General features: G+C 37.3%; 2 protein-coding genes and 2 long non-coding RNA genes across 4 annotated transcripts; 3 read left to right on the top strand and 1 right to left on the bottom strand.

The window, feature by feature from the left end:
* The first annotated feature begins 4,304 nt into the window (after positions 1–4,304).
* On the top strand, positions 4,305–11,165 carry LOC132072747 (uncharacterized). Its single transcript, XR_009418375.1, has 3 exons — positions 4,305–4,360; positions 7,779–7,877; positions 10,243–11,165. It is a non-coding gene; the product is annotated as an uncharacterized LOC132072747 (long non-coding RNA).
* LOC132072748 (uncharacterized) lies at positions 4,822–6,158 on the top strand. The gene is made up of 2 exons (XR_009418376.1): positions 4,822–4,957; positions 5,813–6,158. It is a non-coding gene; the product is annotated as an uncharacterized LOC132072748 (long non-coding RNA).
* Positions 11,166–52,359: 41,194 nt separating the features above from the next.
* ADGRA3 (adhesion G protein-coupled receptor A3) lies at positions 52,360–106,593 on the bottom strand. The gene is made up of 19 exons (XM_059471270.1): positions 106,328–106,593; positions 92,017–92,088; positions 83,749–83,820; positions 81,717–81,788; positions 80,746–80,817; positions 79,175–79,335; positions 78,092–78,305; positions 77,031–77,195; positions 71,552–71,753; positions 68,306–68,455; positions 65,774–65,935; positions 65,295–65,498; positions 63,988–64,201; positions 63,663–63,871; positions 58,956–59,080; positions 58,299–58,422; positions 56,608–56,753; positions 54,394–54,489; positions 52,360–54,206 (listed from the first exon to the last, which is right to left on the bottom strand). The coding sequence occupies exons 1-19, from the start codon at positions 106,591–106,593 to the stop codon at positions 52,964–52,966; spliced, it is 3,969 nt and encodes a 1,322-aa protein (XP_059327253.1). The 3' UTR covers positions 52,360–52,963.
* Positions 106,594–114,093: 7,500 nt separating this feature from the next.
* LOC132072117 (cytosolic beta-glucosidase-like) lies at positions 114,094–140,305 on the top strand. Its single transcript, XM_059470137.1, has 4 exons — positions 114,094–114,156; positions 134,379–134,451; positions 138,556–138,783; positions 140,262–140,305. The coding sequence occupies exons 1-4, from the start codon at positions 114,094–114,096 to the stop codon at positions 140,303–140,305; spliced, it is 408 nt and encodes a 135-aa protein (XP_059326120.1).
* The last annotated feature ends 3,874 nt before the right edge of the window (positions 140,306–144,179 follow it).

Below are 144,179 nucleotides of genomic sequence, written 5' to 3'. Positions count from 1 at the left end.
TTCCATCTATGTGAAGATAAACTTTAAAAAGGGAATTGAATGTGTCATTTATAATGAGATTTTCCTGAGTGTGCAAACAAAGAGGATGAAACAGTAACTGTTCTAAACTTTCTCAGTCCATTTTAACCCACTTTTGACTTTGAAGCCAAGAACAACAGATTGTTTTAACTCTTTATTAACTGCAAAGTTTAGTAATCTGAGGAGTTTACTGAATGTAGAGAACACTTTTTCAGTTTCATATTAAGTAAAGGAAATTATGGTATTCTCATTTGTTAAATAAAGATTTTCCTTTTTTTCCTTTTCCCCTGCCACCCTTTAATCAACATCTGGTCATTTGCTGCAGGAATTTGCTTCATAATTCATAAAAATAAAATGCATAGCTTTGGTTTATATGACAGCTACACCTCGATGTTCTGAGTTAAAATGTGGCAGTATGTTTTCAATTACTTTTTGAAGAATTAAATTATTCTCCCCCTCTCTCCTTCAGATGATTTCATGAATCTGACATTTTTCTATAAATTAAAAAACAGTCTCATATAATTTAAATACAGCTGATAAATGTTGATTTATCTCTGTGTCAGATATGTGTGGGATGGGAGGAATGGCCACGAAACTTGTTGCACAGCTGCTCAACTCAGTTTTTATTAATTTAATACTACAGACAAGACCATATTTCATCCAATAACATAAGATTTCAGGAAATTCATACTGATTGAAGATGAAGCAAAATAGTTATTTTGCCAGACTTGCCTTTTCCTAAAAAGCCTTTCCTACCTTTACATACTGTTGGGTATGTAAGTTGAGCTGCTGTCCAAACACTAATTTGTGTAAGAAGCAAGAGGAATTCACATCTGCACTGAAATAATTCTGCAGTGGCCTTCTCTAAATGTTATAAATACAGTTTTTCTATTGGCTTGGACAGATCAAGGTCCTTTTTGTACAAAGTCACTAGCTGCAAACCTTGTATTCGGTGCTTGTTTGGCAGATGATATCAATGGTGATATTACAAACACGAAATATTAACAAAGTCATGATTTTTTCAGATATAGAAGTGTTCACTTTTTTCCCATTGTAAATTCTGAACAGCTTACACAGCAAGACAAGGATTTTTAATAAATGTAATTATCAGTTTTTTCAAACTTTACAGAAGACTTCATTCTGACAGTCGCAGAGCACAGAGTGGGCAAAATGTCATTTATGTTAGTACAAAGCCTCATAATTTCTAATCTCATAACAAAAAGAAGATACCAGGGAAAAAAGACAGAATTAGGTCACTCTTCACAATGGTGCAGTAAAATGTGATGATGTGGTGGATGCTAACTGGTTTAGCATTGGGAAATAAAGGTTAGTGGCTATTTTTACTGCACCTGGTTATCATTTAATGCATGTGTAGTTCACAAAAACTCATTATTTCTGGCAGTAATAAAGGTGTATAACATTCTGAAATATTTTGTGTAAAATAATGCAGTGAGCTGTTCCCAGTCATAGGAGAGATATTTGAGTAGATCTCTACATTTTTCCCAAGGTGCCAGGACTCTATGAAAGAACTAATGCAACAGCTGTAATTAATTTTCCTTTGTTCAAAACTAAATTAAAAAGTACTTAATCAGTGGATGCTAGAATATAGACCCTCAAAGAACTTTGATATGATACAAATACTAGAAAATTGCAGAGGAGCAAGAGGAAACCTTTCTTTTTAGGATAAAAATAAGTCAAATTAATTACAGGAGGACTGAAGTAAAATTGGCCCAATTGTTAACTCCTGCCCCCACATATTTGCAAAGATGTATCAACTCAAATCTCTGTTTATGCTTTCAATTGCACAAAAATATCTTTGGAATCTCTCTTTTGTTGTGTTTGATATTGCTGACTACAGTTTTTCAGAAAAGAAGAAGTGGTATTCAACAAAAATAATTTTACTTTCTGCAGAAAATATCAACACTTTACCTATTTTATAAACAAAAAAGTGAAAATTAGCAGATTTTAAAATTATTTGTATAAAATGAAAAGCAAATTTTATTTTTTTTTTTGTAGTGTCTGAAAATCTTAAATAGCAAGCGACAATGAAATAGCAAGAATTAAGGTTCCTTGTGACATAAAACAAAAGGTCAGTGAAATACTTTTGTGTTCCCGGCCCTTTCATCCACTAGAGTAAGTGTGTCATTTTATTTATCCACCTCTGTTCATGTGCCTGGGTTATAGCAAGGGAAAGCAACACAAAAGTGTAAAATGTAAGCTTCACATCCCACAGCATGGCCTCCCAGCCAAACACTCTTCTTCAGAGTCATACCTTAAAATTTTTATTTACTAATATGACAAATACAGGTTCAGAGGAGTTTAGAACCTGTTTATAAAAGAATTGAAACTAAGTACTTCTTAATACCTGAATTTGCAGCCATAGTAAATTAATTTCTCAGGTACTTATGCAAGACTGTCAGACTCTTTCACATGACTCCTGTATCTCCTTTACATAATATTTAATAACTGAAAGACATTTCAACATTCTCACAAGGTCACTATCATTACTTTCCTTGAAGAATGGTAATATTTCCCTCTTTATAATTTTCTTTCTTTTCTCCTATTTTTTTCTCTATCAGAGAAGTTATTTCAGAAGCAGATATTCTCTTACTTTAGGATGGGTAAGAGAGAGACCAGCTTATGAAAATAGAAAATCTATTTTTTCCTGAATTTTGGTCATGGATAAGGGAGCCCCATTAGGCTGACAGGAAATGGTTTCCCAGAGCGCCGGGCAGAAGTTAATGATTTGCTTTACATTAACTCATTCACAAATTAAAAATTAAAAGGAACCAGAAATACACAATGCCAAAAAAAGTGTTTTTTAAAAATTTGTTTTTTCTCCTTACTATATTAAAGCCTAAGGGTAATAATGCTATTTATTGTACAAGCCATTAATTCAGTACTGTTTTTCTACAATACTTGACAACATTTTGGGAAAAAAATCATTTTATCATTCTTCTTCATTTTTGTGTTAAATACTAGGAAAGTCATAATTCATCAGAAGCGAAAAGAAGAAAGAAATAATTTTTGTGAAAGTATACAGAAAGTGAAAAGGACCTGTACAAAGTTTCCTGGAGATTTAGGTAAGGTTAAAAAGATTTGCACTAATACAAGATTCAAGACACTATTAGACCATTACTTAAAAGAGTGTGTACCATTATAATCACCTTCATACAGGCAGACAATGAAGGATATCTACTTATCTGTTGTCTACAAACCATTTGGGGATAAAAATATGAAAAAGGGAGCTAAACAGGAGGACAGGGATAAAGCCGGCACAGGAACATAAGGGTGTGAATCAAACATTAGTAAAACTGATGGTGAAATAAGAAGGTACCAAAATGATCAAATTTGCTGAAGAAATTTGCTTCTTCATAGGCAAAAAATTGTAAGCTTTTTGAAGATGAACAGAGTTATGAAATAAAGTTGCATGTGACAGGCAATTCCTTTCCCTGCTTCTTGTGATCTTACGTACATATAATATGCAACTTCAGTTTAATGATATCCATACACAAAGCCAACATTGTATATCACTGTTCCATACTTTATTTCCAAATGGATTCAGTTTATTAACTTGCATTTATAAATGTTGATAACACATATAACATGACTGACTTGACAAGAACGAAACAGATGGAGCATATCAAGTTGTAAATGTAGTGAGATGGTGAAAACATTAAACTCAGCAGCACTTTGCCATTGAATTCAGGCTGGAGCGAGAACAAGGATCAGACTTCAAAGCATGGCAGGAGTAGAAGAGCTGCACATGACTTTATAATAGTTCTCAACTATTTTAAAAGCCCTATCAAAGTGCAGAACAACAGCAGTGTTGCAGTGCTTTCAAAGGGCTGGGAGCTCTGCTGGCAATGGGCCAGAAGCTGTCACGGTGACAGAACTGCACTGGGTGACAGAACTGCACTGTGTCACCTTCTCCAGCTGATACGTGGTTGCTCCTGTCTGGAAGCCTCTCCATGTCTATCTAGTTTATTGCCAAGATTTTCTGGGAGGAATCACTGCCATCTTTTTATATGGATAGGTGTTCTGCCTCAGGACTAAAGTTAGCTTTCTTCACAACAGTTTTGTGTGGAGGGATAGAATGTAAGAAAATAAAGATGGTGCAGAAGGTAGTCTCACACCTGAGGAGTTGCAGCTGTACTAATCACCAAAGATTAGGAGCAGCCCTGCCCTTAATAGGCCACAGCTGTGTCCAATAAGGAGATGAGTGCTACAAAAGAGTGGGTTAGCTGGGTGAGGAGAGAGTTGGTCTTTGTTGTCTGTGCTGTGAAGGGAGTTGGAGGCTGTGAAGGAGAAGGAGTCTGTACTGTGAGAAATCACTGTGAAGGTATGAGAGCTTTGCAATATGATGACAACAGTGTTGTGGTGCTGCGATACACATTTGTAGGTAAAAGTGTTGAATATGCCCTGGTGACTTGGCTGCTCTTGAGCAGTGCTGGCACAGCCTGGAGGTTTTTAATTTTTCTCATTATGCCACTGCTCCCAGCCAGTGAGCTGGGTTGGGTGAACACTGTTGAGATGGCTGAGCTGAATTGAGCAAAGGCATGATATACTCTGCCATAAAAGCTGGGGAACGGAGAAGGAAAGGGGAACATTTATGGTTATAGCATTTGTCTTTCTAAGTTATTAGGCATGGTGAAGCCCTGCTTGCTAGGAAGTGTCTGGACATTTGCCTACCCATGGAAGTAGGGAATCAATTCCTTAGTCTTCTTTGCTTGTGCATGCAGCTTTTGCTTCACTTGTTGAACTCTCACATAAACCTTCTCTCCCTCCTCCTAGTTTCTCCCCAGAGGAGAGGGAGTGAGTGAGTGTCTGTGCAGGTGCTTGACTTGTGGGCGACATCAGCACAGCCCAGAGGAACAGAGTCTGCAAGGCTGCTCAAGCTAGACCGACACTACGTGACATCTGTGTCAGAGATTCCACTGTAAGGTTAAAATACTCTGCTAAATCACACTTTAAATACTCACTATACAGCATAAATTGACTTTCTAAATAATTTTAATGCCAAATAATGTGATTGTTCTCTTCATCTCTGTAGTCCAGTTCCATACTCAGGTATTTTATACTATTTAAAAATTCTTCTACTGGAAACAGAGAATATTGCTCAAAAAATTTCAAATGGAGGTGCCAAGTGTAAGTCTTGGTATGTGTCTGTTCAGGAGAGATGGCAAAGTAATATTCTACAGTCTCAATTACCCTTACTCAAATGGGCCTTTCAAACACATTTGGTGGGCCACACACAAAAGGAATTTTCTTCCTTTTCTTGTTAGTCAGCAAGAAAATGGCCACAGGCCATAGTAAGTGAATTGTGGGCTACCTCAGCTTCAACTAGACTATATATTCCCTATCCCTGGGCTCAGCACTGCCCCTGATCCATATCATAGGTTATCAATACATTTCTTGGGCCGTGTGGCTACAGTGTAGAATGGGCACCAACAAAATGCTGAGGTATTAAGACAAAACTGTGTGATGGCTGTGTCATATAGGGGCCTTCTGTCTGGCCTTGAAATATGTGAGTTTGTGGCTATATGGCAGAAAGTCAGCAAAAGCATCTGTGCTTTATAAAGTAAAGCAAATATCTGTTCAGGAAAAATTTATTAAAATATCCTGTAGGCATCCTATTCACAACAGCCTTCACAACCTTTTACTTTAACATTCATATTGTCAACATTTTCTGGACTAACCTTACTAAATGTATTTTTAAATCCATTAAAAGCCTTAGCTTCAAGTTTTTGCGTGAAATATCAATACTATTGATTCACGCTTTTTCTCTCCTCAGGGCATGGTTTAATTTCACATCAGTTTGTATAATGAAAAAAAATGAGTGAATCTGCCAGAAATGAATGCTATAAAAATCAATTAAAACACCTTATCAGCAACAAGGATAGTCATATCCTTTTACTAATGAAGGAAGATATATTGCAACATAGAAAATCAGAGTTAACCTGATACCTGTGTCCACTAGCTGATTTTGTGCTTCAGTTGGCTAAAATGATTTATGCAGGTGTATTTGAATTTAATTTGCCCACTATCAGCATTAAATTAATGAAAGATTAAGTAGACAACTCACTTCAGTGGAATGAAAATTGAATTATAAAATAATAAAAAATATTTTTATCCTTTAATGTTTTGCAGCGTGTTTATTTTTGTTTCATCAGCATAAACCATTTGTACACTATGACTTCTACTCACAGCCAGGAAAATAATATATATATAATACATATAGATACTCCAGAAATCTATTTTAAAAGATACTTTCTTTTCCTCAGAATGCAATCTTGCTCTTGAATAATCCTTGAGAGACTTGACATTGAATTTGTTAGTGATAGGAGTTTACCCCATGAAATATACATTAAAATGTATTCATCCTGTAGAATTGAAGAGAGGCTGGCTGGAAGGAGCTTGCAGCCCAAATTTCCACCTGAGGTAGTATCATTTGTCTAGTCAAGCATTGAAAGCTTCCAAGGTTGACATTTTTACTGTCTCCATGGGTTACTTAGAGTGCTGTAGCATCAAAGTGAGACTCTTTAGAGTCTGATTTTCAAGACTTTTAACATTGGAAATTTACATGAAGGATGTTAGGTGGTTATCCCTTCTCAAACCCAGATCCTTCTTGTCCTCAGAGATTTAAGTTCTACATTTTTCTGTTTCTTTAACATGTGGATTACTGCAGTGATTGGAACACATTTTGTGGTGATGGACTGTGTTAGTCTGCCTGGCACAATGGAAAATGGTGTACCAAGTAGCATGGGAACATTGCCCAGCACCAGGACCCACTGTGTTGCTAAATACCAACACCATGAATGTAAATTAGTATTTCCCTCGGATCTGGGAAAATAATCTAATTGTTGGTTATTATGCCTCCACCAACCTCTTTTACCTAGATGATGGGTGGCTGAGACTTGAAATTATATTCTGTTGGCTGGGACCTTGACAAGATTTTGGCTAAGAATGAGTTTCCCTGTGGAGGTTTTCTGTATAATTCCAGACGTTAATTTTCATCTCATGTAATGTGGTGTATCTTCAGCTGCCACTGTTTTTTACCTCTACTTAAAAGGTTCTAAGTGAGAAAGGATCCTAATTATATATATGTTCTGATTGTTTGTCACATTTTATCTATGTAAGACAATGAACATTAATTTTTCAGTGTAAGATGTGCTTTCATTAAACCAATAGCCAAAGCTTTTGGGAACTTACTTTTACTTGGTTTTAAAAATAAATGTTGAAGCTTTTATTTGCTTCTGCTGTGGCCTTTATGAGCACTAATGCTCCAGACCTTTATTCTTTTCAATATAAGCTGCTAGTGTATCAAAGTGGAGGCCAATAGTGCACCAGAAGATAAGCTTTTACAGTGGCAGTTCCAGAATTCTATTAAGTAAAATTATTAAGGATTTTAAAATAAATGGGCAATTTATCTTAGGCTAGGAGGTTTGTGCCAATTTCATTAAGGAAGAAATATACTTGGTAGTCCATCCTTATAATTGCCATAAAATGCTGCATTTTAAGATTTTTTGAAAACTTTTGAAGATGCAGATCATCTGTCCGTGGTATTTCCAAGATTAGGATAACAGATTTGACATAGGGTATGAAAATCCCAGCAGAACCTGCTGACAACTGTTGATTATCTAATCCCAGCAGCCTGTCTGCCTCACCTGCAGCAGCAGTGAACTACCACAGAATCACAAAGGCATCTGCATGCCTTTTGTCCCTTACTATGTCTTTGCGCCTTCCATTCATTCCCACAGGTGATCTACAAGACAAACACCATCCCAAATCAAAGTTTGGCAGCAAATAATGAATATAAATGTGCTTCAGTGGAAGAAAGGCAGTTATGGAATTAAAAGGTAGACTTCTTTGTTTTTCTTTTCCCCTTTCTTTTCAAACTGGTATAGCTCCTTACTCCTTAGAGTTTAAAATTGGTAAAAACTTTAAAATTTTTTTTAGTGATCCCTGCATAACAATCCATAGGACCCTCCTGTGTTATTCAGTGGTGTCTTGAAGGAAGAAAGTAGTTTTCTGCCAAATGGTTTTGTCACAGATTTTCCTCTTTGCTAAAAAGGAGCCACTTTGTGCAAATCTGTCCTGGGGGTAATATTCAGAAATATAATTAGTACATGATGCAAACAGCTATAAATTGGATTTGTGGCCCTAAATGTTTGGCTATGAAGGTATGCAGAGGATATCCTGGAATAAAAATAAGGAATGGTAAAATTGTTTTTTATGATGAGGATGGTGCTTCTTCTGTTATGGATATTAATGTGATCCTCATTCTTTCCTGCGTTTATAAGTAGATAATAAAATCTAAATAAATTTGCTATCTGTATTCAGAATGTTTGAACTCATAACCAGGATTGAAAAATCTATTTTGATTTTTGCATCTCTAAAGTTTGACAGTGAGTTAGTGAGTTAGAAACTGTAAGTGATTATACCTGCTTCTATAATTTCTTTGCACAAAGCTGGAATTATTCTGATGATAACCTGAATGTATCTGATATATCCTTGGCAAAGCAGTTTCAATGAGTCCACCAGAATGTTTTTATCAGACAGAAAATGAAAAGCCTTTGCTCTGTTTTTAAAAAGGGCTTGTTGAACAAGATGTATTGATGGATCATTAGGTTTCTCATTTTATAAACAGGACAACCCAAGCTAAGAAGCAACATATATACAAAATACCATAGACCATCCATTGCTCTTTCTTAGATGTTTTTGTCATAAAGCCAAGATTCCCAGTTCCAGGGTTTTTCAAGCTTTTTATTTAGATTTGCCTTTAAAGTTTCCATTGACAGTAGCATAGACCTCATTTGTAAGTTACAAACCTGTGTTTGACAATTAATCAGTTTGTCAACTTGAGACTACTGAAAAGCAGAATAACTCAGTTGAAAAATATGTGGAAAGAAGTAATTATGAAATAAGTATCTAAAATGCCACGAAAATATATTTAGGGTACATAAGTATGCAAATATAATTGTTATTTTTGTATAAAATGCTATGTTTCCAAACAGCTAGAAACTGAAGATTAATATAGGGAAGCTCAGAGATCAACTGTAAATTTACATGATTAAAAACAGCAATAAGCAAGTGAGATTGGTAAGATGTTTCTGCTAGAAGCTATTGATTCAACAGACTAAGTGTCTTTTGGAAGCAGTCTAAATTTACAAAAAAAACCTTTTTGGCTGAGATTTTGCTGATGTATTTGATAACATCTCAGAAAGAAACCTGCAAACCTGGCAGACAAAGGAATTCCTCCGAGTTTGCACTCTCCTTGACAACAGTTGACTCCAAGACAGTTCTCCAAGTGAGCAGTACCAGAGCCAGAGTGCCTCTTTCTTAGAATTTCAGCATTTTAGATAGAACAGAATAAGTTTTCCTGGTGCTGTTCTAAGAGCTACATCGTTAGCCAGACAAAGTTCAGGGACTCAAGTGGCAAAATCCCCTTGCATATACTGAGTCCAAGCTAATGTGAAGATTAATTGTTGCCTAAATAAATATGAAAGACAGAAAATAATGTAAAAAAGGTGAAAGCGGTTAATACAATGCTAGGGTTAAAATGAAGCAAAATCTTTGAATATGAATATTTTGGGATTATATTCAGTATGTTTAATTTTAGGAATACTTATGATTGTTTTCTTGTCAAAAACACTGGTGAATAACAGCATACTGGAATTAAATTTATCCTGTGTTGGCTGCTAATTCCCATTGAAATGCTTGAGAAATATAATAGTAGTTTTAATGACAGATAAAGAGGAGTTATTTGTCTGACCCAAATAGCCTCAATTTATGCAATTTGATGGTTTACAAGTATTTAATCAAATCACACCATTTTGTTAAAAGACACTGTGTTTGCATTATGACATAACTCTTACATCAGAAATATTTCAGTTTTAAAATGAGGGATTTAACTTATAACAAAACCAGGTGAGTGCAGAGGGCTACTTAGAGATACCTATAGCATATCTATATGTCTGAGAGACAGAAATTTATAGACAATGCAATTTCTTTTCCGCATACAGAATAAAAAAAATCAACAAATTCAACTTGCTTAGGGGGTGCTTGCTCACACAGAGCCAAACTCTCTAAAATTCCGCCTTCTGCATAGTTATTCAGCAGAAGAACTCAGAAATTCAGTCAAGGTCCATGTGCAGTAACCTGCAAGTGTGATAACCTGCTATCTTTGGAAAAGCCAAGAATGAGAGGGTTTCTCTAATGTAGGTTTGTACAGCAAACTAATACATGAAGCACATCTTAAAGAAGTAGGAAGCTTCTGCATGAGGAGAATGAAACCCCTGTCTGCTGTTTCCTGGAAGAATACTCAGACTTTCAAACCATGGGGTTTCTCTGGGCTTTTTACTGAGATTGTGCCAAAGGCATGAAAACAAAAGACTCATTAAGCACAGATGAGAACCTTCTTGTACCATTAAGCTGCAGCATTTTCACCTTGAAGAATAGATCCTCCTGTTCTGGTTTCTGAAGGAAAAGCAGTTTGTGTAATTTAAAGCAAGAATCTCTAACTGCTAAACTATTAAGTAAAGGGCATTTGAGATTAGATGGCAGTTCTGGGTTTTCTGAGGACTTCAGGACTGAATTGAGACCAAGTACCAAATCTTCCTACCTCTGTCTTCTAACAGGTGATAGATACCAGCAGACCATCACCTTTGAGAGTTTGTCATAACACAAATCAGTAAATGACTAATGATTCAGAGATGGTCCTTATATTTCCTCATGCCACAACAATTTATTAGTGTATGAAAAGAGATCTATAGAGCTAGTTTCTTAGCAGGTATATATTAATTTAAATCTGAATTAATGGTTGTCTTATTTCATACTTTTATAATGAAAACTGCATAATTTCATTTATTAGCTACTTTAATGGATGTATCTAATTAAATGCAGTATGATTAATAGGTATTTGAATATAGACATAAGATCTTTACAAATATTGTGTGTTTTCTGCTCTATTAAAACATGGCATGGTTTTGGCATTACTTCATTTCAATTTTACTGACCAAGGCTTAGGAAGTACTCTGCTGGAAATGATGAAAGATGGAGGCTTGAGGTTCTTACTGAATTAAATTAGGAGAGTTTCAGTGTCCTGTTCAGTGTCCAGATCCCAAGTTCACTCCAACATCAACTGTTGTGCATTAAAATAACTTATAAACTTCCACTTCTTGCAAATGTCCAAAGTTTCTCTTGGTTTTGTCTTTCAGTCTCAGAAAGTAAAATAACTTTCATTCATTTTCAATTCTTGCAAACCTCTTTATTAGCATTATAAATAAATAAATCATACTTTAAACCAAAGCATTTATTAATGCTTTAAAAGAAATGAAAAAAACCACTCAGCACAAAACAGACACAATCCTTCAAGAACAGACAAATCCTAACTGCTGAAAACCCAGTTTTAGCAGCAGCTGGTTTTTAGATGTCTGACAGAGTGCAAGTTTTAAGCTAGATACCTAGAGAGTGAAAAAGATTAAATTAGATATGCTCCCTTCCAGCAGTTGTGGGATTTAAAGTGTCACAATACTTTGGTTGATTTAGATCCTTAAATTACTGTCTTTTGGAGATTTTCTTCTCAGAACAGTGTCTAATCCCTACTTCTCCCTAATCCTTCCTACATCTCCTTTGTATTGTCTAAGGAATTTCCACGTGCTTAGGTCCATGATTTTTATTAAGATCTTTCCAAAGCACAGGGGACCTTTTGAATGCAAACCCAATTTACAATGTTTGTGTTCAGCTGCATGGAAATTCACCTAAGCCAGCCAGTAGGAAAAATTGAATTGGAAGATTCCGGTAGCTTTCATTATTTTCATTAATCTTATTAAAGAAAAACTTGTCAATATGATTTCCTTACCTCCTAATGTTTTTGACAATTATGAAATACTCTGCAAAGCACTAATGATGGTCTAGTTGCTACAAATCAGCCACACACCACTGGATAATTTAATTCAGCTGAATGGTTGTATGCATCTACTGACAGTCTTACTCCTGTAGAGTGGTTTTCTCATACCCAAGGTTGACAGTTCTGCAGTAAAACCAACCCAAAACACAGAATAAATAAAAATCTCAGTTGGGACTGTGGGCTATTGCAGTGTGGGAGCTATTTCTAGTTTGAGCTCTCAAAGAACTTTTCCTCCTCGGCTTATGTTGGTGATGCTAAACAGGTCAGCTGGCTGTTGAGCAGATAAAATTATGACAGACAAATAGATGAAGTTGTGACTTTATCATAGTGAAAATTGATTGCAAATTTTGGCTTGATAAAGCAAACATCTCAGACAGAAAGAACCAGTATCTGTTTTCTTTTCTATTTGGTTCTGTAATGAAAGCTCCAGTTCCCACTGAGATAAAACATTGTCTAGGTCAGCAGGATTCCCAGGAGAAGATCTGACAACAGTTCACTCACTCTGCTATGGGGTAGATTCCCAACACATAGGGAATTGTCTGATACATGTGACAAAAGCTGACATTTCTGGTCCTTCTTCTTACAGCTCAGGGCAGAAGAGGCCTTTGAATGGTCCCGTCCCTAAATTCCCCAGTTTTCTCTGCTAAGGGAACCTTTTGTACTGTTGTCTCTGTTTCAAGTGATGATTTGCTGCTAAACTGCGGGCAGCCCTGTACATCCCCCTATCTCCACATGCTCCCTTAGGATGGTGGGGAAAAATGCTCTTCCAGCCACTGCAGCTCTGCTATTGTCTGCTGGCAAGAGCACTCCTCACCTCGCCTTGGCTGCCCAGGGGAGCTCCCTCTGCTTGGTCTCCCTCCACGTGTGGGTGCAATGAAATGCTGGTGACATGAGGTGTCTGTCTCAGGTGTGATCACCTGCAGTGACTGGCAGACAAGTGTGCTCTGGGAGGAACATTTAACCCTCCTATCCGGATCTATCCTGGCTTCCCCTTCACCAAGTAAACACAGGTAAACCTATTATTCTTCACAAAATTTCCAAGGACTAAGGAAAGTATGTGATCTTTACTCTTGTCAGATTTTATTAGGGTAGGTGCTCCAGCAAAACCTGCCATTTGTTCCTTTAGAAAAATAATTAAACTAGCAGGAAAAAATGCTTAATGTGGTAGCTAGGGCAGAAACTGTTCCATCACCCTGCTACTCAGATTTCCTGTTTTAAAAATCTGGACATGTCTGTAAATCAATGAGCTATTTTTGTTTGTTTACCTGATCATAAGCTGGTGAAACTGAATATATTTATAAATGCTGATATCTCCTGTATTAGGAACAGCAAGCTCAGTACAAAGCACACCTGAGCCCTCTGAATTTTGTCAGATATTTATGTCATTTCATTAACTAAGTTTTCAGATTATTTCACCTCAGTTTCAGTTGCTTAATGAAAAACAGTCATTTCTCCTGCTGTTTTGATTTAGTATTTTACTGAATTTCATACTTATTTATTTGTAAAATAAAATATCTTGTTTTGTTTTGTTACATCTCCTCTCAACTCTTAAAAGAATTTTTTTCCAAAGGTTATGCCAATATTGTTGTCTATATAGCTGAAGAATTTAAACTTAAACTAGGACATCAAGTTGTTTATTCTTTGTATTTTAAATCCATGAAGATGCAGTGCATATTTTAATCAAAACTATACAGAATTAAACATAGATTTTTGTAATGATTAGTTCATTTTATGTTATTCTTTCCCTTAAATATAAATGCAAGCCAAATTAAAACAAAAGTTACTCATGGGAAATCAGCACGGTTCATATATTCTAAGTTTATTTTCAAGAAATAAATGGAAGTTTTGGGACAATTTTATCCAGGTAGCCTGTTCATTCCAGTGAAGATTTAAGCCTGGGAGAATGACTGGAGCTAGACAACAGCTTCCCCTTGGCACAGCCAAAGTGAGTTATATATTTGAGTTATTCAGTGGAGCATAAAGGTGCTGGACTGCTTCAGTTGCTGGTGGAAGATCTCTTGGATGCAAAGCAGGATGTGTAGTTGGTGCAGACACAGTTTGGAGTGAAAGCCCCATCTCAGGGAATTTCAGTACAGGGTAAAGACATTTTGGAAGAAGAGCCTGTCGACTCCTTTTAAAGACCTGCTTTCTAGGATTAGCTTTTTTGTCTTCTTGGTGGCACATGTACACATACTCTCCTCAAATCCTGACACACACACACACTGGAACATGCACATGTGTTCACGTGGCAGAACTTCCGAAAGACAATGCGGGACTGCAACACATCTAAGTACAAAAATTTGAATGAGGGCAATTTCATTTCTTGAAATGGGTTAACTCCCTGCCCAAAGCATTATTTTATTTAACAGCCTGGGCTAGCTCCAAGCCCTGTGTCCCACAAGCTTTGAGGCTTTCTTTATCTTACCTTAGTTTCTTTCCACGAAAAGGGGAATGTGCCAGCATCCAGCTACAGCATGTTGTCAGCAGTTCTCAATTCCTCGTCCTGCAAGATTCCTGCAGCTGACATCTTCTCTACATCCTGCTTGAACTCTATTCCAGCCAGCCCAGGCTGCACCCAGCATGACATAAGATGTTGCAGCAGTCCTCTTGTTTCTCTCCTGTGAAAATTCTTCACCTTCTCTGTTTTCTGACAGTTTGCCCTTGCTCTGACTCCTGCCTTCTCATAGTACAATGTCACAGCCTGCCAAAGATGGTGTGCCAAGAAAGGGGAGCACATCTGCTTCCACATCCTGGCTAGGTTAGCACAAGGAGAATTGATTTAATAAAATTTATTTTTGGAGGTTCTACCTTTCCTGATCTGATATAATGAAATCAACTATCAAAATAATCCCTAAACTGGCTATTTTTCCTTCAATACTTGAAACCATAACACAAGTTAGTTCTCAGTTCTTCCTGATATGGATTAAAAACACACACTAACTAAAATAAATCTTAAGGCACTTTGGAATTTAATTAATATTATCTCTAACTGGTTAAAAAAGTGCAGCCAGATTTTGAAGAACTAGTAAGACTTAAGTTTATAGTCAGGAACAAGACTCAGTATTTGAGTCTTGGGTCAAATAGATTTCGCCCAAGCAGTCTTTTATTTCCACCAACAGAGTCAGGGCAAGTCCAAATACTCTAGAAAAATGCTACCCCTTTGCCTTTATGCAGTAATAAAGACTTGATGGGTTTTTATATGGAGTTTATATCAGCTGAGTAAGAGGCAGCTGGGGTTTGTCTGGTAATAAGAGTTAGAATTCATAACCACGGGTAGGCAAATGAACACAATAAATTATAAAGCCAAATAAAATTGTCAAGATGCATTTTTGGAAACTCAGTGAGTTTTCAAAAGTGTTTTCTGTACTCTTCCCAGTGATTAGATGTGACCAGTACAGAAAAAACAACAGGCAGAAAATAAAGGTACTAATTGTGAGTGCCTGAGCAGCTACAGAAATTAACAATAAATCTGTGTTCACTGGATAGGAAAGGAATACAGGCTGTCCTGAGGGGAGAATGAAGTCTCACTGCACAGTAAAAAACTGCAGGTTAGGGACAATGTTCCAAGAGTTAGAAGAAGAAGCTTGCTAAAGCACCAGAAAAGACAAACCCTGGAAAATCATTGGCAAACTTCATGTTTGAGCTTCATATTTTAGCTAGTTTTTATTTTGGTTACTTAGTAGTTTGAGTGATCACATTGAGTCAGAAGACACACAGCACCATTGTTAATTTAATTCTGAACTTCTGCTCTTACAGCTTCTCAGCAAGTCTGGTAACCCTGCTTTCAGTCATGTTCACCTGCAAAGGCCCCTAGATGAAGTAAGCAGGGAATGTTCACAAAAATGATGTTTAGGCACGATAAAATGTCGATTCAAAGGAAGCATCCTGTGCTACCTGTACTCTGCCTGCATCCCAGGATGGGGTTGGTATCTACTGAAGTGTATGGCACAGCTTTGCATGCAGCAGTGTCACAGGATTTAATTTTAAATTATACCATTTTACAGCACAGAAGTTAATCTGATACAGTACAAAGATTTTTGCCATTACTGATTTGTAATTTAATGACTACTGAAACTTAATTCACCTGATACCCAGTACCTTGATAGCAATAAGATCAGCATCATCTCTCAAATTTTGGCTCCAGGATAGGAAGAATCATGTAAAATTTCATAGGAGCTGTTTGCTACTAAGCTCTCAGAGGGACTGTATAAGCCAGCAACTAACTAATGAGGGTTTTGATGCTGTTCTTGTTCCTAATTCCTAATTATCTACCAAAAATCTTTAGTTCCACTGGCTGAAGCAGTTACTGATTTCTGAACATGTGATACTCAATCATGTGGCCTTGCTGCATCTGCTCCCATGGACTATGTGACCAATTCCTCACCAAACAATGTTCAGAGGCAGAAATTGCTACTTCCATTTTGGCAGTGGAACTACTTTTGTTAAGGAATGTTGCTTTGTGCATGTTTTTGAGGGTGAATTTTGAAGTGCATCCATTCCTTTGGGTGAAAGATTTCTGCCTGAAAGGTTTAAGATGGCATTGAGGTGGCCTCCAAGAAAGCAAGAATATGGATAGTCGAAATGGGAGGATATACTCTGTATGGAAGAGCAAGTTACATAACAAAGTGACCTAGGCCTGAGGAGTTTATTCTTGAGCCCACAGACACATGCTCTTATACTCAAGTATATTTCTCTCTTCATTTATACACATATGTTATACACATAGAGAATCATCAAAATGCCCTTCATGGCTAATACAGGGATAAGGATCATAGGCAAATTCATGAAACACAGACCACAGTTTTTCTAGTTATTTCTAGGAACTTAAATATCTTCCATAAATTCAGAACTTCATTGGCAGAGTCGCTTTTTACAGTCAATGGAAAACACCTAAGGATTTGGCCCATGGAAGGGTCAAATCATCTTCTGGAGAAATTTGATCCACTTTCCACTGAAGATGGCTTATTCTGTCAATTATATAAGAAGTCCAGAGCAACCATGCTCCTGGAAACCTCAATTAAATACCTAAAATTTGTCAGAGTAAAATGGCCCCAGGAAAAATGGTTCCAAAAACTTCAAATGCACCAGGCTGTGTTGTAATTCAGTTAACAGACTTTCAAATTAGTGAGGAAATGTGATCAAAGTATCACATTAAGGCACTATTAAGAGGAATACACTTTGATCCTGACTAATGAGGTGCAAAAGCAGGAAAAAAAAGAAAAAATATCTGTGGAATAAAAAGATAATTAAATGCAAAAACTAATCTGCCTCCATACTGTCTTATTGACAGGGCAGAGGTTAATGTCAGTGCATATTTAGGCAGACTTTATTATCTAATTCTCTAACCAGTTCTTTTCATGAAAGCTGAGGCTACTTGTGCTAAGAGTAAAAAGGATTAAACATAAAAATCCTAGGTTATAAATGGGTGGCTCTAATGTATTTTATCCATACCATTTCAGGACTCAAGTATGAATTCTAAATTCCAGTCTTTGGAAAAATTGGTGAGGCTATGCTAATGTATGGGAAGACTAAAACTAACCAAGTATTTAATAGATTGATTAAGCTCCGTATATCTCTCTGTGAGAGATCAAGTGAAAGTTCCATTTATTGACAGAAAACCAGAAAAACGTGGGTTAGGTATTTTTCCCTACTAAAATAAAGAGTACTTTTAGATTTTAGATTTATCATTAATTTGCCAGATATTACAGGGCCTCTGGTTTATTGATAAAGAATCTGAGATTGGTGTGGTTTGTACTGCAAAAAACTATAACCATATGAAGGAGGCCTCTATGCTCCATGCTCTGCTGATCTGCACAATAAATATGTGTGATAGTAAAGTTAGATTCAAAGTGAATTTAAAAGCTATAAATTTGTCTTCATTTATCTTCAGCTTTTATTGATCTAAAAAAGACTGTGCTATCAAAAAAAGGAAAAATAAAATGTCATATAAATGATGTGAATCAATGCTTCTGATTTGTTGCCAGAACTGTTGGTATTATGAAAAATAATAATTGTGACACAAACAGTACTCAGGGTCTTTGATGAAATTTCAACCAAGCTGCAGCAGCTGGTGAGGATACACAGTTTTGTAAGCAATGCAGCAAACGTGATACTGTGTTACCCTATCATCAGGTACATCTAGCAGCAAAATGGTTGTATAAATAATATATTATCAAATAATACATATTATTAAGTATTATTATAATATATATAATATATTATTATATATATCAAATATAATTATGTTGCAAAAGTATGCTATGCTATCTTGAGTAGCTATGGTGTAGTACACCTAAATGTAGTGGGATGTAGGATGAATATATTATTATTCTGTGAGTACATTATATAGTTATATAGTACATACATTATTACATGGTATTAATAGAATTTTATTATAATACTCACTATGAAAGCCAGATTCGCTAAGATTTATGTCACTTTTTAGTAATATGCATATGGTAATCTAAAATACTATGTGGAGTCTATAACCTGGATATGATACTCTGACCACTTCATTATTGAATTAGTACATTTATATTTTTAAAATCCCAACATCTGAGTAAGAACTATGCCTTTCATATTGTGACCACTAAAGCTAGGGAAATTGTCAATTTTGTTGCATAGTTAGAACTCAGTTTATATCACCTATGAAGGTCATCCATGGCATTATGTTCTTCTGTCTTTTCTCATTGATGAATGACGGGCCTTATTTGAAATAAAAACAAGACCAAACACTTTGTAAGTGTGGTAAATGGAAAAGCTTTTAAAGTCTGAATTAGGAGTACCCTGTAGAACATACTGCCACAATGGAAGAGTTGATAGTTGGATACTCCTGTAGGTAACAATGGAATCAATGGTGCCCTTCCCTATTAAGATCTAGGAGAGGCACATCACATTTTCTGCTTTCCTCCTCTCCTGCTCCTCAGAAAGAAAGGATGATAAACCAGCCTGGTGATGCTTTCTGCTTTTGTTAACAAAAGAGGTTCTTCAGGCTGGAGGCATTATCCTTGCATTTGTGTTCACACACAGAGTCTCTGTGTGTACAGTTACTCTCACTTTCAACCAGATATTGGAATCTTTTTGAAATCTAAGTTAGACTAAAAAGTCTGTCTTCTTAGTTGCGTCTATATTGTAGGAGTTGTATTAGCTTCTCTTCATTGTTCAATATTCCCTTTGGTTACCCATAGATAGAACACTATTCTCATCCTTTTACATGGGCTCCAGCAGCTAAAATGTACACTTTTAGTCCTGAAACTGTCTCTGTTTTAAGCTGCTTTGTCGTATGGAAAAGAAAGATTATTTACTGAAACACTGGGCTTTTTGGTAAGGCAATAAATAAAGCATCAAAATTACTGCATTAATTGACTAAAGCAGCGGCTGGTTTCTATGCCAAGTTATCAATGAATTCCTCATTTCTTATTAAAATGTGTTGTGGAGCAGATTCTTTTTAAAAAAGCAGACAAGTAAAAACCAATTAGTATTTGTTTATAATGCTGATCAACATGTCTAATAACTGTTGCTAGCATTTCCATGAGAATTTTTTTTCAGTATTTTTAAATTTTCTATTTTTAATAGAATTCTCTTTGGCCACATAGCTTATGATTGACAGATGGTGGCTGTGCAATGTATTTTGGAACAAGTGCAGCTGACAGACTGTAGGTGGGTAGTATATTGAGCTGGCCAATCTCAGCATTCTGTCCACATGTAAATAGCACAATTCATTAGGTGATTTTTTGTTTCTGTCCTCTCATTGAAAATACAGTTAAATACTCTGAGTACAGAAATTAAAAAAAAAAATACTTCATATAAAACATGCCCACTTGCCTGACCAAGGGTGGAGGTAACAGAAACATGTTGATTTAGATAACTGAGGATGTAACTACTAGTTCATGTATCAGGAGTCACAGAAAGATGTAGAGAAACTCTATTGCATTTGTAAAGATTTAGCACATTGTCTTCTCCATACAGAATGAATGGAATATTCTATTGGTTTTACCCATCAGCTTCAGAAAAATGTATCCTCTGACTAGACTCTGCAAGATGCTCTCATAACATGAATAAACTTGGATTTTTATTGCCAGAACACCAACAGGCTATCAGAAAGTAAAAAATGTGCTGCAGAGCATTTAAAGCTTGGGGAAAAAAATGTTATCTCAAGTTCTGCTTCTGATCAGGAGCCAAAACCAAGACATTTTTTCACATACCCCAACAGAAGGCTTCATTGTACTCAAAGATGAGTAAAGTTCTCGAAAAAACAGGGACAGAATTTTAAAGGATTCTAATTTATATAAATTTGATTTCTTATAGACAAACTAGAATGTGCATGTTTGCTGATAATTCTTACCCTTATCAAACCACAGTCTATCTGTCTGTAGCAGGGTTCTCTGCCTCATAGGATCCAAAAGCTCCATCAGCGCTGTTCAGCTGCCCCATCTAAGCAATGAATGCTGCCCGAGGAAGAGGGCAGGTTCTGTTGGAGCCTGGGGAAAAAAGGACTGCCAGACTGGGATCTGAAGATGGAGCTGAGCCAGTGGTGTCCCATGCAATGATCAAATGAGTGCTAAGTTGCTGAAGATGGTTTTTGGTCTTGACTTCTTCCAAAGGCCTTGGCTTTCCTGATACGCTGAGAGGTCATGAATAGATGGCAGTTATGAATAGAATCTTTGTGAAGAGAAGAAGCAAAAAGAGAAGAGCTGTTCTAAAGCTGGGAGCAGGAAAGGGCTGTTAAAAGGAATGTGATCACCAAGATACCATGAAGGGAAATGTGACAAGTTGATAAGGAGAATGTCCAGGCAGGAGCTGTGCTGAATGCAGAAGGCAAAGCCAACTATGAGATCAGTTTGTTCCATGTTGGGAAAGTGCTAAAATTGCTGGCAGAAGGGCAAAAGGCAGGAGAAACATACATTTTATAGCACTTGGAGTAGATTGGGAAGCAAAACTGGGAAGGTGTCTGAATAATTCTGAATGAGCAGGTGGAGAAAATGAAGCAAGTGTGGAAAAGAAGGGTAACAAATTTTCCCTTCATTCAAGTTAATTTTGAAAGCAGGCTGTTGTGCAGGGTAACAAAAAATACTTAACAGCAAAAGAAGAGATATAGAAAATTTTAAGTCAGGAATTGGCAAGAAAAATGGGCCCCTGAATTTCTAGACACACCTTCAATGGGTGCCAGATATTTAACTACAGAAAAAACCTGGGAGATGTGTTTTGTAATTAACATGCATGAGGTAGAATTGGCTGCTGTAGATGAAAAGTGATGGGAGACCTTAAAGTAAGGTGCTACCTGGAACCAGTTTTACTGTGCCAGTGGGTGCATTGGTAGATGACTCTTATTAACCTCTGTCCCTGGTTAGCTCATGTGTGAGATGAACTCCGGGAGACAGGGGCCAAATTAGGGGGCAGCTGAGGGGCTGGAGGACATCTGACAAAGAATGAAGGAGGAAATGTGTTGTATTGCAGGAGTTGGCCTGTTTTTTAAAGAGACTTTAAGAGGTATGTGTACAGTAGCTAGGTAGATTCTCTGTGGGTTTTGAGGTCTTGAGCGATCTATTTGTGCTACTTCACTATTGATCCTGAGAGATAAAACCAGGCAGTAAATGGCTTGTGGGTAGTTGGAGGATGATGAAAATCTCTAGATATTTTGCATACAATCTCTCTGGAACTCATCATATGCCATGCTGTGAGGTATAATACTGCCATATGGTGTTGTGGAAGATGTGGCTGCCATACACAATGGAACAGGTGAAAAATGTCCCCAGTTGGTGTTGTTTACAGTGAACAATGTTTCTGCATGAATCTCTGTAACTGGAGCACAACCTAACAGCACTAAGCAATGGCCACACTATTTACCATCATCATGATGATTAATGTCAATATTTTAACTTTTTTCGTTCCAGATAAAAGCTTGTGATTCACTTCTCTTCTTGTACAATTAGATCAAGGCTATCACGTAATTTACTGAGTTCATCAAATCCACCATGTACATGGTCAATTTGATGAACTGGTTCTTCCTTCTTTCAGTCAAATACAAAATGTCCAGGAAATGTGGCTGAAAGCAATGACATTAATGGCCAAATATGTTTCATAATTGCTTCATTTTTCTGATTGTAATGGTAATTTAACTTTTTCCAAAAAGCACTGAAGCTTTGATAGATTAAATAATCCATGGCAGACATCTCTTGACTTTTGACTTAACCACCTGCAATGACCCCAGCATTTGGAAGAATCCTTGTGATACAGATGGAAAATACCATGGTTGAGCCTTTCCTTTGGAGAAATATTGAATGGAAACTTATGCCTAGGGAACAAGCAGGGCACAGCTTGTTTTTTATTGATCTTAACACTGAGATTACCATGGCAATTCTCCAGAACATGATGTAGGTAGAGAGGTGTGATTTGCTATTTTTACAGATATCTGAGCTTAGTTAGTTCTTGAGATGTCTATGTAAAGAATATAATGGATATATTCATCTCAATGAATTGGTATCATGCAAATATTAAGTAATTTCCGTAATGTCTTTTTTTTTGCCTCTAAATATCATGATATTAGGAAGAGAAAAATATGTACTGGGACACTGAAGAAGAAAGCTTTTGTTTGAACAGTGCTCGTCTGAAATTTGATATAGCTAAGAAAGGGAGAGAAAAAAATCTATGTATCACTGTCACATTCATAAACAATGAAGGGAAAGGAAAACCACAGGTGAGAGTAGCTAGCTGCAAAAGGATGGGTGGGTAGAAACCAGAAGGATGAGATTAGGAGTAATTACAAGCTCAATGATTAAACTTTTTAAGCATAAATAGGGAAGGGAGACACTTTCAGAATAGCAAACTACAATGTTATAACTGTACATGGGAAGAAGGAGACAGTTCTTTTCAGGACACTCAGATGTTTTTTTCATTAAAGGAAAGTCATAATATTTTTGAACAGTTATGCAAAAGAAGACAACAATCATATTTGTTTTAGCAATGTATGTCTAGAAGTGTATGTGTTTGTGAAGAGCTTAAGAGACAGCAAAAGGGGAACTGAATTGTTTGTGAGAGTTTATTAATAACATGCTTCATGTTGAGAAGGAGAGAGGAAATAAAACAGTTAGGAAGCATGTAGGAAGTTTTTATGGTTCACTTTTAAAGAAAAAAGATATTAAAATCTGTATATAGAATGAATGGTTTTTCAGAGCCAAATCTTTAGGAGAGATCTTGTGATAGTTACACAGATAGACATTAAAGGAAAGAGCTGGCATTTCCCTTGAGTGTGGAGGATGACCACTGGCATTTCAGGAGTGGTAATTATCCTGAGTTCTGCTGGATAAAATTGCTGCGGAACAAACCTCTTCCAATGAGTTGAAGTTACACATTTTACCTGATTCCTTCTTTTATGCCTTGTTTAGAAGTCTGCCCCTTGCTTGCTGTACCTCACGATATCTAATATTTAATTTGTAGTACTGTACTGTGGTGTTATCAATGCTGTGAGTGAATAAATAGCTGGAATTTGAAGTAAGATCAGTTATTTATTCTGACCAAACGAGTTGTGTGAGCTCCATTCTCACTGTAGCTCTTTGAATCCCAGACTACATGCAGAGGTAATCTCTTCTGTAACTACTAATGTGCAGACTCAGCCTTGGATATGGCAATTATGCCATGATTTTCTTTCCCTTCCCTCTTTCTTTTTCACCTGGCACAGAGTCTGCAAGGCAAGCTGATCTTATGATCCATGCTTGTGGATAACTGGAAAAATATCTCTGAAATGTGTTTCAAGAAATTTCTTGCTGTGAGAGGACTTGCCCTTATGTTTTTTGCACTATAAGGACTTCAAAAAATGCTTCAAATTAAAAAATTATTGCATAAAAAGTAAAGTTTTTTTGGGTACAAAAGTGCTATTTCAGAAAGTTCGGTTCAAAATCAGTTTGAATACTAAGGGATTCAAGGAAGATTATATAGAACAGAAGGATTTGACTCTTTAAATTGAGTACTCACAAGACAATTTCTTAAGTAAATCAACTTGACAGGCTCTTTAAAAAAAGAAAATGAATGATTGCATATTAATGAGGTGCATATTAGAATATTTTCTTTTAGATTATAGAATTTTCCTACCTGAAAACAAATAGCTGTGAGAGATATAACAGCTGGTATGGGAATTGGTAACATTCTTAACTTAGAGATGCTGGCTAATGGCTCCTTGTGTAATGTGTGAATGAGTATACCTAAAGGGTCATAAACCTCAGGAAATTCCCCAAATACTCAATAGTGAAAAGGGAAATCGTGGCTGTTTTTCCAGAAAAGTTGTTTTGCTGGTCCTTAATGTTAGGAAAAGTTCTATCATGTGGGCTAAACAGCTTGGGTATGGTATTCCTGCTTCTGGTCCTGCCAGTTGACTGAACCTCACCACAGTGTCTCAAAAAGACTTTGAGGTCAGATCACTCAAATTTTTATACATGAATTTAATGGTTGGATTCAATAAACAAATGCTAACGATAAGATGGTGCTGACCATCAGAACAAACAGTGATGCAAATAGTATGTACTAGTGCAACTATAGTGGTGCAAAAGTACAGTGCAATTATACTGCTTGTTTACCTAAGTACAAGAAAAGGTTGCTTGTCACTCACCTATTGTGATTAAATTAATATGACCCATGTGGTGTTTTTATAGTTACTGAATGTATTCATACATGGAAACCTCCACTTTCCTTGACAGCCTTTGGGAAATATTACTTCAGAAAGTATTTTTTTTTTTTTTTTGGGAAGTATTACTTCAATAAGTATTGGAAAGGACTTAATGCTCTTGGCAGTTATGTTACCAATCAAATGATCACTGAAGTGAACTGTGGAAATATTTCATTAATTTTGTGATGTTTTGAACCAGCCCTGAGACTTTTCTTTTGCTTATTAGACTTCTCAAAGCAGGAGTCACACAAGGCATTTGAACTACAGGTACCAACACATCGTGAGTGTCTGAAGGAAATGCCTCCAGCATCACACAGCTAAACACTCAGCTTTGATGATCATCTTCTGCTTTTCTGGCAGCTCAGCTGCCTTTCATAGGTGACAGAGAAGACACCCTGTATCTGAATTGGCATGCTTAGGAAGTGCTCAAGTGCTTTCTGTGCTTTATTTCTCCCTTATCGTGGATATCCTTTCCTTAGACATCTTTTTCAGATTGTGGATTGAGCAAGAAATCTTAGTTCTGAGCTTGACACTGATGCATGATCCTAGACACTGTTAAAGGCTAATTACTTCTGACAGTTATCCCAAGTGCCTTGTACGGTAATCAAACAGGAATACTGTGCTAATATGGAAATGGAGCAAAGGCCTCCTGAGTCTGAGTCTTAACTGCAAGAATTTTCCTGTTGATAGGGGGAACTTTCTGCACTTGAACATATAACTGATTGCTTTATGATGATTTTCACTTAATCAAAACCAATTTGTCATTGGAGTTTTTTAATCATAAAGGTCAAGAGTTTTTCATATGCTTTCTATTATTATTTCAGTCTCTAACAGAATTTATTACTGAATATGTGTCTCTTGCAAAATGAGATATGCACCATAAATTATATTTGACAGTTCTTTGTGTATTTCTGAATAAAACAACAAATCTGAGATCTGTTATAGGAGGAGTGCAGGGCAGACCTGAACAAAAAAACTGCTAGAGAAAGACAAATTAGCCAGACAGAGAGAAAGGGAAGACAGACAAATGACCTGAAAATATACTCTAACTCCATTATTTAAATGTTTTAATGCAATTATAAGATGTATTGTATGTGTGTTTTTAGACATCATCAGCCAAAGTGGATGGCAGGTGATTAAAATATTTCAAATTAGACGTGAAGCCTTGCTCTCCTTTTCTTGTGGTGTCTGAATATGGTGACAGAAGTCTAAATTACAGTCTGTTTCAAGGTGGCTGCATTTGAAACATCATACCAGTTTATAAATCTCAAACTACAGTGACCCAATTCATCAATACCTGCCTTTGCTTCTTAGTCTGTTTCAACTTCTTTTTCTTGCATATATAGGACTGGGAAAAAAAATTGGAAACAAAAAATTTACCTTTCTTATACATCTTATGTAGCTTTGGTATTTGTGAAATCAAGAAAGTAACCTGACTTTTGGAAAATATGCTGAACATGGAATGTAATAGATCACATACCTGAAATGTTATTTTCCATTGCTTTGTGCCTCAGGGTGTTTATTTTTTAAGCCACAAAATCACAGTACAACCTTTAATATAGTGATGAAAAATTTGAAGTAAGCTTGAAGGACAGTAAATCAGTGGTTTGCATGTTAAAGCACGGGCTCTATAACATATGAGGAATGATGAAGACCCATACCCATGGAAGCTGTGTACTTCCATGATTGGGTTGGGGTTTGGCTACCTCAATTCAGTGGGACATGTTTTCATTCTCCCTGAGTATCTCCCTGAGTTGTGTCACAGAGCAAGCTGGCGGATATCCCAGAGTTTCAGAAGAGCTTGATTAGCTTTGGGAACATTGAGAAATGCTTCCCCATCCCACTCTGGTTCTGCTCACTGCTGCAGATTTCCTTTCATGTACTCACAGATGTGTTATTCACAGCAGTGTCTGTCCCCAGGAGGAGGGGATAGCTGCACCCCCATTTCCAGTCCATTCACCAAGGTATGAAAGACACAGAGATCGCTCCAAAGTGATCCAAAGAGAGCAGACATTTACCAATAGGATGGGAAATGCTGGATAACTAGAGCCAGGACTACTCTGGGTACTGGAGCTCCAAAGTGGAATTTGGGTGAGAAAGCCCAGGTTGGAAGAGACACCAGCATGCCTTGGAAATGTGTCCAGTGATAGCTGCAGTGTCTCTGCTAAGAGTCTATTCAATGAGGAGCAGCATGTACAGTGTCCTTTCAGGAAATAACCTAACAGGTGGCCAATCAAAGACCTATGTGAAGGGGCAGAGAAAATTCTGGAGGGAAAAAGAGCATCATGCAGCACAAGAGGTGTGGACATGAGCTGGGAGAGACCAGGCAAGCAAGCAAGTGTCCTTTTTGTTAATGGAACTCTAGATTTCAAAGCACAGAGGAATAGCTGATTTGGTATAATCAAATTATTTATGTGCTTGGAGATGTGATTTTTTGCAGGCATGAATGGGAAGCTGCTTTGTCAGATCTGGTTGCTTATTGAGAAATCCTTAATTCTCTTTGTGAGATCTGTGTGCTCTGGGCTGTGTTTACTAACATTTTTTTGCACCTTTGACAGTCTTTATGTGCTGTGTTACTGTAGATGTCTAATTGAGCAAGAGGAGGGACAGGGAGGGTGCAAAGGTTTGCTGGGGTGTTATGTGCCTCAGATCAAGCAGAACAGAACTTGCTCCTTTGGCAAGCAGTTCTTCTGCTGAAGTGCAGATAAATACCAGATGGGGACTTTCTTTTTTGGCTCACATTTCTTGTTTTGAAATGTGTTGAAACATTTTATGAGAAGGACAGGGTGCCATCCAGAATTTCTGACAACCTTCCCTCATTTGTTTGACTAGAGATGTGTCTTAGCTATAGATTTACCCAGGAAATTTTGTGGGTTTAAAATCATTCTCAGCTTTAGTACATAAACTGGAGTATGCAGTGCTTCTTCATGCTCTTGATGTCATAATTTTTCTGCAGAATGATAGATATGTACATAAAGAAAATTGATACATGATCTATTGTCTAAATCTGAAAACATCCCTTAGGGCTGGGGACACTAATTTAGGAAATTCTGATCTTCCTGTTCCTTCATTACTGCAGTTGTCCGAACCATTGTAGGGTAACTTATTACAGAAATTTTGATCAGGTTTACAGTATTTGTCCTATATGTTATCACAAATACTCTACTTTTGCCTACCTCTGACCGTCCAAATCCTAAATTTACACCAAAAAAAAAACCCTGGGTAAAGGCACTCAAGTTGAGCCATTGTATTGTGGATGTACAGTGTTTTCCAGAAAAAGTTAATGGTTCAGTAGGGATGACTTCTGGGGTAGTGAAACTCACATGGTTTCACCATGAGAGTAAACTGCTGAAATGCAAAATTCTTATTGGTTGCAGACAGCTTTTATAAAAAATCCTTTCCTTAGGATTTTTTCCTCCTGAGAAGCTGGAGGCCTCAGGAACAAAATGTAAACAACGATTATCTGCTGCTGTGGAATGCAACAGGTGCATCTGTGATTGGCCCATGTTGGATGTTTGTAATTAATGGCCAGTCACAGTCACCTGGCTTGGCTCTCTGTCTGAGCCACAAACCTTTGTTATTCATTCTTTTCTATTCTTAGTTAGCCTTCTGATGAGAACCTTTTCTTCTATTCTTTCAGTATAGTTTTAATGTAATAAATATAATAAAATAATAAATCAAGCCTTCTGAAACATGGAGTCAACATTCTCATCTCTTCCCTCATTCGAAAACCCCTGTGAACATGGTCACACTTATCAGCTTTCTCATAGTTGTAATAACTGGTTCTTCACTTGAATATCGCTCCTGACCTTCCCAACACTGAGCATAGTAAGGGAACTTTGTGGCTAGGCTCATTGACATTTCTTTAAAAAATGAGTAAAATGAATGCACAGCCAAGAACACTCACCTATTGCTTGGTGTATATTTTACATTCCATCCTGGTCCCTTATCCAGTGTTTGCTTGTTTGCAGATTGCTAACCTTCTTCACCTGCTCATAAATCACTTGCATTGTTTTCTAGGTGTAGAGGAGAGAAAAAGGGAGTGATTTTGGAGAAAATAGGAAAGAGAGGTAGATAGTTTAAGCGAACAGAAAAGAATTAGAAACCAAAGAGAGTTTCTTAGTTTCTTTGGTATTTTTTGGAATGTAGTGCTGCCTTTTTCCCCTCCATGCTAAAGAGTTTGATAACTAAAAAAGCAAACTACAGCTTTGAGAAAGGCCCACTGATGAGGAGTTATTTTGGTCACTACAGCAACAGCAGATTTCTCTGCACAGAAAATTCTTCTCAAAATGCAAGGAGCTTGCAATGAGAACAAAACAACAGATAATTGGTGTACAGGTGGACAGAAGATGGCCAGAAAAGATCAGCCCCTTTAAGCTTCAAGAAGCAATTCAAAACATTTGTGGCAACTTTGGGGGCATGGAACCTGAAATGTAAGCATGTCTGTGGTTGGTCTCATTGGTGGTTTTGATAGAAACTTGCCTGCAAGGGTTTAGGATGTGTTTGCATGGTCCACAGCTTTGCCACCTGTGACTTACAGGCCTGGAGCTGAGTACACCAGCAAGAATCAGCTTAAACCAGAATGGTTTTGTTTCTTTTCCTTTTTTCCACCTTTTAAAGTTTATGCTTTCAAGCTCAGAATAGGAGACCTTGATGTAATGTCACTGACCTTCAGAGGTCACACGTGCCTGAGCTGGACCCTTGGAGCTGTGGCTCCTCCAGTGCTCTGCTCCTGCCTTCACCACAGCAAGCCACCAGCAGATGCTGCCTGTAACTTCCTCAAGCACAGACACTGATACTGCAAACAGTTTAACAAATGTCCACTGTTGTCCAATAATGCATAACTTTGGGTGGTGTTGCACTCAACATTCAGTTACTTTCATCTTGTGAACCCTTCTATTAGGATTTGCATCTTTTGCCCTTTGTTTCATTGAATATCTGTATTCTATAGGTAGTGTTTAACTGTTCATTTCAAATCATTGTTATAAATAATTCCAAATATTGAATAACATCTTGTTTTGTCCAGTAATTCACAAATTTTGGAAAAAATAGTATTTTTGTGTCAGTTTATAATGACACATTCTGACCTTTGTAAGAGAAAACTACTAGGAATAAATTAAAACAAATGTCAGTATTCAGTATTTCAGACACTGTAATTGGCTTCTTTTTTTTTTTTTTCTTTCTCCTTTGGTTTCTGCTACTTAATTCAAAAGAGAACCACTGCCCTTATAAGAAGACTGACAAATCCTATTGCAAAACTCACTTAAATAATTTATTTTAAACACCATATATCCTCTTATCTGCCCTGTTCAATTCTGAAAGTAGTAAGCTGGGAAATCCATAGGAAACAACTAGTGTCAAAACCAGCTTAAGCTTTGTCTCTGGCCTCTGAACCTTGTGATTCTACCCTTACTTGCTCAACTCAATTACTTTTCCCAGATGATGGTCTCTATTAATGAGGTTTTTTCTCATGTGCAACATATATACTGAGCTAATTGCCTTCTAAAGAGAGGAAAATTCTTCTCTATTTCATGATAGCTAGAATAAGCAATAGTGATCCCAGCCTAAGTCATGTAGAATGAACTTAGTGAGAATTAAAGTTAAATAAAATCAAAGAGGAGAGAAAAAGGGATACTCTTGAAGTTGTCTTCCTGTGTAGAGCTGTGTGACAGTGACAGATATTGCAGGAGGCAATAGTAAAAGCAGGGCTGGGTAAAGCCCTCATTGCCATATCTGTGTGAAAAATTAAGTATTCCTCATGGGGTTTTGCACAGAGGCCAGGGATAGCCTGAGATTTCTGTCTTTCAGAAAGCTCCATAGGGAGAAACCAGCATTGGTTTGGGAATGAAGATCTGATGTGTGTTCTTTGTAAGGAAATCAAAGAAATACCAGATCCCTTTCGGACTCATCTAGCTGATGGAAATAACCTGGTGAAGGCCCATCTCTCTGTTATGTGCTAGGGGTCAAAAGGAACATGGCCTGTATCCATTTGGATAGCAAAAGATTTATCAATAAAGAGCAAAATTATATTATAAGGCAGAAATTACTTACAAGAGTTAACAGACATGATTTCAAACATTCATTTTGGGTAAGCCTGGGATCTGTAATCTCCAATCCAAACATACACACACCTCCATAAATTAAAAAGAATTTACTGTAATCAAGATTTGCATCACTATTATATATTATTTTAAATCTCACAGCATACAGCTCTCACTTGTGAATAAATTATTTGAAGACAAGATTTAAAACAATCAGTATGCAAAGAAAAAAATGTAGAACTATTATAAATAAAAACAGTAGCCACTGTTTTTACTGTTTGCTAAATCAGAAACTGAAAGCTAGGCTACCTTTCCACAAGAGCAAAACCTTAGCCATGAGAAAGCCATACTGCTCTGAAACAATATTCCTTTTTTCTTCCTTCCTTCCTTCCTTCCTTCCTTCCTTCCTTCCTTCCTTCCTTCCTTCCTTCCTTCCTTCCTTCCTTCCTTCCTTCCTTCCTTCCTTCCTTCCTTCCTTCCTTCCTTCCTTCCTTCCTTCCTTCCTTCCTTCCTTCCTTCCTTCCTTCCTTCCTTCCTTCCTTCCTTCCTTCCTTCCTTCCTTCCTTCCTTCCTTCCTTCCTTCCTTCCTTCCTTCCTTCCTTCCTTCCTTCCTTCCTTCCTTCCTTCCTTCCTTCCTTCCTTCCTTCCTTCCTTCCTTCCTTCCTTCCTTCCTTCCTTCCTTCCTTCCTTCCTTCCTTCCTTCCTTCCTTCCTTCCTTCCTTCCTTCCTTCCTTCCTTCCTTCCTTCCTTCCTTCCTTGGGGGTTTTTCTGTTTGTTTTGTTTTGTTTTACTTTTTTTTTGGGGAGTTTCCTGGGGATGAGTTAGCTAAGAATACAGGGGAAATGTCTCAGCTGTGTGTTCACAATGAGGTGTATGTCTACCACTACTGAAAAAGATTTGGGACTTTTGGTTTTGTACTACATGCTGTGCTGCAGTGGTTGCAAAACTCAGATTGCATTGCTCACAGACTAAATGGTAAATGAATAAAAGATGCTCAAGTTATCTCCAAGGAACCAAGTTCATTTTTGGAACTATATTATCAAATACTGCCTCTATAGGGGTGTTAAGAGAGACACACTAAGCAGCAAGCAGGATTAGTACTCATTTATGCATGGACTTAATCCACACCTTACTTCAAATAATATTTCCTGCGCTAGTGTATTCTGCAGGCACAGCCACTATAAACTGCAAATAGCAGAGGAACAATGGTATCTTTATGGTATCTTTAATAAAGTGTAATGGTTAACAAAAGATAATGCCATAAAACAATCTTATCACTTTCCAAATGAAACTGATTTTCCCATCCATGATCTCTAAATAGTATCTGGAATCCATAGAAATGATATAATGTTTAATCAGACTACAGTATATAATCTATTGACTCTCCTTAAGAGATTTTTTAAATTACAGTGTATCCTCTGTTAATCAAGCTCCTTGTTGCTGAGAACAGGAGTCACTGTCCCCTCAGGAACAGATTTCTGTGCCCATTTAGTGCAGGAAATTACAATGTACACTAATCTTGCTATATTGGTAGAGATCATGTGACTTAATGCTTTTACTTTCTAAAACTCAAACTTTCCAAGAGAAATTAACTGTGTTTATTCAGTCCTGAGCAAGAGATGTAACTAAATCTGCAAATGAAATCAACACATGTTCAAAGCTCTACAAGCTCTACCAGCCATGGTGAAGCTATTTCGTACCCAGCTCATTACAGATAATTTACAGCATGTCTTGAAGTACAGTAACAGTGAGTGACATCTAATACCCCTTGGAAGCAAGAGTTTGAAAGAGTTTCCCAATCTGGACAGAGTTCGGTTTTCCTTGTGATATTCCACAAAATGTATTAAAGAGCAAAGACACATTTCTTGTCCAGGTTAGGGCTGACTGAGACTGTCACAAACCCTAAAGCTCTCATCACTTAAATACACCAGATGAAACATCTGTAGGATGTCCCTGCTTACATGCCATTTCCTTTTACCCATTCCTCAAAATCCTATGCCTGGCCATCATCCTGTCAGTTTTGTGTGCTAATTGTGTTGTATATTCAGCTGGGAAAAGGGTTTTCAAGAATAATAGGGAAAATGCTGATTTTAAGCTTTAAATGAAACAACCAATAGAATTCAAGCTGCAACAGAAGAAACAATTACTGAATAAAGGTTTTCTAATATTCCTCTTATTAGATCAGATTATTAATAACAATGGCTTGTTCTTTTGTAGAAAAATATAACAGCAGTAGGAAATTGATTCTTTGAAATAATCATGAAGTTCTGCCTGACAGCAAAAAAAGATCTGTTTCTCTTCAGGACAGATGACTTTAAATTTATGAATTATATCTATGCTCCACCCTTACCACATTAGTACTAACACCTAGCTATAAACACCACACCCATAAATATTTGATACATTTCAGCCCATAGGAATACACCATCAAATTTCAAAAGCAAATCTTAAGTCATGTTGTACATATTTGGAGTAGGGATAATAATAGTTAGCCAGCAGGAAAGAAAGATTTAATAAGTTTTAGAATTAAAACTGAAGAATACAATATAAATTCAGCATTCTGTTCAAGAAGACATTAACATTTTATAGGTCTTTGGTCTTGTTTTCCATTTTCTCAGTTTAGGCTCCAGGCAGTTCAGGATGTTTGATTTATACCAATTACATGTGATTGCCTTGTGTACTCTGTAATGCTTGGAACAACAAGGGGATGTAAACATCTCTGTTTCTGAAGCAATAATAGGTTTCATTTCAAATACAGCACATACTTTGAAAGATAGATAAATCTGATTACTTTTTGTTTACATCCAACTTACAAGATAGGACATTGCTTGCCTCTTAGCAATCTGGTTGTGGATTCTTGGCAAGGGAAAAAGCAAAGGAAAACGAAACTCTGACAGGTTTTTCTGGTTTTTTGGGAGTGAATGTGTTCATCTAACAAATATCCAATATTAACAATATTGTAAGAATGGACTACGCACCAGCTAATGCTGCTTCAATGACTCTTCTTCAATCTATTCCTCTATTAACTGGTAAAGAGGTCCAAATTATTTAGGGATTTATTTATTATTTAGATATTTAGATAAAATCTACCTTTATTTTTATTCTGCTTATTATAAATGAAGGATTTGCATTTTGCTTTTTTAACGCCAAATCCCCTCTTGACTGGGTCTCCAGAAACCGATTTTTTCTGCTCTGTGGAAAAGCAGAAATCAGACTGTTCTTGCTGGTATCTCTGCTAATCTTGTTCTTACATGTGGTCTTGGTGCCTCCCCAGCCCAATCATATTCCTTAAAACTATTCCCTCTTCTTAACACTCCCTACCCATGCACACACTTTGCCCCCAGGTCTTTGTAAAAAAATAAAATTAAAAAATGCCTCAGCCCTGTCCTTGCCTTTCATTCCTGGTGCAGGCTGGTGCATGCCATGGCAGGGACACACACACAGCCTGGCCCCTCATCTCCTCTGCACAGCAAGGAGAAGTGAAAAGCACCTTAAGTAACATCCAAAAACACTTCTTGAGCTTTCAAGAAAGGAAATATGAATGCAGCAATGTGTGAAATCCCTTCCTTTCTCAGAATAGAGAAAGGTCCTGTGAGAGATCTCTGTCCTTAGAAATAATTGTTCCTAGAAATAATTGTTCCTAGAAATAAGTGGATATTTGCTTATCTCAAAACCTTTCTGGGTTATGGAGGCAAGGAAAGGACAGCAAAAGGGAGTCTTCTTTTGTTATTTCTTAATGAAGTTTCTCCAGTACTTTGCCTGGTAGGGAGACACAGTTTAATTTTCCAGGTCTGCGTGGAATTAGACTTGAGCAGTGCTGGAAATGCCAGGCTTTGAGTGTGAGCCATTACGTGCCTCTGCTCTGTGCCCGTGGTTCCCAGCCTGGCAGTGTGTCAGGATGTGCAGGATGGAGCGTGGGGATGCTGCTCTTGCTGCTCAGAGCAGGCTCATGGAGCAGGGGTGAGCACCAGCGAGGACCACGTCTCACCTGAGCTCAACAGAGGTTCCAGAAGCAGAGCTCCCAGCAGAACCCTGGAGGTCTCCTCCTCTGCCCAGAATTGCATTTACAACTGGTTTTAATTGTATTGCCCTCCCTTGTGTATCTGCTCCTCTGCTTTCTTGTGCTTGGTTGATCTTGGGCTCCTTTTCCTCTGGCCACAGGGAGGGATGGCTCCCTCTGAGCACAGATTTCTCCCACCAAGTGATGTGGATTTGAGCTCCTCAGCCTGAGGTAGGGACTGAACACAACATTCCTGCTTCCTTGCACTCTGCTCTTACAGAGGACATTGATGCTTCTTTCCAAAATACAACAGCCAGAACTGTTTTCTGTGTGTCATATATCTTCTCTGTAAATATTGTGCATGCTGTGAGGACATACAGTATTTGATATCCCAGCACAAAAACATCTACTAATTTGTATGAGTATTGACTGTACGACAGCCAGGAATTCCAGAAACTTTTAAATACTGCAATATTGTTATTGAAGCAGTAGCTGGAAAGAAGAGGATCAGGAAAGCAGAAGGAGTGATACCACACATGTACCAAATCCCTCAGATATTTACAGGGGACTGAGGAAAGGGAGCAAGGGCTGGTGAACGTAAGAGAACAGATCAGCCACATGGCAACCTCCTGACTCCTTAATAACTTGAAGACTTGCTTTTCCACAAGTCTTATCAATTAATAAAATCCCTTTTTATCATGCATACCTCCAGGCTATTTGATTTGAAAATATTTTATTTTAACTTGAATTTTCTTTTCAGCACCAAAGGTATAAGGCCTTTGGGACACATCCCCTTGTATATGACTACCACTTTATTCTTTGCAGGAACAAAGATGTTCTGAACAGAATTAACTTTAGGAATTATTAATTGTGACTCATACTATCTCATAGTCACAAGAAAAATTAAATTGATTGAGAAAACAAATACTCAGCATAAGGGTTTATAAGAGCAGGGAGCAGGACACAGCCTTTGTCACTTCATTTCAGAGAGTTACTTAGCAAAAAGTGCATTGGAGACTCTAGCTTGTTTTTCAGAGATTAAGTTAAAATACTTTTATGCAATTCATCAAGAGGAATTTTCAAAGGTCAGATGGCCAGATGGAAAAAAAGTAGATCTTTTCTCTGAGCAGAAAAATAGTCCTGTCTAGCTAATCCATTAGTGATTTTCTTTTTGTGCTCCACAGCACTTAGGCTGATTTTATTCAGCCTGTTTCTAAATGTCTGCAAATATGAAAACAAATGGTATGGTTTTTTTGTAGAGGGAAACTTAGTATTAAAATCATTCACATTTACCAAAGTGTATCAGCATGGTTCATGGCATTCCCCTTTCCTCTCATTCCTCTGTTCCACGAACCTACTCAAATACTTAATTTAAATAATCACAAATTTCTCATTAATAATGTACAAGTTTCCCAAACACTAAATTGTCCATGTTGAAAATATTAGAAACTGGTTAACATCAAAATTTCAAATGCTGAAAGGTCAAGGGGCCCAAGTGTTGCCTCAGGTGTTGGTGACTGCCACCAAGTTCCCCACAATGCAGACTGAAAGTGCCTGCTGCTGTTTCTTCTCCCTTTGGTATCAGCTCCTGGTGTGTTTGCATGTTTTGTACCTGATTTCCACTGGCCATTCTCTGCAGTGAGACTGCAGGCATTGGCAGTGGGAGGATTTATTCACACTTCTGCAGGGCTCACGTGGGGTGAGGTCGGTGGTGCTCTGTGACTGCTCTGTCATTGCTCCTCAGCAACTGATTGTGGCTCCTGAGGCTGGGCTGCTGCTCTCTCATTCCTCTGGACACAGCAGGTTCTGTTAATCCCATCACAAGCCAGGCTGTTCGTTTGCTGTAATAAAAGAGATTGCATTAGATTTCAATTTCTACATTTCCTGATTATCAGGCGATCCTTAAAGGCTACTGAATGGCATATGCTAAAGATGACTTCTTCACACATACCAAGGATTTATTGTGTAGGAGTCTTGTGAAAGTAATGAACAGAACAAGCACTCATTCCAGCTCTTTTTCTGTATTTTTGACATTATAGTTTCTACTTTTTTTTTCCTGAAAATAACATCTGGAGACTGCAGATTTAACTGTTGCTCAGTGTTTCATTATCATGACAAGTGTCTGATTTAAACAAAATTGACTTTAGGAGAAGCATTGAAGCGAATTGCATGACAGAATTTGGCTTAGAAGCCTGACTGTCTAATGCTTAAATTGTGAGAAAGAGATTTCAGTACTGAAAAATCTTTTGTGTCTAGAAGTGTATCCTGAAAGTTTAAACTTGGAGAACTCTGCACACTGAAATGAGTTCTAGGAAAAGACATAGAAAAAATGCATTGAATATGAGAACAGATTATTTTACTGTATCTGTGAGAATGAATTTAAAGCATTGCAGAGAATAATTTGATGCCAACATCCTCTGAGACAAACCAGGAAAATGCTTGTGACCTGGTTTGGAGGCTCAGTGGAAGAGCAAGAGCAGTCACTGGTCCTGTGGCTGCTCTCTGCAGCTCTGCAGTTTCATGTCTGACAGCCCAGTGGCACATCTGCTCCAGTGGGCCTCAGCCCAAATGCTTTAGCTGAAGTCACAATCTGTGACCCCTTTCCCTCTTTCCATTTCTTACCTTAGCTGTGATCATCTTTTCTTCCTTGTGATTTCATCTTTGTTTAAATTACACAAAGGTGGGTGGTTCAAATCCCACTGGACTATGCAGAAACATTTTCTGGCACAGTTGGTAAACTGGGAATTTTTAAAGGTATTTGTGGGAGGCAATGTTTTGGGGTTTTGTTTAACTTTGCATGGAACAGATTTTCTTCTCTCAGGTGATGTGACTTGATGTGTCTGCAATGTCTTTAACACTGCTGCCTCCCAATCAGTTTTGGAGTCTCAAAGGATGTTTGCCAGTTCATAAAAAAACAAGTGTAGGATACTACAGGGGTTTTGTTGTAATCTTGAAAAGCAAATGATTCTCTCAACAGCAAAGCTTAAACATGCTTCAGAGGCTTTGGGTCTCATTGGACAGTATTGGTCCAGTAACAATATGGAAGGTCTGAACAGTTTTTCAGGCTGCTGGGATATTTCTAGGTTTATCTAGAAGCTTGGTCCATTCTCAGCATCTGCATTAAGTTGTTTGATTTCATCTATACTCACACAATGCAGAAATCTCCTGAGATATTAATCCCTTTTTAAGTAGAGTAGGTCAGAATGTTCCATACAAACTGATACAGGTTAAGGTAGATGCTTACCCGAAAACAATGTGTCCCAAATGGATTTTTTACCTTCTGCTTTTCTAAAACAGAAGAGAGGTTTATGATATAGAAGATTGTAAGAGAAATTTAAAAGGCAGAGAGTATGAAGACTGAATTTCTTTATCTTTCTCAAGTGAAAAATTGCTTTGGATGCTAGCATGAAATTTCCCTGATATGAAAGCCTACAGAATATCCACAGGTCATGTCCTTCAAACATCTTCCACACCTCCAGAAAGGGAGAGTGCTTTCCCTGATGCTACCTGCTAATTGCAAGCAGATGCTTAATTAGATGCATTGTGGCCATTCTCCAGGCTTGTCAGGCACCTTTAGCAGGAAAGGTAGAAAGACAGAGACATTTTACCACATCCACAATTAAAATTCTGTGGTTCCACTGGTTGCAAACACTTTTTGTGCCTGCTGGGACCTGGCAACCTCTCTGAACCTGCTAGTGCTGAACTTTTTGAAGTGCTGCATTAATTTGAGATAGCTCAGAAAATCATCTAGAAATCTTTAAGTTCCTTTCAAAACTTATTAACTCACTCATTAGTAAGAGTCAGCCTTGAGAAGTGCCTGCCAAAGTGGAAGGGTGTGGCGTTGAAGGGGCCATTGCTGGGTAGAGCACTGGCAATCCTGGTACAGCAGCTCTGAGCTGGCTCTGCTTGGGCTTGCTGAGAGTCAGGACCTGCCAACTCAAGCCCAGCACCTGCTGATGCACTCCTGCTGTGTTGTTGTCCCAGACAGCATCTCTGAACAGTCCTGCCCATAACATACTGTGTGTGTAAACCATTGCAGCTAAAACTCCCTCAGAACTCTGACCACTATATCCCAAATACCTCATTTTGTGATGTGGATGTGCCCCATAAGAGTAACTCCCAGTGCTGCTCTTCAAAACACTATCCTTAAAGCAGCTGTCTTCTGAGTCAAATTCTAGTGGACAGAACCCATTTGATCTACTTTCCTTCTTCATAGGTTATCATTTACAGCTTGCCCCTTTCATAAAAGTATCTATTCATTTTTTGTCTTTGAAAAATGTTAATAAAACAATTTGGTAGTGCCATTTTTATTTTTATTACCCTGTCCAGTTTTATGAGAACAGTGTTATTTCATGTGTTTCCATTTATTTTCGAGACTTCTTCATGTTCCAGTAATTAAAAGAGAATGTATATCCAGCTGGCTTTATAAAGCAAACCAAATTTTTTTTTTAACAGCAAAGTTGTTAAAATCATGTGTAAGGATGAGATCGACTCAAAAATATTCTGGTTTAAGTATTAGTAAGTGTTCATTCCGTGCATTTAGTCTCATGATTCATTGTTACCCTTCCAGTGTTTTGGAAGGGTCATGAAGATGACTTTCAGCAATACAAACTGCATACCTAATTCTATCTTCATATTTTAATTAATATGCAATTCACATTCTTCCTAAGAAAATTTTAGCTAATTTCAGAGACTGGATTTGAAATTAATCTGACTTTTATGAGTTTTGAAGCAAGGAAAAAAGGAAATAGAACTGCAATAGAACTACTTTCTTTAATAGTCCTCAGAAACAGAAGTATTAATAACCCAGGTTGCAAAGTAAAGCAAAGGGACAGAATGTTTTTAAGGATCAGTGAGGAAAATATTAAATTCTCTGTTCTGGTGCTGCCTACAGGGTGCCATAGGGTCACTTTATCTATACAGAGTACCAAGTGCTATGCTACAGAAGCCATCAGGAAGATCTTGAGTTACCCTGAGTCAGATGGGAACTTTCCAGGAAGAGGCACCCCTGTGACATTCCCATTGCAATGACAAGAGGGAAAATCTCTGAAGGCATGTCTGGTTCTGTGTCAGTCAGTCGAGCCTTCTCAGGCAGCCAATAATCCATTGCCATGTGAGTTACAGATAGCAAAGAGGGGTTTGAGTTGTAACTTGATGGTCAGCTTGTTTGTGGTGAGTTCTAAGAACACCTTTTTCAAATAAAATGAGAATTATATTAATTTTCTTGGAGAATAACTTCATTGTTCACCTAGATGCAAAATAACAATAACAATAACAATAATAATAGTAGTAGTAGTAGTAGTAGCAGTAGCAGTAGTAGTAGTAATAGTATAGTATTGGCATTCGCATTCTCTGAAAAAATTCCTTTGCCCAGGATTTTTCTCCTGGGAAGCTGAGAAGCCTCAGAGACAAGGAAAACAATTCTTATCTAATTCGCTTCTCCTCTGTTTTGCTCATGTGGAATGTGGAGATTGTTTACCCACAGGTGATTGTTTCATTGGATTCTGGTGTGGGTTATTTTGACTCTTTGGCCAATCAGGGCCAAGCTGTGTCGAGACTCTGGAGAGAGTCACAAGTTTTCATTATTATCTTTTTAGCATTCAGTAAGTATCCTTTCTGTATTCTTTAGTATAGTAGAGTATTCTTTAATATAATATAGTATTATAAAATAATAAATTAGCATTCCCAGCAGCAATAATAGTAATAGCAATTGTAATAGTAATAATAATAATAATTATTATTATTATTACTACTACTACTACTACTACTACTACTACTTCTACTACTACTACTACTAAATGTGAGGTAAAAATTCATATATGCATCTATAATGCAAACCATATCCACCCTGACTTCTGCAATACAAAATAAACCTGTAGCAGTTCTACTGAATGAATTCACCACACAGTTTCTTTCAAAGCAATTTTTGTAATGATAATAAATCCTAGAATTGACATTGTGGTTCTTAGGAAAATTAAAATGAGAACCTGACCCAATAAGAAATAAGCAAATTTAAGGGAAAGTTTTAACTGTTGCTGTTTTGCTTTAATTCATGTATTTTCTGACCTATTATTTTGGTCCAGCAGCTTAGTGCCAGCTCTTTTCTTGAGGCAAAAAAAAAAGTGAGACAATAGAGCAGGATCATATTTTTGTCTTCTTGGGCATGGGCTGGAGGTATAAGAAATTAAGTTTCGCCAAAATACATTGTTCCTCTCCTCATTGCTGCTTTTTCTTAGCCACGTAATAGGGTTTACATTTTGGTGATTGCTCACGGGTGAGAGGTATGAAAATATTTTAATTAAACAATGAATCAAATTTTGGACGGTAGCCCTTCTCTCATCGAGATTAATATGAGGCTTGACAGTGTTTTCAAGGATTAGTGGTGACTTGGGAGAGAGAGCACGTCTTCATGCCACATTACAGAGAGAGGAGGGCAAGCTCAGGCAGAGATTTTGGGGAGAACAGAGCTGCCCTTGCACAGGTTACCCACACATTGTGCACAGATTCCCTGACTGTGGCGTTTGCAGTAAGGCTACAGGGACAAAACAAAGAACTGTGATCTAGGAAATATTTGCATATTGGCTACATATTCCTCTAGCTCAGCTCACTGCAACATATCACACATGAAAGGATCTTATGCTGCAGTATGGAAAAAGTACACCCTGCAATATAGAGCCATCTTCTGGGGAAAAAATGGACATCTGCCAATGTATTAAATATTATTTTATAAACAAAAGAAAGCAGCAGCAGCAAATAAAACTTTGATGAATTCTTAAAAAAAATTAAAATACAAGAACTCAAGATGGGATTTTACAGTGTGAATTTTGATTCCAAAGCAAAGATCTCCATGATCATTGTGGAAGTAATTTATTAGCTCATAAATCATCTGGGATCTTCTGAAAATATCCATAGGAAATTTTACATTCTTTAATTAGCTACCAGGGGATATTTGAAAGAGGGTGAAGCTCATGCATTTTGTACACACACCCACACACATACTTGCATGCACACAACTCCTCTTTTAACTTGCAACAAATCCTAAGAAATTAGCAAAAACTATAGAATGAGTGGAATTATCCAGAGAATTTGCATTCAGTTCTGAAATCAACAAACATGGGCTTTTCTTAATCTGGACCCAAATTTCTGTTCTTTATTCTTCGCCCAAAAAAATCTTCTGTTCAGTAACAACAAAAACAGTAACATTTCCCTGATATAGGTGACTGGTTTATTTTTTGTTCTTAGCTCTGTGTTTCACTGCTTATTTTTTATCTTAAGTTTCAGTGGCTTTTAAGGGCACCTGAATATCTTTTCACCACTACTATCAGACCTGCAGAACCACTAGCCTGTCACATCTACAACTTTGTCATGACTTACTTGAGAAGGGTATGGCAAACATATGCAATTTTGGCATTAATGAGCAATTGTTGCAAAACTGTTGTTAGATATTATTCATCTGATGGATACTTGAAATGTCTGGTTTCATGCTTTAGGTAACTTAACATCAGTTGACAGTATGTTTCTTGTATCTTGAAAGAAGTTTATGTGTAGGGGGTACAATATAAGAAAATAAAGGTAGTATAGAAAGTAATCTTACCCCTTAAGGAGTTGCAGCTGAGCCAATTACTAGAGATTGGGAACAGGCCTGACTTTACCAGGCCACAGCTGTAGCCAACAAGCAGAGTGTTATAAAAGAGTGGGTTGGTTGGCTGAGGGGAACTGGAGTCAATGGCTGCTGTGAGAAGAGGAAAGAGGCAGTGCTAGAGGAAATGCCTGTGAGAAACATCAAGGAGGTACAAAACTCTGGCAATGTGGAACCCTTGCAATGTAATGATAACAAGAACTCTTGCAATAGAATGACAATATTTATGTGGTAATATTTGCAATAATTGTCTGTCTGCATAGCTTCAAGATGGCATTACTTGGCTCAGCTGGTGCCTTCACCAGCATATAATCCCATGAAATTGGCAGGACAACTCAAGACATAGTGCACTCCTAAACAGAACTTTAGAATTTACTCTTCTAGCTTGTGCTAGATTGTAGGTGCACAGATTGTGGTGATTGGGAGTGGGGCTGTGGCCCAGCCTCATCCCCAGCGGGCACAGCTGAGAGCAGCACTGAAGGCAATGAGCCATGGAGTGCCCAGGGGCACTGACCAGCCACCAAAGGGAACAGAGGGCACACAGGTGCAGTGCATCAGCAGGAGGGGATAAAAGGCTGGGCTAAAGAACAGTAAGGGCAGACACTTTAAGCTTTCTGATGTGATATTACTTTGTATGGGCAGACAGCTGAAGCCCTCTGAAGTGATATGGAATTACTCTCTCTGGGTTGAAGCCTTCTGGTATTGTATGGTGACACTCTGTGTATTGTGGCTGTCTCAATTGGGGCGTGTGCCGCAACACAACATGCGTGTCCATATGTTAAAATCCGTTGTTTCCTGAGGTGAAGTTTTGGTTTCCTGGTGTTTCTTGATACCTTTATGACCGTTTCACTATTTTAGAGAGTTTTAAAAAAATGCTGCACTTGTGTAAAAATGACCAGGAGAAGCCCAGAAGAACAAATTGGTTACGGTGTGGATTTTATGACAAGGGTTTTGTTATGGTTGCATCCCTTCTGAGATTGAAAGGTGAATATTTCAGTACTGTACTCCTTCAGGTGTGCTGGGTTTCACTGAGATGGACATATTCCTGTCCCTAGCTTTGAAATTATTTCAGAATCAATGTCATTATGTTACAGTTAATAGCATAAAAGAATGTCTTTCATCTCTAGAAGCAATTTACAGCTTACAATAAACTGGCACATAAACTCTTCAGAAAGATCACTTTGGGCATTAACTTCTGCTGCACCTTAGAAATCTATTTAATCATGAGTCAAAATGTTTTTTCTGAGCAGGTATTAGAGCCTGTGGTTCTTTGATTAAACTTATCACATCATAGAGTGAATGTCAGAATAGCTCCTTAATACAGGTGCAGCACACCAAAAATACAGGTTATGCACACTGTAATTTTGAGGAAAAGCTTTGATTTTTGTTAATCTGATAATACAAGAATAGCATATGAGGGGTTATTTTGCTTTTTGCTGGTATTAACATTGGAACCAAAGTTAAGCTTTAATACCAAGGCCAGCTGTTATCTCTTTCCTTACAGCTTTAAATGCAGCATTTTTCTCATACATTTTAGGGAATGCTGATTTTTATTGATTACGGGTTGCTTTAATTTTTTTAATTCTCTGGCTCAATTCTTAAGAGAAGATGCACATGCAAGATACAGATGTCAATTACCATAAATCAAGTTCTTTAATGTGATTGTTGTCTTTGGCAGGGCTGGGCAAGCAAGGCTGTTTTCTGTGTCTGGGATTCTTAACTAGACCTTCTAAGTATTTGGGGTTTGTTGTTCACTTGCTTGATAGGAGATCAGTGAAAGCATCAAAGTAATTGAATACATTACGTAAACTATAATACAATTATTGATTTGGGAATATGCGTAAGTTGTTGTTCTAAGAGGATTTCTATAAGAACCCAAAAGCTAAGACTGGGAGTTTGGGTGGAGGTCACTGAGGTTTATTCTAACTTTCTTTTTCTTCTATTGCATCAGGTTCAGGATAGATTTTCAGAGGTTGGTAGTGCAGGATTTTGCAAAGCTAGCAATGATAGAAGGGCCAGAAAACAATCACTTTGAAATTGCACTATTAAAACTAAAAATAATAATAGGATTTATGAATGCAGTATTACTTGCCAGTTTTCTCTGTTTTCTCTTTCTAATCACAGCTCACTCTTTTTCTCTGCCACCTCTATTATTGAAGCAGGCTTTCATTTCTGGAGATGATCTTGAGTGTGCTCACATTTGGAAACTTTTTCCTTTTTAATGTGACCGAAGGCAACTTTGAAGACTGCTCCCTGTTGAAATCTGTGGCAATGCTCTCTCCATGACTGAAACTGTCTGACAGGCTTGCATTTCCTCCTTACAGTTCTGTTATTAGTCACATTGTAACTTCATAGCATTTATTTCTTATTATGCCCATATGTTTGTGATGGGTTTCCAGTAATGTATTTTGCCCGTGACTGGTAGAACTGGCATGTCACTAGCAACAAAATATATTTAGAACTTTTTCTAAATACATTTTCTCCTCTATTCTTTCTTCTTAAGTCTTCCTGGGATCTTTCAGGCCTTGAAGTTTTTTCTGCAGCCGTGGCCCTTAGGAGGTGTGGGAGGGCTGGGAGAACAGCAGGCAGTGGAGTCTGGTCCTATTAACTGCAGAGCCCTCTCATAAATGTAAAATCTTTCTATGAATCACATTTCTTTCACACGTTCTTCCATTCCCACTTCATCTATCCTTTTATATTTCTTTGCTTCCTGCTCTTTTTTGCATTAATAAGTGGAGCATGGTTCTAGGAAATTTTTCTCAAATAGATTTGGTTGTAATGCTGCTGAAAAGCATCAGCATTATTTAAGCCTGAAGAAAGGAAATGTCACACAACTTGTAACTTGAAGTACAGCCACTTTTATTTTGTCCTTGAAATGAAGAAGGGAATCTTTGCATAATTAAAGACCTGATTTTTTTTTAATAGCAGGTTTCCTTAAAACAAAGGCTGTCCATAGAGAACTAAACATTTCCCACTACTCTTGCTTCAATTCTTTACTCTTTGGAAGTATGAAGCCACTGGACCTTATGCTTCTGGAGGAACATGGGAGAGCTGAGACAGATGGAATACTGTACTCTGCATCTTATGCTCGTTCTATGGAAAGGAGATGAATTTTCTTCCTGCTGAGTTTTTAGCATGCTGTTATTCTGGGTGAGCAATACTTTACTCAGTTAGCAGGCAACTCTGACTGCCAAGGCTGGGTTTGATCATGCCTAGTGTGAGACATTGGATCACTGAGATTCTACATCTGTGAAACGAGTTGGGGCCTCATTATCACAAGGCACAGGGTACCAGCAACTCCCCCTCAAAATGCCTGCCTGACAGCACCCTGACTTTGACTTCATCTGTATAGAACATGCAATGGAAATGGTACAGCACAGGAGGCAAGATGTGAGCATTAAAAAGCATTCTTCACAGCTTTGTAGTTCTGGACATCTGTTCTGTAATTGAACAAAAAATTGAAAAACTTGCCCTTATGCAAAAATGCAATGTAACAGTATCTTGAATCATTTCAGCAGGCACAGTTTGAAAAGAACCAATTTCCTTATGGAGGTTTGTGTCTTGTTTTTTTTTTTTTTTTTCAGTAGAGCTATATAAACAGCCTATTATGAATGATGTTGGCAAGTAGGCACATATTTAGAATTTCTGACATGTGCTTTGAGAAATAAAAGGTTTGAGCTTTTTATTTTCTCTAGGTGTTCTGTATGTTAAGAATGATGATATATTATTTGCTCAAGACAAGGCTAAGATGATACTTGTTAAAAAGCAGAAACACTTAAGAAAAGTAACAGGAATAATATAGCAGGTCTTAGAAACACTTCCAGACAATCTCTGGAATTACTCATAATGATACCATGCCACCATAGCATCCATCATCTTTACACAGGTGAACAGTTTTCTCACAGAAGAGTTACTGTGGCCTTGTAGAAATTTATCATCTATGCTTTAATTTCAATAGTATTGAATAAAGCTTATTTTAAAAAGCTTTTCAGTTACATAAAGCCACCTTGCAGCTGAAGCCAGTATTCCAGGGGGAAGGGGAAGAGTGTGCAGGGGACTTGGGGTAGACTTCTTGGGTTTTGCTCCTAAAAATACACATCTTCAGGAAAAAAATGTATATTGGGATGTATAATTGGAAGATTTCCCATTAGAAAAGATACATGACATATGTGTTTGACAAGCTGAGTTAACTTGCTGAGTTAACAGCTGTTACCTGTTAACTTCATGGGGTGGGGAAGGGAAGAAGACCTCCAAGTGGGCAAATTTAAGATAAGCATAAGCTGTTCAGCAGTAGGCACAAACTAATTTTACCCTGGTCCTAGTATGGTGGTAATTACACTGTTCTAAAACATTGTGTTTTGGGAACACAGATCACCCCTTGGATGGCTCTGGCCATTAAGTGCTGTGGCATTTCTGGCACATAACCTTATTCTGAGTAATTTTTTCATGACATTCCTGGGTCTCTCTGGATGTTTGCAGACAAAAGCTTCAAAAAGAGGTTGGTAGGGACTGAATGAGAATGGTCAATGTCAGCAATTAAACTCCAGCGTTATCACCATGTCTAGACACTAGGCACTCCAGGGCACCTCAGAGCAGCTTCATCTCTTGATCTTCACCACACTGAAGATATTTTTACCTATTAAGCACTATTAAGATTTTGATCTTAATACTTAAGCTTTGCTTTGTACATGAGGATACTTAAGCTTCTTTACAAGACTAATGAAGAAGACCTAAACTGGCTTTTGTTCCTGTTCTTGAAACCAGGAACACTGGATATAAGGTGGTAAATGTAACAGGCAAGAGGAACCACACCAGTTGGGCTGGTATCTTTAATAAATTAAACTTACCAAGCAACTAACTTTATATATATATATAAAATAAAAAAAGATGAGAAAAATCTCTCAGTATAGACCAGCTTTATCAAAAAGGTGGCTGTTGAAGGTGACAGGAAGGCTGAGCCATGAACTGGAGGGAGCAGCTGACACTACGTATGTGCTGTTATCCTTGTGCAGCTGCCTGCATTTTACATGGAAAGATACATTTCTTGGAAACCAGGAACATAAAATTGTTCCATCTCTGAATGAGGCTTTTTTTCAAAGCTTGTTTGTTTTGTCCACAAGGTTCAGATAACACTGTAGCTATGGGATAACCAGATGATACTACTTCAGAGGATAAGACAATGTGAGTCATCATCAGGGATTGTGTCCATTGACCAATGATGGTTCCCACATCCAGGTCATCTTTCAGCTGAGAGGTACTGGCCAACTGTGTATGTCACTCCAAAATGGCAGCATTTAGGACAATCTTTTGGATTGTTCATTACCCATAAGTGGAAGGAGCAAAGTACTGGTGATTGCACTCATTTTTGTTTATCAAATCTTGAGACTGTACTGCTCTGAGAAGATATTTTTACATCTGCAACTGTATTTAGTAAAAGTGTCCTTTCAACTATCCTCTTCTACTGCATAACAAAATCTTCCCTGCAAACACTATGTGCCTTGTAGTTACCAAGCCATAACTAAACTCAAGTACAGTTTCACTTGAAATTTGTAATAGTAGTACAGCTTCAGCCCGTATGAGCTGAAAATTAAACTGTGGCCTGACCCAGCTAAGTGCTATGTGTCAACAGAATTGACAAGTTCATGTATCACAGCTCCTCTAAGAGCCTGTCAAAGTTGCATGTCTGGCACCTTTAGAGATAAACCTCTTAATCATTAGATGCACACTACACCCAAGTATTTAAGTATCTTGCTCAGCAGCTCCAAATGTTACCAAGGATGCCTCCTTCCCTAGGAAGGAAACTGTCCATTCTGCATGTTTCTATTCTATCAGTTGCATCCAATAAAAACACCATCAGCTAACAAATGAAACAGAGTCCCTGCATACTGCACATTTTTGCTGTTCACATTTGGATTCTGCCTTATAAGAACAACTTACTCATTTGTGAACTAAAGGGAAATTGCTGCAAAAAAATTCAGAAATCTGCTCCACAGTGTCACAATGTAGAAGGCTGTTGGGGAGGGCAGAAGACAATCTATGCTAATTTGTAGCTGGCAACAGATTGGGAAAAAGGCTGCAGGAGAAATATTTGATAATGAAACTGAATGATCACAGACAGCAAATAGAACTTGTAAGTGGATGAAGTGAAAATTTCAGGTGTGTATTGTAAGAAACGGTTCATCCTCTCAAGAATTACACAGTGATTCATACTTTAGGCCCTTTAGGCTTTCCAAGTGAGCTAAAGTCCTCCTCCTCTAGGTGAAAGTTGACATTTACACTTGAAAGATAAAACATATATGAAAGGTAAAAAAAAAAGTCTTTAGTCATTTTATGAACAGTATATCTCTGACACAATCTCTAAAATCAAGTTCTAAAAATTAATCTATACTAACATTTAGCATTCTCTTTTATTTACACAGTAACTAGATTTGAGGCTATTCAGTGATGCTCCACTTAAAGAGGTATACCAAACTCTTAATATATGCAGCAATTAAGTATCAAATGCAAAATTTCAAGGATCTTCATCTAATAAAAACTAAAAATTTCTCCTCAGTTTTATCTCATTAATATTTAGTCTGCCTCATCTATTTAATTACAAAGCTTAAAGAATATAAGAATTATAGATACTATTCCACTGAATAAATGCTGACTTCAGAGAAAATGCCACGTTCAGCTAAGCACCTAATTTGTATACTCAAATTGTATACTTTGGGATTACAGGTGTTTAAAGGCTGTTTGGCTTTTTCATGATAAAGTCACATCAGATGTGTAATCAGCTGGCTGTGAGTCATGCTTTGAGAATGTCAGCAAGCCCATTTCTGCACTGACCTTTTAGTTTCTGTCTTTCAGCTCCCTAGAGCCATCCTGCACAATTTCATACTTTGCCTACAGTGCATGGGGGAGCCACAACCTCAGCAGAGAAGCTGCTGTGAGCTCTGCAGAGGCTTTGCAGAAGTGGCCAGGTGAGTGGAGCAGGCAGATGGCTGCTTTCCTCACCTCTAGCCAAGGACTGCCATTCTCTTACACAGAGGCAAGTTTCAGCTGTGATGTTCATGGCTTGTCATACTTAGATTATAAGTTTTCAAAACTTGACTGTTCTCTATAAAATAAATTGTACATTTGCATACATTCATTCCCCACATAATTTCCTCCTCCATCTTCCCAAATGTCCATATTCAACCAATCTGGGAAGCAAATTTATATAAGCCTCACTTAAACTAAAACCAAACTCCTACAACACAACAGGTTCCCTTTTTTGAAAGCAAGGATTAAAAATACAGTGCGTTCATTTAAATTAGATGCTTTTTTCATGTTTTATGTTAATCTTGAACTCCAAGGAGAACAGTACTTCTCACTGATGTCTATGCTATTAAGCTCTCTAAAACCTGGATATTGTGTCCTATAAAACCAACCCTTCAGTTTGCTCAGGGATGTGAAAAGGCAGCAATATAAGACATCAACAGCTTCAGCAAGCAGCACAGTGCTAACAGAGCAGTGGTCAAAATGTAATTAATTAAAAATGAAAGAACTTAATAAAAAATCATTGTTTCTTCCAACATCTGAAGTATTTCTTAACCTACACAAAGCTTAAATTATTAGTATTGAAGGTGTTCTGATAATGGGTGAGATCCAATTAACAAAAGATGCCTTTGTCCAAATTAAGGTGCAAATGAGACCATATGTCAAGTCAATAGCATGCATTTAACAATTAACATGAGGCAGAAAGATAGAAAATTCTGTGTAAACTTCATCACCTTCCAGATCTAAAGGGGCATACAGGGAAGTCAGAGAGGAACACTTTATCAGGAATTGTAGCGACAAGACAAGGAGTAAGGGGCACAAATTGGAAGAGGGAAAATTCAGGTTATGTATTAGGAAGACATTGTTTACTCTAAGGGTGAAACAGGATGGCCAGGAAGTTGTGGATGCTCCATCTCTGGCAGTGTTCAAGGCCAGGCTGGACATGGCCTTGAGTAACCCAGTCCAGTGGGAGGTGTCTCTGCCCATGGCAGGAGCAGCTGAAACCAGATTACCTTTAAGGTCCCTTCCAACCCTCAACATTCTATGATAAAACCACCAAAACTTTTTTTGCCATAACCAGGGTGTGCTTATACCCTTTTCCACTACACCCATGATGCTTTTCAAAGTCTGCTTCTGGCAGTAGTATGACTGCACAAATATATTCACTTTTATCATGGAGGCAACCAGCCCTAACTACTGTTTCTAGTCTCTCCATTTTTTTGTAGATAATACAAACTGCCCCCCACAATAGCACTTTGTATTATCTGCTTTCCTTTATATATCTGATTAATGATTGTAGCAACTCTCTCATTGATCCACTTCCCATTGAGAAGGCCAAAATAAGCTTTTTGTGGTTTTGTTTTGGTGGGGTTTTTTTTCCTTGGAGTGATTTAGATGGTTTTTCATGTGAAGATTAATTACAATTCTGAAAATAAGCTTGCTTTACATTATTAGGAAGGTATGAAAAAGCCTGAAGATTTTTAGTTTCTAATTTTCCTAAGATACTATATTGAATATTCCCCCTTTTACAGAAGTCTAATAACCTGCCTTCCACATTTCATTTACAGAAATTCTTTCAATTTAAGATTCTTCATGAAAAATACAGCAGATGAGATATCATTGTGTTTGTCAAGACTGTATCAGAGAACAATGTCTTATCATCTGAGCCAAAGCGCTTGTTAGATGAAAAGCTATGTATATAGCAATGAGTGAACTAAGCATGTTCATTAGAGTTTATCAGAGTGATGATTTAAGAAATATTTTACATTAATGACCCTGTCTGTACCAAAGCTAGGCAGAGTTTATTAGGTACTATGAGAAAAGCCTTTTTATCTCATCAAAACAGGGCAAACTATCAAGCTATGCAGAATTATTACACATAGAATTAATTTTTAAGGTGGGTTTCAAGAAATACTAAATTGATGTTTGGATTCAAGCAAACCTATGAAAAGGAGTGCTAAAAGCAATGGGAAAGCAGATTCTAAAGGATAACTGATCCTACCCTAGGTCCCTATCATATCTTGTTCAGATAATAAATAATCAATGGACTGTTTTAATATCTTTCATGTATACATGAATTACAATTTTCCAGCACTATAATTTTAAAGATAAAATGTAGGGTTAAATTATTTGTATGAGTACATACATTTGTTACTATAAAAAAACCACAGTACTGACACCTGATTAAATATACTGTAAGAGCATGTCAGTTTGAGCTACAGACTGTGAATTGCTCCTAGCTGTGTAATATATAAATTCATCTCAAGAGATGATTGTTTCTCTTGAAGCACGTGCCCCTACTGTCTGCAGTTCAGTTTTCTTGACTTGCAGCATTTGGAATGAAATAGGATCAAGCTGCTGGTTTTGACTTCTAGGTGCAAAACTACATTTCTGCCACCAAAAGGAACCCACCTGTACCAAATAACAACCCAAACAGCAATTACAAAGCAGTCAATTGTCTAAGATGTGTCGATACCTTATCAAATAGATTTAACACAGATATTATATATTTTTATATTTAGCTAAAATTTTTTTCTTTGGTAATACCCATAAGCTTATTTTTCTGAGAATCTATCATTTTGGTAGCTGTAAGGTTGGATACAAGCAAAAAGCCACCTCTCCTGAAACCAGGAAAATAGAATAGCAATGAAAACTGAGTCATACACTTGTCAAAATGTTCCTGAAATAATTCTTAAATGCTTACTACCCACAAGAAGTAAAAATAGAACCCAAACTCTAACAACACTGTCCTACTGCAGAGGTTTGTACAAACTAATTGAAAATTAGTTCACACCTTCAGACTACTAGAGGCTGCAGTAAATCTGGCAAGCAGTAATTAAACATATCTGAACAAGTTTATAAATTATTTAACACAGTATTTGAGTAGGGACAATGTTAGATCTGTATCATAACTCAGATACACTTAACTAAAACACCCAAAAGTGGCAAGTTTGAAGTGGGTACACAACTAACCAAGCATATACAACCCAATTCCATTTGCTGTTTAAAGGCTGAGTTGTGGTATCAGTACTCAATTATACAGAAGCATTTTTGCTATTTAATACACATAGCTTTAATAAAATGGGTATAAATGCTGGAAACAGGTACAACCTCAAGCACCACTCTGCAACTACAATTCAAATTGATCACAGCAGCAGAATGATATAAAATATTACCTTGTTTACACTGAGGTGACAACAATCTGAGTGTAGGAAACTGTAACTTCAGTACTGTCTTGGCAATGGAAGCTCATAAGTTTCAGATAATGAAACAGTAAAATCAATACGACATTCACTGCAGTAGTATTTTAAATACCCAACAAAAAAGTGCAACTTTGGGCTGCTGGGGAAAATACTATTTATTATACATTAAATACAAATTTGAAATGTGTTGTGGACACATCTGCAGGGTTACAGGTAAAAAAAAACATACAAAGTTGTGTTCTGCATCTCTCAAGACTGACACTTCAAAAAAATTTCACAAAATACCAAGCAAGAGTTCATCTTTGTAACAACAGCAAAGGTAATGTTGCAGAACATTTTTTGCTTGGCATATTATCTTTGTTCCCTCCCTGCATTAAGTACCTACAGTTTGTAAACAGTCTTTAAAAGTGTTAATAGCTTTAGGAATGTGTAATCACAGTTTATATGGATTCATCCCACAAAGAATTATAATGCTACACAGTAGTTTCGTGTTTCCATAACCCAGTTCTAATATTACCAGTACTGTCTGCAGTGAGCAAAGGTCCATCCTGTCCACTGCTTTTCAGTGGCCCATTCTGGATGGCTAAATTTAAGCCATAAGATTTTTGCTGGTTTTCAAGTTCGGCTGCTATTGGTTTCCTCAGAATATCTTTTTTGTTGTTGGTAGCTATTGTTTTCTCTGTATTTCTGCTACTTTTTGGAAGCGTACTGCAAGCATCACTGCTTTCTTGCTGGGACTGGTTATACTGACGTTCCCTGTATGCCAGATAGGCCCTTCTGCTCCTGGAGTGCCCTTCGCTGTTGCTCTGGCGCGTTTTGGGTAAGCCATTTTGCACACTTCCTTCCACACTGGTGGGAACGTCGTAGGCGTATTCCCTCAGCACTGCAAGCCTGCTGGCACGATGGCCCTTGCTCCGGTTCTTATGGTGCCGGCTGGGGTGTCCGTTTGTCCGGAACTGCACCTCTAATGGAGCTACGTGCATTTTGATATCGTTATCTACTGAATGCTCAGTCAGACTGTTATCAAGTTGAGGACCTGTGTTCAATGGCAGGGAAGTAGGGTGGCATTGAGCTGCTGCAGCTTGTAAGTTAGTTAGTTTACAACCTTGAGACGAATTTTTTAGGCTTGAGGCACTTTTATTTGTGCATGAGGATTCTGCGCTACTGTTGGTGCATTTTGGGGCCTCTCCGTTGGTTCCACTGGAACTGGAGGGTGGCACATTTACTTGCACTGAATACGTACTCCTTCCTGGGCAGCACGTTGTTATCCAAGCATGCCTGACATCTTCCCTGTTAATGCAATGGTGCACCATAAGAAAGGCACTGAGGCTTAAACATGTCACCCCAAAAAAACAGCTGAAGATCAGGTCCATAGGATAATATAGGGAGGTGGACAGAGCTCCAAAGATCCACAGTGTAACATACAAAACCAATGTAAGGCCCACTCCCAGAAGCTGTGCTGGAAAACTGTGTTCATTCTCCAGAGCAGATGTGGACACCAGGGACACTGACAAGGAATCCTGATGGGCCAGTTCCCCGTGCTCGTTGGTGGCCAGACGCTGCTGCTCCTCAACGGGCTCCTTCAGCTCGTATTTGCGTTCAGGGTGACGCTTTAGTTGGATGAATATACTCAGGAAATACATGCAGTTTATGAAAATTATAAAACTAGCAGGTCCATAAAATGCTCCTAAGCTAGGTTCCCAAGCCATCCAGCAACTGCAAAAGAAACAAACCAAAGAATAAGTTAACATCTCGCACAAGTCACTTATGCTTTTTCAGTTCATTGACATGATCTTGTCTGTGTTATGTTTTCAGGAAGAATCAGAATTAATTGCAACAAGCATTCAAAGAAAAGCAAGCCTAATAAATCTGAGGACAAAGCTCTCACTTATAGGGTACTTACTAAGGTGCATTAGGTCTGCTGCCATAATTTCGGATGTTTGCTGCAGCTGTTATTCCACAAACTATGATAGGGATCCCTCCACCAATAAGGTAGAACCTAAAAAATAAAACAAATTTATCAGCAGCTGCTTAAGTGAAATGGATTTTAAGTCACCATGAGGGAAATTAGTGCTTTCCAGGATTTGGGAAGCATACAAGCTCTTCATGAAACTAAACAGGGTGAATCAGGTTTGGGCTTTGGCAGTATCAATTGTTTTCTAAGTCTTCCTCACTACAGTTTTTCTCCTTGTGCAATAAGCTGCCTCTCTCTCAAAGCTGCTCACTCCCACCTCCCACTTGCAGAGACTGAACAAAAGCATACAGTGTTAGAAGGAAGAAGCAAAAGCACTCAGTCAGAAGTTGTAAACTGCTGGAAAAGAAAAAGGACACTTAGAATAAAAATACTAAGTGGTATGTCCTGTGTTCCACAGATGAATCTGCCTAATATTTTATACACTGTTAGCTGAAATTTTTTTGGGTGCAGGGGTTCAGCTGATAGCAGGTTGGTTTTGGTTTTTTAAAATTCTTAGTGGATTCTCTAATTTTATAGTATATACTTCCTGCTTCCCTGTGGTGGTATTGATGAAAACTGTACACTTTCAAGAAGAAAAAGGGCCTATGTTGTTGGAATATCTCAGTTTTCATTCTGATTTGTATGAATTCACATTGCACTCATGAGTGGCAGATCAATAATTATTGATCAGCAGTCAAATTAACAGCACTCAGTCCTGCAGCTTATACTAACCCAGTTCAAATTCAGATCAGAACACAAAAGTGAAAACTCTTACTGTGACATGCAGGTGACCATTTGGTTTTTATCAACAGGGAACACCTATTAGGGTGGTCCTGGACTTTCCCACTGCATTTTTGACAATTCACCTGAAATTACTCGTCTTGCTTGAGACACAAAATAACAGTCTAAAGGAAATTATGAATTTTTTGGAAATCAAGATACACTCAATTTATTATTTACTTGATGAATCCTACAAAGATCAGATTCTGACATTGGTCTATTCTATATCTTGATGCAGTAATCAGGAGCTGGTCAGACAAACAAATCTTTATTTGTACAAGTACTACATTAATGGCAGTTTTATTTTGAACCTAAGTTTAAAAGACAGCAGAAAAAAATAATCCTTCTACAGCCTTTCTATACAAAGACATCACATATCTGTCCAACTGAGGAAATTCCTGATCTGCAGGAAGCTGGACACTGAGAAAGTCTGAGAAATATAAAACCTGTTTGCTCCATTTTTCTCTTGGATACTTGCCTCCAGAGCTACTGCCACTGTCAGAAATGAGGTGCTCACACCTAAAATGGCATGTTCATGTCTATTCAGAGCTGAGCCTGTGAGGTTGGTAATTTTACTGCAATGTTTTCCAAAGCAGAAACTTCATAATAAGTAATAAGGGATATAGAATGCTTGTATGTAGCATAGAAAAGGTTATTGAAAATAATCAGAAAAGCACTTCTGTTTTTCTGCAGTCTCTGTACTTTCAAAATGAACTTCTTTAAATATTTGCCTGTGACTAATCAAAGTTAATCAACTTCTGCCACCTTGTGGATGATTTCACAGTAGCAGTTTTTAATTAACATCCAGAAGCTGAGGAGGCAACATGAACGAGGTACTTCAGTATTTTCTAATAAGAGCATTGCACATATGTGAATTTAACAGAGAATTAGTTTGTCTCATTTCTGGGATTTCAGAAATGAAAATTTTAGGAGGAACATCACACAAAAAACAATATTTTCATTTGACAATAAGTGACACTCCTATTTTTCAAATAATTTTGTAAACAATCTTTGGAAAATATATTTAACTGTATTTACTTAAATTGCAGTGTTAAATTGTGTTAACAGCTCTACATATTCTTTCTTCTGACAATTTTATGGGTTGTGTTGCTATCTAAAGTCCTAAACAAACCTTCAGTGGTGATGCTGAAACACTTCTGATTTTTAATTTACCAATCAGCAACTCAGCATTGGATCTGTAATACACTAACACCAACAGTCTTTCAGCTCATCCTCCTTAACATAACACTGAGGAACAAAAAAATCTAAAGGAACTTTACAGACCTGGAGAAAACACAAGGGGAGCAACATTTTACATTTTCTGGTCAGAATATAAATGTATATAACCTGGGAAATAAGGAGCCACAGAAACAAACAACTCACCTCAGCATTGGCCTGGGTGGAGGAGGTGGCTCATCAGGATCTTGACACCTCTTTGCTTTTTTGGTTACCTGCTTGTAAATATTACGAGATGTCACTCCCAGCCACAGTACTGTTGCAAGAGTGGAATAATGGAGAATTATCCCAACCTTAAAACAAAAATAGACAACAAAAAAAGAATTAACCCCTAAATATTTCCTTTCTACTAAGTTAATACAGAATTCATTAAACTCACAACTCGCCATAAACCTGAAATTTTCAAAAGCTCAATTCAAGAGAAAAAAACCCTCTTATTTTATACAACCACTCTATCAAGTGATTGTCATCATATTTAAAAAAAATCAAGTTGTTATAGTTTAAAACAACAAAAAATATGTAATGCAAACCTTTAAAACTTAGTAACAGGAGAAAAACACTTTCAGAAGTGTACATATCAATCATACATTTTAGGAAACTGTATTTTACAAAAGACTTAATTTAAAATGTCCTGTGTTACAGATATCATTCAAATTGTAACAAGTAAGAGAACAGCAAACTCATGATACTGTGATAAGTATGGAGCAGATGGCAAAACACAGCCAGCCAACACTCAATCAGCAATTTTAACATAATGCAAAGATAAAGATATTTAACCTGCCCCAACATTAATGCAGTCTGCTTCACAGTGGAATCTCCTGATCCTCTGCTGCCTTGCTCACAAGCCAACACTGCCATGACAGCACAGGCATGAAGAAGGGTCCAATTAAGCTGACTACAAGTGTGTGTAAAAACACACAACTTTTAAACAGCCTATCTGTTTCTATCACAAGGTTTCTTCTGGAGGATTTCTGTCTCCAGGAAGGTATTAAAAGAAAGGAGAAAGTTCAGGGATATATTTTACTGCAACACTTTGAACTGTCAACGTAATAAATCCAGTAAATTTAAATAAAAACCATTATGGAATATTATGGTGAGGGACTTGAAAATTTTTGTAACCACTGGATTAAAAAAAATTAAATTTTCACTAACATTTTTTGAAAGCAGGAACTGTTATACTGAAACACTGCAACTGAATTGAGATGGCAATTTTTGAAGGGCAAATCATTAAAAAGGAGTCTCAATAAAGCATGGAGGCTTGAAGCACTTCTCTCCCCTCCCCTTCAGTTATACTGAGCAAATGGAAATAGGTATTTTAATACCTGTGAAAATCAGATCTCACATGGCCTCTAAAGGCTACATACAGGCCTGTAAAATAATTTCATAGAAAGTCAGTCTCAAAAACAGAAATAACCAATAAAACTTAGTTTCTGTGGTAGCATTTTGGGAAAAAATATCTGTTGCACATTTTACAAGGGTATGTAGTGATAGGAGGAATGACTTTAAAATGAAAGACTGTTCATTTATATTAGATGTAAGAAAGTTAGGATTTTACAATGAGACTGCCAAAACACAGGCACAGGTTGCTCAGAGAGGTATTAGATGCCCAGTCTCTGGTAATATTGCAGGTCAGGTTGGATGGGGCTCTGAGCAATCTGATCAAATTGAACATGTCCATCTTTACTGCAGGGGTGTTGGACTAGATGACTTAAAGCAAAACATTTTATTTCTAGATTTTATATTTTGATGAATGCCTATGCAGCATTAGAGTTCTGTAAGTGGAAAAGAGGGCATATTCATAAATAAGAATACAAAACCAGTAACAAAGTTTTACTTACTGCTTGACAAATACTGGCATTCCTGGTCTGAGTTATGCCTCCAATAAACACCACACATGTCAGGAAAATATGAAAGCTCAAGTTAACTAACATATGCCAGCTTTTAACACTGATCCTGATCACACTGTTAAAAGAAACAAATTAGACAATATAAAACACAGCTACAATATTGTTTTCAGAAACTAGCAAGATATTCTAGTGATAAACAACATATAATTCCTCTTTAAGATCATTTAACTACCACATACTTTGTAATCAAATACAATCTTAAATTAAAACACCCACCTATTACCAACTTTATACATCTATTTGGGGCACGAGTTAAAAATTTTAGGATTGAAGCTTTCACATCAACAGAAATGTAAAAGGTTGAACAGTTTGTTAAATTCTATCATTATCACTGAATGGCCTCCTCTTTTATCATTCATGAAGCAAAATGAAGAATTAAAGGAGAGACATGGTTTTGACAGCTAAATTATCATACTCAAGAAAGACAAAATAGCTACTTACATAACTGTTAGTTTGCATCAACAAATTTTATAGGGGAAAAAAACCCACTGAAAGCATATTACTATATCATGCTCTTCTTACAAAATAGAAAAGGTAGTCCTAAGCTGATCAAACTCATTTTCCTAGTCTGGTAATTTTGATTCCTACCTGTGATGGTACATGTAACTGACCATGATCATCAACAGGCACATCAGCAAAACCATGGCAGTGGCATAAATTACTGGATGCAGAAGGTCAGCTGGCTGTGTATATAACTCAGCTCCAGTCAAGTCCTGACAACAAAAACAAAAAAGACATTAGTCCATGGTATCTATTTTTTGAGGGTGAGGCAATGACAAAGGGAAAACAAAAAGTAAAGTGAAGAACTTTACAAGAAGTAAACACCTTCCAGATGATATGTCTTCTTTCCTTTCCCACTGGTCCCAAAACAACTCTTCAATTATTTATTTGTTATTTCTGGGTTTCTTCTGCAATTACCTGCTATTCTGGCTGACCTTTATAAATGCAGTCACAATTCTTATAGAGCAGTTCAACTTAATATATTTTTGAAGATACAGAGAGATCAGCAGCTTAAAGAAACACACAATTTTCTTCATCTTAAAATATTTCTATGTACAGATGTGGAATAACTGTGTTTCAGTTGTGATTATCTTCTTTACCAGCCCAAAGAACATCACAGACAGGAAAATGTTAAAGGATCTGCATCTGGAATGGAATGACCCTATGCACACAAAAACAGAGGCTGGGCATTGGACTGCTTAGAAAACAACCTGAGTTAGTGGTAGACAAAAGCCAACCACAAGTCAGCAACGTCACCTGTAGCCCAAGGCCACCCTTTGCTGTGTGAGCACTGACACAGCAAGTGGGTGAGCTGATCTTTCCTTCTGCTGAGAGACCACCCTGCAGAAGCTGCAGTTTGAGGCTCCCCAGCACGAGAAAGACACTGACAATGGATGGAGCAAGTCTAACAGATCACCAGGACACTAGCAGTGTATCCTGAAGCATACACTGTCTGAGGCTGAAGATGAGGTCTTTTATCTTTAAGAAGAAAAGGAAGAGGGGAGAAATCTCATTATTGTATTAAACTACCTACTGGGATGGTATAAAGAAGACCAAGTCAAACTCTTTTAAACTCTTCTTGGAGCTGAACCATCCACTAATGAAAGGAAACTGACACTACCAGCAACACAGAAAATTCTGATTAGACACAGGAGAAAAATTCTGAAGTGGTCACACACTGCCCAGAGAGCCTGTGTCCCTGGAGATACTAAAAGATTGACTGAATGTGATCTGGAGCAGATTTGACTTTAAAAGCAGTCCAACTTTGAGCAGGTTAACTGGACCAAACGGCACCAGATGTTCCTACCAGACTGTTATTCTATGATTACTTGTTTGACCAGAATAGATAGTTGATAATTCTAAGAGAATTCAACAGCTCCATAGCACCAATTAAATTTTCTGTATCTGCCCAGATTTTAATTTACTCAGAAGAAGAAAAAATTCTGTTTGGAAGCAGTTATAATTTACTAGAGTTCCAGCGGTGGGGAGGGGACGCAGACATGACATGACAACTCAAAAGAAACTGTAGTCCCCAGCAAAAATACAGTAAATTTACTTAACTATGATTAGTGAAAAAAAAAATCAATTAAAAGCAATTTTTTGGAATGGACAGGATACAGAAAAAATCTCTCCCTTACGATTCTGAGTAAGTTACTCTTAAACTTCTGGAGTTGGCAAAGTTCAAAAGTGTCTTGAAGAAAAGGAGAAAAAACTTAGCATTAGGAAGAACAGTAAAAGATTGGGAAGAAGTTTCAGTCAGTTTTGAGAAAAAGCAGTGATATTTTTAAGCCTAAAATCAGTAATCTGATTTCATGGACAGAAAAAGAGTTTTTGAATTAAATTAGAGTCAACAGTCTCTTCACCATACCTTCAATTGTTCTTTCATCAGAATATAAATTCGTTATTCCTAACTAACTCAACAACCTCATTTCAAACTAATTTAATCAAGTTGTCAGTTTGATTCTTATCTATTTGGTTTACTTTGGCACCTGGCAAAGGACCATAAGAATTTATGCCTCAGGCAGCCAGTGTCATCTGATTTCTACACTACCCATGGCCTGGTTGTTATGCAGCTGGGGATCCTTGAGAACTCTCTGCTGTTACAAGCATGAGCAAATGTTTAGTCACACCTAGCCCAGGAGTACCAGGCAATACAAACTATAGGGCAATTCTGCTTGCTGCTTCCGGACTGGTGCCAGGTATGTATTGGTGTGAATTTCGACAATGAGAGCTACAAAATCACAAGACTTACAATAATCTTCTAAAACATGTGAGGAAACTCAGTATATGCCTTGCCTAGATAGCTGAGGCCTTGACCCAATAACCGATGGAATAAATCAATGGAATTCTTTATCCATTCCACTAACATTTTTCATCTAGTAAAAAGAGTAAGGGGAGCAAATAATGTTATTTCTGAGTTAAACTGAACCTAAATAATTACTGAGTAAAAAAGAATGACAGTAATAGTAGAGATGGCATTAAGAATACTGGGGAGTTTATAGTTAATTAGCAGAACTCTTGTTTCTTCTCAAGCACTATTGCTGGGTTTTTTCCTTCTGTTCAGTCTATAATGAGTTTTCAGCTGAGCCTTCGGCTTATCTCTTCTATTATTAAACAGTGGCGAAGATAATCTCCAAATAAATACAAAGTTTTACAACTGCATCTTCCTAAATCATTAGATCAGAAAACCAGGCACTCAGTGATGTTTCCTTATCAGAGGACTTCACATTCTGAAATGTATGAAGAGGGTCAGTACACTACAAATTCCTTTCTTCTACACATGTATGTGCTAAAGTTAAATAGAATAAAATAGAGTGAAATAGCTCTGGTTAAGTCATTCACCATCCAAGCCAGGATGATGAACCACCATGCTCAGGTCCCTCCTGCCTCTGCTGTTTCACGTATTTGATGTTAATGACAACTGCTGGATTAAAGAGCAAACTTCTAAAACTCAACCCAGAACTTCCTCTGAGCCTGAGTCAGAAGCCAGACTTGCACAACATGATGGGAGTCTAGAAAGTAAATAGGCTATTATGGCTTTTTTGGTTAATATATGGATAGGCATTATAAAAAGCTTTTTTAGCAGCACAGAGACATCCAGAGTTTCTGCAGTGTATTATCTGTGTGCAAAGAACATCTGTCAGGTGAGTGTTATTCTGGGCCCCTCCTCTCCAGTCCCTACAGCCAAACGTTTTGCAAAGTGCTTAATATTTAAAGAATACCAGTTTTGAGCGAGTATACAACAAGAGCTACTGACAAAAAAAGAAGAAAGCTGACCCTTTCTCTAACTTGATTTCTGATTGTTAACAGTTCCCTCTACAATTCACAAGAGGATACTCATATAATCTTACCATGTGTTAATTCAGAACTAGTCTTCATAGAAGCAGACTGATGAAAATGCTTTTCATTTTTCTTCCTCCAGGTGACAGAAATGTGACCAATTTAAAGCATAATCTCTCTTTACATGCATATTATACATACAAATGAATTTTATTTCTGTTTTAACAGATGCTGCTAAATTTTAGGAAATTATTATATATTTTAAAAATATCAAAGAAAGGAGCACTACTTGTAGAAGTTTACTTGATTGCAGAAGTTTAAAGTAATTTAAAACACTACCCTCAAAGGTAAATAGAAAAGTTGCTCTCTTTGAGCTCTTTTAAAAAGCCTGGCATGTAAATCAATTTTATGTAAGTTTAGCCTGGTAATTACCATTTAATTATCTTCTGAGGAAGATTTTTAAAAATCTGAGTTGCTAAAGAAAAATATCATCTTCTAATCCACTGATCATCATAAAAGAGTGCTCCTTCTTCCATGTATGACTACATAAAATATATATTTAGTTCCACATGGAACACATTAACTGCCACAAAACCCATGCCAAATTTACATTTAACAGCATTCCTAAATCTCATAATATTTCACTACCAGTCCATCTTATTTATGTATCACATTTTATAATTTAGTGTCTGTAGGGATTATTGATGAGCAGGGTAGCAGTCACCATCTATAAAAAGGGAAGTTTCCCAGGCCAGACTCTAAAATTAAGAATTCTGAGAACAGACAAAGAAGAAATTTAGCTTCCCAAGTGAGGAGCACTAAAAGAAAGTGTCTCTTCACCATGCTTCAGAAGTGGTTAACCATTTTATTGATACCAATATGCTTAGACTAGATTTTGGATACTATTTTTCAGCAGTATTTAAAAAATATTTTTCATAGCTACTAAGTGTTTTGATCTTTTTTCCATTTCCACTGATGTCTTCTGTAAACAGACCTACAACTACTGAATTAACAATTAATTTGGAGTGAAATAACTGTCTTTGGTTATGGATCACAGAAAAAATACCTGGGAAACACTCCTGGTCAACTGACAAAGTCAACAAATCTAACACAGAGAAGATAGTTTAAAAAAAGAGCAGTAATAGTTGAAGATAGCCTGTCATTCATAGACTAAAGTTCATGGAAGTTCCTGAATTTGATTAAGTAACTAATTAAAATGTCTTCCTATAATATAATACTTTGCATATGAAAATTCTTTCTTCCTAGCATATCCAGTTGTTCATTAATTATTTATTACCCAATTAATTACACTTTGATAGATTTCTGCTTAAACCTCATCTAACCTCAACGTTTACATCAACAACAGCAAAAACTAAAGATGTATTTATTATGTCTAGTTTTATGTGAAATGGAGGGTGGGAATGCTTGTTTTCCTTAACTCAAAAAACCAAAGCAAAATTGTATTTTGAAACATTTTTAAGTTGCAGAAAGAAATTAAATTCCCAAGTGTCATACCATTAACACAGCATAGTTGCTGAGGGAGTAGCACTGAATGGTGGTAATATTTTCATCAGACAGAAGGATGCGACAGCCATCAGATTTCCATCCCCCCTGTCCGTTCAGGAGGTCGAAGTCCCACTGAGCTGCAACAGCATCTGCTCCGTGTGCAATGCGCCGCAGTGTCACGTTGATAGGAACGTGGGGACTGGCTACGTTCAATCCATCTGTTACAAACAAAATGTATTTGCACATTTCTCAGCATGAAACTAACACATTAATCAAAATAAGGGAATCAAAATTGTTTGCTAAAGATCATAAAAAAGTAATAATAAAAACAAACCTATCTTGGTAAGAATAACTGGAGTCACAACTGTGCGACGTTTCCCATCGTCAGCCAGGTTTGTTGAATTTCCTGTTGCTGGGAAAAGCTTTCCATTGCGAAATGCAATAAGCTGAAGCTTGTAGACAGATTCATCTGCTGGTCTGATTTCTCTTTTTTGTTTTTGGGTGAAAAGGGAAGCTGGCAACTGGATAGAGGCTTCTACAATTGTGTTCTAGAAACAAACAGATTTTTAAAGTTCAAACAAGAAAATTATGTTCTTTACAGAGATTAAATTAGCAACTCCTCTACACGTACAGAGTCAGAGATGAATGCATTTAGCAGACTATGCATCATGACCAACCTATTTGACAGTGTTTTCAAGTAATCCAGGATAAAATAGCTTAACCAGGTTATTAAAGCCTTAAAACATCTTTTAAAAGAAGAAAAGATTCTGTGGTTACTTTATGTTAACTGTTACAGAGACTAAAGTTAAAGTTGGTATAAGTAAAGTATTACGAGAGTTTTTTGAGACTAGACTATTAGCAACTAGAAGCACCAACCAACACAAGCAGAGAGAAATGCTGCAATTGTGCACTAGTACCATTCAAAACAAAATGCTGTGTACAAATAGGGTGGTTTTACTTGTGTATAAATACTACTTGAGTGAGAAGCATGCATATAATTTCACAGAATTACACAAGCATAAATTGTAATATACATCCTGCAGTGACATTCAAGCAAATTAAGTGCTAAAAACAAACTGGTAAGTTGGGGAATATAATTGAAAAAAATACTTTTATGAAATATGAGGAAGTGTTTCCATTTCATACACACCCATACAGAGATGTAATACATGTAGGTGAGTGTGTGTATATGCACATGCACACACAAAACTATCACAGGTCCATCTTCTACTTCATGCTTAATTACAGTATTACTCTGAGCAGAATATTTCACATTTTTAAGGACACTGCTAATATCTGATTTAATATGTAATTAAGGTGAAAGTACAGAAAAATAAAGATGTATTATTACAAACTAGGAAGCGTCTCAATTTCCATACTTGTGAAAAAGTCAGAACGGATCTTTCAAGTTACGAAGTTACAGTGAAGAAAACCACACCTACTTATTAAAATCTGTGTCCATTAAAACAACTATTTTATAATCAAGCTTTATTATCCTTTACCCCTTTAATTCTTCTCACAGTCATTTTGGATTACACAAAAATGCAAATTTAAACTTAGAAATTAGTAACAATCAACTTACTTGCCAAATTATTCATATATATAATTGCAAAGTCAGTAGGGAAACAAAGAGCATCCCACCTTTAAAGCCAGGCTTGACAGGGTATTTGAAACATTGCACTTAAAGCTTAGTTGTTTATCTAGATTTCCATCTGGGTCTCTTCTCCCATAATCACTGAGTCCTGTACGGTCTGATGTAGCCACTTTCTGAAATACGGTGCAAGTCATCCCAGTGAAACCAGCAGCCTTTATTACATAGGCCTCAAGAGCAATATTTGGAGAATACTGTAACAACAAAAATCAAACATTAAATGATTTTACACACCACAGAGAGGATAATAAATAATCAAAAAGGGATTCTCTATCTTCACAGAAAAACACATCCAGAAAACCATCTCAGTTATCTGGCAGGTATAAATCTTTTCAGAGTATTGCTCTACACCCTTCAGAAATAATAGGCATTTTAGATAATGCCAGCATTTATTAAGAAAAATAAAAAGCTATTCAAATTCAAGAGTGAGCAAAACCTCCTATAAATAAATAAATAAATTCATGCTTACAGTAGAATAAACTTGAGCTCCATTTGCAAGCCGATACATAGCGATTTTCTGTAGACACTGTACAATTCTGGTGCAAGCCTTGGCTTCCCTTTGAGCCATCCACAGAACACGTTCATCAGCCAACATAATATTACTTGCTATGTCCACCATGACGTCGCCAAGCTAACATGGAAGAGAAGTAAGACTCTTTTATAGGTGTGAAAGCATTCAGCAGGCAGGGTCATCATCAGAAAACACAAAGTGAGTTGGCAGCACAAAAAGCACAAAGAAAATGGTTGCTCCTATTTCAATCACCTCATCACATTGATACTGAAAAACTTTGACTTGGACACTTACTCCCACTGAAGAAAAATGTAGTGCCAATAGAATGTCTCTGTTTATGTAGTACTCAGGAAAAAACCCATGATAAATATTTTATTAAAAGGAAATGGCGTGATACTCCACCTTCTACTGTACTAACTGCTTAAGAGGACCATTTACAATCAACTTGGAAACCAAAACTATAAATCAACTATAATACAGTTTGCATGTATAACAGAAGATAATAGGAAAAGAGAAAACAGGCAAAAATTAGCATACAACCCATCTGTTTTGCTTCCTTTTAGCAAGTCAAACTTTTTTAAAATTGCTTTCTTGTTTGCCTTCAAATTTGCATGACCTGTTTTAGGTCACAGATTTACATGAGAGAGACAGCAAATATCCATAGGTACCAGTGCTGCTTTCAAACCATCAATTACATTGTTTTGAAGTTCACAGTCCTTACCCTGCCTTCTGTATGAAAAACAAATGATAAAGGGAACTTACTTATTTAGGCCTCTCTACCAAAAATATTGACAACATTGACCTATGCAAGATTTTCACATTTAAGGAGCAGTGACAAATACTGGACCAAAAGCAAAGATGAGTATAATTTTTAGTTGAATTGACCAAAATGCAATTGACAGTGCCTAAATTTAAGGACTGGAATTTTCAGCTTGAAGAGACAAAGGGTAAGTTGAGGAAGGTATCTCCTTTGCTATGCAGACTTCCCAATTTTTTTTCCCAGTATTACTAATAAAAAGAGAATAGAGTAATTTGCTCTTCTCTTTAAAAATCTTTAAATATAAAGGCAAGAATTGGAATAAAAAAGTATTTGTTATTTTGAGAACTGGCTCTATGAGGAACATAATTTTCAATCAGTAAAAATTCTTGTAAATTCCTTAAATAGCATTTGCAGGCTGTAGTCCTTTCATTAAATCTTCAACAACAAAGTTAAATTAACTGAAAGTATTTGTCATGACTCATTACTACTTGAGAAATGGCAACAAGTTTTACACATCAACACACAGTGACTTCAGAATAAACCAGCACAATTTGCAGAATTAAAGTTGTGTCATGCTTTTAAAATATATTACACATTATTCTTTCTCCTACTTATTGAGGTATGAGCAAGTTTTTCCAGCTGTATTCTAAATTAAGACAATCTGCTAAGAACTTTCTGAACAATTGTCTTGTTGCTTCTGATACAAAAGTGCTAATAATTTGTTATTTATTGTACTAATCTTTTAAACAGCCCCTTTAGCACAAACTAGGAAATGAATAAGAGTATGGTATAACTAAATCAATATGAAAAACAGGGTCAAGAACAAGTTTATAGAGTAACAACCTGAGAAGAAACCAAGCCTTAATAGCTACTAAAATTTTCACATGAAATTGTACTCATGTTCTTTAGATATACCAGCAAATCACAGGCTGGCTTCGAAACAAATCCACTGAGAAAAAAACCCATTGTCCAAGATGAAAATCCTCTAAGGAGTTCTGCAAAGGATGTAGAACCAGCATTTATGGTTTGGTGGAGGGTGGACAGGGAAAATTTGGCTTTTTTTTATGCACGAGTTTAAACTCGAGGCATTGTGGTCTCCAACTTCCCAACATGCACTGTACAGTGAGATCAATATAACCTCTGTTCAGCAGTGAAACAGAGAGTTTCTACCCACTGGTGGGACTATTCAACTACTTGCAATTTTCTCCCCAAAAATGAGCATTCTCTAAGATTTTGTTTTAATGTCTTATGTTATATCCTGCAAGACAGAGGAGTCCTGAAAACCTTAGAGATATGGCTCAATATTGAATAAAGACAGTCTATCACAGTAGAAGGGGAGAAGATAAGTCTTGTTTTATTCATTATTGAGAGGATCTCTGAGGCTTTCATTATTTGTTTTTAGATAAGAACATACCAATGAAAACCTGTGTGACCCACTCCATATTAAATAAAAACAGACTTACTGTACCTATCTCCCTGCTCCAGTGCTGACCAGAGGTGTTACTCACATACAGGTCCAGTGAATGCTGGATCATCTCAGCGCGAATGCAAAGTCTGTGACCATGGGTCAGCAACTTCAGGGACCTACTAAACAAACAAAAACATGGAATAGAATCTGACAATCCTCTAACTCAGTGCCTGCATCTAGTGTTGGGAAGATTTCACTGCTCAGAATACTTAAGGACAAACACTTCAGTTATCTTTAAAGTGATGGCAAATTTTCCAGTTACCTCTTTATATTTTTCAGCAAATCTTCCAAATTTCTCTATCATTTCAGCCACAAAAATAACATCCATTTTATCAGAAAAATTTGCTGCTTCAACTGTGTAAGCCAAGAGCTGTCTTGCTGTTGCCACTGCATTAGTGAGGTTGAGAGGCATCTAAATAGAGAACAAACATGAGCATTTGAAAAAGAACAAGATAGAGACAACACTTCACCAATTAATAAATAAGCATTGATCCAAAGAGGAGAACAACTCCAAGAGGGCTCACAGTATTTTGAGTAGCTAAGGACCACCACCTTATCTGTTAAGCAAAAACATTTCCTACAAGCCAGAGAACTATTGTTTGTACTGGCAGCCAGCAACTGGGATTTGTGCTGTTTGTCCTAGAAGGGAGAGAGGTATTACACCAAAAAAAGGAAAAAAATCCCCCAAAACAGTATTGTCAACTGCTTATTTTCATTTTCACCAAAGCCAAGGCATGACAACACAAAGCTCTTTAAATATAGCAAGAGAAGCCAAAACCAATTCAAACAAACCACTGCCACAGCATTCACTCTCAATTCTGTAATTATAGGAAACATTTGGAATGGCATACACACACAAAAAAACAAGACAGATCTCACTATGACAAAGGTCATGATTTCACTCCTGAAACAAATCCCATGCTGGAAAATTCTTCACTAAATAATACACAACATCCACATGTCTGAGCCAGCAGGAACCAAAACCGGGAAATTTTACATAGTATACTGGAAAGCTGTGCTAATGTTATCAGCTCATGTTCAGATGCTGTTTATCCATGATAATCTAAACTACAGAGGCTCTCTCTCTGGTTTTTGGCATGGAGATATCTAGTCTACCCTACTGAATTTGAAAAGTGCCTCCTAAGCACAACTATATATTTGTCCTTGCCAGTCTTAGCACTTGTACATAAATTCCAATCTGAGTAATGGAAGTTAATTTATTTGTCAGTTTGCTGAAAGTTATATATTTAAAGTGCAAATAAAGTTCAAAGTCATAACACATACCGAACAAAGTCAACCTTTAAATTCAGACACTCTTCATGATTTCATTGAACTTTTTCTTTAATCATGAATTTCTTGTCACCTAAAACTGTACTTGTTCAATACACAAACAAGAACAGCAGAATATGAATGCTCTTGTAGAATGTTATAAAGGTTTTATTTTATTTTACATGTGAACCTTTATTTGATTTAAAATGTTTGGCAAAGTTTTGATGTTGAAAACAGCTCAACTACCTTTATTCAAAGACTATAAACATGCTTGTAACATGATTACATTTAACATTAGTCTCAGAGACAAGAAACTTCTGTGCAGAATACTGCTAAAATTTCCAGGTCTACTACACATAAAAAGAAGGCAATTTTTGTAAGTAAAAACAACTCCCAAACCCAAAACATTTCCCTTCTCCTTTTAAAAGAAGTTCTGCATAGAATACCTGTTTACATTTATTTTTGAGTAGATAATAGGAGGTTATCTATTTCACACATGAAAATTATTCTGCTTTTCTGAAGATAGCAGTCTGATGCTTACACTTTAAACTTCCTAACACAAAGCTGGCAGCATTTTTCCACAGCCTGAAAAATGCTGGCTAACCAAAAGCAGTTAAAACAACCTTACGTTATCTATGCTCTTGAGCATCTGGGCTATGGTAAATAGGCAGGAGTGGCACTGAGTTGTTACAGACCTTGCAGAAAAATGTGAATTCCCAGATGAGGAAAAAGCAAACCAGGAGCATTGAAGCTCTATTTAAACTAACACTCAACCTTTCTGTGTCCCAGAAAAGGACAAAGTGATCCCAGCATCACCTCTCTCCTGTTAACCAGTCAATAAGAAAGAACATTTGAGCCCTCAAACCTTTTTCATGTGACCAAGCCAAGGCATGCACCTCTAGTGCTAAGAATATAAAGCAGAAAAGCAAATAGTTATGTCAACCTTTAAGTTTTTCTTGGGCCAGAACGGGCATTCCCTTTTTTTTTGCCTTCTCACTCCTGCCATCTTTGTTGGCCAGTGCACAGGGGTCCTCAAGGAACCAGAGAAGGAGAACAGAAAGCTGTGTCAGCATTATTAAGTACTTGAACACAGAGGGAGCAAGTCAGCCCCCTTACACAATAGGCAGTACAAATCTTTTGCCTCCAACTGGAGTTAGCCCAATCAACTGGACATCAAGATGTCACTGTGTGTATAAATCTAAGGCATCCCAAAGTGGAAAATACCAGTTTGGATCTGATTGTCACGGTTGGGGGCTGAGGTGCTTCAGACAGGTAGTGTGAAGTCTTCCTAAAAGATTGTGAGATGAACTGGAACACTCCAAACCCACACAACATGTAGAAATCCTACCCTGGGCTCAGACAAGCACCATGGCCCCATATTAAACTTAAGTGGTGCTACCAACATCATCATCCAGTGACCAAGCATTATTAATAAAAAACAAACAAAAAACCAACCACCAAACTCCAAAACACCACACCAAGATCAATCTCATATTTCCATGGTTTCACCTCTTGCATGCAGACCAGTGTTCTGACTGCACAAGCTGGAAAACAAGCTTAAACCAAAAGTTCAAAGCTTTATGGAGTAATTTCCAACAGAGCACCTATACAGACAAGGATGGGTACACTGCTGCAGAACAGCATTTGTGGAAGTGTGCATTAACTACATAAACCTCAAAAGGAACTTGTAGCTGAAAAATTTTGTTTCATAGCTACAATTTAAATTCTAGAATGCTCTCTTCAACCTGGTAAGTACTACCAGATAAAGAAGCCTAGTTTTTACTTACTACTTTCACAAGTTAACCCTTATCAATCACACCAAATCTACCAAAGGTTTACAGTAACAAAGGCAGAGCAGAGTTTGACTACTTTCTACCGCTATCATGAAAAGAGCTGTTCTCACTACAGATTAAGCCTGCCTTGTTACTTTATAGCATGTGGGCAGAACAGGGCATCCAGCTGACAAAAATAATCATGACAAGCCATTCTCTTATGCTTTAGATAAGTACAAAAATAAAATCTTCCTTGCACTTTCAATCTAGGGCATTCAAAACAGGTACTAAACCAAGCTTTTAACCTCAACCTACAAGTTTCAGTATTGTACTCAGAGGCGTGTGTCCACCATAACCTATCTAGACCACCAGTATTTCCAGCTTGGAGAAGATAAAGGGTCTTCTGAGTTTTTTATTTTCATTAATTAGGTTTTCATAATTTGGTTTTACAGAAATGCACAAATTACCTGATTGAACATATACAGAACTCGAGTCACATCATTTGCATACTGGCACCTGGAGTAGTCCTCGTCTGCCCAGTACCCTCCCCTGTCGCATCTGCGCCAGGCTCTTCTCTCATCTTGGGAGTTGCCAGGATATATCCCACTGCCAGCAGAGTAACGTGTACACAGCAGGTATGCTGTGATGCCTGCCAATGTTCTGGGCCACCTGCGGAGTCAAAAGGGAAAAAAATCCTCACATTTAGACAAATTTACATCACAAGCAAATAAAAGGATTAAGCACTACAACATGAAATAAAGAGACACTCAAAACTAAGCATCTCTAAACTATTTAAAGGGCCACCTTGGCTCATCTTCAGCACTTTCAAGCTGTTCATATTTCTGTCTATTAACAAAATGAGTTCTAAATGCTAGTATGGTTTTGAATTCTTTCATGAGGTTTCAGGTGGAGAGAAGGTGCTTGTAAAATTACTAAAATAGTTTACAATTTTTTGATAAAAAACTTTGCCTACTTCATGAAAAATTCCCTTTTAACACCATAAAAACAAATTGATGCTTGCTTTCTACTTGTCCTCTACAAATGCATCAATACAACCATCAAACAACTGCACTCATATTTGCACCAAACTGCAGATATGAACAGACGATTACATTTGCAGTATTCAAGAAACACTAGTAGCAGAAGTACAACCACTCTGACCAGTTTTGCAAACAAAATACCAAATAGAATTTAATGGGAAAAAATTTGTTTTTAATGTCAAGAAAGGAGACAAGAATTTCCTTCACTCAAGGTATGTGAAACTATGCCCTTCTTAAGAAAACTCCTAACATTCTCTCCACTTTCTCCCCTAAGTTTACTGCATATTTTATCTGTACAAACAAACACGGATAACAAAAGCCCCAGAAAATAAACTGTTATACATCTGTAATACACTGGTCATTCATTAGAGCAGAACAGATTTGGTGACAACAGAGGTAATTAAAAGAAAGAACAAAATTCAAAAATAACTAGCACAGATTTTAAATGCCTGGAATCATATTGAGGTATTTTCAGAGAATGTAAATTAATTAAAAGAACAGATATAGATTCTGCAATGGTAACAAAAGGATTTTAACATTTTTTTAACTGTAAAAAAGGCAAAAGGACAAAAATCTTCCTCAGAAAAAAATTACAACAGTATTATTATGAATTGCCACAATTCCAGCAGTAACCTTAGTGAAATGTTACATGCACCTCAGCAAGGTAACAAAATATCAGACTGGATCATGTCTGGCCAACTCTGCTCACAGAGAGAGCAAGTTATGCATCTGCTGGGAAGGGAGGGAGGGACAGCAGGATACAATACATGTACACTTATCCAAGTCTCTGAAATGTCAGTAGCAACAAATTGAAATAAACTCTGATTCAACACAGACTGGAAAAACAAGTACAAAGATGAAATACTTCTGTGGTCCCAATTTTTATGTATTTATAATAAGCCTTCAGAGAACCAAGCCAAAAAAGAAAACAGGCAGATGAGGACAACTAATAAATTAGCTGGCACAGCTGTTACGAGACATGCAGGCCCACAAATACCTTGCATAATACACTCAAACCTCCACTTCTGGAATGTGAAGTCAGGTTTCCAGAAACACTGCCACTGGAGTACCAAAACATAATTTCCAAAACCATTTATCAATGCTGAAATTTTTATTTCAAGTTCAACATCAAAGATGCCACTTTGAAAGGGATATTTGTCTCTGTCTTTACAGTTTTCTAGAAGTTGTATTTTTCCAAAGCATTTTCAGTAGAAGTGTGGTCAGCTCAGTTTTCTGAATGTATCACCTTACAGACTGAGTGTCACATGGCCTTGGAATAATTTAAATTCTGTGGTCCTGACAGAGGTTTTATGACACAACCTCCAAGACAAATATTTTAACTGAAATATGGCACATGCTGTTCTTTTTCTCACTATTCACGTCTAGTGCTAAAGTAGTAGAAAAAGACTAAACAGAGTTTTTCTCTGGCTTCTCAGACTAGGACTCAAATGTAAAACAGGTTTTTCAGGAGAGCTTCGATTACTATGCTTTTAAACAAGTAATATTTCTAAGCTATATATGTATCTTCTAGAACTTCTATAGCCATCAAACAGAAAAAAAGTGAGAACACTGATTCAAAGGTTATTAGATTATCATAAGGTTATTTGACTTTTCTCCCTCTTCTTATCTCCACTTTCCCTATTTTATTACCACTCTCTTTCATTCTTGTCCTTTCATTCTCCCTGAGTTTACTTTGCATTTATGTCCCTACACAGCATTTTATCATCTTTTGCCATGATCTTCTCAAAAGAATACAAGTAATACCAGGTAGTCTTATAGTCTACACTCCGTTTAGAACAAATTTAGATACATACAGAAACATTTTACTGTTAAAACTAATGTATTATTTGTAAAATGATTTAGAAAGCTTTCTACTAAACCAGACATAAAAGGGACAATTTAAAACTCAACAGCTCTGTGCCATCATCTCACATCAGAAAAACAACAGAAATGCACAGCACCATGGAGAGAAACACTTCCAAACCACAGCATCTCTTATCCTCTTTCCTCTACCATGCACAAAACCCCCTTGCACAGGTACCAGTTTCTTTGTAGCCCAGTGGTGAATGAGAGAGGGGAAGTGATTTTAGCTTTAACTACATTTCCCTTATTTCCTAGTTTTGCTAAATGAATGTTAAGCTGTACCATTCTCAGTCATGAGCTGCTCCTCCCAACACCTGCACGACCTGAGCTAGAGTCATTCTCCAGTTTCCATGAAGGAAAGGAGGACATCCTTCCAGCAGAGCTCAAAAGGTGATTAAGGGCATGAAATTCTTACCATGCAAACAAAGGCTATGTAAATTTGTATTCTTAATTCCTTGTGAGTCTAAGCTTGAATGTCTTTCACAGTTAACCCAACTGCTAGCAGAAGTGCCAATCTGGGCCGTATTAACACTCTTATTTCATTACTCTGTATAATTAGGTGCTCAAAATTTATCACATATACATGAGTGTAGACAGCTGTGGGGGGAAAGATGGTTCATTTATGTTTAAGCACTTTAATTTCATTTCAGGGGGAAAAAAAGGCAGACCATGACATTATAAAAGAATCCTTTCTTTCTTACATATTAATTCTGTTTTGAAAGCACTCATTTCTTTAAATGAACAGTAACTTTCAGTTACAAAGTTACAATGAGTTTTTATATCATAATTTCATTAGCTTAAAGATAGTACAGTCTCTTTTATCACATCTTAGTAAACCTCTAAATTCAGCACGTTAACTACAGTTTTAAAATATATTATGCCCAATGACTAACACTTTTCAAAAACATAATTCTTATATTTAAAAAGAATTCTATCAACTACCATATAAACTTATGCTAAGAACAACAGTTAAAGGATTTACTGAAGTTAAAGTATTTTAACATGCAAACTGTATTTTCAATTTAATAATTGTAAAATACTCAGGGAGTTTATCTGAGTGAGCCTTAGAATATTTAAATTAAAGAAAACATATTCCAGGATGAAGTTTCTGCCTAACCCTTGCAAACTATGCTGAACTAACACTGAGCCAAAGACACTGAAGAAAAACTCCCTCCTTTGCTACTCTTTGCTATCCCATCTCTGCAGGGATAAAAATCTAGATGCCAGTTTTGAAACACCATCCAAGCTAAAATGACTAACCAGTTCCAACTAAAAAAACCTATAAAATCAAATACACCTAGGATCATTTACAGCCATCTGCTCAGAACCATTTTCTCACTAGTCAAAGCCTTATTTCCATATGCTCTCAAAGGTGAAAAATTACTCTTTATTATTACTCTACCCTAGCTACAAGAGGAAGTCTGTTATAGTAAACCCAGACACAGAGAACTTTTTGATAAACGGAACATTTCCTGAAATCTTATTTCTTTCTACTGAATTCCAGAGGGGGTAAATCCTATTACACTGAACAGTCACTGAACAGCACAGGTTAATTTAATGGAAAACACTTTGAAATAAGCCTTTACCATCTGTTTTCACCTCTAATGGCAAATCAAAGAAGTACAATTCACACTAGTATCATAAAAAATGCATAAGTGATTTAAATAAATGTGTTCTTTGATGAATACAACCTGTGTCTGTTTGACTTTCTTCACCTTTTATCTAATGCAGGAAGTTCTCCTTTTCTAATGTAATGCTGCAGTTGAAACCACCACAGTGTAAAAAGACAACATGCACAGTTACTTATCTAAATAATTCCTTACAATGTGAAAGTGAACTTCTTTAGTAACTCTAAAATGCCTCTGTACAGCAAGTGATCTTAACACTAATTCCCTTACTGATGAAGGAATACTCAACGCTTCTCAAATTGTCCAAGTGAAAAACATAAAGGAGATCCGCTTGGAAATAATGCTCTCAGACAGGACTTTAAGTGAATTTTTGCTACGGTTGAAGGTCTTCTGCAGATAAAAGCTTGTTTTTCTCTCCCCCACAAAAACTACGTCCCTGCAATGTGGTTGAACTTTACATTTCTTAATATAAAAAATACATGGTCATAGATCAGCTATATACAAAGAGCATGGCTTTAAAAACTCTAATGCACACAGGGAAAGGAAAAATTCCTAACTGTAAACAAAAGACCAAGCAGAAGATCAACACAGCCAAGCAGCATAAGAAAAGTGAAATGAGTGGATAAAAGCAGTTTATACAACATTAAGAAACTCTATGCACCATAGTGAACACAATGCTATTGCAGACACTAATTCTCAGTAGGAACTACTGCAGGGAAGTGAAACACAGAGTAGTCATAAAGGGAATTACCTTACATATAGAGAATCTATACAGAAGCTATCTGTTACAGCTGGCACCTCCAGGAGTAACGTGTTGTTAGAGTGACCAGCAGCAGAAAGATCAGAAAAGGGAAAACAGGTGAAGAGATAAGAACAAAAGATAAAATACTCTGCAACACTCAACACAATGGAGTATCACAGCTACCACTAGAGTCCCAACAATCATTAAAAGCAAGCAGCACCATTCTTATTGTTTAATACTCACAGGGGGGAAAAAGATCCAAATTATGTTGCATATTTCTTAAATATTTGTATATTTTACCATATAGGAGCAGAAGGCCTTTAAAAAGAGAATGATAACCTGGCAGAAATCCCCCTGTCAGTATGTGATCTAACTTAATCTTAGAGGCAATCTACAGAACTTTAACTACTTAAATAATTTCATTTATATATTTCAAGTATCATAGGTTAGTTTCAGTGTCTTTTGAGGACGTGTTAGCAGGCTCAGAGTTTAACATTTTATAGTAAAATTTCTTGCGCTTCTGTCGACACCCAGTAATTTAGAACAGATAAAAATCTATTACACACCATTTACAAGCAAACATCCACACAGGCACCTCTAATGCATAAAATCTTAGTTAAAAGCTAAATTAAAGGGACACTTTTTACTCTGAAAAAAACCTGATGTTACTAACCTGAAATCCCCTTTATTGTTCACAACCCTCTCTGGAGGGCAGTACTGTGCAGAACTTTCTAACACCACAATATCTACTGTCCTTGTGTTATTCCCACGTCTGGTTTGTACATGACAACCCCAGTTTCCCGTGGAGCCAGCCTGAATGTTTGAGATTGTCAGTGCACTGGAATGATAAAATAAAAGAATAAATCAAAACAGTCTTGCAACAACATTTATGTAAGCTTTTACCAAAAGATGAATTAATAAGTACAGAAAGACAATGGAAGAAAAACCAAATTACATACAACCATGAGTGATCTTATAAAACCAGAGCTATTTACATCTCAAAGTACTGTAATTAACAGAGAAGTATTTACTATTCTTTGGGCTTTTAGTTTTGCCAAGGTAGGAAACAAAAAGAACAGCCATAGGAAAAAGTCCTCAGACTTCAGAAAGAAGTCCAAATTCCTCAAATGTTATCATTACTATTCAAGACAAAGTTTTTAGTTGTTTAGGAAGGCCAAACTAAAATAAATTCCCAAATGCATAATTTGTTACAAACACTGACGCTCTAATTTACTAATACAATTACAGGATATATAGCCACTCAGTAGATGCTGAATAAGTCAACAATCTGCTGCAGGCAGAACAAATTACACTTTTAGATCTCTGCTGGAGAACAGTATTAACAACTGTGGTGTGCTCAAAAGGAAAAGTAAAGAATTCATGAGCAATTCAGTTAAATTCCTTGCTTCCAACATTTTGGTAATTTTAACATTCCATGAAAACAAACGTATCCTACCACAAACATGTTTTAAATTAATGCATTAGGTGAAACTGCAACTTCCTCTAGCTAATCCTATTTTAATCATGTAGGTTTGACCTACCAAATCTCTTGACCTCCTTCCTCCAACTTTATTACTAATTTGTGATGTGTGAAGATTACTCCCCTACTAGGGATGTTTCTGTATACATGTTCCCTCAGTGAGGATATGAGAGGGCCTTACTGTTATGGTAATAGTCACTAAATCAGAGCAGAAAGTAAGAAGCAGGAGATAAATTTTCTCACTATGGATTCACCTTGCAATCAATGAGCAGTTATGAATCATGTTTTTTTCAACAAAAATACCCTGGGACTCATCAGTTTCCACTATCTTCCCATCCTGATACCACAAGACTTGCATGTCTTGATCAATATATGAAGCCATACATTGGAAGGGCAGACTGTCTCCTTCAAAGACCACCTGACGATGAGATGGAGTCATGTAGAAAGACGGTAATTCAAGCGGCGGTTCTAGAATTCAAGACATGAAACCACAATTAACAGCAAGAATCTGTTATAGAACTAATTTTCAAAAGGGGAAATAGATACACTAAATAAGTATCAATTATTTATATATCAATATAACGTTGCATCTGGTAAGAGGCATATAAAAACTACATTTACTGCATTGGACATTGAAAAATACAAATTATCATCATATTCTTTTTCAAAATGTGTATTCCTTTAATGTAATATATTTCAAGACTTTTTGCTAGCCCATATCTAAAAGAGTAGAAAATAGAAATTTGAAGGAAAAATGTAATTATGCATTTTAGTTTTTCCCAGTTTTTCACCTGGACTTCAAAATAACAGTAACATATGAGTTTTTATTTTTACAGCTGGAATAATTCCAATATAAAAAAAGAAGTTAAGGAAGTCGGTCACAGTTTTGTCACAAAAAGAAGGCTAGTCAAAGGAAAGCAACTCATAAAATGAAGATCTTTTAACTTCAGAAATTTGGGATTAGAATAATAGACGTATCTGAAATCACATAGCTACACCTATGAAAGAAATTATCAGTTTCTGGTTCCTCTTGTGACATTTAGGTAAAGATCTCTGAAAAATACAGATTAGCTGGAAAAAGGAGTTCATCAAGAGAGCTACTTATCCTTAGTTTCTACAAACTAACATCCACCATCATCAATTTATTTATTATTCATTTCCAAATGCAAGCAATAATGAATCACAACTCAAGATAAACCTTTGAAAAGGAATTTGTTATTACCACATTTAAGTCTTGAGTATTAGGGAAATGAAATACAGCAAAAAACTCGGCTCAATAATATTAGCAGAACATGGAATGCATTAGAAAACAAATACCAGTTGCCTGCAGTGCTTACCACAGGTGAGAAGCTCCTGTTTAACACCAGTCACTGTCTGTGACTGAAGTGACTTGGGATAGGCACATTTAGTCTCACGTACAGTTATGTTTCTTTCCTTTAACCACTGATGCATCCACAGTATGTTGCAATCACAAAGAAGATAATCAGTTTGAAATTCTCTGCAACAGAACACAGGCATTTACAGTGACAAACTGCAGAATTCCAATGTCTGAAAGCTAAACTTTAACAGTTGTGACATGCCTCTCATTGTCACCAGGAAGGCAACAAGCAAAGTCTAGACTACAGTGGATTTGCCTACCTCTACCCACTGGAAGTTACTCTAACCCTTTGCAAGCTGTACTCTGAGAACAAAAGGACATACTCCCTCAGAAAAGGAATCCTCTCCATAAAAATGAGGAATATCTAATACCAGTGCATGAAAATAATACTAGGAATTTCTTTCATGGAATGGGTTCATGCTATTTCAAGTGAGCAATAAGAAAGAACTGCTTGAATGTGCATCGTCATAACCTAAGACACTTCATTGCTTCAATGTAGTGATCAAATGCTTTAGCAGTAAAATCAACTGAAATAAAAATAGCTCCTCAACTGTTTCTCTTTTCAGAAGCACTATTCACACGATGTCATTCTCCTTTACATGAAAATTATAAGGCTTTTAATTGACTCCATCTTTTCTATATAATTCAGTACTTTGTAGTAAAAAGACATACTAAATCCCCTATAGATGTTAGCTGAAATCAGCTATATTAAGGGATTAATTAATTAATTTTATCTGTTCAGAAATTATTATTTTATCTGTTTAGAAACAGGTAAAAATGTAGCAAAACATATGACTATGTCTACATTGGTTTTTACCTCTAGTGAAAACATTTTCTTTCTCTTTTTGCAGATGTCCAGAGGATAACACATCACAGGCAGAACACTACAAACACTAAATCAACATTCCTATGAAACCCCATTTGGTGTTTGTTCACATGAATTCCTCCAGATCATCCATTATTTTAATAATAGTATGTTATTTCCAGGTGCTCTTGTCATTTCTGCGGTGTTGCTGATTAGCAACCTTTATGCAGACAACTAAAATATCAGGAATAACACCTTATGAACAATGAAAGGGATGAAGGGAGGGAAAGAAACATTCTCCTTTATAAATATAAACAAGAAATTAACTCCGTGTCAAACTCAGAAACCAAAGCTTTTGATTAGGTCCCAGAACAGTGAACCAACTGTCATGACTACCAGGGAAAAGAATAAGCTAGTCATCAGCACATTTTTTTTTCATTTACTTTCTTTCTTACACAAGATTACAACTCATGAAACCAAGAGAGAGCAAAGGAACATGAGGCTGATATTATACCCACTGTTACGTGTAACAAAATTATACTGCTCATCAAGGACTAAGATCTTGCTTAGAAGTATTTGGTTCTTTTGCTATAAAGGTGTAAAATGCTATTTATTTACTATAAATTAATAAGTGATACATATAGAATAAAACTCTTGGAAGCCCAGATGAGAAAATGGCTTTGCTTTTTCAGAATAATGTAGGACTAGATGCAGCAAGTACTTACAGAGACTTCAGTGAACCAAGATGATCAAATGTTCCCTGTGTAAGTGTCGAAAACAGATTTCCAGAAAGATTCCTGAGAAATAAAAGTATGTTCACGATTTGAACTCATCCTCAGACAAATGACATGTGAAATAAAAAAAACACTTCTCTTCAATATAACTCTATGTTTAAAAGTTACAAGGTGTTATTACAACACTTTAATTAGTTCACAAGACTATAAGAATAATAATCAGGTCTCAATAGTCTAGCAAAAATCTCCAAATAAACTTTTCTCTAACACTCTTGGTTTAGGTGAAGAATTTTAAGATTGGAAAAAAAAGTAAATGCAGAGACTTTACTTTTACTTAAAGCGTCAACTGGCAGATGTTGAGCACAGATTTCAAGAAGTGTAAAATTAATTTTGTTGTTCACAGTGAATTGCTGCCTTCCTATTAACATGCTCTAAGAAGCATGTTCAATCTATCAGAATGCTTTTTTAAAATATTATCCATACCACTTTCTATATATAGGTGAAAGCACTGTGTGTAAGAAACTAACAACCAGGGCAAAGAAATATTTCATAATCTTACCAGTTATCCTCTTAAAGTAAATGAAGGACTTCAAAACATGCAAGACTGCCAGCAAAACAGACTGACAGCAATGCCACTGTAGAAGGCATGGATACTGAAAGAGTCTACAAGGCTGAAATATTTTTTTAAAGAAAATATTATGTACAGTCTCCTAGTCTCCATCCCAGCTACACATTCTAAGAAACTGGAAAACTGCTGCAAGGCCAACAGATCACTGAATAGCCTGGTTTGGGTTGGCCCCAGCACTTGTTTTTAAGCTTGCTACTGAGTCACAAACCACAACCATAGGCACTGGCTGTCTTTCAAGAGCACACTTAAATAAACTACTCCCCGTGAAACAAAGAAGGTTAACTTACACAAGGCTAAAACTTAGGTGTATTTATATAAGACAAATTATACTTACAATCTAATAAGGTTTACAAGTCCTCTAAATATATCTGCATTCAGGCAGCCTATTCGGTTATTAGTTAAGTCTCTATAAATAGAAAAAAGGAAAAATTGGAACAAGCTGGTTTATTTCCCAATGACATACATACAGTCTGCTAATAGAACCATTTGAACAAAAATTCATGAGCAACAGATTGCACCATATGCATATCTGGGTCTCAGGAAAACCCAAAAGGTGTCTACACATGCACACAGATTCCTTAATCCATCTCTTAACTAATTATAGTTTGTCCATATACAATTCAACAAGTCTAGACCTACCAATAAATTCCCTTAAACAGGCTTGGCTTACATCCCTACCCAGCAAATTTTCATATTTGTGTAGTATTTATATATGTGTGTGTATAAATATATATATACACACACACACAGAGTACATCACTTAATTTTTAACATGTCAGAGACCTATAGTAATGCATTTATTATACATAAGACCATTTTTATAATTATACTTCAATAAATACTTAAAAGTTATATATTTTTCAGTATAGGTCTTGAATCAAATGACCAAAAATTCTTCAAGTAAAAAAAATTAAGCTTGCAAGTAATAATGATCCAGAATTGGTCCTTCAGTTTTACTTTTAAGGTTTTCAGAAGTGCAATTACCAACACACTTTCCTTTTAAGTGAGCCAGATCATGTGATCAGATAAAAATTAACATATGTACTCTACAAATTTAAGAAAGAAACAGGGGAGGCAATACCAAAAATCATTAACACTCAAAATGTGTAACAATATTACAAAAATCTGAAGTGTTTAAAAAAAGGGGAAAAAAAGGCAATAATGCTGAGTTTTTGTTTTTCAAATTTGATCTGGTACAGAACTTTTACAGCCAACACATAAATCTCTCAAATATGCTAATGGGAATGTTGGCAAAACCTTATATAAAGCAGCATAAATAGCACTGTAACTTCAGTGTGGTATTAATAGCAACTCTATGTTCCACTGTGACCTTTGGAAAATAAAAATCACGAGTTCAACATTCAACAAAACAAGACTTGATGGAATCAAAGCTCTGAAAAAATGTCCATCCAGCAAGGTTTCAAGCCACTCAAGTACAAAAAAACAGGAATACAAGCAACTGTCAGAACAAGGGAGGCTGCCAAGCCACAAGCAGCGGATGCTCTTCAGTCATAAGGCTGAAAGCAGACTTTGTTTTATACATGTGTGTGTGCAATATAAAAAACATGTATGTTTACAAAAATTCAGACATTTAGAAGCATATAATAATCTACTTAGGCAGGTGGAGGGAAACAGAAACATACACAGCTTATTTAACAAGTTTGAAAAGTAGAAAAAGCCATTTGCAACAGAACACATAGGAATGTAACTTGTTAGGTTGGGACAACTTGTAACAGAACACAAGAAGACAGTTGCTAGTAGAAGGCCATAAAGGTAAGATATATATTGTGAAAACTCAGTAAAGCAAGACTCAAGTATTGTAGAAAACCAATAAAGCAGAACCTTTTACTTAAGGAGCCAGCAAAAGCCAGGCTCCTGGTTTTGGCCAGGACAAACTGATCTGAGAGTTAACCAAACCTCCACTGCTCCTGCCCAGAGATGAGGTCAAAAAGCAACACCTGAGGAAGACCTCTTACTTCACCAAGAAGGCCCTGGTCATGACCACCAGAAGGCACCACAGAAGGCTAATTATAGTATGGGCAGGCAGGGAGGTGTGAGCTTGTGGGATCAATGTTTATTTAAACCTGGCACCTGTCTCACCAGGTACACATGCATGGTGGAAATATGCCCCATGCATCCCAGCTAGAAATAAAACATACCTGCTTTACAATTTTACAAGTTAAGTCCTTTTACCACAGCACTTGTATATATTATACATCACATATATATAGCATATATATATATATATTCAACTTTTAATATATAATAACTTTGCTGTCTAAAGTTCCAGAAGCTTAGACTTACTCTCTCTCTGAGAAGTTTTTTATTTAGTCAGTTTAAACTGACTAGCTAAATATACTACTTACAGTCTTTTCAAAGATGAAAGCCCCAGAAAAGCTCCTGGATCTATGGTGCTAATAAGATTGTTCTTAAGATCCCTGTGGAGAAAAATTAAGACACAGCACTTACCAAAAATTACACTTCAAAACAGAGATATTTGTAAAGATACATGTAACTTGTCTCAATTTGCTTGAGAACCTCAAAAAAACCCCCACCCAAACCAAACTGACCCTCCTCCCCACAAACAACCCAAAACCAATCAAACCATCCCCAAAAAAACTCAGAACAAAGCATCAAACAAAAAACCCAACAACATTTTTATTTCTCTAACAGATTTCCATTCAAGATTGGAAAAATCTCTGTTTTAGCTACAAGGAGGAACAGAAACAGCACATGTATGTCATTAAACATTCTATCAGTTTGAATCAGATGAAATTATATAGCCTCAAAGATACTTTGCCACAGTGTGAACAGTTTACAGCTACGCAGGGTGAGACGCCTGTTTATTACACAGTATGATACTGTCTAGCACATGTTGTCTTCTGTAGCCTATCCAACTTTCAATACTTCAGTAGTGCCCAACACCTACCAAAAAAAGCAAAATATGATCTTGAAAATACACCGAAGACCCAACACTGAAATTTTCCACTTATGTTGCTGGCACAACAGCAAAGCCCTCATTGAAAATCCCAAATACAGCTGGTGAAAATTTTCAGAGCAAATTTTTAAATCTTAAGTTTCCAGAGACTGTAAGGAAAAATGTAAAGTAATCATTAAATAAAACGGCTTTATTAATTGTACAAGTGATATAGGAGTTTTAACTCCTAACTTGAGATATTCTGCAGATACAGCTTAATTTCAAAGGTCACAGAAAGCAGCTGATAGCACTTATACTAGTTTTGAACAAACTTTATCACTGCATGAATGCTAAAATTACTTCCACCTCCCTAGTAATACTTGATTTTTACTTTAGTACTATCTGAAACGTCACAGGTGCTTATTACTATAGGTAAAGTTTCTCACTCCTTGGTCATATCCAAACATTCTAGATTTGAAAAGAAAAATAGTACTTTCATTCAAAAGCAGTGATTAAATTTGCAAGAGTAAAAAACATCTCCTACATCTACCACAACATTAATAATTCTGCTTGAAAGAGAACTGTACAAGAGGATTACATCTACCATCACACAGATATTCATGAGTAAAAATATAATTCGTCCCAAGATTTCACAACTGCATTTCCTGCAGACAGATTAACAAATCATGGTACAACAGACAGCATCACGGCACATGGATCACACCTGAACGTTCTACCTAAACATCTGAAATACCTTAAATTCACCTTGCAGTAAATTAATTTTCATATACACACTTCTCTTAACTTTATTTTCTTCCCTTGCTATGGCAGCAGGAACTGCCAAGTACTTCCAGTGCAGTAGTAGCAGGAGCCCAAAGAGCTGGCTCTTTCAGGCATATAACACCTTGGAATACCAGATCATGGCAAATCTGAGACTAATAAAAGGTATTCATCACTCATTTACCATCAATCTTTGAAGTAGGGAAGAAAAATTACACTTACTCTTCATATTTCAAATTTTTATTTAAAATCACGTAACTTTCATTTAAAACCTCAATGCCGAAACCACTGAGGGAGAAAAACCTTCACAACATGCCTTGGAAATCCACTAGTCTAGATTATCAGGGCTCTTTGATTTCACTCCATGAATTCAAAGAGCACTCCCTGATACACCTCTTTCATAAATCCACTGCAGTGGATTCATATCAATGAATGTCCACCGTGCTAAGACTTTTCTCAACCTGCAACTACAACAGCTGAGGAGTCTCTGTTTGGTTGGGGGTTTTCCCCTTTGGGTAGGCATTAGCTGTATATCAATCTACCAAAATTATTTCCTGAGGTGTGGTGGTTTGACCAGAAAGAAGTGGGAATTCTGGGATGTTGTGGTCAAACCAATGGGTGCTTGGATTTTGATATTGGCACCTGGGGTAGCCAGTGGGTTTTAGGACACACCTCGAGAACACCCAGGGGTTAAAAGCAGAGCTTCGGGCCTGGGAGGCTCTCTTGGGACTTCGAGGGACGGAGGTCGGAGCTCTCCTCGGAGGTCGAAGCTCTCCCCCGTTCAGCCGCTGCCGCTGGGCAGGGGAGGGGCAGCCATGCGGTAGGCCTGGGCCTGGACAGAGATGGGAGTGAGGAGGCCCTGGAGGATGGAAGGGTGGAGGAAGAGCCCCAAGAGACATCAGACAGCCTTCCCCCCCCCCGGAGACAGATAGAGAGAGAGAGGGAGAGAGTGCAGCCTGTGTCGTTACCTTGAAATTCAGTAAATATGTGCTGGCAGCAGGCAGCCCAGCTGAGGAGATGGGGGGGGGGGGGGGGTGCAGCCAGGAGTCCAGCCGCCTGGAGGAGTTTTTAACCCTTTTTGGACAATGAAAACCTTACAGAACATTAACCCTTCCTAGACGTGTGATAAGAGTGGAGGAGGACGAAGGAAATGAACGAGTGATGGGGGTCTGGACCAGAGAGAGAGAGAGAGTGAGAGATGTTGGAAGAATGGAGAAGATGGAGTGGCATTTTATGCTGGACTCTTTTGTGTAGCCATGGACAGAGCCATGTTTCCGTGAGATACAGAGACTGAGTCCAGGGGGAGAAATGTCCCAGTGCCAGAGAAGATTCAGTGTGGGTACCCCTCGGCCCCAGGGGGTATATAAAATATGGGGGGGACGGATATCCCAAAGGTGAGAAGTTGAGATACTGTGCTTTTCTGGAACTGGACAAAGCTTCCTTAAAAAAAGACAACCCTGGAAGCAGCCCTGATCCCTGTTCGGTGGTGAGAGCACCGGAACAAGGACAGAAAAGGCCACCATGACACACGGAAGGACTCCCTCTCCTCTTGAGGAGCTGAAAGTCTGAGCAATCTGAAGGGTGGTGTTGGACCTAGAATTGGTGATTTTGGAGGATGTATTGTATTGGGAATTTAGGGGGGAAGGAGGGGGAGAGTGTTTTTTTGTGAGGTTTTCATTTTCCTCGTCCATCCGTCTTTCTGTCTTTCTTTCTTTCTCTTTCTTTCTTTCTTTCTTTCTTTCTTTCTTTCTTTCTTTCTTTCTTTCTTTCTTTCTTTCTTTCTTTCTTTCTTTCTTTCTTTCTTTCTTTCTTTCTTCTTTTGTGTGTAGTTTAGTAATTGTTTGTGTGTAGCTTAGTTAATAAAATTTTGTTTATGTTTAAGTTTGGAGCCTGCTTTGCTTATTCCTGGTCACATCTCACAGCAGACACCGGGGAGAAGGTGTACTCATGAGGGCTCTGGCTTTGCCAGGCCCAAACCATAACATGAGGAAATGTGTGAAACAAAAGAGATACCAAAAGATCTCAAAATTAACAGTGCTGACACATCTAGCAGCTCTTTAGAAACAGGGAAAGATGTTAATGCAACATAGGCTGGTACTACTACCAGGACTGCAGCATGTAGAACAGTCTTTAAATGAAGAAATTACAGTGGTGGTTAAACCAACAGACTTGTATTGCTCACAAAAAAAAAAGGTGGGGAAGACAACCTTACTAGAAAGTTGTGTTTGGCTTTAATTTTTTTTGCTGGTTTTAACATCAATGACTACATTTATATAAACTGTATTTTAGCTTCAGCAAAAGGAAATTAATCATTTCAGATGGTGATTTTTCTTTGGCGAAGCTCAACTAAGCAAGATATATCTCTAGATACATATTTGTCCAAATGGAAGAAAATCTCTCCAAAAGAAATGCAGAAAAGGATTTGAGTAAGGGTAACATCATTTATATTATAATAACTTTATCTTCCACCATCAAGAATCCTTCTAAAAATCAAAACAAGGAAAACAAACCAAAAAACATGCCCCCCCAAAAAACCTCTAACAAAAAAAAACCATGTCTCCCCAAAACCCGACCAACCCACCAAAAAAACGCCAAAAAACCAAACAGAAACCCCCACCCCCATAACAACACAAATCACAAGCCAGGCAGTAGAGAAATCTTACACTGCGAATGTAGTAAAAGATTCTTAATTTTCTACTAAATCTAAATAACACTGTAAATAAGGGCTTCCCCATATTTATCAGTGAAGGCAACTAACAGATGTTAGGATTGTAGAAAAACAGGTTTCAAGAGATGTTTTGAGGTCAGTCATGTACTCCATATTCTGGCTCAAATTACCACTAAATCAGATCAACTGCCCCACTGTTACATCCAATAAAGGCCCAAAAACCTCACAGGATAGAGATTTCACCATCACGCCTTAAGTTTTCTTTCCTACCACTGGATAAATTATCTTTTCTTCCTTAGCACTACTTGAAAGTAAATGTTAAGACAGGAAACATATTAGCTACCATGGACTCCTCCTGTATGAAATGCTTTCTCAAGAGGGAAATGAAGGAAGAGCACAAGGTAAGAAATTATAGAAATAATAATTTCTGTAATAGTAATACAATATACACATTACAAAGACAGCCTCTTTGGCTCTCTGTGGTGTACATTTTTTGTGGGCAAATCAAACAAATACTTATGACTGAATTTTTACATTTCCCAGTACCACCCAATGGGTCAGGCTGGAAGGGACTACAGTGGGTCATTTGATCCAACCTCCCTGCCACATGCAGTCATCCTAGAGCACATGGAACAGGATTGCATCCAGATGGTTCTTGAATATCTCCAGTGCAGGAGACTCCTGGGAAAGCTGTTCTATCTCCTGTCACCTGCACAGTGAAGAAGTTCTTCCTCATGTTCAGGTGGAACTTCCTGGGCATCAGTTTCTGCCTGTTCCCTCTTGTCCTGTTGCTTGGCCCCCCTGAGCAGAGCCTGGCTCCGTGCTCCTGCCACCCTCCCTCAGGTACTGACAGACATTGATGAGCTCCCCTCCCAGCTGTGTCTTCTCAAGGCTGAACAGGCCCAGCTCCCTCAGCCTGTCCTCACAACAGAGCTGTTCCAGTCCCTTCAGCATCTTTGTCACCCTCCTCTGGGCCTGTTCCAGGAGCTCCATGTCTCTCTGGTCCTGAGGAGCCCAGAACTGGGCACAGAACTCCAGATGAGCTTCACCAGGGCTGAGCAGAGGGGCAGGATCACCTCCCTCAGCCTGCTGGCAATGCTCTCCCTAATGCACCCCAGGTACCACTGGCCCTCCTGGCCACAAGGGCACTGCTGGCTCATGGACACTTGGTGTCCACCAGGAGCCTCAGGTTTTTCCCACAGAGCTGCTCCCCAGCAGGCCAGCCCCCAGCCTGCGCTGGTGCTTGGGGCTATGCTTCCCCTGGTGCAGGATCCTTTGCACTTGTCTTTGTTGAATTTCAAATTAATATGAAAACAAAATGGAGATTAAAATACTTAGCATCTTTTTGTACAGACACTTTTATTACCACTTAAGACATTTGTTAACATTTTTGACCTGGTTACTCTTATTTGCATACTTTTTCCTGTAAGAATAGATGTAGACATAGCATAGTCATTTTCTACTCTAATTAACATACATTTCACTTTCCAGTATAATTAAACTTCTATTTTGGTAAATTTATCACCCACTCTACAAAATAATGCATTAGCAAATTCACATTATCATAAGTTAACACACCTGTAAATATTATTATTTATTAAAACTATGACTTATTATGTCTACCTGGGGCCACCATTTTTAAAGCATTTGCTCATTGTTTTATTTGTTGCTTGTATGCCCCAAAACTATATCCCTTTTAATAGTAACACAGAATTACCTGATGTGGATGAGGTCAAGTGATAACATGTTTGAGTAAAATGATAATCTGAAGTGCAACAAGTTGTCAGCTACAAATAACATGTCCCCAAATTTACTAGAAAAATAAATACAATGACAGAAACCATTTAAAAATATCTACATTTTCATTAAAATTTCCAAGAACTGAACAGGAGAAAAAAGGTTAGTATGTTAACAGATGAATTATAAAGTTGTCAGTATTGATTAAAATTCAACCAATTATTATGCAGATACATGTTCCTGACATATTCCTCTGATTTATTGTTCTAAAGACTTTATTTAAATATATCACAGAATCACTAAGTTGGAAGAGACCTTCAAGATCACCCCAGCCCTAACACCTCAACTAAACCATGGCACCGAGTGTCACATCCAGTCTTTTCTTAAACACATCCAGCGATGGTGACTCCACCACCTCCTCAGAGAGACCATTCCAGTACTTTATCACTCTTTCCATGACAAACTTTTTTCCTAATATCCAACCTAAACTTCCTTGGTGCAGCTTGAGACTGTGCCCTCTGGTTCTGTCAGTTGCTGCCTGGAGAAAGAGAGCAACCCCACCTGACTGCAAACACCTTTCAGGGAGTTGTAGAGAGTGGTAAGGTCACCCCTGAGTCTCCTGTTCTCCAGGCTGAGCACCCCCAGCTCCCTCAGGGGTTCCTCACAGGGTTTGTGTTCCCAGCCCCTCTCCAGCCTCGCTGCCTCCTCTGGATGTGCTCAAGTGTCCCAAGGTCCTTCCCAAACTGAGGGGCCAGAGCTGGACACAGCACTCAGGGTGTGGCCTCACCAGTGCTGGGCACAGGGGCAGGGTGACCTCCCTGCTCCTGCTGGCCACACTGCTCCTGGCACAGGCCAGGATGCCCTTGGCCTTCTTGGCCACCAGGGCTCCCTGCTGGCTCATCACAACACATCTATATTCTCTACCTGAAAGAGCCACTACAATGAAATGGCAAATGCTTTTCCTATCAAGTGTAACATAGCAAGGAATGAACAAAGAAACATGAAATGCATACAGAATCTCTGCCCTAGTAAGCAGTAAAGTGACAATATCTATGTCTTTTAAACAAGTTTTGCACGTACAAAAGGAAAAAAAAAAAGAAAATATCATTTCTAATTAGTGTAGCACACTTGTTATCCCTCCACTTATAATGAAGACACTTGGCCATTATTAATCTTTTGCTGATGAATTAACTCCTACAATAGTGCACAATAAAGAATGTTCTCATTCTGATGAGACTACCACACCCTCTAAAATACTGATATCCCAGCTCACTTCAAATGCTCAAAACCTGATGCCAGCCTTGCTGCTTTCTTTTCCTTTTCATGAAAGAAGATATTAAAATAATCTAAAAAAACCTTACAAATGACAGGAGTTAAATGGAAAAAAGCTGCATTCTTATGATTTTAAAGAAAATTAGGATTTGGATTCATGAAGAAAACTTAAATCATTATCTCAAACTAACTAGAATTTCAAGTATTTCCTGTCTGAAAACTGTAATGAGTTTCAACAAATAACCATCAGCAGATGCCTTTATTACCTCATCAAATGCCATCACTGCTGATAACCTTGCTTCTTTGGCACAGCAACTTACTTCTACAATCAAGTTCATCTGCCAGTGAAAAGATGCTTTCTTCTGGTACATGGGAGAGGGAATGGTAGAAGTGTTTGAATTTATTTAGGTCAGGTGACTGGGATTGGAGCCTTTGAGTTTTAGAGGAAGAATAAAATACTTTTAATTCCCTGAAGCCAAAAGCTGTTTGGAACTCTTCCTAGATGCTGTGAGATGATTATGAAGCTGGCTACTTTCCCAGTCAAATGGCCTAGAAAAATCCTTATCTCTAAAGTTTATGCTTGCTCCCAGGTAGATCAACCTGCCAATCCTGACCTTCTACCAGTTGGAAAAAGGCTGACTGTAAGAGAAGCTACAATGCTGCTTCTTATCTCATAGGCAATGTATCATCTGTAAGGAAAGTGAAAACAGGAAGCAAAAGATATCCAAGAAGTTACTCCCATCAGACTCACTCCCATCCCCCTGTACCTTTGGCATATACCAAAGCTGTGAAGTAAGCAGTAAAACTCTCAAAATAAATGTCAACAACCAGTCTTTAATAAATCCAGTCTCTCTTAGGGGCTGTAATACATATGCTTCTCCTGCAAATATACTTTGCAACTGTTCAATAAATGGTTTGATACTTAAGAAATTAAATATATAATTTTCTTTACAACACAGTGTTTGCATAATGAAACAAAAAACAAAGCAAATCCAGCCATCACAGCATTCCAGTAAAATTCCCACTGAAACTGCCCTCTCACCTGCAGGTGAGATTATCCCTTTTTTGCTGTTATGTTATTTATACTGCTGAATAATTAATTCATTCATATTCATATGTTAACTCTTCAATCACAAAAAAAACCATCAAAATAAAGAACAGATCTCTTATTTAAGACATTCTGTTCTTAAAATTATTAATGAAACAAACAGTATATGACTTGATTTTTAAAGCAAAAATAGCTTTTCAAGAAATACTTACAATCTTTCAAGAAGGTGTAATCCAGAGAAGGAACCATTCTTCAACTCTGTTATTTTATTGTTACTCAAAATCCTGAAAACAAAACCAATTGAGAACAATGTATTATAATTTTGGTAATAATTTTTTTTTGCTATAGCTTACACTTCTTTTGTAATTCTTTTTGTTTAACAGCCTGTACAAACTGCCTAGCTCATTTTCTTGAGGTGTATACAACAGCACTGCTTAAATATGACAAAGGAGAAAAAGAAGGTTCTGTATGTCATCTGCTTTAAGTACCATGCAAGCTTACATACATAACACCTGAAAGGAAGAACACCCATCTAGGATTACCCTAATAAGACCCAGAAGTGGTGAGGTAGAAATTAAGCATTAAAGAACAAATCACTACATTCAACATTCTTGTCTTCTACACCCATTTTGGTTTTCCAAACCAAGCAGCATCTTGCATTCTCCCCACTTCCTCTGCTCCCCTTTTTAGCCACACACACACGCACTTCTCCCAGACTGCACTACCTTCCCCAGCCATCCTTCACACATTCATCCTATTCCTCAATGCAATCTTTTTTAAAACATCTGCAAATAAGCTCAGCAAGCACTCATCTATCCTTTCTTCTCCCAAGGGACAACACAACCACAAATTCCTTCTTCCTTTGGAATAACTGGATCAGGTCTATCTTGCCAAGCACCCTCTCCTCCAATCACAGCCATCTGCACACATCACAGCAGATGTTAATTATCTTCAAGGTAGGAATTTCTTTGTATGGCTGATATTTCCTTACTTAGAAGGACCTGCTTTCTATACAACCACACAGCTCTCTGTTGGACAAAAAACCAAACCAAAGCAAAATAACCTGTTTTCCTTTTGAATCATGTCAAATTTTGGCATCTACAATACTCCTTACAAAAGGGTTTGCAGTACAACTCTCCAATCCATAAAAAATGCTTCATTTCACTAGTTCTGAAAACACCTCCTGCCAGCTTTATTTAATGTTCCCCACTTCTAAAAAGAGAAACACACAGTAATCAATCCACTTACCCTCTTTTTGCTATGTGCAATTATGTACAAAACTAGATGTCTTTTTTCCGTCTGTAAAATCCATGTTTTACTTATTCTTTACATAAAAGTCATTTGTGCCACTTAACAATTTCTGAGTTCCTTCCAGCTTTATTACACTGAAAAAATTGTGAGGTAAGACCACTAGACCTGAAATAGTGCACAACACACAGACAAGTCACAGTTCTACATACTGGAATAACGACGTTGTTTCCTACAATTTCCCTAGCAATTCCTAACATATAATCTGCCTTTATCACTTATGCTAAGAATCTAAGATTTCTAGTCAGCTCAATGCCCATCATCTTATATAAGACAGCAGAGGTTTTGTCCCCAATAAATTTTTCAATTTTTTACAGTGCTGCTGCTGCCATTTTATTGCCCGATTACTTTCACAAACTTCTTCCAAAATTCTTCACTTTATCCTCATCCTTATCACATCAATCAACTCACTCAACTATGTCAACCCCTTACTCACACTGTTTTACAGGTCATTAGGAAGTAAGTTGTGCATTACAGTTCTCTATGACTCCACTCCACTGAGAAGGATTTAGTTCCACACCCTCTTCTTATCCTTTAGCAAGTCAGCTGCTCATCTGATCATCCTCCATTTAAGACTGACGTACTTTTTCATCAAATGCCTTTGGCAAGGGACAGACACACCTTTTAGAAAAGCATGCTTCATTATAACAGCTAGATCAAACTTGTAAATATTTTGCTGACTCTGAAGAGCTCCAAAGGAAGAGCTTCTCATCACAGGAGATGTAAATTTTCCATGGTACCTTTATCCGGGTATCCAATATATTTATTATAAGTTCTACTGATTTTTCAATACAAACATCAGACTTGGAACCATGCAAATGGTGATGCACTTTTAAAAATAAGCATTTGCTATCCTCCAGTCCTCAAAATCATGTTCATTCTAAGCAAGACTTCAGAAATTTCATCCCCAAGTTCTTCTAAAAGCTCTTCAGCTTTAGAAGAATCATCTTGTCCTGGAAATTTATTCACTGTCAGATTGTTGCACAACTTCTGCTACAGTCACCTCAATTTCAGACAGATTCTCTATCAAATGCATCCTTCATATCCAACACGTCCCCACAGTTCTTCACTTACACCAATTACATCTTCAGGCTTGATAACCTAAAGGTGCCACACTATGAGATTTCTTTCCAGTCCACTACGTCTTTCAGATGTTCTTTAAAACAGCCATAAACCAAACACACACACACATCCCCCTCTTTCCTCCAGTGCATAAAATTTACTATATAATGACAAGGAATAATACTTCAAAACACACAATGAAGAAGATAAAACTAAAATACAGATCTAGCAATCTACAAAAACAGCATCATTTTGACAAAGCTGTATATTACATTAAGTAGTTTTCTCCAGGTTTCCCAAAGATTACCTCAAGTCTCTATAGTTTGGACAAAGAAAGAGCAGGCATTTATTGTCAAAATTCTAGCTCTGACAATTTCTCTTTCTCATCTCACAAAGTCAAGACAGCTGAACAAACTGTTTGAAAATCCTTTCATTTCCAGTCTGATGGTAAGAAGGTTTGAAAATTCTTAAAGTTAACCTTAAATCATTCAAGAAAGGTAATGTGTTCTGATGCTAAAATGAGGAGAATCCATTCCTTTTTCTCACCTTCCAATCATACCATGTATTTCTGCAGCTCATGTCAACCCATCCCTGGTGCCCACTGCTCCACGAGCTGCAAATGTTAAACCACACATTTATCCAGGGTAACTCCCAGGAGACTGATTTATGTGTCAACTACACAAGTGTGATCAACCTAGAATCCTACACAGGTAATACCAGGTGAGACTGATCGCAGGAATGGTGGAAAGGAAGAAGGGGAAAAAATACTTAAAAGTATCCTGAGAAACTGCTATTGTATTGTTATACTGCCTGTAACACCTACTAGAGTGTCAGTGAAGAGCATTTGCTCTTGTGAAAACATAGTTCTGTAGTCCAATACATTAAGCTACCTCACAGGAAGAAAATAAGGAAATTTTTCCCTTGCCTGCAGCTGTGATAAACTAGATGAACAAAAGAACCAGTGCTGGTTTTTAAAAACACACATAGAAACCAAAGAAACACAGGCACTCTTAAAAAATGTATATGTATTTCAATTACTCTTTCCATCAAGAATGGCACAACTTTTAACACAAAACCACTAAATACATTTGCAAGAGTGCAAGTTTGGTAGTAATAATAATAAACATCATCTACAAATTGGAGTGCCCACAAAACTAGTAAAATTTAACCTGAAGCATTAAAATTACACATCCTGAAGTCTCTGAATCTACTTCCTCTTCTACTCAAAGAGAAAAAGGTTTCAACCTAAATAATAAGTATTATTTGTAAAAATGGCAGGTACTGGGTACATTCACCAGAAAACCAAATAAAGTACACCTCTATTTCAACATCTTTCCTGGTTTCAGAAATGTATGCATGAAGAAAAACAGTAATAATATATAAAGAAGTAAATGAAGGAGCTTATAAAAAATCATTAATAGTTAATGCAAACTGAACATAAGGCATAACAGCAGCAGCAAGAAAAAAATGCATACCAATTCCACACTTCAGGAGAAATTAAGGAAAAACCACCTGATATTCACAAGCACACATTGATCTAAGTCAACACAAGCAAGCAAATTACAATCCTTGGTAGCACAGAAATTAAATTGTATCTTAGTTACAATTTACTTCATCTAAAGATTTATTGATATACCTGTGTTTTTTCCAGAAAAATAAGTTGTTCAAAATGGAGTTGGAACCACTTCAAAAGTAGCTATAACTGACTGAACTAAATTTAAACTAAATAAAAAGAACAGTTCTGTAAGAAAAAAAAAAGTTTTCTGACATTGCCTATAAAATAACAGGTCTAATGTAGATGCCTTTGAGTATCTGGGTACAAGGTAAATTTCTCTCTTGAGTGTGATTTACAAATTACAGTCAGACTGATTAAGTATTTTCTCTGCAGAGGCTGTTAGTTGTTCAACCATAAAGGTTTAGTACAATAAATGATAGATTTTACAACACTCCATATAACTTAAAACACTTTATCACCCAAAAATGTTGTGTAATCTTAAAAAAATGCAGTTTAAAGCTTGCTATTAATATATAGTCTATACATTATTTGAAGTATTAAGAGATGTGGCACAAGAAGACAAAATGTAATAAAGCACCCACCTGAAAGTAGATGTTTTATAGTCACTTTCAGTTTCTGTGCATTAATGTACAATGAAATGATGGACTATTATGTACCACTTAGGCACAGGATATTATTTGTGATCAATAATAATTCTAAGTTACTAGTTTAAGACCATAATTTTTCCAAAGAGCCAAGTAATTCTGAAAATATGCTAACTTTTCCATCATTAAGAAGTCTAAAGAGAAAACAGTAGAGCCACCATTGAGCTGAGAGCTGCACTCATCCCCATCTTATTCAACTCTTTAACAAACTACTTTGAAACATAAATGTTGTCAATGAAGATTCACAAGGGAAGGGGTTTCCACAGCCCAATGCCACTGTTGCTCCATATTTCCTATGAGTGTCATATGGGATTTTTGTTTTCTTTTCTTTTAAATAATCAACAACACCTAATCGGAACAAACACATTTTGCTTGTCCAACACTTATATATCAGAAAATAAAATGTGAAACTAATGCAGGCAATGACAGTTCCTGTGTTAAAAAAAATATGGCCATGGGAATTAACACTAAAAAACCTGGAAGAACAAGCAGCTGAAAAGTAGGTTCTAGAAAAATTATGGACAACTCAAGTTACCTTACAACAAAGCATTTCCCTCTTTCTCTGAGCAGATGATCTGAGAGACCAAGAGTTAATCTGAAACAATGTAAACCCCTCAAACCCCCTTAACTCTCCCCAGCTTTTCACCTATTCCAAGAACATTGCTGAAATGTTTCTTTGTTGAATATAGCTTGGATCAAAAGCCCATTTTCCATTTTGCTCCACAAACTGGCAGTCAACTTTGAAAAAACTGCAAAGAAACTCAACTATGACTATTAACTTATTGGCTAGACCTTTAGCAGTAGATACTCAGCATGCAAAACATAAATGCAGCCAAACCCAAAGTCTGCTCTTTGTACTATGAGGAATTTTAGCAATAGGTACCAAAGATGATGTCCTAACTTCCCTTTCTCATACAGAGGGAGAATAAAATCACTGCTGGATCCATTTCTACCATTAGAATGCACTGAGTAGAAAAAGTTTTGTTCTGTGAAACCATTTTGGCTTGTCAGCTGTAAAACAACTATCACTAAGACAGCAGTGAATCAGGCAGTAATTTAGAATGCATCTCCTAACATCACAAACGAATCCTAACCAATCCAAAGAATATAATTAAAACACACACACATCCATTAACACTATTACCAAATAGTCAAAATGACCACCAAGAAGCCTGTAAGAAGCATAACTGTTAGCTGAACACTGAAGCAACTTCCAAAACACATTTTAAAAGACTCAAATGGAGAGCCAGGAAATAGATACTAAATCAGATCAATTCATGGTGACTGCATACTCTAAGGACTGGGAAAGTGGCCACCAGCAAGAGTCAGATTAAAATAACCATCTGCAAACAACCAAGAAAAATGCTTTCTGCTGAAAGTTGTGAACATGGAAAAAGAAACACATTTCTCAAAGTTTTTCTTCTAGAAACTGTGAATTAACAAGGATATAAGCCCAGTATTTTTCAACAGTTAGTATTTTGCCTTCTAGTGAGTTACTGGCATCAAAGCAAAAGAAACCTTGAAACCTAGACTGGACAGAACACAAACAGTATTTGCTTAATAGTAACTCTGAAATGAAAGCACTCCATAAGCTTTTTACAGAGAAAGACCTATTATTAATTCCAAAACTCTAACAAAAGGAGACAGTATTTTCCAATTCAACAAAACCATTATAATTAAGGAAGCTTAGCAATGAAATATTTGCAAAATAGAAGTTTGCAACAGATAAAATATTTCCTGCAATATTTCATTATTATGCATATTAAACAATATTAAAATTGTAAACTAAACCTCTCAGAAGTAATGAAATTACAGAATTAAAACTGTGTCTACTTATACTGCTCCATTTTTAACTGGTAATGTGCTACATTTATATCATCTAATGAGGAATCTTTATTTTTCCTACACAATCCCTGGATTGTTCAAGCAGCAATGCCCTCTATGCAGTGCTGTTAAAAAATTTTTTTCTTGATATTCAGTATGCAGCAACACACTTCATTTATTGCTTTTCATTAAAAACAAACTGTTCTTAAGGACAGAAATTATTTCTAGTGAAAAACACTGCCAATCACTGGAGCAACACAGCAAGATTTCTAAGTTCTAATAGTATGAAATAATCATCTTAGAAAAGGACAGAACAGAGGGGCAAAACAGAATGTGAGAATGAGCAACAGCATTGTTGAAAATCATACTAATTCCAATATAAATTCTTGTGAAATTACAAAATTACCAACCAAATTTTGCTTTCTTTCTTGTATTTATGCCAGGTTCAAAAGCCTACCATGGAGAAAATTCAGAGGACACAGCTACACCCTATTTCTTCCAACATTAACTCTGTGTTGCCATTTTTACAGCAAACAGAAAGCACTGGAAGTCTAATCCTTGTGACCACTTCATTCTAGAAAGATTCCTCCAAGTTCTCTCCCCACTGGTCAGATCTGTAGCACTGGCATTATTTTAAGATATCATGATCAACTTTTTCTGTAGTAAATGTCTTGGTTTACAAACTTCTGCTCCCTCCTGATTTTCCCACTTAGCCACCAGCTGTGTAAGTTTTAGGATTACCACTGATTTGCAGTTCAGTGCAAGTTCACCTGACTCCAAAAAAATCCATCCTTACACGCAAGAATAACTTTCTTCACACAAAACACCACACATGGACACCTTGCCAGCCACTTCCAAATTTACCTGCTATGGCAAATAAATTAATAAATTCTCTGTGTCATATCACAGTAGTACTAATTAGAACATAGACTGTCCCACCCAGTCTCACCTGTATTCACATTTCCTACCAGGTGTACCTGCTCTCTATGAAAGTGCTTTGTCTAGACACGTTAACAAGCACTTCCTGTCAGCTGCTGGCACACAAAGATACATTTACAAAAATTTATATCCTAATCCTACAGAAGTAAACAGTTTTTGGATAGCATAGCTCCCTGAACTGACTAGGCATGGAGCCAGACAAATGCTAGTACTGCAGCCAGGGAGGGGAGGGGAAAAACCCACAAACATCCACACAGGGACAGACTGGGAGGCGAAGGTATGAACACACCAGCTCCAGTTTAGGCTCCGGTTTTACGGACAGCTGGACGCTGATGCAACGTTCTCAACACGGGGAGATCTCCTCAGCCCTTGCATCTTATCATCCCTGTGTCAGAAGCAGCAAGAGAAGGTTGAAGGAGATCTGCAGCACACAGCCATAAGTCAGGTCACTGCAACCCACAGAAGCATCAAGGAGTCAATCAGCACACAAATTAAGAGAACTGTTTAAAGTTCCACCAGAGGCTGTTATCCTGAAAAAACAGTCCGAGAATTGGAATAAGTTGTCCGGAATGTCTGAGAGGACACTTTTAGAAACCTAAGTTTATCTTGCAAAAACTCTGCCTGATAATCAGTTTCTAGGTAAAACATAACAACACAGGAAAGCTAATAAGGACCTCTTGCAATAAGGAACAGCTCAGGTGGAAACAGCACATCATGTGCACAGCACCAGAAGAACTTTCCTGGACTGTGTTATACCTCTACTATTCCTCATATGACCCATCTCTCTTACTGGCATAGAGATGTCAAACATCCCTAGTGATTTTGGGGGTAGCTGCTGAATTTCCAAGAATGTTGTTGATCCCACATCAAGCCAGTTTACACTCAGCCTTCAGTACCTTATTTGCTCTGCCTTCACTCCCTCTTAAGTTTTCTGGGTTCCCACCTCCATAACTGACATATCAATTCGAGGAAACCCAGACTTCAATCTCAACTCCCAGCAACAGCCTCCACCTCTTAATCCAGTCCTTCTGTGTTTATTCACTCTAGACTCTAACCTCCCTCCCCCTACCTCAAAGCACCTTCTTTCCCTAGACTGAAGTGACATAGCAGAGGGCACAGATTGTACTTTTAGACAAAACACCTGTAAACAGCACAGTCCCAACCACCTGGAGTCTGGACGACTCCTAGAACACACTGTCCAGTGCAGAAAGAACTGTGGAATTAAGCTGCCTATTTCTTCAACATCTTTAATCAGTCTGCATCTCTTATGTTTGGGTTTCTTCCCTCTCCCCAAAAAACTTTTGGTCTGTCTTACCAAAAAGGTCAAGTTGCTACTCCAGAAGTGCAAACTCTGCAGCCCAGCCTGGATCGCACCCACAAGCAAAGCAGGCAGTCTCTCCCTGGGGACCCAAAAGCTCTGCCCTGCAGTGCCCTGGCACCTGCCTGGCCCCAGGGCAGCCTGGAGACCTGTGGGACAGCGCTGTCCCCACCACTGGACGTGCCCTGCGGCAGCGCACAGGGATCAGCAAACTGTAATTAGTGCAGGATATGATCTCGAGCACTCCAGAGCAACAAGGCATTGCAGCTGGCACTGCTAAACACCCAAACAGGGAATACCAGGGGAAAGTGAAATTCCCACCTATTTACTACATAAAGACTAGAGACATTTGATAGATTATATGATTTTTAAAAATAAATTTAAAATTCATTATTTATCTAACTACAGAAAGAAAAGCTCACAAAAACATACTTTATGTGGCTGATGTTCTTAAACAGTTTATTATCACTGAAAAGAAATGCTCAACTGTTTTTAATCTTCATGGATTAACTAGTTGTACAAAAAATGCATTTACACTGAAGAGATTCAAAAATTATAGACTGTAATGGTGAAGACAGACTACATAAGGCAGTAATGACAAATCCATGAACCTGCAACATATCTGGCCCATGCAAAGTACATATGGGAACCATTAAATTCTGAAAAATCTAAACTTGCAGCTCCATAGTTGTTTTAAATTACAAAAATAACCTCTGAAACATGAGCAAACTGCAAGCATGGAAACATAAGATATTCATTCTTCGTCACTGCAGCACAAATTCTAGTTCCATTCTTTTACTCTTGGCATTAAATAAAAACAAAAATTTCAGTATTTTGCAGTTCTAAAGCAAACCCAGGAATACTACTGATCAAAAAGGACAATAAAAAAGTATTAATTATGAAGATTCAAATCTGCCTTTTTGAGGCTAGAAACAGCATAACACATTCAACATTTCATAGTCACTTTAGGGCTAATTGAAGGGCTAATGAACTCACGAAGAGCATTGCTTAAATGGATATCTACTTAGGAACAAAGGTATTGGGCACTTTTACATTAATATGGTAGCTCTGAGAACTAAAAGAAAAGTTCCACTACAAAAACTTAAATTTGCTCTCCAGAGTTATGCAGAACTTAGCTCTGTCCATGTCCCTTATTTTCAACTCAACAGTAACCAACACATAGCTCTGAGCCCCAGGCTCGTAACAAGCAGCACTGTACTACAGTTGTACCTGTGGTACAGAAGCCATATTTGTAATTATCTCATGCATTTATTCAAAAGTAAAATCATCTCATTGACAAAGGCACATAAAATAATTTTAAAATGCTTATACAGAAGAGTATTTTTTTATTAAAAAGAAATATGAATCAATATAACAATTGAATATAAGATTGCATGGAGCCTATTGCCAGTTACAAAACTACCATGTATGTTAAAGTCATTACTGCAGCACTTCATGAAATAGGAAACACTATTCAATCTTGACAGTGTATCCCAGTGGACACATATAAACCATGCAACATGATGTCTTCCAAAGCTGAATACTTTTTCCAATAGAACTAAATATTGCGATTTAGAAGAAAACACTGTTCATATTGTGACATCAGAATTTTCTTGCAATAAGTGTACATAATAAGAGAACACTACACATACTCAATATCTTATAACAAGCTCACAGCAATGAATGCATGTTGGAAAAGTACATATAGAAAAGCACAAAATTGGTTCTCTTCTCAACAAGGTAAAAGCCACACAAAATCTGATAGAAGTATAGAACACAAGCCAATCAGTAAATTACACACCAAGGATTTTTAGGAGTCAGATGTCACTGATACAGAGGCATGTTCATGTACTCGTGAATTAGTACATTGTGACTACAGCCTCAAGTACAATCTCTGTACTGCCTTGTGTTCATAAACAGGATGCATTTTGCACAGCCTGTGTATCCACTGGCCAAAAAACATTTTAACTTTCAATGGGGATTATTACTACCCCGTACCTTCAAAAATGTTATCACTGCCCAAATTATTAGTACTCAGCACTTTAACAGTCTAAAACTGACTATTCCAACAAAAAAAACCACCCAAACCCAAAAAAACCAAACCCAAACCAACAGCTGTCAGGAGTACCATCAAGTGAGTAAACAGAAATGTACTTAAAAAGAAAAACTTCCACAGAGGACATTTACATTACATGACTCGGACACAATGTAATCACACATTGCAATACAAATGGCTTCTTGCAATATCAGTGGCATTTTGCTTTGAAACTTTTGAAATTTAAATTCGTGTCATAAATAGAAAAATTGCACAGCTATTTGGAAGTCCAAGTAAGTATGCATATGAGCTTCTTTAATGGATGTAGTTTGATGTGATTTTATTTAGTAGCTGGATGAAAGCTGTAACATTTTAAGATGTTTCCTAAGAGCAATCCAGTTAAATGTATCTTTGAAAAGCTCTGAACATTAACCCAGGCAAATGCTCTGGCTTGTAAATCCTAACACTTTAAGTTCAAACACTGATACTCCTATGCTCCTATGAGGATATGTGCTTAAGCAAAGTTGTTTGCAGAGCAGTAAGCCTCCTGATCCAGAAATGCAATTCTTTACCGAGTACATATGCTTTTCCTTTATTTAGATTCCTGTTCTGATAATATATGTAACAGGTAAATAATATTTGCAATAAATAATAAGTTTCATGGGCTTGTCTTCAGTGGACTTGCACATTCTCTTCCAAAAAACAAAGTAATGGCTAATAGCCAATAAGTTCAAACAAGTATCCACCATCATCATTTGAATTTGCACCAAGAAACACAACAGCAGCAGGTATTTTATCTCAGGCTGCTATTACAAGAGTACAGGGCATTCCTCACTTAAATCTGCATCATGTCAATGGCTTCAATACCTACTGAAATAAAGAGCATGGCAGACAAACCTCAGTTACATTCACCCTGTTTTGGTATATTCAAACCAAAAGCATCTCATCTGTCTGCTTAACCTACAAACATCAAAGCAATCAATGCTGCCCCTGTAGATACACCCTTCATTTGCATCCAAATCAGTTGTTATTATACAATGCTAAGAAAAAAGTCTGTTCCTTAGCAATAAATGAACTTGAATTCACCTTGGAATTTGCCCTAAGTGCCCCATAAAGCAACAGCTAGCTCTACCTGGATCGTAAAGGAAAACCAATTTACCGTACTGCCAGAAATCCTACACATTACTTACTCTCCCATAAACAGGGTTCCATACTTTAATAGCCCTCTTCCCATGTCTGCTTTTCTTCCTCAGTCATGAAACAAACTGACTTTATCTCTTACCAGTTGAAATAAAATTAGCATTTTTTTTTTCTGAATTGTATGAAGATTCTCATCATACTGACCTAAATTACTGGAACAATAACATGTTTCATGGCAAACACTAATTAACTGACCTTGCCCAACTTGTATCACCATTAACCACTAACTACAATGTGTGCAAGAATGAAAGAAGCTTGCCAGCATCCTCAAATGCTACTCACTTATCCTAATTTCCACTATTTCTCACTTATTTGCTCACTTTCTAGAGATTATTGTCCTCAAAAGTATTTCACTGGGAAAAAAGAAATGGTAAAGGCTAAAGGCACAGTAGCTAATCTGCTGAAAATCTAAGAACTTGACCAGTGATAAGGAAGAAATAATTATTTCCAAAATGCATATAATCACTTCATTTGCATCATTCTCAACTTGTTTAAAAATAAGAAGTTATATAAAGCTATATAGGTCATTGTATTTAAAACTGGTTTGTGCAAAATAAAATCAACATAAAAGAAAATTAACTGAATTAAAATGCAGCTGATATACACAAAAGTGATCTATTTTCAGCTACATATCTCTGCAGTGATCCAATAATCCCAAAAGATCTAATAGAAGTAGTACTTATCTTAACAGATGAATCCCATAAGAATCAAGATAACTCAGGGCAGTTTGACTCTAATCAGACAACTGTTCACCAAGTGCTGCAATTTTAAGTATTGGCTTGGGGAAAAAACCATTATTTTTGGCAAGATTAGGTACCAATTAATCTAGACTACTAATCAACATGTTAGTGAAGTGGCATTTGGTGACAAGCCCCACACATCACCAACACTTTCAATCTAGGTTAACATGGATTTGGTAATAATAATTAAAAAAACCAAACAGACCCAACAAAACAAAACCTCTGAGAGAATGGAAAGCCATGCCTCAAGAGTCAACAAACATGCAAGATTCTGAACCTGAACACAACAGCTAGGTGTGGGAAAAGGAGGTAATTGGTTTAACAATCCTTGCTTTATATTTAAGCAAAATTTTGAAGTGTATGTTCATTAAATTGTATCAACACAGTTGTATCTCCTACAAATAACAATGAAAAATGACATTGTTTCTTGCTATGTCTACTAAAAAGTTCAAATCAGAAAAATGTTTCAGAAGTTGTTATAAACTTCAAAGGCTGATTAATTGAAAGCGACTAATTAGTGTATGAAGATATGCCCTAGATATTGAAGGAGTATGAAAATCAAGATGAAAGATGAACCATTCTTCCAAATTCTTCTGTCACTACAATGATGAACAAAGATCCACTCACAGCAAGGCTGCTGTGTTTGGTATCTGCTTGTCTTTCACAGCAATCATAGCTGTGTTCAAATTTTTTGAACCAAAAGAACCCCACAGTGAACTTGAGCATATCAACCATACTAACATCTACTTATATCAAAATTTTTATGGATAATACCATACTCATAACATGTAATCAGCTGCAAAGCATTTGAGGCTAACAAAGATTAAGAGATTTGCTGATCAAACTACTGTCACTTCTACTTTTTGCCTTGTTTTCTACTTCAGAAACTTCAAGTAAGAACATCTATAATAATTTCTCACAAGTAATTTAGAAATATTGTCTGAACCCTTGCAGAAATTCAAGTAAGAACAACTACTTTAGCCTTATTTAGCTCCCATTTTTTGCCTTCCCTTTTCTCACGGGTCCAGGTCCACACATCTGCGGGGTTCACACCTCACTAAGACTCCTGGAAGAACACCGTTCCTTGGTGTGTCAGTGCTGTCAATGCTCACAAAAGCAGAAGATTGTTGTTCTCATGACAGCACATTCTGTACTTTTTAAATGTCAGATTCCTGGTAGGTCTTTCAAACCTGTGATTTCCAGTTAAGTAGATAAATATCTTAAACTAGACCCTATATTTCAGCTCCTTTTCACTGACATTCTTGCACACTACTTGGGTGCACTTGAGTCTTCCCATGGCAGCACAGGCACAGTAAGTCTCTCTAAAGAAAGGACAAGGGTTTCATTTTGGGAACACCCACGGCTGAGATCCAGTGCTGAGCGACCTTACCCACGCCAGAGGGATTGGACCAGCTGATCTGGAGGTCTCCCTTCCAATCCAAACCATTCTATGAACTTCTTTGCTAGTCATGTCCCAGGAAGGAAAACAACTTGCAAAGCCTCTCTTTACACGTGCACACTTACGTCTAAAGTAAGTGGCAACATATTTTTTACTTAAGTTGCATATCCTGTTTGAAACTTGTTATTCAAATGGATGAGCAGGAATTGCCTCCGCACAAAAACAGCCCGCCTACTGAGGGATGAAGGAGGGAGAGCTGGGGATGCTGTTCCACGGAGGGAGCTCCACGGGACGGTGCCTCCCCCCAGTGAGTTACGGGACATTTCGCCCCCTTCAAAAACGACCACCCCGGGAAACTACCGGAAAACATGAACAGTACATCCGCTCCCGGGGCTTTCTCCAGCACTAGAGGGGAGTCACCTAAGCTCCCACTGCCCCCCAGCTCACCCCATTTCACCTCGGACCGGCGCTCCCACTCCCCCTCCGCCCCATCCACGTCGCACCGAGGCCGGCCACCCCCACGCGGGACGGTACTCACAGGGTGACCGTGCGGTTGGGCAGCGCCTCGGGAGGCAGGACCTGAGCGAGCTCCAGGTTGCTACAAACCACCTTCACCTCCGCCGGGCCGCCGGCCGCCGCTTTGCCGGCGCTCTTGGGACGCCCGTCGTACTTGCAGCCCGGGGGCAGCGCGGCGCCGCCGCCGCCCAGCACCGCCAGCAGCAGCAGCACGGCGGGCACGACCCGCGCCGGGCGGCGGCGGCGGCGCGGCGGGCGGCAGAGAGCGCGGCGGCCCGGGGGCAGCATGGCGGGGCCGCGCAGGACCCTGCTCCGCTCCTCCCGGCGACGGACGGGCCGGCGGCGAGAGGCCGGAGGGAGGGAGGGAAGAAGGGGGCTCCGGTCCGCCCTGGCCTAGCCCCGCGGGGGCGGTGCCGCCGCCATGCGGTGCCGAGGGAGCGGCGGGCGGGCGGGAGCCGCGGCGGCCACGGCCGCCTTTGTGTGGCGCGGGTCGGGCCGAGCGCGGCGGCAGCAGCGCCGCCTCCCGCCGGGGCCGGACCCCGCGGCACCGAGCGCGCCCGCCGGGCCGCGGCCCCACTGCGCAGGCGCCGCGGTGGCAGCCGTGCCCGCGCGCATGCGCAGCGCCGGCCGGGGGCCGCGGCCGGGGGCGCCGGGCCGAGGGAGCCGCTGTGGGGACCGTGCCCTCACGGGCAGAGCCTGTGCGCTCTCGCTTGCTGCGGCCCTGTGGGGCCCTGGGACTCTCCGTGAGCCCTGTCCTCCTCCATAAAGCTCTTTGGTTTCCCTCTCCTCTGCTTCCATGACTTGGCTCTTGACCTCCTGCTCCAGTTCCTTAGTTTTACAAGGAGGACTGTTGCTGTACTCGCTTCATGGAGGAAAGATGATCCCCTGCCTAGTTGCTAAATGGCTTCAAAATTCATAACGCCAAGTAAATACTACTTAAAAACATTTTTCCTCAAATTGGCCCTGTAAGATGAGGTAACCAGTTACTCCCACTTGATAGCCAAAAGCTCCTTGAATATAATTTATCTCAACTACAAAAAACCACCAAAGATACAGACACACACACCAGACCCCACCTGTCTACAATGTGTGTTTTCATGGCACACTTGAAACGACTTTCCAGAGTTTAATGGGTCATGTTCTCATATTTCTCTGCAGCCAGCACAGCCAGGCACAAACACTTCCGTGCCAATGACAGCTGAAATTCTCAGTATGGTCTTTGCCTCTGGTAGGTGTGAGGATAATAAAATAACTGCCACCTAACAATCAAATTACAAGAAGTGGCAGGATCTGCTTAAAAATTTTTTTGACAGATTTTGCAGAACCCAAAGGAAGTTCTGGTAACTAAGCAAGAACTCACAGTGCCCCATCATTTGAGAACTGCAAATGGCACCCTGCAAACTACCTGCTATTACACAGAAACGTCATTTTAGATATTGTCAGTAGCAGCTGCCAAAATGAGTCTTACAAGATCTCTAACCTAAGATGTCCTTGAATAATGCTGAACACTCAGACTGTAACTCAGTTTTAAATGTAACCTAGCAAAAGATTCTGGCAAACCATTGGAATTGTGAATTGGAGCAAAAGGAACAAGATAACAGTAAAAATTGCATAATCACCCTTTACTCCTAGACTCTGTGTCCTCTTACAAATGAAAATGAAACATGTTCTAAGTACTGAAATAGTTGACCAGAGTGCAAAGAAGACACTGGTCCCTGAGCTTTAATATGATGTTTACGTGTCACGGAGTCACTCAACAGGATAAACCTGATCTGGATGAGATGTGAGGCCACTGTTACATTTGAACTAAATTAGGTCAGACACAAAATGCAAAGTTGACAATGCTTTTTTGCCTTTACGCTGCAGTTATACTAACTGCAAGAGAAATTCACCAGTATACAGAAAATTCTTTCATTTTGGGCTCTGTTTTAAACAAATCCAAATTGTACTGTTAATTTGCGTTGGATGGGTGCTTTTCATCATAGAAGTTTATAATTTTTTTATCTGGCACCAGGATTTGTAAATTATTTGTAAATTATTTGTAAATTATTTGTAAATCTGTATTAAATAAAACAAGCCATGGCCCAAGATATGTTTTCCCTCAGAAACAGTGCTGTGTTAAACAGTTCTTTCCTTTGGCTACCTTCTTCCCAAAATTTTTACCTACATCAATAACATGACCCAATTGTCTGCATAGCCACATAAAAAGCTTGTGCTGGGTGATGGATCAGCATGGAGATAGGACATAAAACTGCCTCTTTTGGCAGTGGGGGCAGTAAATGCCAGTTTAGACTATTGATGCAACCAGAATTTTGGTGTGGTATCACCACAGCTTCCACATACCTAATAAGAGATTGCACTTCAGTGCTACTGAAAGAAACATTCTCGTGTTTTTCTCAAGCTGCTTGCTTCTCAGCCTTGTCTTGTGTTTATGGCAATGCATGTTTTGATCAGTTGTATCAGTGAGATGATCCATGTGGTCACATAATCTAAAGATGATGATGGAAATGGTGAATGTTGCTTCTGATGTCTGTGATCACAGCCCATCATAATGTTCCGTTTTCCTAAATTCCTGGAGAGAAAAATTTCTTGTTACTTCTTTTCATCTTAATGCCATGTCCAATTCCTTTCTAATGTACAGATTTGTGTATTAATTGCCCTTGATGTTTCTGAACTATTTGCTCTGTTCTTTCATCTCTGCTGAAACCACTCCTACTAAGATATCTCACTATGGATGCCAGTTGCAAATCTATGATTTTAAATTATGCCTCTGTTTAAACTGCTACTATGGAAACCTACAAGTCTTCTGTTGATTTTTCTTCTTAGTTTGACTGCCTCTGCGGTGAATCTAATTCCACTGTTCTTCACCTATTTTCAAAAAGCTTGAAGGCCTCAAGTACAAGTCTCTTGAGGGCTTATCCTTGCCCCTTCATCTTTCCTCTTTCATGCAAATTACTGCAACTCCCATTCTGTGCCAAATATTTGAAAATGTTTTTTCTTACATTGACTCAGGAAAGCCCTTAATCCAAAACATATGTCCCACAGGAGTCACTTAACAAGTTTCATGTGAGGGTTTGGGGTTTTTTGAACTGCAGTATACTTATGTCAAGTTTATTAGGTCACTACTTTTATTGTAGTTGTTGTGGTCTAAGGATATAAGAACAAAGCTACATAGTATAGCTGCTTCAAAAACCAGAAAGTCCTGTTGCTTCTACCTTTCCAACTACCTTTACCTTTAGGATATATAACCCTCACTCTTGCTCCACGTGTTGTAGGTACCTGATTGTTCAACAAACCAATTTAACCACAAAACTTTTTTGTGTTTAGTTTTCTGTCAGGGTATTGAGTTGAGTCAAGGCAGGAAAGGGTTAAAAGAATGTCAGAGCTGAAGAGGGGGACAGGAAGAGTGAAACCTCCCACCTGGGCAGCAAAGCCATCTTATGCAACTTCAAGAAAAACAAGATTTGTAGGGGGACAAATGCCTTTTCTTATAATAGCTGATATAGGTACACAAAAAGAGCAAGTTGTTCCCAAAGCTTACTGGGTATAGCTGGGATAGCAGCTACTTTTAAAAAACACTTCTTTCTGCAATTCGTGCTTCTTTTTCTGCACTGAAAAATCTCAGGACATTCTTTCCCTCAATCCCCTCATTCTCCACCAGTGTTGGTGATGTTGTTGGTGCTGGTGATGCTTTCTTTGTAGTGGGCCATGTAATCTGAACTTTTTGAATGTGTTTTTCTTTTGATTGCCAACAAGCACATTTTGTCCAGTTCTGTGGTTTTCCTTCCCTCCATAAAATTTGCTGCTAGTATATTCACTTTAAATTGCTTTTCAAAATTGAATGTACTAATGGCAAATTTTATGAAGGGAAGGAAAACCACAGAAATGTAAAATTTTCCTCCCTTCTTTTTAGTCTACTAATTAGTAACTTTTTCTATCCAGTATATATAAGAAGAAGGGTGTGGGAAAGAGAGCAAGGCAACTAAATTCTTATTGGTGATTATGTGTAAACGAAGGTAGCCTTGGCAGCATTTCAAGTTCTTCATTTGTCCTCAGGTCAAAGAGATAAATTGGAACTTTTACATTATGTCTGTCTTTCATTCTGATCCTTTTCTTTGCTTACTCCCTTTTTTTTAATCATCTGTTATTTTACATCCCTGCACATTTTCCTGGCTATCATCACCTTCACTGAAACTGTTACTCTCTAATTCTTCTCTCAAGGGACTCCCAGGCTACCTCTACCTTCATATCTTATGGGGTTTTTTTCTTACTGCCACAGAGGTTTTTTTTACCAACCACATTTCATGGATTGGGATATCATCAGTTACATTTTGTTTGCTACAGTCAAGAAAGAGGAAGCATTTGGTTGCCCCCAGCTCTGTCTGCAGTACTGTGGTTATTTGATATTCCAAGTACAGGGAGGTGATGAAAGCTGCTGACACATGCTGGCTTGCTGTTGGTAATCACTAAATCTAAGCAGGCACAGAGTCACCTTTGTACAACCACTTCTTACACAGCTGCAGGTTGTACTACTGCACCCCTGCCTCTGTCAGCCCCTGCCTCTGGCACTGAGCACCCCAAGCTCTGCTCTGTGAAATACACAGGTATTCCCAGATGCTTGGCTAGTGTTTTTCAGACACAGAGATTCTGGACATTCTCCATTTGTTTTTCAGACACAGAGATATTCTCTGCAGCCACTCTCCCCAGTTTGCAGCAGTCAAGGGTCAGAGACCTTCAACTTTAGTAGTATAATGGGGAAAATGGAATTTTTAGCCTCTGTTGGGAATCTGAGGAGAAACATTATTTCCCTTTACCTGGCTGCTGTTTAAGCAGACCCATTTCACCAACACTTTGGCAAAATACCAAACATTCATTGACTTAGTTTGTATACTTCTTATGGAAAACTTCTTTGAAATGTTTAAAAGAATGCTCTCCAAGCTGCTTATTTACAGATCTCTGGGTTTGGTTGTCAATAATTTGAAATTAAGTTAGAATTATACACTGAAATTTTGTATATTAGAACTTGAAATACCACCAGATTAACTTCCGTGGAAAGGACAGTCAGTCCTTGAATATTTTCATGCTTGATTTTCATTTTCTTTGTCATGACTGAAGGAAAAAACCCATTCTGGATTCAGCAGACTCATACAGGGATCTCACTCCTCCTCTGCTGTTTTAGACTATAATTGTAGATGGAGCACTGGCTTTGAAATACAGTTCCATCCCATAATTTTAGAAGTGTGAACAGCTCAAAAATATGTAAAATATGTTGTACGAGGTTTCTTTTTTAACATACAAATTCCATTAGCACTTTTTGTGTATTTATCCTTCAAATCATTGTTTCATATAATTTTGAAACATTTTGACTTTCTATATATCTTACATAATTTCTCACAAAAAATAAAGCTAAGAAATATATATTTGCATGGAAGATCAATATAGTTTTCCTACAACTGATCATTAAAAATTTTCTAAAATGTGTAACGGTCATTCCAGTCCCTTTTGAAATATTTTCATCTGTTAGGTACATTACTCAGCATTAACGTACTTATAGGTTTCTAAGCAATTATCTATTAATAAAAATGGAAATAAAATAATTTTCCTTCTACTCCTTGTCATACTTCGTTATATACTTCAATAGAGGTTGTAATGTAGATAGGTTTCAAACACTGAGGATTGCGAGGAAAAATTATAAAGGAAAACAAAATCTGAAGTACTTCATTACTAATATAGCAGTGTTTATGTCTCAAAAGAAGGTGATGTGTTCTGAGGTGGTGATGGTTATGTCTAGGTAGATAGATGGGTATCACTGTTGTGTGAATAATGCATATGAAAGAAAAGCTGTCTGATGCTTTAGCAATTGAAATGGTTCAGAAGTTAAGCTTCTTTAAGAGGAATAGTTTGAAGTATTTCCTTTATTCCCAAATCTTTTCACCTTAGATTTTACAGAACATTAGCCATAGAAAAGTCCCAAATTTATTGGCTGTATAATGTTGCCTGAAGCAAGAGATTCTCTTTTTCTTCCCTGCATGATATCTTGAACTCAGGGAGAAAAATAAGATGGAAAAACGGGAGAGGAAACGCTATTGTGCTAACAAAATCAAAGAAGACTAAACTGGCAGAAGCAAATGACAACTGAGTCCCACACTGAGGACTGTAGCTCGGACAGTATGCTGCAGGACTGAGCCAGGCCTGGGCTGAATCAGAAAAGCAGAAAGGGAGGGTGGTAACAAGCTCCCCTGGACTCACAGGTGTACCCACAGCGACGGAGCAGGTGCCACGGGCACGCTGATGACAGTAAGTGAGATGTTGCCTGTGAAACAGGGGTTGGCATCCTTGCTGCCCAGCACCCAAGATGTACCTGTATGTACCATGTGCCAGCATGTACCCTGTGTGTGGCACTCAGAGCCAGGGCCCAGCCCCACCACGCAGGGGTGCAGAAGAAGCAGCCCGTGGATGGGAGAAGCACCGTGCCTCACTGTGGCACTCAAACTCAAACCCATACCTTGCAGCAGGTGGAGCCACAGCAGTAGGTTATAGCTGCCTGTCTGCTTGAGGAGCTGCATCATCAAAGAGAGCTCTGTGGCACCCTCAATTTCTACACAAAACCACACTCTTAACAGTCTGCAATGAGACTTGTACTGATCTTTTCTCCCAGTACATTTTATCCATAGGATTATTTATAGTTCTGGCAAACAATCACAAGGCATAAAAATTAAAACAATAGGAAGCATAATAATAAATAGCAATTAATACATCATTAAAGTTTTTCTTTCCAAGACAGGAGGAAATGGAGAAAACAATGCATTTTGATGTCAACATCAGCAAAATTTCTGGATCCTGCTTTTTGAGTACTTCATCATCCTGACATCTAGGCACTTCCATGGGAGTTTTGGCAGTGAAGCTATCCAGGGAAAACTTTTTGTTCAAGCAGGACCCTCAGACTGCTTGCCTTTGTTTTTTCTTTTTTTCTTTTTTTTTTTTTTTAAATAACGATGTTATTTTATCATGATAACACAGCACAGGAAACATATTTCAAATTGTGTCCTGTAGGCAATTGAGATTCAACTATTAAACTTCATTAAACAGTTATTATACATTAAACAAATAGCAGCTACATACTAAAACATATTTGCAGAGTATTATGGCAATGCAGTAGGTCCATATCAATTTCACTGTTATGAATCTATTACATAACTTTTAATCCTAGGTGAGTGTTTAATAATCAGTATTCATAAAACATACACTAACTGTCCTATTAAATCTAAATTAATTGTGGCTCAGGGAACATTAATTTAAAGGTTGCCTATTTTCCCAGCAGATCTGATCTTTGTTTCATATTTTTCCATTAAAATTAGTGTTAAAGCCTGAGTTTGTTTCATTTGGAATCTATTTACTAGGTGCTCTGAGTACCTGTGAATTACATTCTGCTAAACTTCTCTGCTAATAGCAATAATAAAGACTCTCACCCATTTTCTTCCAGTTTAATTAGCATTATCTGGAGATAATAATGATAATAAAATGTCACATATTTGTGTAGGAAAAGCAGTCCCTATTGGCTGAAGGAGCTGAGATTCAGCAGTTCATTAAAACCAGTGAGTCAAAATACATCAGTGGGATTTGCATAATTCTAGTTTACAAAATGACCAACTCTCAGGAATGGATGTCAAATTAAAAAATTTGGAATACTTTTCTTGTTTAAATGAATCATGATCCCCACAGTGATGACCTAAAAGTGACTCTATCCCTTGTTGTCCTCTGCAACAAATGTAAGAAGCTGCAATAACAATGCCTGCAGACCTTGATGAAGACTGCATTGCTGTGAGCAATAACTGGCATCAGAGTGTTTTGGTAAGAGAGCTGAGATATTTCTTCATTGGAGAAAGGGTCAAGAATCCTTGAAATTAATGTCAGAAGAAACTGTTCAGTCATATAGTCTAACATATAAGAAGCCATCACAAGTCCATATTGAACTCAGTGGATTGTAACTGATTCAAGCTCTCCATGAAGATATTTCTGAGAACATCCAGAGCTAGAGAATACATTGCTTCTTTTAGTAATCTATTTCCAGTGATTGTTTACCTTCAGTTTTAAAAATCAGTTTTGCATTTTTTAAAAACTAGTAACTAACTAAATAACTAACTAACTAAACTAACTAACTAAAATATATTTATTTTTATTTATTATTTATTATTATACATATTAATATAATAGTTTATTATTATTTAATAAATAAATAAAGGCATTATTCAGTACGCTTTATCTAACTCACAGGAATTGTATCAATACACTGAAATCACAACACCTTGCAGTCTTTTTCAAGTCAAACCATCTCTGTCATACAAAGGTCTTCCCTTCTGTGGATCTCTTCTTAACTGCCTCCTGTTCCCAACTCCCATCCTCCCAAAACAGTTGCCAAAGCTGAATACAGTATTCCAATACTAGCCTCATCAATGCCATATAACGTCTTTGTTCCTATTTACCATTATTTCCCATTACTGTGTTTTGTTTTGCTGTGACTGCACACTGAGAGTCAGGAGCCCACCGAACTGTCTGTTAGTTTATAGATCTACCCTCAGTTCTTTGTGCTGCCTAGATACCAGGCCCAGATATACCTGTATGGAAAACACAGGGAGGTTTTAGCAATTGCTGAGCTATCCTGTCACAGCATCAAGGCCTTTTCTTCTCACTCCGCCCCATTAGTGAGGAGGCTGGGGGGGCACAAGGAACCTGCAGGGGACATGGCCAGCATGACCCCAGCTGGCCCAAGAGATGTTCTATGTCCTGTGGCAGCTTGCTAAGCACATACAGCTGGTGAGAGAAGGAGGAGGTGAAGCGCATTTGGAGTGATGGCCAATGTTGATGGTGCCCCGCTGTCGTGGAGATGTCTAATTAAACATCTGCCTGCCCATGTGAAGTGTGGAATTGAATTCCTTGGGAAGTGGTGAATGAATTCCTTGCTTTTTCGGGGTGGGCAGCTTTTCCATTAAACTGTCTTTATATCAACCCATGAGTTTTCTCTTTTACCTTTCCAGTTTTCTCCCCTACCTTCCACCAGGGCAGTGAGCAAGCAGCTGTGTGGGCCTTAGGTGGTGAGCAGGGTTAAACCATGACACTCACATAAAGCCAGAGATTACATAACTTTTGGCTCTTGCCATCTATTTCTTGCTATACAGCCTTAGCACTGATGTTGTAGTCCTAGCTCTAGTTTGGCTGAAGCAGTGAACTTTAATCTCAGCTGATTCAGACCTGAAGACTCTAAACAAAAAACTGACAATATTTTTCTTCACTATCCCTAACACCCTGAAGAAATACACACTCACAGAGATCAAGAAGTACAGGAATTAAGAGAAGATATGTTCTTGTGAGCTAATGGTGGAAGGGACCTCCCTACTCCTCTTTAAGCAGAACTTTCTCCTTTGCCCATTAAGTCATTGGTTAATTGAGCTAGATTTTATTAGCTGTGCTATTTCTTACTGCTCATTTTAATATCCATCTATGTTTCTTTGTCTCTGGAAACCAATGGGAGGCTAAAATTGTATTACAATTTAAAAGAAGAGAATAAGTGAGGGTTGAGGAAAAATGAAGAAGAATTATAGGCCACTTTTTAACTTCAATATCTGACAAATAAATAGAACAATTAGTAAAGCAAGAGCAATCAGTATGTAAACAGGTTGAAGAAAACACAGTGATAAATCGGTAACACATTTGTAAAAAGCATAAATCAAGTGAAACCAAATTAATTGGTTTCTTCAATGAAGTAATGAATGTACAAAGCAAAAGTGGTAGACAGAATTTCTTAATATTAGTAAAACACTGATCCTGGTTGCACATGGCATTCTCAAAAAGAAGTTTTATTGGATTAAATAGAACCAGCACAAAATGAGAAAATGAGCACACAGGTAAATAAATCAAACACTGGAAAACTTTTCCAGTTGAGCTGATAGCTGGGAGTAGATCAAAACCACTTTGTACAATCAAACATCTTACACAGCTCAATTTGGACATGAAGGGATTTTTTTTTTCCTTAAGTCAACCCCCCCCCCCCCCAATAAAACAGCATCTCATGTAAGAAACACCTAAATAAAGAAACTGAGCAGACCAGCAAAAATGACAGCCATTTTGGTTCTATGCCAGCACCACAATAGCTTACATCAGCATCAGTTTTCTGCTACACAGCTGAGCTGCTTTATTTAGATGCATTAAGTATTCCAAAGCATATCTAAATAGAGCTTTGGTTGCTGTAGTATTATCTCAAATTTATTTATTGACGTTGCTTCTGTTGACTGTTATTTCTGTCCATTCATCTAAAATCGCAGGATTCATTAAATGCTTATGCCTTTTTGTTTTGACTGAGTGCAAAAATATGTCTACTGGCACTACATGTCTTTGGGATATTTTGCTCTGTTTTCTTTATAAAAGCTATTAAAGATTCATATGATTATTTATTTGTTTTCACCACAGCAAATAGTCATGCTGTTGGCAGATATGGCCATGTGGTGGTTTTGCAAAAATTGATTTTTGATGAAGAGGAAAAAAGTCACCTATGTTTTTTGACAACTAAGAGAATGTTTTTGGCTTTTAAAAATACCAAAACATGTTCTTGTCCCAAAAGCTCATGTGCTAAGAGGCAATAGATGATAGAGATATAAGATCCCAAAATATCAATGAGAGGCTCTTTATAAGACTTACAGACAGCAACTGTAGCAGGAACATCAGCTCTCTCATCATTCTCATGACTTTTCATTGCAGTTAGAGGAAAGGAACATTTTTAGAAGTTTTAAAGGATGATTATCCAGTTAGTTTTGCAGATTCTTATGAGATAACCTTTCCAAGTTAAGTGTAGCACACACCTGAACAGCAGGTGAGCTAATCAAATCTGACAATGAAACACAACAAATGGATTTTAGTGTTGGAATAAAAATATAATGGTGAAAGGAGACATCACTTGGAAAAAAAAAAAAGACTGAAATGCTGAGCACAGCGAATAGGCAGATGTAATGAAGAGTGTTTTATACAAGAAAAAGCAAATATTATTAATTGTTAAAGAGTTGATTTTGTCTGCATATAGACTTTATTTTAAAGTATAATGAATTTTTATATATATATATATATATATATGCCACAAATAAAATCCTAGTCAGTAAAACTTTTGCCTAGTCATTTCTACACCCTTAATGTAATCCAGATTGCATTAAAGTTGAAAAAAATGCAAAATTGCTTCTGACTTCCCCCAGAATGGCTTTGCACTCATAAGCAGTGAGTCTTCTCATTTCAGTCAAGTACCACACGACTTGAATAATTAATTTTAAAAAGGGCAAGGATAAAATATCATTAGATAGATTGGGGTTAAAAAGTTATGAGCTTGTATTTTAAATACTAGAAAATTACTTCACTGGGTTTTTTTTCAGGGAATGGATCACATGTAATGATGCAAAGATGAAGGTAACTTTGTTTTCCTTCATAATGAATGATACCCCTAAATGTGTTTACTAGTACAATCACAATATTCTTTTAGGATAAATTTAAGTGTTTAAAATACATAATTAAAATGGATGGATTTAGGGTTTTTTCCCATTTATAACTCAATTTCTACTTAGATGTGTTCACTTCACAGAAAATGGCAGCAACCTTTAGCAGCTTACAAATACATATTAGATTGCAGGTCTTGCTTGCTGAGAAGAAAATAAAGCACATATGCAATATACAGAGGGGAAATGTTGCTCATGATGGGTGGAATAGACAGTGAACAAGAGTGACTGTGGAGTTGCTGCTGTTGGAGGCCCACATGGCTGGAGTTGATGCAGTGTGAAAACAGAAGACATGAGATCTTTTAAGTTACTCTCAGCAGGCTGTAAGGGCCTTTTAAGAAGCCCACATACCACTACCTCTTCTTTCAGTGGAAGCAATGTGCCAGGAATGCTTTCAAAAGTTGCTGGTAATAGTAGACCCTATCTAATGTCCCAATTTTTATGTTCCAGGTAAATGTCAGATTTTTTTAGATGATGGTTTTTTAAAGCAGCACAATGAATGGTACAGAGATTTACATAGCCCCCAAAGTTTACAATGCTTTGTTGTGAGTTATAATGGGTATAGATAGTTCTACTCTAAAACGAAACCATTTGTAATAGCATACCTAAACAAATTTATTCATAAATAACAATACTTTCACTAAAAAAACCCCTAACAACTTCAGATATAGGGAGGTCTAATCAGAGCTTAAAATACATTTTTAGGAATGTTTCGTAGAATATATGGAAGGGTTTTTTTTTTCCTTTTTTTAATTGAGAAGCTGTAATATAAATATCCATGTAGAAACACATACAGATAAGCAGTTTCCAAAGTTTTAAAGTGTTTTTGATATCTACCCTACAGAAGTGCATTAGGTCATGTTCATGTAAGTAAGAATGCTAATAACAAATGTTAAGATGTGAAGGTACACATGCTCTTTCTGAATGCCTTCAGAAAGAAAAAAAAGAAAAAAATTTCTATAAGGAAATGGGGACTGTGTCATTCTCTGAAGGTGAGGAAATTTGAATTACAGTTGTATAGGAGATTTCAGGCTCAGATCCTTATTGCTCATAGTTATTGTTCTTCAATTGCTAGTCTACAATGAAAAATAGAAAAGTTAATACTTTGAAGATTCTTAACCAAATTACTAGCATAATCCATTTTCAAAGATATACCTCCTAAAAATCTCTACCAACACTTTTTTGCTAATCAAAGAGGTACAGCTTCTTCTGAGGTGTAGCAAAGAGTACCATGCAGCGGTCTGCCATGCAATTATCTAAACCAAGAATCAAAGACAATATCTGAGTAAGACTAGATGGTGGGAGCAGGAAGATTTTAAAAAGGCAGAATTGTATTGCTGGATGACATTTAACCAAGGGAAACAGTACAGTTATTTATTTATAAATAGGAACATTTTAGATAAATATAAAATATAAATAGGAATATTTTTAAAAGGCAGAATTGTATTACTGGATGGCATTTAACCAAGGGAAATAGTACAGTATGTATGATCTCAGTTTCATTGAGTCTGGTCTAATTGCCATTTGCAACTGGAGGACAGCTTTTCTAACATGACCATGGGGGAACATATGGCTTCTTGTGGGACCTGTGTCCAAGGTATGCCAAAACCCTATAACACTAAAAAACCCTGTAACACTGGCCCTTGCAGATACTGCCTGTGGGAGAGGCAATTTGTAACACAGCTCTGCATAGTGATGTGGCCATGGCAGCACCAAGATCAGCACAAGCTTGCCACCCAAGCAGTTATGTGAGTCTTTAGTCAGTTGCACAATTGCTACCAAAATACCTGTGTTGATGTGCTATCAACACATCAGCTGAAACTCAGCCTCTGTAAGTACACAGAGCTAATCACAACCTTCATTACAGAATAAATCTCCTACTGGAAGGAAAACATCACTCCTGACAGGTTGAGATTGTGTTTCTCCAAAGTGCCTTTTGCTCAGTTACTCACTTTGCCTAGTTTTAGATAGAGTGAACTGACTTAACTTCATGCAATATTCAGCTTTTGTACAAAAATTGCTCAAGCCTTCTCCAGCACTTGGCGTAGGCTGAAAGTTCATTTGGTCACTGGGAATTTGTGTGCTTTCTTCTGAAGATGCTTATTATTGCCACACACAGAATACTCACATAGTTGGATGCACTGAATCTATTCCAGTATATCATACCTTATGATCCTATCTGATAAACAGGTTCCACTGAAAAAGTACCATGAAAATGCTCAAAGAAAGGGAAGGTGGGATGACCTTCTCAGGCCTGACAGTAGTTGTAGGGAAGCAAAGCTGCATTAATTTCAATTAATTAATTCATTCATGACACTGGAAAAAAAAAGTAGTATTGAAAGTACCTGAAGGGACTTCAATTTATGATAAATTAAATTGTTCTATACTAGTATAGTAGGATCTTGCCATATGTTTTAACATAACATTACCTTGTTTGTGTTCTACATCGGAACACTTACCCAAATTTCACATAATTGTAAATCAATAGTCTACTTTTACTAGGCTTACCCACTTTTTCCACTAGATAAAGCTCTTTATCATCCACTATGGAATTATGACCATGGCTCTTCATTTTTTCTAATACAAAGGGTAGCTCCTCCCATACAATTTTTGACAGCCTTATGAAGTTGAGTTCACCTAATGCCCAGCCCTTGCCTTCTCAACACCTTACCCCACCAGTTTAGGATGCAGTCAGGCTTTATGTGACTCTCTAAGGAGAAGCAGCATAGAGTTTGTGTTCATATAGTTTGATTTAAGCTAAGAGCATAACCAAATTATATCCACTTCATGTTGAATGATCTAAACCTTTGTGATTTTAGAGCCAGGTAAAAGTGCTGTAAGTATTAGCAAGTTTATATTTTTGGTTTAAAATGCCTGGGCTACTTGACCTGACACTATGCATCTGCCTTGCTCAGGTAGCATTTGTCAATGAAAGACCCTCGTTCTCAACATTTGTGCCCTAGATAGTTTGGCAGGTCATTGTATTTGTATCTTTGGAGTGTGCTCCATTTTTTCTAGGCTCTTTTCTGAATAGAGTAGGTACTATCAGGAGAACTATTATTTCTTCATAAACAATGCCCATGTTGATGACTGTCTTGTTTATAAAATTCACCTTTTTTATAGTCAAGCAGTATATTATATAAATGTGAAAATAAAATGCTTATTTTAGGGTCTTAAAGGTGCACAGCTGAAGATCTTCTTCCTCTCCTAAATGCAAATGCTATTAAAATCACTTTTTCAGCAATTAAAGAGCATTAGGTAGACTTTCAGTTAAGATAAATTTACCTCAAAAATGTATTCATTGCTCTCTTCAAAAGTAAAGCCCCAAAGCAAAATACACACAGTTGCCAGAAGCTTTAGTCAAAGCTAAAATTAGCCATGCTGATTAAGTGGATTTTGCATAACCTTAACTATTAATCCCTCATATTGGTCTTCTTTTCTTTGAAAAATCTTTAAGTACCAATAACCTAAAGGTTTATAGAGTCGCTTTTTAATACTACTTAGTTAAGATTTAATCCTTTGTATAGCAGTTAACATTGGCACCATCTTTTAATAGTGCAAGATTTCTAACATTCACTTGCTGAACAAAACAGGCATTTTCTATTCCAGGGAACTAATGACAGTACACATAGAGCAGAAGAACTTTGATTTAAAGAATTAAAAATGTACTTACAAGAGATAAAATGGAACTAACAGTAAATTAATCTCTCAGTTTTTACCCTTTCCTTAAATAGTATTCTTTTCATGCTTAATTCTTTCCCTTTCCATTTTCTTTAACTTGGCTCCTTATTTTCTAACAGCTAGATTGCCTCCCACCTTACCTGGCTAAGCAAGACATAAATTACATTTTCCAGAAGACCAATAATGAATTTTACTCCAAATCTTTTTTTGAAAGCAACCCCTCTTTTATAGACACTTCTGAAAAGGTAAGATAGTACTGAGTCCTGGATCATTCTGTTGCTGTCAGAGGGAAATTAAATTACTGCCTTTAAAAGTTGAAATTGTTCCTATTTTCAGAGTAGGTCAAGGAGGAGTGAAGTAATTTGTTCTTCACAAAGTGGTGTGCCTTTGCAAACTTTGACTCTTGTTTGGGGCTGGTCCTGCTAACAGAGGGTGCTTTCCCTGAAGATTTATCCCACACCTTTTGCTTCAGATCTGCTCCAGGCTAAAAGTGCAAATATCACTAGCTACCCAAGCTCAGCTGACACCTGGAGGCTCATTAGTTTACCATAACTCCTTTGTGTGCCCCAGCCCTGCCTCTGCATTTCATAGCATTTGCTCATCTGCTTGTTTTTTACAAAAAGTAATCAACCTTCACATTTTGTAGTACTTTGCATTTTCTGATGTTTATTTTTTTAGCACCAATAATTTGAAAAAGGTTGGGCAGCACCAGCGACCCTGCTTCCTTCACTTTAGAAATAAACAGAAATGCAAAGAGAAAAAAAAGAAAAAGCTATTATAGGTAGCTGGCAATTATAGCTCACATTTCTGTTTTGCCAGTCAAACAATTTAAAAAATCAATTATAAGGCAAATTAATTGAGTAGTAAATATTTTTGCTCTTTTATATCAGCTAAGGTTTTTTTTATCTGTGTTTGAGCATTAATTCATTAATTGTTTTAAACATCACTTCATCAGCAGTAAACTCAAAGCAGCTGACAGTTGTGTTTTGTTTATATATTTGATCAATACAACCAGCTGAAAACTTTCAGATCATTGATCATGTCATGTTCTGCTGAGTAACTGGCCAGTGGAGCTGGGTGTTTGGAAACTGATGACTTAGTGGTTCAAAGGTCGTTCCAACTGCAGCTGGCTAAAACAGACTTTCTTTTCTTTGTCTTACTCCTTTGCAGGGCGTCTTCTGGATGATCTGTGATCTCATCTCTAATTTTCACGATACTTTTCCTCTTTATTAAGACAGACTTTAAGACATATTGTTGTTCCTTTGATCACCTTAGACTGCTATCTGTACTGCATTGTAAAAGTACCAGCAATGGTATTCCAAATGGAGAGCATAGTGACATTTATAGGGTTTTTAAATGTTTCCTTTCTGTCCTTTTCAGCTATTTATGACTTTGTCAAACTTTCACCTTCACAGCTGAAATTTCTCAGATATGATCATTGAACAGAGGTCAGTTTTATCGTAGTTCACTTATTAAGTTTGAGGGGGGAAAAAATCATCCAGTTTTGTGATCTTAACATGTAACAGTTTGCTTTTCCTTACATGAAGGGTTGTGGATTTTTTTCTAACAGAGTTTTGAGCAAGACTCATACCTGAAGACTTTGAAATTTATCTTAGAGAACACTTAGTATAGATATGTTCTTTTCACTATTTTTTACCAATCTGTTCCTGTTTGATAGATTTATACAGATTATCCAAACTCTATTTCTTTTTTATTGGTATGGATATGGACCTTGCTTAGAAAGAAAGAGAGCTTTAAGAAACAAGTGAAATCATGAAATTGCCAGTGTTTGGAAAATTGAATTATTTCCTCCGCTCTTTATGTGGTTCCTGTCTCAGAATAAGTACATGTAAGCATTTCTCTCACTAAAGGATGCAGTGACATTGCATGGGAGACAAGCAGCCAGGAGAGATTGCACCATGGCCAAGGAATCACAGAGACACAGTGCCTGCAGAAGTGCCTGTCTGAGCAGAATGAATGAACTCATGGGAGGTTACAAGTATCAAATGCTGTGAGTGGGATAATGGCATTACTCCATAAATTTCCCTGAATTATAGTCAAATAAACAAACAATTTCTTTTCCCTTTTCCAGCCTTAAATAAAAATTTCCTTAATTTTCTTAGTTATGAATAACTATGCAAACATATTATTCAAGCTCTAATGATTGTTAAGAGGATAAATTTTAAAGTGCTTTAAGTGGGCAGTGGCAGAGATAAGCCACAATGGAAAAGCATAGCAGTTTTTTGATGCTGTCCAATGGAAAAGCTATGGTTTTCAGATACATTTGTCACTTCTGTTAAAATTCTAGTCCCATAGTCAAATACTTATCCATCCTCTTAGTAGATTGTGATCACAACTCTCCTCAAAAGCAGCTATAATTATGTCTTTTATAAAATCACCTCTTTCCTTTACAGATTCACAGGAGAAATTTGAATGATAAAAAGGTAGTCTTTAATGTCATTACAGTTGCCCTATTTTAGTTGGTTGTGTACAGAACACATGCCTTTAATATTTCCTTCTCCACAGAAGCTGAGATTCTATATTATTTGCTTTAATAGGCAATCATTCAACTTTTAAACTTTTAAGATGCAAAGTAAATTTAGTACAGCAAACTTGCTATTGCAGAGTTATGGATGAACATTTATATTTCAGCATCCACTCAGCAGTACATGCAGGTTACTGCAGAGAAGGGCAGAGATGAGATACATGGGTTTGAATTTCAGGTCTTGTTTCTGACATTTTAACATTTCAGTTACAAAGCTCCCTTAATGTCAGTTTTTGAAGGAACATACAAAGCTCCAAATTCTGTTGCACATTCCAGCAGACATGCTTGCAGAACTGTATATTTGCTTTCAGTGTATACTTCAATATGAAAGACAGAGCTAACAAAAAACTTCTAGCTTTCTATTTTTATAGTTATGTATTTTAAAATAAATATCTTCATGTTTCCTTAGCTTTTCAGAAATGTGCTTGGTGCCAGGTAATTCTGCAGTAGATATGAGAAGATACAGATAGGTATTGTCCTCTAGAAAGGACATGTGCCTGATGAAAGATACAAATGTTTCCTAATCCTGATATTGATCTTTTGTATGGCCTTTGAGAAACCATTTCTCTTTTCATTAGGGGCTCTTTTTTCCTGTGTATTGTCTTTCTAGGGACAGAGAAAGATCTGTGCATAACAGTATTATAATCCATTATAATATTTTTTGCACTGAATGCTTCCAGTGCTGTGGCAGTAAACAATTGGTAGGAACATACTTTTTTTTCCCCCTTTTTTTTTTCTTTTTTAAAGCTTTTTTTTTTTTAAATTTTATTTTTTATTTTAAGGATTGTTTCTCTTTTGGCAGTGTTATTCCCTATGTATTGTGTTCTCACTCCATTGTTTCATCTGTGAACACCTTTCATTTGAAAACTCAGCATATTCAAGGGAAAAAAATGAAAAAGTTTCAACTTAGTATCACCTTATTTTTAAACAGAGAGCAAACCAATGCCTGGAGAAATTAATGGCTATAAAGTTTAATAAACAGGGTAATAAACAGGTATAGTGATAAACAGAAGTTATAATCACAAGATCTTCTCTTAAGAAAGTGTTCCTAGCTGGTTCTGTTATGCTGACATTCCCACTGAACTATTGTAGGAGAACAAAGATATTGTTCATTTTAAACCTTCTCTTTGAATAGCAAAGGTACAGGTAAAGCACTAATCCAGCTGGATAACAATTGCAAGCTCTATAACCAATAGCACATGACACAAAGCATGATGAATGATACAGATTTTGCATCTGTTCTAAGCATCAATCCAATGTATTCTGTAACTGCAGGAAAAATACCAAACCTGCAGCATTTAGAAAATCCTTAGAAATCTTATGTATAGCATGAAGACTTGGCGAATCTTGAATAGGAGAAGGAGAGTGAAATAAAAAATCCAAATCCCTTTTGCAATACCTATTAACATCCTGTGATATAGTGGAAATTCAGCCATTTTGAAGGAAGACTGCAAAAGTACCTTTAAATATGTCAGTTACAGTCATATGAAAAGAAAATATTTTGATGGACAAAAAATTTTGATAATATTCATATGTTATTTTCTCCTCTTTTTATTTTATTCCAGTTCATTGAATATTTTTTTGTGGTGAAAGCTAAGACTTGATCCAACTGTCAATTAATAATGGAAAGCTTTTGTTGATTTTGTTTGTAGAGCCTGTGTCTACATAGAGTCCAAAATGGAAACCTTTGGCTATTCTACTTGTGGAAATGTGATAGAATTTGCATTTTTTTCCACTGTATCCTGGGGAATTCTGGACTAAGATGTTTAAAAGGAGGAAAATAATGAGTATGGGAAGATGAGGTCTAAAACGAAATTACTATGACTTTTTTATTTTCCCCTTACAGTTGAAAACTGAGATTTAGAAACAAGATATCATGTCAGAATGCAGCATTGTGGTATACTTTTTTCAAAAATATCCAGGATGCCAAGAAGAATGAAAAAAAAAACAAAAAAAGAGGAATTTTTGGGTTCAGCACAGGATAACCAATATGTGCTGCTTAAGACACTCCTCTGGTTATTGAGAAATGCATATTCTGACCTGTCTCAGGTGAAACAAGAACTGGACCCATGCAAAAAAATTCCTTTAGGGCATCCAATAACTATTGCATCTTTCTTCATTGTTTCAGGCCACAAGTCTGGCTGCCTTTTTCTTTTCAGTCTCAAATTTATATGAGTGGTATGGATCAGGGGCATATAAAGCATGTCATTTCTGCTGAAAGGAAACAAGATAGCTTTAGCACTCTAGGCACTGACTGAGGAGTGAATAAAAATTGGGATACCAATGACACATTCTTGTCAGCTTACCTCTCTTGCCATATCTATTAAGCTTCCATAAATTTGGACCCAGTGTAAGCCTTGGAGAAGAAATACACATTATATAAGCTCAGTGGAGAACTTGTTAGTGTTTGGTTGTGTAATCTGCCAAAGATTCTGTCTGCTTTGAGAATGCTTCAGCCCCCATCATCTTTTCATTAACTGGATTGGGCTGTTCCTACAGAGCTGGAGCAGGCTCCATGCTAGAATTTGGAGGCCCAACAAAAGTTCCCCTGTCATTCTCCTGCTACTGCCAAAGGCTGTGTTTAAAAAAAATCCAAAAGAAAAACCAAAACAAAATTGAGGCTAAGATCATGAATAGAGGCCAGAAACAGAGTATAAAATAATTGGTAATCAGTAGAGCACAGTCTGCTGGAGAACTTGGAACTCAACATAAAGTTACTCACTCTTTGGCAAGGAAACAAATAACTGCAACCAACAGCAAGGTCCACATCAGAGGCAACAGCTTTCTATTGCTACAACTTCTTGCCTTGGCTCAGACTGAGAGGAGAGTGATGTGGGTAGTAGCACCACCTTTGGACAGATTTTAAATACATTCAATAGGCTGCTATATGTATTCTGCTAAATAGTGGTTATTCACAACATATGCTTTTCAAAAGCTAGAAAATAAAAGGTTGCCTTTGTTCCCCTGCCCCAATCTATGCCATAGATCATGATGTAGTCTTTTAATTACCTAAACACAATTTTTTTCTACATATCTCCATGGGAATGTGAGGAACCAGAAACATTTCTAAAAGCTCAGTATGGATGTGTGCCAAATATCCACATCCTCAGAGCTCTCTAACTGTTGGCTCCAATGGCATATTGATCACTCACAGCCAAAAACTTTCATACAACAACCATTACCAGTTCTATTCACCAGTTTAGTCTGAAGGGCAATTAAGAGAGAATCAAAGGAGCTTGATCTAAAAATAAACTTGCTAACCCATAAACTCCACTCTTTTTTTTTTTTTTTTCTGATTATAAAATTCTGGAGTATTTTGTCAGGAGGGGAGAAACATGTTTGATTTCATTTACACTATGTCATAGTTCAGTTTACTCTGTGCCAAGGTAAAGTATGGGGAATGCATAAAGTGCTTAAATTTGATGAGACACTGTATTTATCCATGTGATTTCTTTATTAAGGAAACAACTTTTGTGATAGTAAAAAAGTCAGTGTTGCCTCATGATACCTATTGTATCTTTTAATATTTTTTTTAAATTTATGTGTTGAAATCAAGAAATAGAAAGCTATGTTAAACACTTGTGTTGATTTTTTTTTTTCTTCATTTTATTCTATTAGATTAGCTTCAGAGTCAGGTACATATTTTGTGGTATTTCCAGAATAACACAGTCCTGAGATATCACAGCACATCTGTAATACTGTTTGGAAGTCTATATATATATCTGTGTGTGTGTGTATGCATAAAACTCAAGTTGTTTGAAAAATAACCCATGTTTACTGAATTTCAAAGAGGTATTTGAATTAATTTGTCAAATTAAAGTACTGTTGTACATCTCCTTTTCCAGGTGCAAGCAATTGTGCTCACTACTATTTTGCAGGATGAAAAGGAGTACAATGGATAGTATTTCTTGCAAAAGGAAAAAATATTTACAGGATAATGGGGTAGCACAAATCTTTTCGAAAGTAATATCAACTACTGTGTCTCATAGTGTGCTGCCATTTAATAGTAGATGGTTCTATATTGCTGATACAGGGAAGTGAATTTTATGTAAATGCACTAATATAATGGCATTTCTTAATCCTGACTGGTGGAAGAAGCTTTTCAAGCATATTTCCTAAAGTCATAGTCAATGTCATTAGTCATAGTCAGTGACTTGAGAAACCGAATTTCTGGAAGAAAAAGAAAATGAAAGATACAGTTTCAGTGCTGTATAAACTAGTTGCACTATTTCAAGTTAATTCTGAAAACAAATAGTGGGACTCAGCATGACTTTATGCATATTATAAATGTTGAAATAATTTTGTTTTGTCAATATATCCCCAATATAAAATTGGTCTGGGTAGAATCTTTTCCTGGTTTATTCTATGATGGTGTTAAAATAACTAAGAAGTATTAAAAAAAACCAAAAAACAAATTAAAAGAAAACCGCCACAACCCAAACCTTGAAAGGAAAAATAAAATGCAGTAAAAATTGTTAAGAAATTTTAGGTTATTAGTGCTTTGGTGAGAAAACCTGCATATAATGAAAAAAAAAAAATGTGTTTTTTGTGATAATTCAGTTTTAAAAACAAGTTTATCTGATGGTGTTGATTTTTGCTTTTTTTGTGGTCTCGTGGATGTTGCTTGAAGCATTTCCCTTAGTACCAGCATGTGTAATGTCTCCTTCAAGTATGTTCTCTGGTGCCTGGTACCTGCACCAGCTTTTCAGGCTTTCCACCATGTTGCAGCACTGATATTTATTCAGCCATGTGCTCTCACCAGTGTCAGTTTTCTTTCAAATTTGTTTGGCTCTGGTGAGTGATCTCCGCAGATATTGTGCCTGTAAGTATTCAAACATCTCAGCAATGTTTTCAGCCCCTGCCATGTGATGTGATGTGATGTGATGTCAGCACACGTCCTGTTGATGGCATGTGGGGTCAGAAGAAATTAAAAACATTCCTGTGCTAGGAAATATGTAAGTTGTGAATGTTAGAATGGGAGAATAATATAGACATCATGTATATAATCTTTCAGCAATAAAAACCAAGTAATATGACAAGTTTCTAAGGGTGAATATGATTTGCCTGTGAAGAAGGGAGACATTTCAGAAACAGCAAAACAAAAACATTTTCAAATCAGCTAAATTTGACTCCTTGTTTTAGGGACTTAAATTATGTTCCAGAGGATAAGTTACTGCGATTTCAGAGTGTACCTAGTGTAAAAAATGAGGCTTACTGATTTTAAAGCAGAACTAAATATGTCCAGTGAAGATGCTATGTACATGATTTCAAAGATTTAGCTGTGTAGCAAAACAGCCTACAGATTCATGGCATAAACAGGGAAATTGTGCCATTTTCAAACGTGTAAGACTTTGCCTTCTATTTTAAAAATGTTATCAAGTTTAGCTAAAATAATTCAGATGTCTCTTTATAACCAGTTGCAGCCAAACTGATAAGTTGCAGCAGATATTTTCCTGGCAAGATAATTTTAAGCATGTTTGCCAGTTGGTAGCTCTGCAAACATCTTGAAACTCTCAGTTTCTGGAAAATTTAAACAGCTCTCCCTGGAACACCAGTGAAAGGGTGCTGTCTCAGAATGCATTCAACAAGGGACCTGAGGGCCTGCCTATACTTCTAGGTATTTTTTGTGTTGTTTTTCATATATCTATCTCTTCCTCTTTTTTTATCCTGATATTTTTTGCATGATGGCTCATTGTTTTTAAGCTTGTTCGCTTAAAAGATGAGTGATCCAGAAGTATGGAACAGCAGGGCTTGCCAAGATATAAATGAATAGAGCATGGCTTTACATGAAAGGGCTTCTGCCAGGTTTTCTACTGAGGTGTGCAAATTTAAAGCTGTGGATCAACGCCCTGCTCTGCGCACCCGGTGTTGTGTCACAATGCAGTGACAGTGACAAACTCCTGGGCAGACAAGCCCACTTTAAAATACTGTATGGAGGCACTCAGCAATAAAGAACAATTGCCTTCAACATCCAAGAACTATCAAGGACTCCTGAAGACTGATGACCAATATGGAATATCACTTTACAAACTTACTATACATCCTAACGCTGTTGCCGTGCTGAATTGCTGAGACTTTCTGGTTCAGGGAGTGATGTAACACTAGTTTGGCCCTCCACTATAGTTTGTGTAGAGTTATTCCTGGCAAGATTAATTTGTGTGAACTCCCCAAATACAGCTAACTTGCTCACAACTAGCTTTAGGTCTCCAAGATATTGTACCCATATATCTGGTGTTGGAAAGCTCATAGCAGCTGGCAATCCATTGGCAGTTTCCTCAGGAATATAAAAAAATTCAAGCTGCATGATTCAATTACCAGAAGCAGTGGGAGAATATTTTATTTCTTCAGTCTTGGGCTTTTTTATGTTTTTTAGCCAGTGGCTCACTGTTATGTCATTCACTTTATGAAGGACAACACTGTTATATGAATGGCTTACTTTTAAGTTTTTTTCCAGGAAAAGGTTCCATAGCTGTAAAATCACTAACCATCTGACTGATTGTCTGTTTTTCCAGTGCCCGTGCTGTACACAGAAGAGAACTGATGGTTGTAGAGCTGCTTTAAGATGAGTCATTATTTGTTTACTTATTCTTTACTGGTTTTGCCCAAATTTCATAGTTTATATCTACTGCTCAGTTGCAGATTCCTGCCTAGTTTTCCTGATGTTCTTAATTTTAAATCTCTTCCAGCATTACAGCTCTCCAGATTTTTACCTGTTACCATCTGTTGATTTTTTACCAAAATATTATTCATCTGTTTTCTAAATGGAATCTCTTTGCAATATTCTGCTGGTGTTTCTAATCTTCCCAAGAACCCTTGAATTATTTCTCTATTTTCAGCAGTGTGCTCAGCTCCTCCTAGTTTAATAGATCTGCAGATTTCATTAATGTACCATTTACTCCCTCTTCCAGCTCATTATTGAAGCTATTAAATGTGATCAGAAGTAATACTAATCTTTGTGTACTGCACTAAATGCCTCCCTTCAAAGTTATTGTTTATCATTACCCTTCATTGTTTGTCATCACCCTTCATTTTAGTCAACATGATAGTTCATTTCCAATTTGATTTAAGTTTGGGAACAGAATTTTGACACATTGGTGATGGGAGAAGAAAGGCTAATCAACAATCCAGGAGAGGCTTCTAATTAAGGCTGAATTTAGAGAATCAAAGTTATGAGTTCTCTACTGCAGCCACAGTGCAAGATAGTATGGTGCCTCCATAACTTAATTGAGAGCACCTTGCTAAAGCCCAGTGCTAAAATATCTTAAAGAATACAGTATATGGTGAAAAGTCAGACATATGACAGTATATCTTCTGCTCTCTATTCATTAATTTTGTATTACTGTTTAAAAAGCAAGATTGTCTGGCAGACTTCAAAGTGTTGTAGTAAATTTGTTTCTCAATAGCTACTCTGTTATGTTGCCAGACAGAGAAGCTAAATTTGAGTAGCAATTAGAAAGAGAACCCACAGAAGATATGAACTTCTGTCTTTGGCTGTTTCAGAGACATAGTCTTGCTTCCAAAGAAGGTATAATTTTCTACTGGTCCATGCATGGTGTAAAATTGCAGGAACAAGATTTTTATTTTCACCATCCCTTCAAAATTTAATTTCAAAACTCCATAGTAAATACTATTAATAATAGGAATAGGATATGTATAATAGGAAACATCAATTCGGTCAGGAAAATCTCCTTTTGACAAGATACAATTCTTCTAATAATAATTAACCCCACGTGACTTGAAGTCCAACACTAAAATCTGTTCTTCTTTCACCTTGATAAAACAACTCACATTTTGTAAAGTTAGTAGCTAACCTGTATTATCAGGGCCGATTACTCCTGTTTTTAATTGATTTGACAAAGATGTCTTTGTCCAAATACTTTTGAATGCTGTTTGTTTTTTTTTATGCATACTTGCCTTGAGCTCATTTGGTTACATTTGTGCCAGTGCAAATGTGAAGGCCTTAAGTACAGTCTGGAAAAAACTGCCTCTAGATAGAGTTTAAGAGTTCTCTTTATGTTTTATATAGGTATATGGCTTGAAAAAAAGCATGGGACAGTGGAATACTGAAATTCACACTGAGGCCAGGTTATTTGTTAGATGTAGGGGAAATTATCAGAGTAAGAAGGTGAGTGCATCCTAGGAGCCATGCCGAGGGTCTAAGGAAGATTTAATTTCAAGCCACACCACTGCACTAAGGAGTGGCTTATGAATCCAGAAATACAACCAGAAGTGGGATCACAAATGTAGAATCTGGGTTGCCAGAAATGTTTCATCTTAGCTGCTATCAGTGCAGCTTCTCTGAATTTTGGAAGCCCTGCATCTTTCAGAATCTGCCTACTTCCCTGACATAAGCTGGTATCTCGTTACTGTGAATCTGTCTTAACCTCTGAGGCAAATTTTGTTCACTCTCCCCCAGACTGCTTATGGAATATTTTTCTCCTACTCAATCTCTCTCAAAACCCATCTCTGTTGATTCCTGATAGGGAATCAGCAGTGACACTTTTTAACCTTGTTTTTATGCTTAAGCATTTTTAGAAAACTTTTTATTGGAATTTTATTGTTAATATATCCTGTCTGCCCCTCTCCCCCTATTATTGAGTTACATTTTTATTATATCTCCTGTGAAATTGAACTGTGTTATTCTCAGGGTAAAATTTAAAGTTACTTACATTTTCAAAGGTGCCTACCAGTAACACTTAATGATGTAAAAAATAAGCCTTATTACTCTGGTCTATTAATACTTATTAATGATAATTTAAGGTGGCTCTGGTGAGTTTTGCCGTTAACTGTCCTTATCTTGCAGATGAAAGCCTGAATATTCAGCATCAATAAGAGAACATTGACTAGTTCATTTTATCAGGTTTTGATCACCTGTATAATACACATGAAGGATATGCATGTTTGCCAAGACTATGTGTCAGCATGTGTTTTGGAAACAAATTAGTATATTGTGGCTCATTTCCCCTTTGTTCCTTTGTATTCAAGGGGCTTTTACCTTTCCTATGAAAGACACTTGAGGAAATATATGCCTGCTGTGAAAGCCCAAATTATTTTGCATTGCATCTGCACTGTCTGGTTCTGCAATATTCGTTTTGGAATTAAATCAGCTTCCCTGTGTCTCTACAAAGGAATTTATTTTTTTCTAAGAAGTTGATTCTTTTATTGTGTGCATTCTTGGCAAAAGTATGTGCATTGACTGTCTTAGTAGCTTTCCTATGCATAGTAAAGTTTCTTATTTTCATTATCAGAGAAAATGTCAGTTACCTGTGTAATGCTTTGCAGAAGTAGGTCCTCACCCAGAAAGATCTGAGAGTCAAGAGAGCTAAGTGGAGTAAAGAAGAAGAATAGCAGTGATATATTACATAAGTCCAATATGTGCCAATACTGACCTTGGCAAAAGCAGTGTGCATGTAGTGTTACAATAAATGAGAGAAAAGCACTAATAAGTTAAAAAAAAAAAAAAAATTGCAGTAGTGCCATCTAGTGTGCCAGGTGTTGCAGTTTCCTGGAGAGGGACAGTAAACTACTTTCAACCATCCCACTTGTTACCTGACTCTCCTCCTGCTGCTGCTCCCTTTTCAGTCTGCTGACAGGAGAGCAGTAACAGCCTTGACAGAAGGTAGAGGAAGAGACCTGAGGGCTGTTTTGCAGATGCTGATTCCGGCACACATGCCATAAGGTTGTCATTGCTGCTCTAAAAAAATGAGCATCCATGGGGTTTTAGAGAAGGAGAAAGATAGCTGTTCTGTCTGTACTCCCATACGAATCTTGCTTGTCTACTCATTGGTTTCCACTGCAAAACATGTAATGGCTAAAATATCCTTTTTCAGCTACTGCAGGCACATTTTCTTGGTGTTGGAAGAGAAAAAAAAAAAATTGATGTGAGAAGAGGGACTGCTGGTTTTTGACACTTACTGGTGGAAATTATTTTTTGCCTGGTGGCTAAAGGACTTATATTGAATAGAGGGTCCACAAAGTATGGAGAGGTGAGAGGCAAGTGAAGGGAAAGAGGGACCTGTTTTGCATATTCATTCTTTGTATTAGGAGAAGCCCTTTTACCGTGACCACCCTAGTCTTTTCCACTGCTGCCTTTTCCACTTTTTCTGGTAGCTGAACCTCTCCACTTTAATCCCAAGATATGCAAAGTGCATGTCTTACCCCTCAGTGTGTGAAGCTGCACAGGGTTTATTTTTGTCTTCCATATAGAATCTGCTTGTAACAAGTGGAAGAGTGATCAAGCCAGGGAGTGCTGTCTGCAAATGAAACCAACAGCTCCACAGCACACATAATGCTGTGTATTCACCTGTCCTCTGCAGACAGTGCTGGAGGATATTGCTTTTCCAGTTGAATTTGCTTGGGGTGCAGCTATAGCAGCATATCAAATTGAAGGTGTCAAATTTTAGCTATCAAAGTGTTAAAGAAGTTTTAAGTGAACAAAAAGTCTGGACCCAGGAAGGAGAGTGCTTGATCTTTGCCTTGTAATGTAGACACTAGTTCTGATGCAAATCCATTTAGCCCTTTGGTTTAAACACTTCTGACTTGAGGAGTAAGAAGAAGGTAGAAGACGTTTCAAATCTCAGGAATGGCTAGGTAATGGAAATGGAGCTAGTTATTGGGGGAGAGGGGTGAGGAGAGGAGGAAGCAGTCTTGAGTAATTTTTTCATCTACTTATATTGTTTCTATAGAGCTAATTCAAGTAGATTGCTCTTGGCTATTTTGAAACTGGGTGGGAGAGCTGCCTCATCAGACATCAGTACTCATAGGAAGACTTCAGTTAGAAATTCTTCTCCAAAGATTATGAAAAACAATGAGAGGTTAATAGTTGGACTTGTGGGGGCTGTCCCCCAGGGACATGTGTCATGATCCCAACTGAATAGAGAGACTGATGAAGGGATTTGCCCAGCACAATATGAAAATATGTTGCAGATTAGGAAATGTAAACACATAAACACAGAGACACCTGCAGCTATAACCCCTCCAAACTTTATCCTTTCATAAATCTGTCTTTATAAACCTTCAAAATACATACAGACCTGATTTTCTCATATTATACCCTGCAGCATACAGACACTTAACTTCCATTGATTTCAGTACCTAAATGGGAGTTGTAGATCCTAAATTGTCTTTGAGGATGTAGCCTTTAGTTCTTGGTTATTGCTGAAATTGAGAGTACTTGCCCATGCTCAGTACCTTTTAACGAGCTCAGTTCACTTCACCTAATAGACTGCACAGCTCGCAGTTCCCAGGGAATCAATATTCTGGGCCAGATTCTAACTCGAGTCCTGCAATGCACATAGCTCTTCTAACTAATTTTTTAAATGTGAATTGTGTGTGCATTATAATTTCCTGCCTTTTGAGTGGCTAGATGTGCAACTTTAATGTTCTCTTAATGTATTTTTAATGAACTTTCTTAAGACTTCTGAGTGGGGAAAACATAAAAAAAAATCTATAATATGGTCTAGACACTACTCAAATGACCCTTTTCCTGCAGAAGTAAGAAACTCAACAGGGAATTCCTTCTCCTGAAAGCTTCAGAGGCTGTGCAGCTTCCGACTTAGGGGCAGAATGATTGAAGCAATAGTTCTCATGGAGTCCAAACTCAGTTGCTGTGCATATCACAAGATACACAGTGGAAGAGGCACGAGCTGACAGGCTACTTTATTTTTTTACTGTCAGCTATGTATTTATGCACAGCACAACCTTCTCCACTCTGTATATTTCAAAGCGCTAAAAAATCATACCAATTGTACTCTGCATGCTCAAAGTGCAGATTTCAAAGGTTCATGACTCAGTCAAATCAAAATCAATTTGCACCAGAACATTCAAAAGCACTTCTTCTTACTGAGGGCCATTTCTATGCTAAATTCTAACTCTCTGCTTGATTTTTTTCTTGGGGAAAAGTTGCAAAAAATTCTTGTAATGGTAAAAGTGGTTTTCTTCACTTCTTTCATATGCCAAATAATGGAACTGCATTAATTCAAACAAAATTACATTTTTTGGTCAGAGACCAGGTCAAGAAAGTTTCACTCCCAAAGGTTAAAGGACAGCTGAATTAGAGGAAAAGTGTACTTGGAAAAGTACGTGAAAACTTATATACTCTTGTCAGTAATATTCATGCTTTAGGAGCTTCACAAGTTGAAAAAGCATTGCATTTCTTTCTGTTGTAATAATTGCAGAGTATGGGAAACATGTATCATAATAATGTAGATTATTCATTTGACGGCATGCCATGTGCTGATTTGGTATCCAATTCACACATTTTGAGTGTAAAATCAGTTCCTCATCACTGTTCTTTCCTGGCCCCAAAGCTCACTAAAACTCCAGTTATGCCTATGGAGAGCTGTGTAACAGGGAAGTTTCTGAGCAAGATCAGAGGTGCAAGCTTGGCTCATTGGAGCAGAGCAGAGCTCTGCAGACTAATTGTGGCTCAGCAGGATGCGCTAATGTATCTAGAGCTTTCTGTTGCCTCGGCTGGATTCCTTCCTACACTCCATCAGGTGGCTCAGACACACGATGCTGTACAGAGAAGTCTCTGAACAGTGTCAGGAATGTTTGAAAGTGGATCTGTTTGCTCCCGCCCCATCAGGGCTTTGCAGTGGCTGATGAGCGCTGGAGTAGTGCTGTTAGTCTCTGCTAAAAATCAAATGCTTCTCCTCCTCACTCCCACTGCCTCTGCTGGAGGAAGGCAGACAAAAAAGAGGGATCATTCAGCCTCTGCTCTAGATGACGATTCTTAACCAAAGGTGTGTTATCTGCCTGTTATGGCAGATTTTTCTTCCCTTCATTCCAGCCCTATGGAAAAAAGAGCACTATCAAATCAATATGGTGCAGGAAGCCTGCTCTTAAAGGCTTCAGAACTCTAGGTACCATCAAAGAATTACTGTTATTTGTTATTTCCTGAGCTTCTCTCAGATGACTATTTATTTCAGCAGTCATGTTTGAAATTTGAAGCAGGATATAGAAAACTTGTAGTGTTGTGTTTTTCTGAGGAGCATACAGACAGAGCACCAAGTCTATCATAAAATCTGAGATTAAGAAAAACTCAAACTGGCTGGATCTAAAATTTGACCTACTTTGAAGGTTGTCCCATGTAAAATTTAATTTACTGACCAACCAAATGTAGATGTATGGGTGTTAGTGTGCTGCAATAAAATTTTGTAAAGACCATGAAATGTGACAATGATCTCTGAAAAGCTAGGTTATAGAAGTGATATTACAAATTTTAGTAATGCTTTAAATTAAGTGTCTTCAATATGCTTAACCTTGCATTAAACTTAGATTTAATAAGACAGATGTATATTAAGTACTGAATATACTTAAGGGAGCAATCTTGCATTGGCAGGGGATGGACTCAATGACCTCCTAATAGTTCTTCTCCATCTCTAATTTCTATGCTACTAATTGATTATTAAAACACTTTTATTGAGGATTGATATGTAGCTATTATATAGTTATTAATCTTATAACCCAACTGATATTTAATTTATACATAATTTTAACACACAATGTCATTTTAGTTTTTAAAGAATAACCCTGGAACAGTGCATTCACTGGGACTCTGAAAAATCTTGGTGGTAAATGAGGTTGGCCATTTTGAGGTTAATTGCAATTTAATGATTAAATCACACTTTACGGGGGTTTACAGTGGAAAGTAAGTTTACAGATCTCTCCACAAAAAAAAGTAATGTTTGCCTCAGCTATAGCATGGCTCAGGAAAGACAAAGAAACTTCTAATGAAGAGAGGTGCATTTATTCAAATTAAATATTATATGTTGTTAGATCTCAGACAACAGCTAAACTTTGAATATTTTAATGGTAATCTGTGTATCTCAATTTTGGAATTGTGAAGAAATATCCTAAAACTCTGAAAGTTTGGGAAAATGTTGCAGCGCTTTTGAACATTCAAAATTAATTTCTGTGAATGTCTGGCTAAACAAAAAGCTGAAGCTTTTTAGAGCTGTGTTATTAATTCAGCTTGTATGTGCCTAGGGCCATGGCTCATAATGGCATTCCTTTCTTTTTAACAAACTGTCAAGATTTTCAAAGGACATCCTGAAAGCCATAAGTGCCTATTTGTTGGATGTATTTCTCATACCCTAAAGGCTTTCTTTGATATGGACTGATCTTTTACATTTATGGATGGAAGTTGCATTAGAAAATGCCCTTTGTGAAAACCTGTAATATCTCAAGAGTGGCAAACATCTGATTTTTGGCTAAGGAAGTATGAAGAGTGTTAGAAGTCTGAATTTTTTTTTTTTAACATGATTTTCAAATAATTAGCAGCAAGTAAAAATATGAATAATTGCAAAACCTAATGCAAATGTATATTAATGCTTGAAAATTCCTAGTAAATTTAAATAATATAAAGAGTAGGTAGATGATGCTTCTCAATTTGCCCATGGGATTTGCACCTACTTTGTGATAAATTATTTAGTTGCAACATATGTCTTTTGATGTCAAAAGTGTAATGACCAAGTTTTGTTTTTCAAGCAGAAGGCTGGAATGCAGATGGAAAGGGCCCTAATGTCTGGGACATATTCACTCATCAGGGAGGAGATGGAGTTTTCAAGAACCAGACTGGTGATGTAGCTTGTGGCAGCTACACTCTGTGGGAGGAAGATTTGAAATGTATCAAACAGCTTGGATTGACTCATTATTGCTTTTCTCTTTCCTGGTCACGTCTGTTACCTGATGGGACGACAGGTTTCATCAACCAGAAAGGCAATTGTTTCTTAAAAATAGAAGGTTGCAGCTTTAATTCAAGGTTATTGCTGCAGTCTGGCATAATTAATCCAGTATGCTATTCTGCAGTGTAGCTTTGAAATTGCAACTTTTTTTCAGAGTAATTATAGGATGATTTTTTATAGGTTTGCAACAACTTACTAATTAATATTCTAGATCCCCTCGGATAACACAATCTTTTGGGATAGGATTATTATTATGTTTCCTATGTATCTTTTTGCTTACTCCAGTTTTTTTAATTGTAACTCTAAATCATTTTGCTTCATCAGAATGTTTATACTTACTGGGATCCTAGCCATGAGAATATTTTTGGATGGCTTACAATAGACAAGTTATCTCATTTGGCAAGTGCATTTAGATAGCTTATCAGTATACTCCAATGTGCTGAACTTCACATTGACTATTTTGCATTAAGGGACATACTTTTTCCAGACATTTTTCTTTAGCATATTAGAGAGGATTCTTCAGAATGATAGGAAGTATGCTTAATTCTCTGGCAAACAGAAGCTCTGAAAAGATGAGTTTTCACAGTCTCAGCAGGCAGTGTGTAAAGGGATACAGCTCATAAATAAACTGGTCAGATTTCTAGGAGTCAGATATAAAATTTGTTTCACTTGTGATTAATTTATTTTAATTCCATTGGTGTGGACTGGGGGAGAGCTTAAGGTCACTCACTAGGAAAAGACAGGAAAGGGCAGTTGTGCCTGCAAAACAGAGGGAATGGAAAAAAGAAGAAATAAAGAGCATTGTGAAGAATAAAAGCAACTGAAGCTGAACCAGAAACAATGGGAGAATCAAAGAAGCTGGCTGAGATTTCTTGTATGCTTGGAGGATAATATTCCATAGAGAAAGAATGTAAAGTATATTGGAATGAACTTCTGAATCTCAGTTCTGCTTCCTACTCTTCTGCATCTCGATTCAACCAAGAAGATGTATATCTTTATACTTCTAGGAAGTATTTGCCTTGGCAATTCCTTTCTTCTGGTTTGGAGACTGCAAAGATGGAAGGCTACAAAGGATTGAACTTAGAAAATACTCTTCAGGTTATCCTTATCTGTACTAGGGTGGTACCAGCAGAAGCAATCTTTTTCTGCAGAATTTTGGTCATGTAGAGCTTGGCTGTTCAGTAGACAGCAGCCTGTCCTCTGCATCCTGCAGATCAAGGTTTTCACCAGAGAGTGGAGGAGCCTTTGTTTCAAGATTTCAGAAAAGAGGGGCTGGTAAATCCGCTGTAAACAGACCAACCACCCATTTTTCCCTGCAGAGCATGCCAGATACATGTGCCAGTATCCCAGAGAGGCTTGAACTGAAGCTTTTTCTTTGCCACCAAAATTTACAATACATGGCCCACTTTCACTGGCACAGCTTCTCTTTCCCTCAGAATGCTTTTTGTGGTGTGTTGAATTTAAATTTGGCTGAGTAGTTGTGGTTTCTTTTCTGTGCTGATATCCCTTCAGCTAGGGCTGCAGGCACTGTAAAACCTCAGCAAGCTGCCTACTGAATGGGCTTTTTTATTTAGTTGTCAGAGTGGGAGATAGCAAGCGGGCATTCTGAATGCACTTGGTAAGGAAAGCTAACATTTTGACAAAACTCAGCTGTAATTTCAGAAAATGTTCACTTGATCCCCAGTATAAGCAGTTGCCTGATTAATATTATGAACTTTACATTTAACGAAAGGGCATTGGCAGAACTCCAAGTAGGGCAACTTTCATTAGGCAGGAGTTCACTTCTGCTGTGCAGTGATCTGTTGAAGCAATTGTAACTGCATAGCATGGAAAGGCCATCATCTTCTATATAAACATTTTTGCAAAGAGCATGTGAAGAATTAGAAAGCTTAAAGCAATATCCTTTTAAATAAAATCATTCACACCAAATGATTCACTACCAATTTCACACCTAAGATGTAGGACAGTAGAAAACCTTTAAAACCATTCTGTTTCTGACTTGGTTGAGGTAGGGTCTTTTAAAGCAGGGATGTTGTAGATGTATTGTTCCTAAGATGTGTCAGGCTTTAGCTTAAAGCTTACACCAAATTTTTAAAGTATTTTTGTACAATTATTTTTACCCTAGAAGGTGCTCTGAGAAGAAAAAGTGAGCTGCTAAACATTAGGTGTCAGTGCAGAAGACAGAAACTGTAGGCAAGGGGATATTGAGTCTGTGAGAATTTGATGTTGTGCCTCACTTCAGCATGAAGCTAGGGAATCAGAATGGGGAGAGAAGATGATAAAAGGAGAAAAGGACAATCCTTCACTTTCTACTGACAAACTGCTCCTTAATATCTGTAACCCCAAAATTTTGGGTTTTCTCCACAAAACCCTTATATACACACTTCCTCAGAAGAATGTTTTCTTCTGTATTTCTGCTTCTACCTGACTCACAGATACATCCAGACAAACTAATTCAACCTTCTCTGGAAGGTATGAGACAACCTGGAAATTTGAATTGACATTCACATTTTTCAGGCACACAGTTCTATTTCTCTTCATTTTCTAACAAAAGACATAAATCTTTTCCAATAGAGGTGTTTAATTGAGATGTAAAAAATAAATTATAGCTGGTTGCACTTAGATGTTATAAATGGTACTGTATAATTTATAATCTGAAAGTTAGGATGAGAAATGCTAGTGTCTTCTACATAGGGGTTGAATATGAGAGGACAGGATCCCGTAGCAGCAAAGGAATTCTTTTTTCCCAGTTTAAGCTTATGTAGTAAACCTTGTATTCTCATCAAAGAGTTAAAAAACACCTAGTCTCTCTGAAGACAAATAGAAGCCCATTCAAAAGTAGGAGAATCAAGATGTATTTGCTGCTAACTGCTATTGCAAAATGCAAGAATTTGCTTTCCAAAATTTAAGGTCTAGTATATTCCTTTCTCTTTTGCATGGGTGCATCCTCAGGCACAGGCACGTATCTCCTCTGGATTTAATGAGTTTTTCTGGTGCTGCATTCAGAAGGAAAAGCAAACTACATGTGAGATTTATTGTGAATTACTTTGTAAACAATCTTATTGAGTCTTGCTGTGCTAAGGGATGTGTATGCACCTGTTTGTTTAGAAGAAGTCACTGTCTAAATCAGGGATTCATAATTGATTGCTGCAGTAAACGTTGTCTTAAAAAAGCTATTTGGCAGGAATCCCTAAGATCAGTCATTTGAAGCTGGGTTAAGTTGAAATCTAATACTGTCCTTTTAAGAAGAAGATAGTATGGCATTCTGTGTTGGCATTTTCAAACATCAATACTCAGTAAGATGAACCTGAAAATACCAAGGAATATATAATAGAAGTATGAAAAAATTTCCTGCTTTGGATTAAACAAAACCTCTGGTTCAGAAACTGTTAAGAATAATGATCTAAGCCATACATAACCTCCTAAGCATACCTTTTTTTAACCTTTGCAATTCAGTCTTCCTCCTCTTACTTTTTGCTGTGTTTTCTACTTCTGTAGACATTTCCCAGTTCTATGTTTCAATGCAGCAAGGCCTTGAGATAGATATTTCACAAGCATCTATGTGTTATTAAGGATATGTGGTAGTCTAAAACCCACAAAAACTTTATGAAATTTAGGTTTCTGAGGTTATTAAACACTTTGGTATATTTAGCCCAAGTCTCTGAAGCAAAGACTGCCTGATTTCTACATTCCGTCAGCATGAGAGAGACCTATTCCTGTCTGGAGCCTCTTAGCTTAACAAATAATAATTCAAGGCCACTGTTGGCCTTTTCCAATTACTGCAGTAAACCAGATAGTTCAAGTAAAAGAGCAAGCTAATTGATACTCTTTGAACCAGAGCTTATGATGCGTATTTCAATATCTAGTGTTTCAGAAGGTTTAAAAGCAATACAGTTGTGTTTGCATGTAAGCAAAATTAAAAATGCCTATTTGAGAGCTTAAAGTATCCTGATATTTAAACTTACAGTGACCTCTCAGCAGTGTAAAAGTCGTCCTTTAGACAACATATTCATGTCAGCCACTGCTAAATCTGTGCAGAAGGTGAATTCCTTTTAAGCCTCTAGAAATACATCACCAGTTCTGGCCAGCTTTAACAACACATCCAGGAAATTAAAGTTGATCTCTGTCTTAGCAAGAGGGGACAAGAAAGGTTAGAAGTCAAGAGCTTTTAGAGAGGTGAGCTAATTCCTTCTTGCAGTTAGAAGGACTGAGCAGTCTGCAGCAGTGGCAGTGTAGAGGGTGAGAGGTGGTTTCTCAGATAGGCTATTGTCCAGCCATTCAGGCTGGTGGCTAAAGAGACCAGCGCCTCAAACACCATCTAAATGCTTGTAGAACCCAATGAAAAGCCTTAAATAAAATATACATCTAATAAGTGAAATGTTGAACTAACACCATTGCAAAATGTTGAACATGGTGACAGTGTCTCTGTCATGATGCTGGCACAGTGATGGAGAATGGAACATTCTGGAGGAAACAGCTAATCCAGCTAACAAAGTTCAAAACATATAAGATCAGCTTAGTTACCTTGCTGAGTGTGGCACTGAAGTTTTTAAAAGACACAGTTCTCAAGGAGAAAAATGATTTCATTAGAACAAATCTACCTGGGAAGGCTCTCAAGCATCAGGCTTCTTCCAACACGCTTGAATCTTGCAATGCAGTCAGGCTGCCATTCAGGCATTTAAATGAAAGGATTATATTTTCATGTGACCAGCACCCATCAGAATTATGTTTTTCCTGGGGAGTTGCTGTCCACTGATCTATTTTGAAAATTTGCATCCTCATTTCATTTTATGTGCCTGGTTGGAAGATTTTGTGTGCTGAGCATTTTTGCCAACTCTGGGGTCTTGTAACAGTAGTCAGCATGCACTTGAGAGAAAATATTTGCATCTCATAATAGAGAAAATGTGCAGTGAGGTTGTTTCAAGTGTTAAAATGTAACAAAATTCTTATTAACCCTTTTTGTTTCCTTTAATATTTTCAGGAGTCAATTCTTACTGCAAAACCATTATGGACCTGGGAAATGGCATCCTGCTCCCTGTATCAGTTTGGTTTGCCTTAATCCTTAATAAACAGGGGATCAAGATCAATATTCATGTAAATTATTGCTTCATAACATTTGGAGATTGAATGATCATTACTAATGGGCCTTACATTGCTTTAGCTGGTTGTTTAAAAGGTATAGCCCCAGTATTGGTACCACAGGTTACAAGGCAGATTTAATGTGTAAAAACTACTGCTAAACCCTGATGCAGTTGTGGTAATATTTGGAGAAAACATTTTGGACTTGTGTCAATAGCTCAGATTGATAGAACCTCTGTGAATTCTGCAGAAGATTTTTTAGAAGCCCATCTGGATGGCATAAGATATTGTACAAGATATAAATAAACGAGTCACCTTGGGATTTGTAATTTAATTTTTTCATGCTGGCTA

Source organism: Ammospiza nelsoni, chromosome 4 (assembly GCF_027579445.1).
Source record: "Ammospiza nelsoni isolate bAmmNel1 chromosome 4, bAmmNel1.pri, whole genome shotgun sequence".
Classification (NCBI taxonomy): Eukaryota; Metazoa; Chordata; class Aves; order Passeriformes; family Passerellidae; genus Ammospiza; species Ammospiza nelsoni.
The sequence above is the reverse complement of the archived record's forward strand: the minus strand, read 5'-3'. Positions and strand labels throughout refer to the sequence as shown.

Bases quoted from the DNA above. Each gene is read 5' to 3' on its own strand.
- ADGRA3 (XM_059471270.1), bottom strand. From the start codon at position 106,593: ATGCTGCCCCCGGGCCGCCGCGCTCTCTGCCGCCCGCCGCGCCGCCGC. The intron at 64,202-65,294 runs GTGGGATGCTCT...GTTTGTTTCTAG, and splicing joins TGTCAAGCCTGGCTTTAAAG to AACACAATTGTAGAAGCCTC. The intron at 54,490-56,607 runs GTGAGTTGTTTG...TTTATTTTTTAG, and splicing joins CCACCCAGGCCAATGCTGAG to GTTCTACCTTATTGGTGGAG.
- LOC132072117 (XM_059470137.1), top strand. From the start codon at position 114,094: ATGCCTGCAGACCTTGATGAAGACTGCATTGCTGTGAGCAATAACTGG. The intron at 114,157-134,378 runs GTAAGAGAGCTG...TGTCCTCTGCAG, and splicing joins ACTGGCATCAGAGTGTTTTG to ACAGTGCTGGAGGATATTGC. The intron at 138,784-140,261 runs GCAATTGTTTCT...ATATCCCTTCAG, and splicing joins AGGTTTCATCAACCAGAAAG to CTAGGGCTGCAGGCACTGTA.